This window comes from Capricornis sumatraensis, chromosome 3 (assembly GCF_032405125.1).
Source record: "Capricornis sumatraensis isolate serow.1 chromosome 3, serow.2, whole genome shotgun sequence".
Taxonomy (NCBI): Eukaryota; Metazoa; Chordata; class Mammalia; order Artiodactyla; family Bovidae; genus Capricornis; species Capricornis sumatraensis.
This window is the reverse complement of record NC_091071.1, coordinates 36,817,194-36,961,372: the sequence shown is the minus strand read 5'-3', so window position 1 is coordinate 36,961,372 and position 144,179 is coordinate 36,817,194.

The following is a 144,179-nucleotide window of genomic DNA, read 5'->3' as shown; positions in this document are numbered from 1 at the left end:
ATAAAATTCATTTCAACTGCAGGTTGGATTAAAAGCAGATATAAAAGTGTGGGCATGAAGCTGACACGGATGTGAAATTAACCTTATCCCCCTGCATGCTGAGTAGGGGAGCGCCATAGGCAGCCATGATGCTCAGAGAAGACTTCTTTCTGGAGTTAAGTTCAGTGCCCTCGCTTGGGGTTTAGCACATTGGGTCAATGAGGCAGGGCTTCCTGGACTTTCCCGGTGTGGTGAACAGCTGGAGAGAGGATGCATACTGTGCCAGGCAGCAGGGCTGCTGGGCTGGGTAAAACACTGTCCTTGAGGACTTCCTTGGTGGGTCAGTGGTAGAAAAAAATCCACCTGCCAATGCAGATGACACGGGTTCGATTTGTGATCTGGGAAGATCCCACATGCCGCGGTGCAACTAAGTGTGTGCACCACAGCTTCTGTGCCCGAGCTCCAGAGCCCTGTAGCTGCCACTACTGAAGCCTGTGCACCCTAAAGCCTGTGCTCCTCAGCAAGAGAAGCCACCCCAGTGAGAAGCTCACAGACCACAACAAGAGAGCAGCACCCCCACTCACTCAGTTCAATTCAGTTCAGTTGCTCAATCATGTCCAACTCTTTGTGACCTCATGGACCACAGCATGCCAGGCCTCCCTGTCCATCACCAACTCCCGGAGTTCGCTCAAACTCATGTCCATTGAGTTGGTGATGCCATCCAGCCATCTCATCCTCTGTCATCCCCTGCTCTTCTCGCCTTCAATCTTTCCCAGCATCAGAGTCTTTTCAAATGAGTCAGCTCTTCGCATCAGGTGGCCAAAGTATTGGAGTTTCAGCTTCAACATCAGTCCTTCCAATGAACATTCAGGACTGATTCCTTTAGGGTGGACTGGTTGGATCTCCTTGCATTCCAAGGGACTCTCAAGAGTCTTCTCCAACACCACAGTTAAAAGGCATCAATTCTTTGGCACTCAGCTTTCTGAGCTCAGCCCACTCACTGAAACTAGAGAAAAGCCCAAACAATGAAGACCCAACAAAGCCAAAAACATATAATTAATTAATTGTTGTCATTGCTGCTGTTGTTCAGTTGCTAAGTCATGTCCTACTCTTTGCAACCCCATGGTCTGCAGCATGCCAGGCTTCCCTGTCCTTCACTATCTCCTGGAATTTGCTCAAACTCATGTCTATTGAGTTGGTGATGCCATCTAACGATTTCATCCTCTGCCACCCCCTTCTCCTCCTGGCCTCAATCTTTCCCAGCTTCAGGGTCTTTTTCAATGAGTTGGCTCTTTGCATTGGGTGGCCAAAGTATTGGAGCTTCAGCTTCAGCATCAGTCCTTGCAATGGATATTCAGGGTTGACTTCCTTTAGGATTGACTGGTTTGATCTCCTTTTAGTCCAAGGGTCTCTCAAGAGTCTTCTCTAGCACCACAGTAGAAAGCATCAATTCTTCAGCCCTCAGCCTTCTTTATCAATTCATTATTATTATTGTTTAAAAGAAATGTTTATAAACGTTGTGCTCACCCTCTAGGAGTTCACAACCTGGAAAGCCCAAGGCTAAAGGGGTTAGAAAGAGTGTGTGATTCTTGTTCAGATGAGGGATATGCAAAAGGCCCTGGGACCCTGGGGGAAAAATCAGTCCAGCTGGATGGGTCAGTCAGTCATGGCTACAGAGAGAAGCTTCCATTTATGTGGACTTTGAATAGTGAGTTCAAGAAGGGCCAGGTGATGACCAGCTCTGGAAGGAAGATGTGATCAAAGTGTTAGAGGCAGGTAGTACCTTGTGTCTTTCCAAGTATTTCAGTTTCACTGGATCACAGGGTGTGCAAGGGAGTGTCTTAGGGGGAAGGGTCCCCAACCTCCAGGATCTAATACCTAATGATCTGAGGTGGAGCTGATGTAATAATAATAAAGTGCACAGTAAATGTAATGCTCTCGAATCATCCAGAAACCATCCCCCAACCCAGGTCCATGGAAAAATCGTCTTCTAAGAAATGGGTCCCTGGTGCCCAAAAGGTTGGGGGTGGGTGCCTTAGGTGAGGGAGGAGGAGACTGGAGAGGAGGCGGGGCAGGCTTTAAGAAGGTTGACCTGCCCGAAGGACCTGTGATCAGCATATCTGTGGATTTATAATCAGTTTGTCTAGGATCTACTGGTGCAATGATTTCTATTATTAGGAGACAGACACTTCTCCAGCCTAGGCATGCTATGAATTTATAGAAGCTCATCGATAGCTTTGACTGTTCGTTTCCTTGGTCCTGATTCTTCTTTCCACCTCTTTTGGTCGTGTTCTTCTGATCATTGAGATCTCAGCCCCGTTCACTTCATGGCACTGCCTTCACCAGCAGCCCTGACAAGATCTGTCTTCCCTGCTAGACTGTGGGCCCCAGAATGACAGTGCTTGGCTTTAAAAAAGGCTTAATGAATAATAACAAAATTTTTAATAGCATCGATTTTGTGCCAGGCACAATGCTAAATGCCTTATAAATGTTAACTTTGATTACTAACCTGTATCCATTGAGGTATACACTATGTTTATTCCCATTTCTCTGAGACAAAGAAAGGTTAAATGACTTATCTGTGGTCACAAAGCTAGTAGGTAGTGGAGACATGGAGGGATGGATAGATGGATGGATGGATGGAGGAAAGAAGGATGGAAGGGTAGTTGGATGGATGGGGGAAGGGAGGATCAGGAATGTGGGTGGGTGCCTGGATGGAAGCAAGGAAGGAATGAGGCTTGAATGAAGGAAAGAAGGATGGAAGGATGACTGAATGGATGTGTTACTGAACCAAACTTCGGTCCACTCTCCCGCTCACAGCAAAGCCAATCTTCTGACACGGGGCTGTGCTGAAGGAAAGAGCCGCATCCGTTGTGGGCACCGGACAAGGAATCCAGAGCAGCTAATGCTCAGAAAACCCAAACTCCCCTTATGGGTTTTAGGAAAGACTTTTTAAGGGTATGAGTAAGGCAAGGCAAAGAAGTCTCAGAGTGTGTGACCAGCTTGTGCACACACCCTGATTGATGGTGAGGTATCAGGGCTGTGCCACTGGGGTTAACATTATCAGTTCTCAGGCTCCAGCTGCTCTGGGGGTGCATACTCATGATCATCTGGTAGTTAAGTTTGTGCATTTGGTGGGGGTCTTAATATCTGTAAAACAACTTAGGAATGGGTGTTAGATACAATTATCTAGGTACTTCAGTGGAGAAGGAACTGGCAACCCACTCCAGTGTTCTTGCCTGGAGAATCTCATGGACAGAGGAGCCTGGTGGGCTGCTGTCCATAGGGTCGCACAGAGTCAGACACAACTGAAGCAACTTAGCATGCATGCATGCATTGGAGAAGGAAATGGCAACCCACTCCAGTATTCTTGCCTGGAGAAACCCATGGACAGAGGAGCCTGGTGGGCTGTCATCTATGGGGTTGCACAAAGTCAGACACAACTGGAGTGACTTAGCAGCAGCAGGTACTTCAGGGAGGAACTAAAGATTCTATGACTGCTATATGATTAATTTACTATTTAAATTGCTTATATTCTCCTGGCCCAATTCCACCTTGATCTCACCATGTTTATATCTTTTCAATCATCAATTCTTAAGCCAAGTTTTTATGACTCAGGGGATACTTGAGAGACCAGAGCTTTTCTACAAATGAACGGCAGGCAGTGAACATGGAGGGTGTGTATCCCTGGAGATCCCATTGAGTCCTTTTCAGTTACAGATGGATAAACACTTTTCCCACCATACTCACCCTTCACAGCTGTCTATACCATCAGAATTCTCCAAACACTGGTCTTTCTCTTTGCAATATTTCGGAGCCTCTTGATGTTATCCAATGTTCTGATTTATCAACATCAGTGGACTCACTAAATGTGAAGTTAGAAAAATGGCTCAGCATATTTACAAAGGGGAAGCATATATTTTAAATATATGTTTGTAAATAATGTGCATCACTGAGCTCTGAAATGTGTGAATTGCATTGAGTCTGGGTATAAGTTATAGAACTACTTTGTAGGAGTAGTTGAAAGAGCATCGGGTCAGGCTTCTAGGACACTGCAAACCAGTCCCACCTCCGCTACTTAAGTTTCTTCCAGAGAGGGGGCAGTTCAGGGTCAACTCTTCTTTGTATCTGTGTGTGCGTGCTAAGTCACTTCAGTTGTATCCGGCTCGTAGCCCGCAAGGCCCCTCTGTCCATGGGATTCTCCAGGCAAGAATACTGGAGTCGGTTGCCATGACCTACTCCAGGGCAATCTTCCTGATCCAGGGTTGAACCTGTGTCTCTTGAGTCCCCTGCTTTGGCAGGCAGGTTCTTCACCAGTAGTCCCACCTGGGAAGCCCCTCTCTTTGATATAAGGCTCCATATACGTCTTTCAGATCGATTAGTAAATCTTGATTTTTCTGGCTGAAGATGACCTTTCCCCCAAACTCACTGAATTATATGATATTATAATGGCCATTTTCAGTTCAGGTGATATTTGGTTTATTTAAATATTAATGAAAATGAATCTTGCTCCTTCTGATTAGGTGATGATAGCCATGTTTATAAAATATATTATTTATGGGATACCTTATATCAGTTTTCTTCATTGTAAAATGAAGTCACTTGGAACCTTTGCTGTCACGGAATTGAGCATTACAGAATCTCTGAGTTCTAAGACTGAAAAGAAATTTAATGTTGGCTTCATCCTGCCTACTCCAATGCAGGAAATTCCACAATAAGATCATTAAAAGATCAGCCGCCCATCTTTCCTTGAAGACATCCTGTAACAGAGTTCACTGTGGAGGTTAGAAGCATAGCAGAATGGTTCTAAATTTGTTACCCAATTTCCCAAGTTCAAATCCAGGCTCCACTACCAATATGCATACTTTGTATAACTGAGCTGTCTGACCCTTGGTTTCCTCTCCTGAAACAGAGAAACTGGGAATGCCTTCCCAATTGGAGTGTGAAGGCATTCAATGAACATAATATTTGAAGCTCTGATTTTTATCCTTTTCATCTTCATCACCATTATCATTGTTAGGGTTTACCTGTTTTATCGGTTAACCAGATATTAGCATGACCAAGACAGATGCAGACACAATTCAGGAATATGTTCCTAGGTACTAAAGTCTTCCCTTCTCTTTTTCCCTAGGAAACTGCTCGGAGAACTCATGCAAGCGGAACTTACAGTTTCCCTGATCAGACTCAGCATTCAGTAAGTGCAACTGCTTTTGAGCGGTCATTACGTAATGCCATCCATGGCTTTGATTGTGTTTGCGATGAAAAGCTCTCTTCTGTGGGCCTGGGGTTCCCACAAACACTTTGCTGCCAGCTTGTGTCTTTCTTTTTTTGCGCCACTACATTCAGTTCAGAGGTGAGAAGAGGCTTTTCTGGATAGTATCTTGAAAAAGAACAGAAGGAATGTCAGAGAAGCGTGAGAAGAGTGTGATGGGTTAAACCTACCATTACTTTCTGGGGGTTAAATTAAATGTGCTTTTGTTTTCTTTTTGTTCCCTGAGTTTTTCTTAATGCCCCTGTCCCAGTCACTGGAACCCTGCAAAGTCAAAAGAAATGGCAGGAAGCAGACACGTTAATGAGACCATATATTTCTTGAGGCATTTCAGAGCAGAGCAGTTCTTTTTGCTCTTTCTGAGCCAGAATGTATTACTCCTATATAAAAATGACTGCGAAAAAGAAGTTCTGTACTTTAAGATGCTGGGGTATGTTTTGGAAATTTCATTTGTTTTTAGCAAGTAAGCACTTTCTGCCGTCTGCCTTTCTCGTTGCACACAAGGACTTTATTTTTGGTGAAGTTAGCAGTATTTTGTCCAATTTCTCCAACTCTTATTTTTTTCTGATACGCTAGCATTCAGAGTGGTGGTGGGGGTGACGCTGCATTCTCCATAAAGTCTCTGCCATCAGCCTGCTTCTGCCTAAGTTCTGTCAGCGAGCCACTTGTGTTCGGAAGAAATCTGTAATAATTTAGCCATAAATATAAAAATTTAAAAAGGCTTACTTAAAGAAATATTTATTTTTTTTCCAAGATGTAGCTTCCTTCCTAGGTTTCGGAATTTCTTAGTATATTCTACTTCTGAGAGTGCTGGAGACTAATTTGATACATCAAATATCATAAAGGGGCAGGTAGAAATTGGTGGCTGTGGGACTCCAGGCCTGGAAGAGGCTGATCAAAGAGAATTCTTTCGCCCTCAGTGGTGTTGCAAGACTCCTGTTATTGCTGTGGCATTTGCATATGCGAAGGAAGCCGGGAAAGAGGAGGAGAAAGAAAGAAATAAGAAAGATGATGTATTCGCCGCTCGCTCGTCACATCAGAATGACTAAGTGTAACCCTGATCAGCTAAAGCTTGTATCACACAGGAGATTAGACCCACAGCTTTTGTTCCCAATAAGAAAGGAAATTTCATGTTTAATTCCCTACATGCCACATCTATCCTTTAATGCCTTTGAAGTTCGGGCTACAGCGTCCCTTGAAAACTGGGGAGATTTTGTTAGTGAAACAAGGAGAGGGCTGTTTGGCATGCAGTCTGTTCCGATCTATTTGCTGCCAAGTTAAGTGTGTGTGTTACTCTAGCTGTTCCTGTTTCAAGCAGTGTCCTTCTGGACTTCTTGGTGATGCAGGAGCAGGCCGGAGAGGAATGGGGGACGGAGGGTGTTGAGTGTGGGTTTTCCAGTGATGCACGCCCCTTCCACCTTTCTCTGTACCTTCTCAACACGATACAAATTACTGCTTCCCAGAAAGAAACCCGTGTTCCTTTCCAAGATTGGGGCTGAAGACTCTGACCTAGGGGAGTCTCTGGTCCCTGAGATAATTAGCACACTGTTGTAAGAAACTCATGTTAATTTGTCTGTGGATATGGTATTTTCATATCTACAATTGCAGTCAGAAGAGGAAAAAAAATATTAATTTGCTGCTCCAAACCAGTGTGCAGATATCTGATAATTTTTTTTTTAAATTAAAAAGGAAGAAATGGAAAACTTCTCATCGGGGATGTTTAGAGCTGTGGCCCAACCTCCGTGCCTGATAGATTCTGATGCCTTCTTGTTATCATAGCTTCTCTGGCTCAGTGAATACCTCCGCCAGCTCCCAGGGCCCACAAGTATGTAGGTGGAATTCTGGGAGGTTGGTTGGGTGCCAGGAAAGGAGATGATCTGGCATGTCCATGTGGCCATGTGACTGGTCCTTGGGTCCCCTTCACCAGTCCGTGTGTGGTACCTTGTTGCAGGGGTCAGGAAACCACTCCAGCCTCTCATGGGATTTTACAGGGAGCAATGGCTGCAGTTGGAATTTTCTCAGCTCTAACTCCATGCCTGGGCTGATGCAGCGGCTAATTTCTTATTTTAGGCTGAGACAGGGTTGGATATCGTTGGCTTCAGAAAATCAGTGTCCATTTCCTGCTTCCAAAGTTTGGTGATCGCTCATTGTTTATTTTTTCCCAGAATTCCCAATCTGTATTAACCTTAGGACACAGATTGGCCAATGTACATGAGGCAGGGGGTTAGCTCACATGACCCTGCGTCTGTGTAGTCATCTGGTTCCCACATCCGTTTATGAGCTGCATCTAGAAGGAAAACTGCATAAAGCTGCTTGTAGCACCGTCAGCGGTTGATCTTCAGCCTCCGAGTAATTTCTTACAACTTTTATCTTTTTATTTAAACGAATTTTAACAACATTTTCTTTTATTTTGGAGAATAGCTGATTAATGATGGTGTGATAGTTCCAGGTGGACCGTAAAGGGACTCAGCCGTACATATGCATGTATCCATTCTCCCCTAAACCCCGTGTCCATCCAGGCTGCCACGTAACTTTGAGTAGATTTCACTGTCTTCCAACTTTTAAATTTAACTTCCGGTGGAAGCCTTCCTTTGACCTCTGTCTTTTGTCAGATTGCACTTTCATGACATGCTGTATCAGAATTAAAACTCACTCATTCGTTGAGCAAAAGTTAATGTCACGTTTGTCTTTTTCTTCAGTCCAGTGCCATCCAGTAGAACTTCCTGTGATCATAGGATAGTCTTTATCTGTGCCACGCAGCTTGGTAACCACCAGCTGGATCTGGCCATTGAGCCCTTCACCTGTGCCCATCAACACTAGTGCTGCTGAGGAACTGAGCCTGCAATTTTATTTGTTTTTAATCAAATGAAGTTTAAGCAGCATGCTGTGGCTAGTAACAGCCTACCATGCTGGGTGGGGCATCTGTAGACCAGAGGTCCTCTGAATACAGGGGCGAAGTCTGAGTTATCCATTCTTGTAGTCAGGCTGATAATCAGCTGGTATAAGTCAGTGTGGATATGGGTTGGTCAGCTCCTGCTGTCCCAAACTCTTAAGCATCTTTCACCCCTGTAATTCCATATTCCTTATCCCCCCAACATGGACCCTTGATCCAGAGCTAAAGGGTTAATGATCTTCCTGCCTGGTCCTCTGGTGCCCTGACATGTGTCCATTCTAACTGGTGGGTGTCTGACTCATGCTGGTCATTAAATAATATATGTGTGTGCTAACTCACTTCAGTTGTGTCCAGCTCTTTGAGACCCTATGGACTGTAGCCCACCAGGCTCCTCTGTCCATGGGGATTCTTCAGTCAAGAATACTGGAGTGGGTTGCCCTCCCCTAGGGGATCCTCCTGACCCACACAGTTGGAACCCACATTTCTTACATCTCCTGCATTGGCAGGCAGGTTCTTTACCACCAGGGCCACCTTGGAAGTCCAAATAATGTATAAGCTCTGATTATATTCACAGTGGTGACTGTAGTCATGTCCATAATAGACAATCAGTACTTGTTGGGTAGAGTGATAGGTGAAGACATGGAGTGATGGGGGGATGAACAGATACCATGAGTGCGTCTCATCTTCTGCTGGAGTGTTATATAAGTGTGGATGACAGAACTGACCTTAGACCAGAGAACAGTCCGGCTCACCCTGATGCTGATTTTTGTCCTCACCTTTCGCTGAGTATTCTTCTTCCAAGCGTCTACCTCTGCCTTGTCTGCTGCTGGGCCCAGAACACTTGGCGTCAGATCCGACACTGGGCTCTAGTGCCACGTGCAGCGCAGACTGCTGTGTCTCTCCACTTACTTTTGGCTGTCCTTTCTGACTCCAAATTCCCAACGTGAAAATCAGACTGGACCCCACTCACTCACCTAAGGATACCATTCGCCTCCCAGGGACCCCACTCGCAAGCTTTAGCCATCTCTGACTTTGTCTTCCTTCTCATCCAGCACCAAGAGGGAAACGAGTTTTTGTTCTGGGCCTTCTAAAAGCCTCACTTCCATACCCTCTTTTTGGTACACACTCCACAAAGTCCTTCTTTACATGGCTGCCTTCCTAACTGGTCCTCATGCCTGAAGCCACCTTTCCTCTGGATTCTATTCTATTTATGGAAGGAATAACATTCCTGAAGCATGAATATCATCTTGTTCAGAAAGCTAGTTCCTACCAAACACCCGGCCATCTCTCAGAGGATCCCTAAATACCGTCTGTTCCAACTGGGCAAGATGATCTCTTGAGTTCTAAATATGTTTATTTCCCAACGCCATGCATTTGCAATCCTTGGTCTCTTCCCTGTGCTCTTAATATCGAAACTTCTGTTATGATCTCTGTGAAGACCCTCCTGATGAAGGAAGTTTTCTCCCATTTACTTGAGTTCCTTGATTCCCTTTTGTAGGAGAAAGAAAATACTAAGTCTCTTTTCAGTGTAGAAGCGTGACCCCCGTGATCTTATTTTTAGAATCTGGAGCTCAGTGGAGCAGACAAGAGGAGAACAGTGCAAGGGTGAACAGGAAGAGAAGGAGCAATGATGATCACCCAGGGAGATGGAATTCTTTTGAGTTAAAGAAGTCAGCAGCCTGACTGGGGGTGGGAGAGGGCGAGCATTATTGAGAATTCAAGGGGGAAGGAAGAGCAAGAACAGGACAACACAAGAGCATCAATTTCATCCATGTCCAGACCTCGGGAGGGTGTCACGCCAGTTATTTGGAGTCCAGTGGTCTAGAGGGCAAAGAAAAAGATGCTCACTGACCTCCTCACTTTCATTGTCACTTGGCCAACCAGCTGCTACCACCAGACACCCTTGTTCACACATCTCACACGTGGGTCTCTCATCTCTCTTGAGCTGCTGCCCAGCAGAACCCTAAGGCATTCTTCCTTCTCTCCCTGTCTCCCCTCTGCAGGATTGGGAGTAGGAATCCAGGGGATATTTTTGATTTAATGAGTATATGGAAATGAGAGGTGAGAAAGGAGAATGTAGGGAGAGAAATACAAGAAGACAAGCATTTCCTTCTGCTCCCATATTGTTCAAGCAGGGGAAGATAAGAAAGGATGAAAGTTATTAGGAAGACTTGTGTGAGGGTAGAATTTCAGGACCATGGATAGAGAAGAGAAGCCTGATGGGTTACCTGGCCTGTGGTTCTTCATCATTTCCACCATGGTGCTCATCATGACCCCTGTTTATCCTGTTTATCACTTGTGTGTTATCTGTCTCCTCCATTGGGCCGGAGGATATAGAAGGTATGGTTTGTGTCTGCCTTACTCACTGCTATATCCTATATCCCTAACACCTCTCAAATGAGAGACACACATCTATTTTGAAAGAATTATTGAGCTGCATAGATTGAGAGTATGAAAGAAGATCACACTCTTTGTACTTTGAATCATTCTTCTGTCATTCCTAATCCCTTACAATCCACCTCTATGCCCTGTCTCATTCAAGATCAATCTCTGAAACAGCAGGAGAGCTAGACTCATGTCCCAGCATTATTAATCGACTGTGTGAGTCCTCTTCCCCCCTTTTTGGCTATGCTGGGTCTTCACTGCTGCCTGGGCTGCTCTAGCTCCAGTGATGGGGAACTGCTCTCTAGTTCTGGAGTGTGGGCTGCTCATTGAGGTGGCTTCTCTTGTTGCATAGCATGAGCTGCAGAACACGGACTGTGGTGCACAGGCTTAGTTGCTCCGCGGCATGTGGGATCTTCCTGGGCAAGGGAGTGAACCCATGTCTCCTGGATTGGTGGATGGCCTCTTTACCACTGAGCCGCTAGGGGAGTCCCAACCATGTGATTCTTAACAATACATTTGACCAAATTTAAGTTTCCTCATTAAAAATTGTAATCGTAATAGCAAGGAATTGAACTCCAGTAGTCTGGACCTGGGCTTCCCTGATGCCTCAGACAGTGAAGAATCTGCCTGCAATGTGGGAGATCTGGGTTCCGCCCTTGCATCAGGAAAATCCCCTGGAGAAGGAAATGGATACCTATTCCAGTATTCTTGCTTGGAGAATTCCATGGACAGAGGAGCCTGTCTGGTGACAGTCCACGGGGTCACAAAGAGTCAGACATGACTGAGCGACTTTCATTCACTCATTCTGTCTGTAACTAAGGCCCCTTCCAAGTTGGAATTCAGTAAACAAACATGGAAGGCAGAAACTAGGCCACAGAAGAGAAGGCTGAGCGAGGGTATCATTATCTCAGCAAGGCCGAGATTGTTGAGTTATGACCAGCAGTGGTTCTTCACGCCCCGACCTGTGGGCAGAAATGAGCCTCTTGTCTCCTGGACAAGAAAGAAAATATACCAGACGCGTTGGGGACTAATGCAGTACTGATATTCTGCCTTCTGTTTTCTGTATTAATAAATTGATAGGGCTTCCCTGGTGGCTCAGATGGTAGAGAATCTGCCTGCAGTGCAGTAGACCTGGGTTCGATCTCTGGGTTGGGAAGATCCCCTGGAGGAGGGCATGGCAACCCACTCCAGCGTTCTTGCATGGAGAATCCCATGGACAGAGGAGCCTGGCGGGCTACAGTCCATGGGGTGACAAAGAGTTGGATACGACTGAGTGACTAACACACATACACAATAAGTTGATACTGATAAAGTTTGATCCACATACATAGATTGCTTTAGAGAATTAGAAGAAAGAAAAGCAGATTTTGCCTGCAGCCTCTCATACTGGCTTGAACACATAAGAGGCAAAATCTTGGTATTCATCCTGATTATTCATCAGTTCCCAGCTGAATGACCAAGGAAAACAATGACTCGGGATTTCTGTTAAATCCCTTCACTTAAGCTAAAGATTAGATCTACTTGCTGTTTCTATTTAACATTGTATTGGTGAACCTGTGTTAATGGCTGGAAATCGCAAAGGACAAACAAAAATTTCAGTAAAATGGCTGGTTAGTGAGTTACAGCAACAAGGAATTTGGTTTCTTGGAATGGAGGAAGCTATAGATTTTTTCAACTTTTGGCAGGCTCCACAGAAGGATAAACTTTCTCCAAGTGCTGGTAGCCAGAACAGTTTTTTAAATATGTGGCTAGTTTCTTTGGAACCCAAGTAATTAATTCTGACAAATAAAGATTCTTGACTCATTGAAAAATTATGTTTAAGAATGTCTGATCGATGTTAGCTTAAAGAAAGTTAACCAGGGATTTCTTCCTTGGGTAATGGGAATATGGAAACCCCAACTCTGGGCCTGGCATACAGTCAACACTAAATAAATGATAACCGTGATTACCATTTTTGTTCTTCAGAACCATGGCATAACTGAGAAGTCATCTCCTCTCACTGACTGACACGTGTGTGTGCATGAGTATGTACATGTTGGCAAGGAGGTTAATTCACAGGACCTCAGTCCCCATTTTTAAGGAGGATGAGTCATCTTGGAAAAACTGTATTGTTGTACACTGCAGCTCAGGTCTTAGCAGAGTGACATAAAGTGAACACTCACTCTTACTCTTGCTTCATTCATTTATGAACAGATAACTCTGGAAAATTATTGTCTTGGATTCTTGCCGGGTACTGGCGATATTGCAGCAAACAGAAGGACATGGGGTCCTGAATTTATGATAAAAGTTAAGTCAGTAAAACATTCCAAGTTCTACTAACTATCCTAAACCATTCAGTCACAGAGAGACATATATGTTGGGCTCAGAAGACAGCGATATGATTAGATTCATCTCAGATGTGGGCAAGGTCAACAGTTATCCCCATTGTAGGTAAATTCTTCTTTTCCGTCTGTCCAAGCCATTTGTTTTTTTTTTCTTTTTGAGCTGGCTGGTCTTTGTTCTGGCCCTCTCTCACCCTATACCTGCAGTGCTCTTGCAGGGCACTGCCCCCCAGCTCCCCAGAAGTGACCATTTTCACAGAACAAGGCTGGGCTCTCCCCACCAAGTCTCTAAGCTTCCCTCTGCAGAATCAATGCCCGTTTCCAGCTGCTAATGCATTAATAACAAAAACGTCCCTGGCCGTGACCTACCTGAGTCATTACACACTAATCATCGGAGGCAATTTCAAGCAGATTGACTAGTGATCAGTGTCCTCCCCGGCGTCCAGGCGGGAGGACACACCACTGCCTTCACAGCCCGGGAGCAGATGGTTGAGAGCGTGATCGCTCACCACAGCTGGTGCGGCTCTGACTCCGGGAAGGGGACTCGCCATGTCTTGCATGCAAAGCCAGGCTCTCTCACCCAGGGGCTGTGCTCCAAGGGCCCACCTTCTGCTTCCAAACAGGTTCCAGGCTCTCCCTGACCTTCTTTGTGCCCATTTGAAACTCAGTGTTCAAATAACTCTCTGAAGATGATGAGGAAACAGGATTGACCCGCACCCCGGTCTTTCTCATAGACGTGGCTGCCACAGACCAGTCTAATTGCTCTCCCACGATTCAGTGTCATTCCTTGTCCAGATTCGTGGTCCAGCGTGGGCCTGTGAACCAGTGTTCGGATCTCTTCCCTCAAGTTTCAGCTTGAGTGTTTGTTTTCCAGTTGCTCAGTCACTGCCCACGATCATTGTCTTCAGGGTGACATGATATATCCACAGAGTGATGCCTTGCTTCCTTATTATGAAATATCTAGGAGGTTCCCATTCTTTTCACGAACACTATTATTGTCAGAGTTAATGACTCAGGATCTATGGAGTTTTCTTCCTGGGATAACTTCCAGGGGATGTACCCCCGAGGGGAATTTACACAGTCAAAGGATAAGAGCATCTTTTTCACTTTGGGTGCATAAGGTCTCGTTTTTATTTATATACAAATGGACGATTAATTTACAACCAGCTCACTGTATTTTAAGTTTTCTACTCTTAACTGCCTATGTTTTATTAGACCATAAAGAAGATTCAGGGAGTTCCCTGGTAGGCTAGTGGCTAAGACTTCAAACTCCCAGTGCAGGAGTTCAATCCCTGGTCAGGGAACTAGATCCCACCTGCCAGAACTAAGAGTTCATATGTTTCATCTAAAGATCCTGCATGCGACAATGAAGATCAAAGATTCTGTGTGTCACAATAAGACTCAATGCAGCCAAAAAATGAATATTTTTTTAAAAAGTACTGTCTCCTAAAAATAAAGAGAATTCAGATAATATTTAAGAGGAGCTAGGCAATGGAGTGGTAAATGTGAGTCAGATCAAATCTTTACCTTCAAGGTGCTCACAGAGAAGGAGAAGCCAGATTAGGGAATAACCCTCTGGTCCCCAAAACAGCAAAGCCCTAAGAAAGATGGAGCTTCAGGATCCCTGGATTCTGGCACAAGACTCCAGTTCTGAGACTAGTGTCTCAGGGAATGAGTCTAGTGTCAAAGGGAAAGAAGCTTTCCCTTTGATCTGAGTTGAATGTCATGCTGTGTCTTGAGAAGGGTTTATAGACTCAGTGTATTGGGGGTCTCATGTTCTCCAGTCCCACGTGTGTTGTTCAATTGCTCAGTCATGTCCGACTCTTTGCAGCCCCATGGACTGAAGCACGCCAGGCTCCCCTGTCCTTCACTATCTCCCAAAGTTTGCTGAAATGCATGTCCATTGAATTGGTGATGCCATCCAACCCTCTCATCTTCTGTCATCCCCTTTTCCTGCCCTCAATCTTTCCCAGCATCAGAGTCTTTCCCAACGAGTGGGCTCGTCACATCAGGTGGCCAGAGTATTAGCGTTTCAGCTTCCAGTGAATATTCAGGGTTGCTTTCCTTTAGGATGGACTGGTTTGATCTCCTTGCTGTCCATGGGACTCTCAAGGGTCTTCTCCAGCACCAGTCCCAGGCATCCTTGTTATATCTATAAATTCATTTATGAGAACTCAGTTGTATGCATTGTGTTCTCAGGCTGTTTATGAGCCATCCACTACGGTATACTCTGAAAAATTCTGTCGGTAGAAATTCATAAAAATTGCACACTTCTAGCTAAAGATGCAGAGAGCCTTTTGGCTGTGCATGCTCCATAGACACAGTGGGTTACATCTAGTCATCTAGGTTCATTTAGATTCAGGCAAAGGAAGCAGCGGTCCTGGAGGGAAAAACACAGACTTTAAGACAAATAAATGGGGATTCAAATCCTGGCTCTCTATTTATCAGTCCTGCAAGTTTTGGAAAGTTATGTAACTTTTCTCAGCCCCAATGTCCTCTTCGATAATGAGGAAAGCAGTCACAGGCCAAAGGTTTCTTGTGAAGATTAAATGCAGATTCCTTTTGGGGAGGAGAGGGTATCTGCTTGGGGAAAGCCACTGGGATGGAGAATAGGATGCTGAGAACAGAATCTTGGCAGCAGTCAGCTCAGCAGAAGAGAGTAGCAAAAACACCGTTCTGTTGGGACTTCCCTGGTTGACCAGTGGTTAAGACTCTGTGCTACCAAAGCAGGGGGTAACGGGTTTGATCCCTGGGAAGGGAACTATGATCCCACATGCTGCACGGCATGACCAAAAATCTAAATAAAGAAAGAGATAGGAAGAAAAAAAAGATAAATTGAAACAAAAATGAAAACATTGCTCTGTTTCAGTTGGAGGTGACCTTGTTGTGGTTCTGAAGGGCAAGAAGATGGAAGGAGAACTGAGGCAGAGGACAGAACCAGCAAGTGGGTGGGGATGCGACCACATTTGAGAGGAGGGCCCTCATGTGGCCCGGACTAGAGATCAGTGTGAAGTCGTTTGCCTTGTCATAATCCAATCGTTCACTCTGTCTGCCTGTTCGGTGACTCCCAAGAGTGAAACTAACCTTTCGCTTCAAAACACTTACATTTAAAATGTTTTTGAGGGACTTCCCTGGTAGTCAAATGGTTAAGACTCCAGGCTCCCAATGCAGGGGACACAGGTTCAATCCCTGGTCAGGGAACTAAGAGCCTGCCTACTGCACTGTGCAGCCAAAATTAAAAAAAAAAAAAAAAAAAGTTTCTGAGAGTGAGCTTTATATAGACGTTTCCTGAAGTGACATGTTCCTGTCTGGGTCCATGCCGAGCAGAACCGATGTTGTCCTCAGCCATTCCAGATGTGGCAGTGGGTGCAGGATGTCTGCTCCCACACCGGGCCTGGGGCTAAGCTTTGTACACGAAGCGCTAAACCTTCTTCCATCCACAGGAGGGCCTGTGAGATGGGTCCTGCTAATGCCTACAGTTTTGCAGATGGGGAAACCGACCCTTGAATGGGTTACGTGGGCTGCTCATACTCAGAGGGTCAGAAAGTGGAGGGGCTGGGCTGGACTCTGGCCATCTCAACTCTGGAGTCCACACTCTTGACCACTGTATACTAAGTTCTTTCTATGTGTAGGACCCTGGGTCCAAAGTGCCAACAGGGCTGAGCATTTTAGTCAAGAAATCGTGGCAAGGAGTTTTGGCTGCAGCAGAGGTTGGAAGCTTATGGTGCCTGAATATCTCAGTAATACCTTATTCCTGTTGTTCAGTCGCTAAGTTGTGTCTGACTCTTTGCAACCTCATGGACTGCAGCATCCCAAGCTTGCCTGTCTTTCACCATCTCCTGGAGCATCTAGGTTTTTTTTATTCTCTATAGTGTAGGTAACATTGATGACTGGTATGATTAAAGATAAAATTTTGTGGAGCTTTCCTTTCTCTTCCTCTTCCTCTCCATGCAAAGAAAGAATGAGAAACGTGATGTATGCTACACGGTGAACACGGAAACTGAAGCATGGTCTGCGGTTACCAGGGACGTTGCATTGAACGGAGATTCTTGATAGTTGAGGCAAGTAGGTCCACCTAGGGTCCCAGGCCTAAGTCCTTCTGTTGCTCAACATGCTTGTACAGTAAGTCCCCTACATATAAATCCTCAAGTTGAGAACTTCCAAAGATATGAACATGCGTCTGGTTCCAGCAAGGAACCAAAACCTGTGCCATCAACGCCAGATGTGAGCGAAAGAGCAGCTTGTCCTCCATCTCCTATTGATGGTGACCCGTCAGCTCTCCCACCTCCCACCTTCTCTCCCTGCCCCAGTCAGTACCTCTTCTTGCCTGTTCACTTGATGCCAGCCCCTGGATGCCAGCTGCTGTACTATGCTACTGTACTTTTCAACGTACCGTCCTATGAGATTGAAAATGTTTTCTTTCTTTCTTGCATTTGTTGATGTGCTATTTGTGTGAAAAGTATTATAAACCTATTACAGTACAGTACTATGTAGCTGATTGTGTTAGCTGAGTAAGTAGGCTACCTTTGTGGACTTACACGCACATTTGACTCATGAACATGCTCTTGGAATGGAACTTGTTTGTATGGAGGGGATTTACTGTAGACTCAAAGTGGCTTGATTCTCCCATCAACGTTTTCACTGGGTTGCAACTGAAGTTCAGTGCTGAGAACAACAACAATTAAAAAAAAAAAAAAAAGATGAAGGACTGACCGGCAAGGAACTGAATTGTCCCTTTGAGATTTTATATGTAGTACTTGTTGTTTTTGTTCAGTCTCTCAGTTGCGTCGACTCTTTTCCATCCCATGGGCTGCAGCAGGCCAGGCTTCCTTGTCCTTCACTATCTCCTGGAGCTTGCTCAAACTCATGTCCATTGAGTCAGTGATGCCATCCAATCATCTCATCCTCTGTCACCTCCTGCCCTCAGTCGTTCCCAGCATCAGGGTCTTTTCCAGTGAATTGGCTTTTATACAATCATATGCTTGCCTGGGAAATCCCATGGACAGAGGACCCTGCCAGGTGACAGTCCATGGGGTCGCAAGAGGCAGACATGACTTACTGACTAAACCACCACCACATGTGTATAATATACATGTGGATAAAGAGTTAGCCTGCAATGTTGGAGAATGGGTAGACAGTGGTATACAGGGGTTCAGTCCCTGGGATGGGAGGATCTCTTGGAGAAGGAAATGGCAACCCAAACCAGTATTCTTGCCTGGATAATCCCATGGACAGAGGAACCTAGTGGGCTACCATCCATGGGCTTGCAAAAGAGTCAAACAAGACTCAGCACGCGTGTACATGTATATAGTTTAACACTATGAATATTCATAGGTGTGTTCACAGTTATTTTAATACAGAATTATGAGACTGAGGAAGTGAAGAAAGATTATGTCTATCTCAGTCTAAAGTAAAAAAGACCTTGTTATTCAGAGCACAGGGTCCTGCTTCCACATGGTGGCTGCTGTCTCAGGTCCAGTTACAAGCTCTTTTCTTAAGGCTGACTCTGCAAACGTGACTTTGAACAGCCAGGCAGTGCCACCCCTGCACAGAGCTCCTGAGAAGGCTTGTACATCTTTGCATCCTTCTTCAGCAGTCCTCACGGTGCTGAGCTCAGAGCTGTGGATGGTACAGTACGTGTCAAGCCCTCCATCCTCCCTGTGAGAGCTTTGATCAGGGATGTGGTCAAAGGTGAGGCATCAGAACTGGTTCCCCACTGTCCCTGTGATCCTCGTCCTTGTCTCTTCCCAACAGGATTTGCCCTCTCACTGTATCTGGCAGGCAGCTAGAGCCTTGCTTTCATGCCCTGGACAAATACGCATTGAATCCTCTTCTATGCCAGGCACGGTTCTAGCTGCTGGGGACAGAGTGATAAACAAGACAGGCACGTTCCCAAATCCTTGGAGATTATAGTTCTCCAGAAGAAGCAAATATTAGACAAACAGTCATACAAATCAACATATATTCTGTGAGATAAATGCACAGCATGTTATAAGAACCTGGGCAGAGTGTGGTGGGCTTCCCAGGTGACTCAGTGGTAAAGAATCCTCCTGCCAGTGCCAGAGATGCAGGAGACAAAGGTTTGATCCCTCATCAGGGATGATCCCTTGGAGTAGGAAATGGCAACCCACTCTAATATCACTCCCTGGAAAATTCCATGGACAGAGGAGCCTGGTGGGTTTCAGTCCCTGGGGTCAAGAAGAGTTGGGCAGGTCTGAGCAGCTAAGCACACACAGGTGCAGAGTATGGTAACTTAATTTGAGATCAAGGAATTGATATTCAAGTTGAAATATTCTAGGGAAAAGTCTCTGGGTAGGTAGGGCAAGACAGTTAGGACTTTTGAAAAATTAAAAGAAGATGTGGGAAGGGAGTGCTATAATGGGGACATTTGATGGTATTGGATGAGTGGACCGGGAGAGAGATCCATCAAAGTACAGATTTCAGGTTTTATTCTAAGTGCCAGGATCAGCCATTAAAAGATCTGGAAAGGAAGGAACATGATCATACTTGTGTTTTTAAAAATATTACTCTGGCTACTGTATTGAAGTTGTCTTGGATGGAGGCAAAGTGGAAGCAAGGATAGCAGATACGAGGTATGTTAAAATAGTCAGAGAGAGGGCTGACATTGTCTTGTTGTGGGGTTGTGGCTGTGGGGTGAGAAAAAGGTCAAGGATCCTCTCTACCTGCTTGTCCACCTATTTGCCTATCTATGTAGGTATGGGTACATCTATCCATCCATTCATCCACCCACCCACACATCCACCCAACCTCTCTGTCTCCCTCCATCCATCCATCTACTCAACTACTATAACACCCATCCTATCCATCCATCGTTCCTTCATCTACCTACCCTTCATCCATCCATCCATCCACCCACTCATCCCCCCAACCCTGTCTCAATCCATCTACCCATCCATCCATCCATCCACCCACTCATCCCCCCAACCCTGTCTCAATCCATCTATCCATCCATCCATCCATCCACCCACCCACTCATCCACTCAACCCTGTCTCAATTCATCTATCTGTCCACCCATCCACCACCCACCTGCCCGCCCACTTAACCCCCCTCCATCCATCTACCCATCCTCCCATTTACCACCCACCCATCCACTCAACCTGCCTCCATCCATCTATCCATTCATCCACAAGACCATCCATCCTTCCATCCATCCATCCATCCTTCCTTCATCCGCCCACCCACCCCTCCCTCCATCTATGCATCCACCATACCATCCATCCATCCTTCCTTCATCCGCCCACCCACCCCTCCCTCCATCTATGCATCCACCATACCATCCATCCATTCTTCCTTCATCCATCCAGCCATCACCCAGCCATCATCATCATCTGTTCCATGTTGTATAAAATCCACTTGCTCATTTTTTAGTGCATCAGTGAGCAGTGCCACTATATTCTAAGCCCTATAGAAGTCACAAGGCTGTTTTTGTTTTGTTTTGTGATTTTCTGTATTGCTCTAGGAGTAGGCAGATAGCTCTTTCTTACCTATTAAAGTTTGCTTGGAGGCAGCCCTGTGGGCTCCCTCGTTTCCCTTTGCTGCTGTTTACCTCAGATGACACCGTTTGCTTTTACATAAGTTCCTCATGCACTGAGGGCTGACATTCTTAATCATTCTGTCACCTGTGTTACAGCGGACTGCTGAGCAGATACCAGGTGTGCCTGCAGGAGCTCAGCCGTCTCAGCACCAGTGGGGCACCAGTGGGATGTGAGGTGGTGGGAGGTAATTGGCTTAGCCAGATGTAGATGGAAGAAGACTGAACACACCACTAATATGTGCATGCCTAGGAGGAGGGGTGGCCAGTTTCCTTTCAGATTTGAGGAAGAATAATTGAATCCATAGCTATGAAAATGAAAGCAACATTAAGAGACTTTTACGGCAGCGTATGAGGCGGGAAGAGCTAAATTCAATCAATGTGAATTTACTGAGTGCTTATTATGTACCTGTCACTGTGTGAGGCATTTTAGCCAAACAAAGGGGAAAATAATAGCAGGACATAAAGAAGTCTTTATATTCTCCATGGGAAGTCACAATTTCAAAACAGGAGGATGCTTCAAGCATATATTAGAAAGGTTGAGTAGCAATGATAAGCTGTATTAATAGGTAGCACTGTTACAGCTTTGACTATACGACTCTGTGACTATGATTAATTTAATTAACCTCTCTGAACATCAAATCTCTCCTTTATGAAATGTTCATACGACATCATGGAATACCATTGCATATGCAGAGACACACACAGACTGCACGCACACACACACACACAGGTTGGTCAGGGTTCTTCAGGGCTACACTGGTGGTATTGTGCCATGTAGGCAAGTGAAGAAAATGCCCTTCACTAGACTTTTTTAAAGTCTACTATTTTAGCAAATTATTTAAAATTTCTACATGTTTAGAGTAGAGTAAGTCAGCATAAACCTTGACATGGACTAGAAAAGTAAATAGGTTGAAAAAACCATAAAGATAAGGCATCCAGTCCCATCACGTCATAGCAAATAGAAGGGGAAAAAAAACAAAAAAACAAAACTGGAAGCAGTGATGGTTTTTCTTTTCTTGGGCTCCAAAATCACTGTGGATGGTGACTGCACTCATGATATTCAAAGACACTTGCTCTTTGGAAGGAAAGCTATGACTAACCTAGATAGTGTTTTAAAAAGCAGAGACGTCACTTAGCCGACAAAGTTCTGCATAATCGAAGCTGTGGTTTTTCCATGTATGGAAGTGAGAGTTTGACCATAAAGAAGGCTGAGTGCTGAAGTATGGGTGCTTTTGAATTGTGGTGTTGGAGAAGACTCTTAAGAGCCACTTGGACTACAAGGAGATCAAGCCAGTCAATCCTAAAGGAAATCAACCTTGAATATTCATTGGAAAGACTGATGAAGCTAAAGATGAAGCTGAGGCTAAAGCTCCAATAGTTTGGCCATCTGATGGTGAAGAGTTGACCCACTGGATAAGACTCTGATGCTGGGAAAGATTGAGGGCAGGAGAAGAAAGCAATGACAGAGGATGACATGGCTGAATGGCATCACCAACTCAGTGGACATGAATTTAAGCAAACTCTGGGAAATAGCGAAAGACAGGGAAGCCTGGCGTGCTATAGTCCATGGAGTCGCAAAGACTTGAACGTGACTTGGCGACCGCACAACAGCAGCAAAGATTTTCCTGACGGTGCACACTTCTCTCCATTACATAAAAGGTATGGGGCTTATGCAAGTTTTACATTAGCTGCTGTTTTGCAAAGCATGGGCCTTTCTATTAATAGTAGATCTTAGTAGCTGAAATCATACTGAAGTCTTCATTATATTCCATTTCTGACATCCGTGTTATACACTGACATTCTCAGGATCCTAATACATCTTTCCATACATCTTGCATGTTGAAGGTTTTTTGTTTTGTTTTGTTTTTTGCATCTGATACACAAGATTTCTCCATTTCTAGTCTTTTGTGAATTCAGTTCCTTTTTAAAAATTTCTCCTTATCATCCTAACTTCTCTTTTACCTTACAATCATTTCTATCATTTTTCCAACTCTTTGCTAGCTTTTCATTCTTGTTTTCAGAATTCTCTCTGTAGGATGCACTTGTAATTTCTACACAACTGAATACTCTTAAAGTTTTTATTTAAAAAAATATAGATATTTTCTTACATGCTGTGTTGAAAATAAGACAACAGGAGTCACTTATACTAAGCTTCAGGTTTCTCAGAAATAAAATCTTAAAACAAGTCAGTCAGAAATTGCCTGATCAACATTGGTTATCTGCCCAATAGACTGCTATCCCCTAAAGGAAAGTAACCTTGCAATAAACAATCCCTTTTTTGCCGAATATAGCTGCCTTGTTCCAGCTCCCTTCTGCCTATAAAAATCTTTCATTTTGTACAGCTTTTCAGAGATCCTTTCTGTCTGCTTGATTGAATGCTGTCCAATTCATGAATTGTTGGATAAAGCCAATAAGATTGTTAGTGTTTATTCAGTTGAATTTTTAAAATAATGTTCATTAAGTTTAAGATTGGTGATGTATATTTAAACATATCTCATAGGCATTATAACTTGGTTTCTAAAACACATTTTATAAATAAATGCTTAGAATCACAGAGCATTTTTCTTAGGAATCTGCATATCACCTGACAGTTTCATTATTTACCAATTAATAGAAAAGTGATTTATTATATCACTAGATGATTCTCTATCTCCTCATTTATTGGCAAAAGAAAAGAAAACCACCTTTCATTAACCATCAGAAGGACATAACTACTTTATACCCTGAGGGTTAAAGAACAATTTAAGTGAATAAAAATTACTTTTATTTTAACAGTGATGGGGTCAGAAATGGAATGGTTGGACTCAGAAGGATTTTTCTAGAGATGGATTTTAACAGTTGAATAGATTTGCCTTGATTAAAGAAGGAAATAAGAACTTGGAGAGGAAATGCAAGTATTACTTTAGGGTTATTGAGAAAACCTGGCTCACGGAGCTGAGCAGGACAAGGAGAACTCATCCGCCACTCGAGACAAGTTGTTTTATTAACAGTCAACTGAATGGGCCAGAGTGGTCGTTCTCTACTGAGAAGTAAGGCTCAACATCCCGTGGATTTTGGCACTCTCGAATCTGAGTATCTGCACTGACTTGTAGGGAGATTCGTATCTAGGCTTAGTGAAATCAAACTTTAGACAGAGGGCGGGCACATAGATTTCTTCTTGCTTGCCAGGTCTGATGAAGAGAGGCTTCCTGTAGTTTTGTTGAGGAGAAGGCATCTGAGCTCAGCGGGCAGGTGCTGTGATGGATTAGCAATGTCTTCCAGGTGTACAGGAGTCGGGGGAGGATAGTAGTACTCGAGCCAAGTATCACCATCCTACCTGAGACAGGGCATCTTCCCTTGTGGTCAGAGACAGGGGGTGCTGTTTGCTTCTGGAGACTGTGTCCACTTGACTTGGCGCCTAAATATTAAAATGATTTCATTTCATTACAACTGTCAAGCAGAGGGGAGCGATGGCATCTTAGAGCCCCACGAGGATGCTACGGTTTACTTGGGGATACCTATTAGTATTTCTAACCCAATTCCTTTTCAACACAATGGTTTAATTGTAGGCAGAGTTGTTTAGGGAATACTGTTTGGTGGGGTTTAATCAATTTATGTTATTGGCTTCTGCTGCAAATTATATCGTTCAACACACAGGGCAGACTTGATTCCATTCATCTTGGGGAAAAACGATTTAGAATGGAATACGACGGCTTTGAAGCTCCTGTTCTCATTTCTGAATGTGGATGGGTCCCAGGTGGAAGGTCTTGGCACTGTGTGCTGCTGTGTCCTTCCTGAATCTCTCTAAGCAGATGCCTGATCAGAGAACAGAGCCAGGGAGGGGAGGAAGTTGTTGAGATGTGCTGTTGGTAAATGTGTCTAGGGAGACTGATGTTTGCTTAACCACCCCTCTTAATCATAATAAAAGTGTACTGAATTTGAAAATTTAAAACAGATAAAAATGAAAAATATATCATAAAACCGTATAACCTGCCTTATGATACATTTTTTTTATCAAACTTTTTCTTTTGTACTGGAGTGTATAGCTAATTAACGGGCTTTCCTGGTGACTCAGACAGTAAAAAACCCGCCTGCAATATAGGAGACCTGGGTTAGATCCCTGGGTCAGGAAGGACCCTTGGAGAAGGGAATCGCAACCCACTCTAGTATTCTTGACTGGAGAATCCCAGGACAGAGGAGCCTGGTGAGCCACAGTCCGTGGGGTCGCAAGGAGTTGACACTATTGAGCGTTGAACAACCACCTAGCCAATTAACAATGCTGTGGTAGTTTCAAGTGAACATCGGAGGGACTCAGTAAATATATATGTATGCATTCTCCCCTAAGCCCTCCTCCCATCCAGGCTGCCACATGACATTGAGGAGAGTTGCAAATGTTAAACAATAGGTCCTTGTTGGTTATCCATTTTGAATATAGCAGCGTGTACATAACCTGCCCAGGAAAATGAAGTTATGATTGCTGGGGCAGGGGGCAGGGAGAGAGAGTAAGGCAGTCTGGGAAGGTCATGTGATATTTTGCGCATCTATTATTTTCTAGGTGTATAATAAGCATCAGTGGCAGGTGAGGGGATCCAGGGGAGCAGAGCTGATGGGCTGCAGACTCAAGCCGCCATCTTTGAAACCAGAATCAATTGGTTAGCAGCTTCTGGTCCTCTCTGAGCTTGGACTTTTTCATCCAGAAGATGGATCAACAAATCAGAAGGATTAGTAACTGTTACTGATCTTTAGTCCCTCTTGCTGATAGGGACACTGGGTCAGAGAAGTCAAAACCCATAGGTGGTAAGTGTCAAAGCTGGAATTATCCTTTGGAGCTCCTAAGAGACAGTACATTGTGAAGTTCTGTAGGGAGACCTGGATTTATTATCTGAATATGGGCTGGATTTTGAGTCTAAAACTGGTCCTTCAGCTCCAGCCTTGGCACACACTATCTGTGAGCTCTTTGCCGATTCCAAATTTCCCTCAGCCTCAGTCTCCTCATCTGGGACAGCCTTAAGGTTCCCTAAAGGGCTGGTGTGAGAATCATATTACGCAGCAGATGTCACAGCGGTTTTCACAGCAGAACGCACCATGCCGATGGAAGGTAGTGATCCAAGCAAGACCAGATGCCTAGCTGCAGGAGAAGGGCAGGAAAGACAGGGGACGTCCCTTAGCCCAGGGGCACAATTGATCTAGAACAAACACTTCCAGGCTGCTTGGATCCTAGCTAGAGTTATATCATATCTGATAAACATCAGATTCAGTAAATATCATTTATTGAAAGTCTACTACGTGCAAATTACTCTTCCTATTTTCTTTTGTGATGAAGGGCTGCTTCTAACACAATCCCTATCTTAGAGGAATGTAAAATTGCATTGAGAAAAGCATTTTTCAATCTAACCCATTTTTTGGGGGAAACTTAAAGATTTAGAGTAGTTTTTATTACTCAACAATTTCTTTCCATGAGGCTAGTCTAGAAATGCTCTCTCTCTCTATATATATATTATGAACTCAGGATTTTCCCAAGAAGTATTCCCTGAGCCACATTGGTCCCCCTTATTTCCCTCCCCAAAATAGCGAAAAAGTATGCCCCTACAATGTCTAATTGTCTTCTTAGTGGTGCATTTAGAGTCGAAGATGGTGATGCCAAGTCTTGTCCATGTCCTGCTTTCCCGACAGGGATAGTTTCTGAAAAGGGAATCTGGGGTGAGAGATATGAATCACTGCCCTTTTTTTTTGTGAAAAGCCAAGGTCGTACCAGGGCGACCCAACCTGAAGCAAACCTGAAATATGAATGAATGATAGAAAGAGGATAAGAAACTACGTTGCGGGCCGAGAGAGTCAAGATCATACAGAAGTTACAGGGTACGGATGGCTGAGAACCAGTGATTCAGAAGCCAGTCTCTTAGCAGAGTGGGTAGCAGGTAAGCACTCAGGGAGTCTGAAATAGCTGCAAGGGATACGGGCCTTCTACGCTGTGCCTCTTGGGTCAGTAGCTAGGGGTCAGGGCAGAGAGCAGAGGGTGCTGGAGCCAGTGGTGTGCTCACTGTGCTGTGAGGCCACTGCAGGTGCTTGTGTAGTGGCAGAGGTTACTTTCTACACAGAGTGTGGAGCAGAGTGTGGAGCACTCTGCCCTGTGCAGCCCGGCAGAGGGAGGCGTACAGTCTAAAAGGACACATGCCTTACACATGTTGTAAGACACCCAGGACCACTTGCTGTCTCTACTTTGTCTCTGATAAATACATGTCTTAGAAAGGACTGAACAATCACTTGGCATCATGCATCTTTACAAGACCATCTCTGTGAAAGGTATTTTAAAGGAGCTCTAGCAGAGACCAGCATAGCAAAAGGGTCCTGCACTAAGAGGAAGTCTTTCCTTTCGAATATCCCTACAGAGGCATCTGTTTGTCTTCCTGGTGGGCCAGCATCCTCTGGGAACCAATCAGTGCTTATCAGGAAGGCAGTGGGCTCTTATCTCAATCCTAATTCATGCCAACTCACTAAATGGGTCAGGAAAGGATGATTTTAATTCTCACACTTTGTTTTTATGCTGTATGAGTTCTAGGCAACACTAGACACTTTCATCCAGGAAGTCTGTATTCTGGAGAAGGCTCTTGAGAGTCCCTTGGAGATTAAGGAGATCAAACCAGTCCTACAAGAAATCAATCCTGAATATTCATTAGAAGGACTGATGCTGAAGCTGAAGGTCCAGTACCTTGGCCACCTGATGTGAAGAGTTGACTCATTGGAAAAGACCCTGATGCTTGGAAAGATCGAGGGCAGGAGGAGAAGGGGGTGACAGAGGATGAGATGGCTGGATGGCATCACTGACTCAATGGACATGAGTTTGAGCAAACTCCAGAAGACAGTGAAGGACAGGGGAGGCTGGCGTGCTGCAGACCATGGGATTGCAAAGAATCTGACAGGACTTAGCAACTGAACAATAGCAATCTGGCAGTGACAATAACAAGATTTTGTCCTTTGCCATTAAATATAATATTTTATGAATGTTTTATTATCTCTATCCCTTCCTGTTTTTAAGATTGTTTTTTTAATGTGGACCATTTTAAAAGTCTTTATTGAATTTATTACAATGTTGCTTCTGTTTTATGTTTTTGACTTTTTGGCCACAAGACGTATGTGATCTCAGCTCCCTGACTAGAAATCGAACCTGCATTCCCTGCATTGGAAGGTGAAGTCTTAATCACTGGACCACCAGGAAAGTCCCATCCCCCACCATCCTTGAATGCCTTCCTCCTCCAATCCATAAACATATACATGCATATTTGCTCCATAATTATAAGCTTTTAAAGGGATTATATCAATATTACCTATCATTTATAGCATATTAGTACTTTAGCAACTTTCCACACATTAAGGTTTATTAAGGTGCTGTCTATGGTAATCCTTGAAGCTACTTAACTAGAATACCACTTTGCAGATTTTAAACCAAAAACTCTAGAGGTGTTCCTGGATAAGAATCTCAATTTTGAATAGGCACACAACATGATTTTAAAACCACAGCCTTATATAGATAAAGCCAAGGCTAATTTTCATACAATTTGAACATTAGGACCAAAAGGTTTTTTTGTAAAACTTGGTCTCTGGGTGAAACTTAAGTTCTTGTTTTTTTTTTTTTTTAAAGAGAAAGAGTGCTTCAAAGGTTAGAAATCCCCAATAGAGAATACCTGGCCACATAATTCTGAACTTATTCCTCTTTTAAGATACAGAATAGCACCCAAGAGACCCAAAAAAGTTCATTCTTCTCCAAAGAGCCAACTTTTCTAAGTTGATACCATTATCATAATTTATGTTTCTTTTTGCGAGTGCAGAACATTTCAAACACTACAGAAGTTTATCCAAAAGCATTTAACATTTGCTTTTGATGTAGGTATATGATAAAGATTTGCTTCACTGAATGACTGAGTGAAGAACCTATCTCATCACACAGGAAAATGACGGAAATCAGCTGGGAAGCATGGTGTGTGCAGTCATAGCCTTCATGGGACGGGCTTAATCACAGAATTGGGTCATGCACAGAATGTAGTCACTGGAATAGATGTAGATGATGAAAGAGAAGTACAAGAGTGGAAGGAATATACTAGAAACACGTGCACATGCAGTAGAAGGTGATGGAAAGTTGTCTATTGATTCATTTATGTTTTATCGAGCACCTACTGTATGCCACACCCTGTGCTGCTGAGGAAGGCAGACTTGATAAGGTGATCAGACACCCCAGATTTCCCCGAATCAAAGGCTTTCCTGAGAGGTGGGACTTCCACACTAAAACCAGGGAAACGCTGTGATAGCTAGGATGGGTCCAACGCTCTGGACTTGAAGAAGTGCCAACAAGTATGATGGGTGTTATAGGTGCTATGGGATCATGAAATGGGCATTGAATCCATGAGAGGACTCAGGAAGGTTCAGTGTTGTGGGAAAGTCAGAGATCACTCACCCATCTCTGAGGTCTGAGCAGGACCAGGCTGGGAGAGAAGACCATTCGAGGGGGCAGTCCAGCATCTTTGGGGGACTGTGATCCAGGAGCCTGAGAAAACCCACAAGGAGTGGGGTGGGGGGTGAACAGAAAGTGGTGCAAAATACAGCTGCAGACCTGGGCGATGTCCAGCCTCGTTTGGTACTAAGAGGGCACATATTCACTTCCTACTAAGCGCAGATGGTGTGGGTTGATGCTGGACTTGGCTTCTTCCCAGCCAGAGGTTGAGATCTGGCCGAGGCAGTGAGAATGCTGCTTCCTGCCCACTAGACCAGTGGTCAGGGACAGGGCCCTGGCCCTTGGCTTTGCAGAGAAGAATTCCCACAGAGACAGGAAGTAGTGAAACGAGTAAAGCATTTATTAGGAGGAAAAGAGTTTAGTACTTCTGGACAGACTCAGAGTCACACCCTCGTGGCAGTTTGAATCACTTACATTGGGCATTTCTTCCGGGTTTCCTTCAGCCAGTCTTTTTGCTTTGCCTGGTTCTGAGTCTGGATTTGGTCCAGCTCAGGACCCTCCCACGTGTGCACATGCATCTCTCAGCCAAGATGGATTCTAGCAAAGAGGGCTTCAGGAAGATTTGACATCACTCCCCTTTTTACCTCCATGGAGCTTTCTAGTTGAGAAAATCCCTTGACTTTGAGAATGACAAATATGTGGTTTCTAACCTTTAATCTTGGCAGAGCCCAGCCTGCTTACTCTTGACTGTCCTGCAGTTAATATCCTGCAGTTTCTGTCTACTATAAAGAACTCCAATTCTCACCCTTGGGGGGTGGGGGCATCTACCTCCTGACTCACTACTGCTGATATAACAAATTATCACCAACCTTAAAACAGCACCAGCTTATTATCTTACACTTCTGGAGGTCAGAAGAATAGTCACTCAGTTGTGTCTGACTCTGTGTGACCCTATGGACTGTAGCCCACTAGGCTCCTCTGTCCATGGGATTCTCCAGGTAAGAATACTGGAGTGGGTTGCCATGGCCTCCTCCAGGGGATCTTCCTAACCCAAGGGTTGAACCCAGGTCTCCTGCATTTGCAGGTGGGTTCTTTACCATCTCAGCCACCAGCAAAACCCTGGAGGTCAGAAGTCTGGGCTGAAATCAAGGTCTTAGCAGGCTGTGTTTCTCCCAGAGGCTCTGGAGGTAGGGTCTGTTGTGTTGCCTTTTCCCAGCTGCTGCAGACTGCCTGCATCCCTTTGCTCCTGGCCCTCTTCCACTTTTAGAGCCAGCGATGGAGGGCTGAGTCTTTTTCACACCAAATCACCCTGACACTGACTCACGCTGTATCTCTCTTCTCCTTTTACAGTTTCTTGTGATTGCAGGAAACCCACCTAGAAAATCCAGAATAAGCTGTGCATCTTAAAGTCAACTGATTAGCAACCTTAATTCTGTGTGCAGCCTTAATCCCCTTTGCCATGAGAAACATAAAAATATTTACAGGTTCTGGGAGTTAGGATATGGAAGCCTTTGGTGGTGGGGGGGGGGTGGGGGTGGGGGATTGGCTGGGAAACATGATTCTCCTGACCTTGGGGCACATTAAGGATTTTGTGCTGGGTTTGAAGAGGATTGGGATTCAGAAGTGATCAAAGCCTTTCTGGGGATGGAGTGATGGTGATCTGTTTGCATTTTAGAGGATCACCCTGCTGTGTGTGTGTGGGGTGAGGCTATGAAGCAGGTCTGCAGTGTGGGGACACCTGTGGGGAAGCTCTTGCCAGGCTGCTGGTGAGAGATGATGGGCTGGATGATCTGGACTAGGGCTTGCACCAGGGAGATGGACAGATATAAATAAACCAGAGCTGAAACCTGCAGGTGGCGATGCCATAAATTGGAGACAGACTAAAGACAGGAGAGAATGAGGAATCCCATGCTTTTCCGTGTGTGTATTCATGAAGAAGACTATTTCCTTTATAAGGGGTCACTTTGAGACCTTGTTGTGGAAGAGATAATGATTTCAGCTTGTCTTTGCTGAGAGCATCAAATAGACACCCGTTCTGGGTTAGGTGTACAAGTCTTGGTTTCAGAATTCACATCCCTGTCTGTTTCCTCCAGATGAAATGTTTATTCCCCCAAATGATTTTGAGAGGCGTGTTTTGATATTTGATAAATCTCTCCTGTGCATTTCTTCAAATTTAGCGATAGGAACCTTATCAGAGCCATTTCTGTTTGGTGCTTCTCCTGGACCAGTCTATGCTAATCACCTTGACATTTTGTATTCATCAGGTGTGAGAGGAACGCTTTATCCTGAATTGATGGGGACACTTGTTTCTAATGAGAAATCTGATGAAATCCAGTGCTTTGAATACAGAACATCTGCAAACTTTTGTAGCTTTAGAATTCCCCTGAAGTTTTTCTCTTCTCTATAGAAGACAACCATGGTGGGTTTCAATGCAAAACTGATTCTCATAGTGATGTAGTTTCTCTATGTGATAAGGATTTTACTTTTAAACCCCCTTAAGGAGGAGAAGGGACATTTTCCAGGGGAAAGATATGAAAATAAGTCTTGGTCTGTCTCAAGGTCTAATACCCCTCTCCTCTTCAGCCCCCCACCCCGCCCCAGGAAAGATCCTCTTATCAGAAATTCAGGAGGGAAAGAAGGCTTTTCATTCTTATTCTCATTTCCTGACATTCTTACTCTAAAAGTCATTATTAATGGAGAGAACTCTGCCTGTTAGGTAATCTGTGTCTTCCCCTAGCCTGGTGGTATTTCATTATCATTTAAATATGCCACCCACTGCTCCTTCTAAAACCTTTTGAATGGAGGGTCATTAGTAGATTTTTTCCCCCCTAAATTATGCACAGCAGTTGTTAAAGCAAGATGGTCTCAGTGAAGCTCATTCCATGTTGAAGAAGTGGAGTGTAGACTGAGATAATTATCTGGATAATTCAGTTTCCCGTTCTCTCTCCTGAAATGAAACATGTCTCTCATCCTTTCTTTTCTCCCTTCTTTCATCCTTTCTGGGTTATCTTTGCCAAAGAAAGGCACTCTTGTTTCCATGCTGCCATAGACTACAGCGCATGTTTAAAAAAATTTTTTTTTGAAGTGTTAGCTATTTTTTTTTAAAGGCGCATCAAACTTGTAATGATCCATTTTAAAAGCAAGACTCATCTTTCCTTTCTCAGCCATTTCAGGGGATTAATTCTCCGTTTCTATGCATCAGATTCCCTTTGGGCTGAGGATTACTCCAAACTTGGACTTTGTCTTTATTCTCAAGAATCACAACCCCCTGAGAATTAAACATGCTTCTTCTCATGAAAATTGCTGGAGGTTTTCTGAGAGTCTTTTGCTGTTGCAAATGTGAGCTGGGCACAATTCGCATTTTATCCTAGCAGAAGGAGCCTCTCCTGGGCATTCCAGTTTTCTGTGGAAGGAAGTGATCAGTCATTCTTGATCTCCGTTCCTCATACACAGTACCAAGGACTCATGCCCCAGAACATGGGAGCTGTCACTGGAGGACCTGCTCTAGGGCAGGCATGCCCCTGTCTTAAGCAATTTTTCTGGGCCTCAAGTTTATATCTGTGAAATGGGAACAGCATATGCCAGCACTGAAGGTGTTGTAGTGATAAAATGTGATGGAGAGATGAAACACATGTGACATATTCCCTGTTTGCCTTTCAGTCTTGAGTAGACCTGATCTCATGTGGCCTTGATCCGCAGCGGCTTGAAGCCGGGCTTCAGTTCTAGGCCGGAGATTGAGGTCGGGCCATGAGTGAGTCCTGAATTCCTAGTCACTAGACCAGTGGTCAGTGACAAGGGCCTGGGCCCTTTGGCTTTGCAGAAAAGAATTTCCACAAAGAAGGAAAGTAGTGAAAAAAAGTGGACTGTTAATTAGGAGAAAGAAGACTATAGTACCTGGGGATAGACACAGGGGTGGGCCCAGAGTCACACCCTTGTGGTAGTTGGGATCACTTTTGTGGGCATTTCTTCCAGGTTCCTTTGGCCAGTCATCTTGCTTTGCCTGGTTCTGAGTCCGTATTTGGTGCATCTCAGGGTCCTCCCATGTATGCATGCATCTTTCAGCCAAGATGGATTTTCCACTGAAGAGGCTACTGCTGTGGCATCACTCACCTTTTGACTTTCAAGGAGCTTTCTAGTCAAGAAGATTGTCTTGACTTTCAGAATGAGAAGCATGTGGTCTCTTATGTCTTATCTGGACAGGGCTTAGCATCTCCTTCTTCTTACTGTTATGGAATTTCAGTTCACAGGGAACGAACTCCACCCACTCTCCCTGGGGCCCATCTATCTCCTGCCTCAGGCCCAGACCAGCAGCTTCTGTCATACTCTTTACACTGAGCCCCAACGATGTGGCTGACACGATCCTAGGAGCTGTCACCTTCAGATTGGCATTGCCACTGGCATTTGCCCTCAATCTCTGCAAGGATCAAATTATCTGCTGCTGCCCTTCCACACCCCCTGAAAGGAGTTCATGGTGGAGAGCAGGAGCAAGGTGCTCTGTGCTCTGGGAAGACTGCCAGAACAGGTCTTCAGATAATCAGATATTTTCAGGAGAAGATTTTATGAGCCCGATTCTTACATCTCCTCCAATCTAGAAAAACACCAAAACCCTTCATGGTGATGACGGCTCCTCACGACTAGCAAAAGCTTCAGTAGACTAGCAGACACCTTTTGGAAAATTGAGTGCTTGATTACATGTGTTCCCCTTCATCAAAATCACATAAATACTGACCCCCCTCATACACACATCTTTGGAGCAGTTTCTCATGGCTATCAGAAATGCTATTTCCCGGGCTCCAGTCCTCATTTGCCCCCAAATAACACCTAACTCAGTCTTCCCTGGTGGTGCAAGTGATAAAGAACTCTCCTGCCAATGTATGAGAAATAAGTGACGTGGGTTCAATCCCTGGGTCAGGAAGATCCCCTGGAGGACGGCACGGCCACCCACTCCAGTATTCTAGCATGAAGAATCCCATGGACAGAGGAACCTGGTAGGCTACAGTCCACGGGGTCTCAGAAGAGTCAGACACGAACAAAGGGACTGAAAACGCATGCACGCAACACCTAACTCGCAGCTCTCACATTGTGGGTTATTTCTTTCTTTCTTTCTTTTTTTTTTTTTTTTGAGTACTTTGCTTGTTCCTAAAGGTGCAGCTGTGAACATGTAGGCATGTTTCTTCCATCTCATAGACTATCTACGGAAATAGACACTAAACAGAGTGAGGACACATTGGGAAAGAAAACTGCATCCTTGTCCACCTGGATCTTACCCTCCAGGAGAGGAATCAGAATATAAGAAATAAGCAAGTAGGTATTTATTAAAGTGACAAATAGTGATAAAGGAAATCAGGATGTGAGGATGGACGTGTCCAGAAGGCATGATTTTAGACTGTATATCTAGATTGTATTGGGGCCTCTCTGATGACATGGCACTTGAGCAGAGAACTGAAATAACCCCATAACTGAGGCTTGTCTTGAGATTGGTGATGTTGATCACATCAAAGGCTGACTCCTCCCAGACATCAGCAGAACAACCTCTGGATAAGATGAAGATGGGTTTACTAGTTACTGTAGTAAGACAGAGCTTCACAGGTGGTGCTTGTTGTAAAGAACCTGCCTGCCAATGTAGGCAACATATAAGACCTGGGTTCGATCTCTGGGTTGAGATGATCTCCTGGAGGAGGGCATGGCAACCCACTCCAATATTCTTGCCTGGAGAATCCCAAGGACAGAGGAGCCTGTGGGCCACAGTCCATGGGGTCACAATGAGTCAGACCTGACTGCAGCTACTTAGTATGCACATAAGCTATTTCAGCAGAGTCTTCATTGGGGATGGGCAAAATCACAATATTTTTTGAGATTTAGAAGTGTGTTGAAGGTGGATCTTTTCATACAGGGACTTGATTAGGAGAGGGTAAAGATTGTGATGTAATAGCTTAGGATTGGTGGACAAAATAAGGCAAGGACCTTGGGATGATGAGTTCTGAGGGCCTTGGGGTGGAAGAGGATGTTTGATACTTGCTGTTGACAAGCTGATGGGTCTTTCATAAGTTCCCGCAATATGCCATAAAGTCATTTGGAGGTTTTGCTTTCTGGGAAAGAGTTTCCTAGAACAGTAAGGTTATATGATGAAGATAGTAAAATAATAAAGTCACAATAATGCAGAGAGCAGGAGATGGTTCTGATTCTCAACCACCACCATCATCAGTGTTATCTGTTAAGGTTTATTGAAGACTTACTTTATCTTGAGTACTATGCTTGGTCCTAAAGGTGCAGCTGTGAACATGTAGGCATGTTTCTTCCATCTCATAGACTATCTATGGAAATAGACACTAAACAGATACTCGTGTGTATAATTAATTACAAATATGATTTATAGATGTTACATAGGGAGAATGTTACTTGCTATGACGATGACTTGTAAGTCAGAGAGTCCTGAAATGCTCCCTCTGGGTGTCTGATACAATGCTTCTTGCATGAATGCTAGGTGCAGAAAGGAGCCAAGGAGAGAGGGGGGTGAAGGAGACTGAACTTTATCTCAAGAGCAAGGAGAAACAGAATATCCCTGTATGTCAATGAACATTGTGTCCCTGTATTCACGCACACGTCGGCACCAACAGTATTCTAAGATACATTCCCGGCACACAGTGACAGTGTTTAGAGTCATCCACATTGACACAGTCCGTCAGCAATTGCTTGGCCTGTTCTTCTAACTAAATAGCAGTTGTTTGTTGAAAGAATGAGTGAATGTTGAATTAATCAGCACTGTTTAGTTCCTAGGTGACCTCCAACAGATCATTTGCTTATGCAAAGCATACAGAAGCTTGATAGAAGACAAGTTTGCATCCCAGACTAGCCTGCCCAGGAATGCAGAAAAGCAGGCAATTCTCACAGTCAGTCCTCAGCTATTCCCTCTCCTATTGATTCAGTGGGCTTCCCTGGTGGCAAACCCACCTGCAATGCAGGAGACCCGGGTTTGATCCCTGGGTCTGGAAGATCCCCTGGAAAAGGGGATAGATACCCTCTCTGGTATTCTTGCCTGGAGAATTTCATAGACAGAGGAGCCTGGCGGGATACAATCCATGGTGTCCCAAAGAGTCGGACATGACTGAGTGGCTTTCACACATTGATACACACACAAATTCAGTAGATCTGGGATGGCATCAGGTTCCCTGGGTGATTCGGATATCCAGGTAGGCTGGGAACCTCTTCTATTTGGGATTTGTCCTCAGTGATCCCTGATGGACTTTTTCTGACATCTCTGGGTATTCCTAAAAAAAAACAAACAAGAGCAGGATGGGGATAAGTCAACCTATTTATATCAGCCAGTCCTTTATAATTGGGGACTGGAAAGAGGGAGGAGCCTAAAGGGCTCTGAGATACGTTATATTCTAATGCATCGCTCTGCACGGTTTGAGATCTCTGCCCTTTGCATATAGTGGGAGATGAGGTTGCCCTGGGATGAAATATAGGGCATGCATGGGGTCAGGCTATGTAAGTTCACATTTTGTAGCTGTGCAGACTTGGTCGATTTCTTTCACTCTTTCTTGCCCTATCTGTAACAGAGAGGTTATGTTGGCAAGTCCGTATGTTCTTGAAGGGTTTAAGTGAGATACTTCAGTGAAAAACACATACTACAGAGCCTAGAATCTAGTCGACTTGCTGTCCACGACAGGTGCTGCCCTCTCTTGAAGGCAGTCGCTCTACACACACCCCCCGAGAAGGCGAACGGGGAAGAGCTGATTTCAGTTCTGTGCCTCCTTGCCGGGCATGCGATGGGCAGAGACAGATTTGCTTGTATTTGGAAATCAAGCACTTGAGAGGCGATTCATATCTTGAGGTCTGATTCCTGATTGTATCAGAATCTTACAGCAACTTCCTTCATGGAAAAGAGCAGCAGTTGGCTTGGATAGCTGATGCCATGTAGTGGGATACTGGTGTCTCTTTCAAATTGCTATCTGAAATAACCTCTGTCTCACTAAGGTTGAACCAAGCACATCTTTATTTTGACTTACACTTTAGACAGGTTTACAGAGGCCAGAATAAAGCAGGAAAATGCCCTTCAGGACTCAAACTAGATAAAACTTTTTGTCATTCCCTACCCTGCCATCGAGTTGAGTGTGGAATTCACTTAGCTGATAAGGATGGTGACATTTTTCCTTTTTGAAGTTTTATCAGATATGAGTCAGGCAAAGCCATATTTACCATCTACTTTGAGTTTCAAATGTTGGATGGTGGCTTTTAAAAAAAAAACCATGAAGATGTGAAAATCATGGTGAAATAAGCATTTGGAAACTTAAACATTTTTTGAGTTTGTATTTGGGTATAGCTGGTTAACAATGTTGTGGTGGTTTCAGGTGAGCAGCAGAGGGACTCAGCCATATGTGTGCAGGCATCCATTCCTCCCCCACCCAACTCCCCTCTCATCCAGACTGCCACGTCACGCCGAGCAGGGCCTCCCTGTGCCATCCAGCAGGTCCTTGCTGGTTATCCAATTTAAACATAGCAGTGTGTACATGGCCTTCCCAAACTCCCTAACTTTCCTTTCCTTGCATCCTTCCCCCTGCAACCATAACTTCATTCTCTGAGACTGTGAGTCTGTCTCCTGTTTTATAAATGAATTCATTTCTTTCTAGATAAAGAGTTGGGGAACTTTTAATGAATGTAAACCATGATATTGGTATAGCTACCCTATAGAATTAAAATAATGAAAATGAAATACAAACTCAGACAGTCCTAAATCCCATTAAGAGGAATCCTTAGAGAAAAGCTCCCTGCTTGGCCTGTGTCATGAATGGAGGATAAACGTTTTCGTATCGTTTACCAGGATGATACTAATATTCCTGGTGCTCAAAGTCCAGATGGCAGACAGCGCAGGTGTAATCTTACTGAGAGCACATCTTTGTCCCTGGAGCACAACCCCGGAATTAACAAGGAAGCAGAAAGTCATGGCGTTTCCCCCGAGAGAAAGAGAAGCGTGAGTTGTGGGCCAGTTGTCAAGGGTAGACTTGGAGCCCTTCACAATTTCTACTCCTTGTTTTCCAGTACTTCGCAGAAGGGAATGATTAATGAGATTTCCAACTCAAAAGATTTCAGAGGTTCGTGGAGATAAGAAAAGAAGGCAATTTAATTTTCTTACCTGGAGAGCTTGCCATCCCCAGGGGTGGCACTGGGGGCAATGGGGAACTCAACTGCCTTTGATCTCCAAGGGGGCATTATGTGTGTCCCTCACAGACAAAATAAATGGAGGAAGACTGACTTTCCTGTTAATTACATTGGCATCCTCAAGTATCTTTTTTAGTGTCCTTAAAAATTCCAAGAAGTCCTAAACTTGTAAGAAAAATCATGCAGCTGGTACTGGATTAAGTTTATCTGTGGGCTGGCCAACAATTTTGTTCGTGTTTTTGCACATCAGCTTTTAGAAAAACTGGGATGAACTTTTTGGCCAACCCAATGGGATGTGGGGAGTTGGTAATGGACAGGGAAGTCTGAGGTGCTGTAGTCAATGGGGTCACAAAGAGTCGGACACGACTGAGCAACTGAACTGAATGGAATCTAGTCCCCAGCATCTCTGTAAGTACTTGTTTTGATTTAATTCAGTTCAGTTCAGTCACTCAGTCGTGTCCAACTCTGCGATCCCATGAACTGCAGCACCCCAAGCCTCCCTGTCCATCACCAACTGCTGGAGTTTACCCAAACTCATATCCATTGAGTCGGTGATGCCATCCAACCATCTCATCCTCTTTTATCCCCTTCTCCTCCTGCCCTCAATCTTTCCCAGCATCAGGGTCTTTTCAAATGAGTCAGCTCTTTGCATCAGGTGGCCAAAGTATTGGAGTTTCAACTTCAGCATCAGTCCTTCCAATGAACACCCAGGACTGACTTCCTCTAGGATGGACAGGTTGGATTTCCTTGCTGTCCAAGGGACTCGCAAGAGTCTTCTCCAACACCACAGTTCAAAAGCATTAATCTTTTGGTGCTCAGCTTTCTTTATAGTCCAACTCTCAGTCCATACATGACTACTAGAAAAACCATAGCCTTGACTAGATGGACCTTTGTTGGCAAAGTAATGTCTCTGCTTTTGAATATGCTGCCTAGGTTGGTCATAACTTTCCTTCCAAGGAGCAAGCGTCTTTTAATTTCATGGCTGCAATCACCATCTGCAATGATTTTGGAGCCCCCAAAAATAAAGTCTGACACTGTTTCCCCACCTGTTTGCCATGAAGTGATGGGACCGGATGCCATGATCTTCGTTTTCTGAATGTTGAGTTTTAAGCCAACTTTTTCACTCTCCTCTTTCAATTTCATCAAGAGGCTCTTTAGTTCTTCTTTACTTTCTGCCATAAGAGTAATGTCATCTGCATATCTCAGTTTATTGATATTGCTCCTGGCAATCTTGATTCCAGCTTGTGCTTCTTCCAGCCCAGCGTTTCCCATGATGTACTCTGCATATAAGTTAAATAAGCAGGGGGACAATATACAGCCTTGCCCTACTCCTTTTCCTATTGATTTAATTACTTATAGGGAAAGTTTGCCTAACTTAGGTGGTACTCGTATGCTGGGAATGACATCTCTATAGCTATATCTGTAGCTTTCTAGGGATGAACAACCCTTGTAGACTTTCTGAATCCTTTCTCTGTGGTTAATCACCACTATTTTGTGAGTACTTCATGGACAGCAAAACACTATTTTTTTCACAAAGTCTGAAATTTAATCCTTATTAACAACATTAGGAGGTGAAATATGCTGAAAGTGTTAGTCACTCAGTTACATCCAACTCTTTGACTCCACAGACTGTAGCTGCCAGGCTCCTTTATCTGTGGGATTTTCCAGGCAGGAATACTGGAGTGGGTTGCCATTTCCTCCTCCAGGGGCTCTTCCCAACCCAGAGACTGAACCCAGGACTCCTATGCTACAGGGGGATTCTTTACTGTCTGAGCTGCTAGGAAGCAGATGACATTCATTCTAGTTTACAAGTGAATTCAGATGAACTTTACAGATGACTTTTAACCAGGGCTTGAAGCACATTGAGACCCACACTTTTGGTGAGTATTCTATTCTGCCTCCATCACAACTGGTTGCACAGCCCTGGCACTCCCATGGAACTGCACGAAATGAAGAAAAGATCCCGTGCAGCGGACACTTGGCTGACATGCAGGAGCCAGAGTAATGTTATAATATGCCAGCTGTGCTGTCTCATTCTTTCTCCTTTTTCCTTTCCCTTTCAACCATAATTCTGGCAAGAGTCTGTGATGGAGGAGTTTTATGATGAAAAAGATGGAGGTCACAGAGCTCCCATCTTCTATGGGAGAAGGCAGGGTTTGTGCCCATGGAGATACGTGCAGTCCTAATAAGAGAATATTTGTGTATGAACCCAGAATAATACACACCCATGTCATCACAGGTATGCAGACACACATGGCTGAACTGCACTGTAGAAAATTAAATCGGTATTAACATCATTTGGAAATGGGAGGAAAGATGATGACCTTAGCATGTCTTAAAGCCTACAGAATGCCTGGTTCTTTGCTCACATGAATTCATTTATTTCTCAACATATCTGTAAGAATATGTACCATTTTTCCCATTATATATCTGGATAGCCAACTCATTGGAAAACAACCTGATGCTAGGCAAGGTAGAAGGCAGGAGGAGAAAGGGATGGCAGAGGACAATATGGTTGGATGGCATTACTGACTCAATGAACATGAGTTTGAGCAAGCTCTGGGAGAGGGTGAAGGACAGGGGTGCCTGGCATGCTGCAGTCCATAGGGTTGCAAAGAGTCGGACACAACTGAGCGACTGAACAGCAACAAGACAGTTTATGTAGCTTGTCCAAGTTTGCAAAATTAATACATAGCACAGCCATCATAGGGCATTCCTGGTGGCTCAGTGGTAACGAATCTACCTGCCAATGCAGGAGACACAGGTTCAGTCCCTGGGTTGGGAAGATCCCCTAGAGAAGGAAATGGCAACCCACTCCAGTGTTCTTGCCTGGAGAATTCCACGGACAGAGGAGCCTGGCGGCTACAGCCCATGGGATCACTAGGGAGTCAGACATGACTTAGTGTCAGAAGTAGAACAACAACCACCATCTTGCATATGATATATTAACTTGTCCCCTTCCAATGGGATATAAGTGTTATTTAAACAAGCACCTTATTCTTTTTATTGATAGGATACTTTTGCCTAAAAATCATACTAGGCGTTGAATATGATGTTCTCCACCTATCTGTTGAAATAATGATCACAATTGTGATTGAACTCTTTTTTGACAAATGACCAAAATTCAGTGTTTATGTGTAATGATGCTGATTATCCATGATCACTCATGAAGGGTAATGACATTAGAGCTTTAGTCTGATAATTTTCCAAAGACATTTTTTTTTTAGCCCAGGGCAAAAAGAAGAGGGTCATAAGCTGTGCGTGGAAGAAGTCAAAAAGCTACAGAACAAAAATAATCATCTATTTATCCTGTCCATACTTCAGGTTAGTATGCAAAGTTGTCGGTGACTTTGAGAAATAATTCATACAGCACTATAAAATAAAAGGATAACCTGTGTGTTTAGAAATAAAGGGCATTCATCATATCAAAACAGCAAAAACTTTTCAATCCCATCACTTAACTCACAAAGGCTGCAAGTTGGTTGAACGCTGTCTTGCCTGTCTATTTAGTATTTCCAGACAGAGACTGTACAGTACAAAGCAATTTGCTTTTATATAATTTCCTTCATGCTTGCAAACACAACAAGCATCACAGGGAGAGTCAGTCATGAACTGAAGAGAGAAAGGGAATGATTTAAAGTGGGAGAGTGGTTCATTTGCTTTGGGGTATGAGAAACAATTATTTCAATAGGCCAGAGTTTCTGCAGGAAGTCAGGTGAATAAGAATGCTTGTGCTGGCCCTCTGCTTTCTCAGGACTGCTTTGCCTAAGTAACTTTTTCTATTTAAAGGATTTCTTACTGAGCCGTGAATGCTTTTTACCACCATGATGACGGCCAGATTTGCCTCCTAGAAACCCGGGAGCAGTAGTTTCATTTCCCCCTACTTCTCCCAAAGATCACCTACTCTGACCTTGCTGCTTTTATCCTTAAGTCATGTATTTGAAATGCATTTGGATTTTAGCCAGGATGGAGATCTCGATCTTTACACAAACTCCTTTTCAGCTCTGTGATCGTTTTCATTTATTTATGTGTATATTTGCTTATTTGAGAGAGGATTAGCTCATTTGCCTTCCTTGATGTATATTATTTAAACTTCTTTTGTGTGTTTTGAACTGTTTAGTTTATACTGGGGTATACCCGATTAGGGGCTTCCCAGGTGGAGCTAGTGGTAAAGGACCCATCTGCCAGTGCAGGTAGACGTGACAGACACGGGTTCGATCCCTGGGTCGGGAAGATCTCCTGGAAGGGGGCACAGCAACCCATTTCAGAATTCCTGGGCTTCCCTGGCTCAGATGGTAGACAATCTGCCTGCAATGTGGGAGACCTGGGTTCGATTGCTGGGTCAGGAAGACCTCCTGGAAGAGAGCACAGCAACCCATTTCAGAATTCCTGGGCTTCCTTGGCTCAGATGGTAGACAATCTTCCTCCAATGTGGGAGACCTGGGTTCGATCCCTGTGTTGGGAAGATCCCCTGGAGGAGGGCATGGCAGTCCACTCCAGTATGCTTGCCTGGAGAATCCCCAGATTCCCCAGATTCTCCCTGGACAGAGGAGCCAGGTGGGCTACAGTTCATGGAGTCGCAAAGAGTTGGACATGGCCGAGCTACTAACCACATAGCCATTAACAATGTTGTGACAGTTTCAGGTAGACAGCAGAGCAACTCAGCCATACATGTACATGTATCCATTCTCCTAGAAACTCCCCTCCCATCCAGGCTGCCACACAGCACTGTAAACTGCGTGTTTCCACTGACTGATATAACTAGGCATTTATTAGGTTTCTGTAATAAACTGTAAAGTAGTAAAGGTCCTTTGAAGTGTCAGGCGTTGCACAAGGGTTTAGAGCCAGAGCAGGAAGTAGACACAAGGGTGGCTGTAGGAAGCTCCCTTGACCCTGGAGAGCTTAGGAATGGTGAGTCCTTGAGCCCAGATGCATTGCTGATGGAGCATTCGAAGCCCTGGTCACGATGCTTTTGAATCCATAGGGGTTGATTTTGTGTGCTCCTCTATATCCATGGCCCCTGGGTTTCTGCAGTGTCTCCCGGGTATTTGGCCCCAACGTACAAATCCTTTGTGTGTTTCCATGCAGTTGAAACAAACTGATGATGAGTTGAGCAGATGTTAATGTAGATCCGAAGGACACAGGGAGGGCTCCTGTCTCAGGAGGCAGAGTCCCAGTGACACAGCACTGTCCTCCCAGCTCCTCCCTCAGTGAAGAGCCCCATTGTACAATTTGCCCTTCTTGCCTTCAGTCTCCTTTTGCAGAACAATGAAATGTTTTGCAAACATCCTCCCCAACCCGCTGCAGAGAGGTTTTGCCTTCTGTCTCCATACTTGGTCCATCTCCCACCTCCACTGGGACCCGTCTACTCCCCACTGCACCTTCTCTCCCCTGCATTTCTTCTGGAAGCCTTTGCCATCTCCCCGCCTCCGCTCTGGGTCTGCTCCAGGCTCTTCTCCCCGGATACTCCCACATGTGGTCAGGTCCATATTCCTGATGTGTAGCCTTCAGTGGCTCAAGATTAAACTCCTTTCAAAGGATCCAGACCATATTTTTCTCTGTATGACCTTTCAGGTCTCTGCCCACCTCTCTTTTCTTCTCCTCTTCTCTCTGTTCCAACAGCACTGGTCTTCTTTAACTCCTTCAAAGAACCTTCCTTCCTTCCATCCTCGGCATTGGCACAGGCTGTTCCTCTGTCTGGAATATTCCCCCTCCCCCATCTCACCCATCTCCAGATCCAAGGGTCTCTCTAACCTGGTAGTACATCTTCAGTATTTAACACAAGGACAAACCAGTCCATCCCAAAGGAAATCAACCCTGAATAGTCATTTGAAGGACCGATGCTGAAGCCAAAGCTCCAATACTTTGGCCACCTGATTGGAAGAGACAAGTCATTGGAAAAGACTGGTGCTGGGAAAGATTGAGGGCAGAGGGAGAAGGGGGTGACAGAGAATGAGATGTTGAATGGCATCATTGACTCAATGGACTTGAGTTTGAGCAAGCTCTAGGAGATGGTGAAGGACAGGGAAGCTTGGGGTACTGCAGTCCATGGGGTCACATACAGGCCGACAGGACTGAGTGACTGAACACCAACCATCAACTAGAAGGCTTTCGTTTACTACAGAATGAATCAATATGTGAATGATCAATGAATGAATGGAACAAGGTGAGTTCTGAGGTCTCCCTGGAGATAACATTATCCATCCAATGAGGTCCAGGTACTCTGCAGGTTCATGCCCCTAAAGCCATGGTGTAACTATAGGTTAGGGGATGTACATATATTTTCTTCCTCTGATAGCTATGGTGACCTAGGAGCAGTGGCATCCTGCTAGCAATGCTCATAGCTTGAATCCAGAGCTCAGGTTCTAATGCCATTTCCGGTAACTCCTTGAAGAAGTAGCTGAGTCCAGGTCTTAGACAGGAAATATACAAGATGGACCAGGAGGATCTTACACTGCCAAAAAGTAAGCAAGTGCTCAGAAAACAAAACAATGGGGATTTGTCAAAGAAATAGAGGAGCCTGAAAAAGCTCCAGATGCCAAACTGGAACTATTTGAGCAAAAAAATAAAGTTGTATTGGATTATAACCCAAAGGATAAAATATACTACCTAGATAGTATGTTAAAAAGCAGAGACATCACTTTGCCAACAAAGGTCCGCATAGTCAAAGCTATGGCTTTTCCAGTAGTCATGTACGCATGGGAGAGTTGGACTGTAAAGAAGGTTGATTGCCAGAGAATTGATGCTTTCAAATTGTAGTGCTGGAGGACTCTTGAGAGTCACTTGGATTACAAGGAGATCAAACTGGTCAATACTAAGGGAAATCAACCCTAATATTCATTGGAAGGACTGATGCTGAAGCTGAAGCTCCAGTACGTTGGCCACCTGATATGAAGAGTTGACTCACTGGAAAAGACCCTGATGCTGGGAAAGATTGAAGGCAGAAGAAGAGGGGGCTGGCAGAGGATGAGATGATTAGATAGCACCATGGACTCAATGGACATGAATCTGAGCAAACGCCAGGAGACAGTGGGCTTCCCTGATAGCTCAGGTGGTAAAGAATCTGCCTGCAATGCAGGAGACCCTGGTCCCATTCCTCTGTCAGGAAGATCCCCTGGAGAAGCAATAGGCTGCCCACTCCTGTATTCTGGCCATGAGAATTCCACAGACTGTATAGTCTACGGGGTCACAAAGAGTTGGACTCCACTGAGTGACTTTCACTTTCATTTTCTGGGAGATAGTGGAGGACAGAGGAACCTGGCAAGTTACAGTCCATGGGGTCCTAAAGAGTCAAACATGACTTAGCAACTGAACAACAACAGCATAAAATAAATTTCCATGAGTTCACACTGATGTAAATGAATTCTTGAATAAATTAATACATGCAAGAGGAGAAACAAATCTCCTGGATAGAAGAATTCCAAATAATTTACTTACATTCTTCATCTTCAAAGAAGTGAAGCAGAACTCTGCACTCTGGAGTTCTGGCTATGCATAGTGATTTCCCCCCAAAAAGTACCGTGTGAAAAGCCAAAAAGAATAAAGCAGTTTTATGGTGGGGAAACCTGTTGGACTCCTGCTCAGCCAGGAGATCAGAGACACATCAACAACAATAACTATGCTCATTGTAGGTCCCCTTGATTGGACGTGATGAACTTGAAACTTTTCCTCTGTGATCTTCCTCCCAAGACCAGTAACCCTAGTCTAATAAAGAGAAAAATGTTAGACAAATCCTCATTGAGAGACAGTCTACAAAATCCCTGAGCAGTACTTCTCATAACTGTCAAGGTCTTCAAAAATAGGGACAAACTGAGAAATGGTCCCAGCCCAGAGGAGCCTAAGGGGACAGGATGACTAAGGCACCTTAGCTGTGATACTCTCCGTGGAATCCTCGAACAGGAAAGGGACATTTGGTGAAAACCAAGGGAATCATTCCAAGGGTGGGCTTTAGTGAATCATGATGTGTTGATACTGGTTCATTAATCTGACAAACATCCCATATCAATATGATCATAATAAAATTATTAATGGCTGTGTCCTCTATGAGAGCTCTCTTTGCAATTTTTCTGTAAATCCAAACGTGTTCTAAAAAAAAAATAAATCAGCTCTGTGAAGGGAAATGGAAAGCCATGGGCACTCATTCTTCCAGCAGCTGGTGATGGATCCCACCTTGCTGCTACCCGGGACCAAGACTGAACTGGGATTCTGCCCTTCGGTCACTCTCCCTGCTTCCTCCCCTTGCACCCTGCCTGCAGATTTTATTGTCCTTCGCTTCACACAGCACTCAGCTGCTGTCACAGGCAAATATCTGACTGCCTGGTATGCTATTGTTCAACACACTGGGGAAACATGAGCCTTCTTGCTGGAGTCTGGGTCCCTGAGCAAATAAACAGAAAAGAAAAACGGTGCCTGCAGTGGGGTGACAAGGTAGAGAGAAAGGTGGGGAGGCAGACGATGGAGAAGTCTGTCATTGACTCAGCATTTGGGGAAACACCACCCTTCTCATCTCCCCATTTATACTGTTCCCCAGTTGCCCCGCTCTCTACCCCAACCCCACGCCCCAGTTCATCAGTGAGCAAGGAAGGGTGTTGTGGTTGCTGGCAAGGTGTCCATTCCCAGGGTCAAGGCTGGAGCCAACTGTTTTACGTCTGTAGCTTTCAGGCTGGTTTTAGATGCTCTGCCTAAGCTCTTGAGTCTTGCATTCTGGATTCTCTCCTGGGCACTGGAAACACACTGGAACAGAAATGGGTGGTGGAAAGGCTCTGGGAAATCCCAGTGGTAGTTTAGTAGCAAACAGAGGTTTCATCTTCCCCAGCATCTCGGAACCCTGTTGAGAGGGCAGAGGTGGAGGGTGAACGCTACGCTGTCTAGTTCACCCTCCAGCTGTGAGACTTTGGAGAAACCATTTAACCTCGATGAGCCTGATGTGCAGAATTCAGTTCAGTTCAGTTCAGTTCAGTCGCTCGGTCGTGTCTGACTCTTTGTGACCCCATGAATCGCAGCATGCCAAGCCTCCCTGTCCATCACCAACTCCCGGAGTTCACTCAGACTCATGTCCATCAAGTCGGTGATACCATCCAGCTATCTCATCCTCTGTCGTCCCCTTCTCCTCCTACCCCCCATCCCTCCCAGCATCAGAGTCTTTTCCAATGAGTCAACTCTTCGCATGAGGTGGCCAAAGTAGTGGAGTTTCAGCTTTAGCATCATTCCTTCCAAAGAAATCACAAGGCTGATCTCCTTTAGAATGGACTGGTTGGACTTCCTTGGAGTCCAAGGGACTCTCAAGAATCTTCTCCAACACCATAGTTTAAACACATCAATTCTTCGGCCCTCAGCCTTCTTCACAGTCCAACTCTCACATCCATACATGACTACTGGAAAAACCATAGCCTTGACTAGATGGACCTTAGTCGGCAAAGTAATGTCTCTGCTTTTGAATATGCTATCTAGGTTGAATGGGGAGACACTAATCATAGCTGCGTAAAGTAATGTCTCTGCTTTTGAATATGCTATCTAGGTTGAATGGGGAGACACTAATCATAGCTGCTTCATTAAACTGTGTGAAGATTAAATGCATCAATACAGATAAAAGACTTAAGGAGTGCCTAGCATCTGGAACACTCCCATTATAGAAGACCCCCCAACCCCACCCTAAATTAATTGTGTATACTTAAAATGTGAAGCAGTAATATTTCCTATTTCATCTCTTGATCTTTTCTTGTGCATCCGTGCACAACTATGTCTGACTCTTTTGACTCCCATGGGCTGTAACCCACCAGGCTTCTCTGTCCATGGGATTTCCCAGGCAAGAATACTGGAGTGGGCTGCCGTTTCCTTCTCCAGGGGATCTTCCCACCCCAGGGATCACTGAACCCACAACTCCTGTGCCCCCTGCATTGCAGGCAGATGCTTTCCCTCTGAGCCACAGGGGGAGCCCAAAAGTGTTGTCACAGAAAAAAAATTAGAAACCCGTCAGCCTAAAGGTAATATTTGTAATTGAGCAGACTTAAATTTTGTCTGGATTATTAATTTAGTAATCATTTCTGTAGGTAAAGTTCAAACTGAGAAGTCTCATTTTTCCCATTATTAATCATTTGAATATTCCATTTACTGAATAACTATTATGTACCAGACTCTGCGGCAAGTGCTTTATGTGATTGTCTCATCTTCCCAACAGCAGGAGGTAGATACTATTATTCATTTCGCTTCACCCAACATCCGAGAGGTTAGGGGACATTTCAAGTTTGCAAGGCTTGAAGCCAGGATTCAGAACAGGGCTTGCAGATTCCAGCAATAACCTCCCCATGGTGATGCTCTATTGCCTGTTTGTTCAGTAAGTTAGAAAAGAGTGGTATGAGGCATCTTGCATCTCCCTCCTTTTGTGGGGAGAGGGGCTGATGAGAGATGGTGCTGTTTGCACAGGTATGAAGGTGACTCGAGGCCAGAAGAGCATGGAGAATTCGAGACGTCTGCAGGCAGCCAGTCTCAGACCCTGCAGTTTGCTCTCTCCTGGGTTTATCCCTGTGCTCTGTTGGTTTCCATGGAAGGTGGGTTGTTTGGCCTTTCACTCATCCCAGGTCTAAGGAGTTAGTCTCTAACAGCTTATGGCTGAGGAGGGTCTTTTGAACCTCTCCTGGGCTTCATGAATCACTGAACATGGAAATTTTCAGTCACTTGATGGAAAGATTTCCTGTGCTGTGTTTTTCGGCATTTTTAGGGCTAGAGTATAGTTTTTCCTGTGGTCATGTATGGATGTGAGAGTTGAACTGTGAAGAAGGCTGAGCGCCGAAGAATTGATGCTTTTGAACCGTGGTGTTGGAGAAGACTCTTGAGAGTCCCTTGGACTGCAAGGAGATCCAACCAGTCCATTCTGAAGGAGATCAGCCCTGGGATTTCTTTGGAAGGAGTGATGCTAAAGCTGAAACTCCAGTACTTTGGCCCCCTCATGCGAAGAGTTGACTGATTGGAAAAGACTCTGATGCTGGGAGGGATTGGGGGCAGGAGGAGAAGGGGATGACAGAGGATGAGATGGCTGGATGGCATCACGGACTTGATGAACGTGAGTCTGAGTGAACTCTGGGAGTTGGTGATGGGCAGGGAGGCCTGGCGTGCTGTGATTCATGGGGTCACCAAGAGTCGGACACGACTGAACGACTGAACTGAACTGATAGTTGATCCTAAAGGAAATCAGTCCTGAATATTCATTGGAAGGACTGGTGCTGAAGCTGAAACTCCAATATTTTGGGCCACCTGATGCGAAGAACTGACTCATTGGAAAAGACCCTGATGCTAGGCAAGATTGAAGGCGGGAGGAGAAGGGGACGACAGAGGATGAGATGGTTGGATAGCATCATCGACTCAATGGCATGAGTTTGAGCAAGCTCTGGGAGTTGGTGATGGACAGGGAAGCCTGCTGTGCTGCAGTCCATGGGGTCCCAAAGAGGCGTATACGACTGAGCGACTCAACTGAACTAATATTCTCTGAATGAGAGAAGCCCCCACGTATTGTCACTTTTTAGCCCCATGCTTTCTTAGCTATGCCTTGCCATTGGTATATGGACACAATGAAGATGGCTTCATCAACAAAGGAACGCACTGCCTCACATCCTGTTGACTTCTATTCCTATTGCCTGCTGTTTCTATAATTGAGAGGTTTTGCAGATGTTCAGTCTCCTAATCCCTTCTACCCCAAATGCATCTTTTGTGTCATGAGCCATCCAGAATTTGACAGCCTACTATGTGTGCCTCGTGGCATCTTCTAGTCCATGAAAGCACTGAGGATGTTTAAAGAATACACTTGAAACAATTTAGTAGTATTTATATGAATTATAAAACCTCATCTGGTGCTTAAAATTAACACTGGGAGATTAGATCATTAAATTAATGGGATGTGATCTATGTCCTCCAAGATTTCAAAAATACCATTCTTTTAATTGTTAATTAGTGGAAGTACTGATCACAGAGCATGAGGAACAATTCTGCTTATTTTCAATGTGTTGTGTGTGATTATGCAAATTATTAACTCTGAGTGGCATTCAATTTAGTTCATTTCTGTGGCTTTATGAACTATTTCCAGTCTGCATCTGTTCTTGTTTTCAATTAAAAAATATGACATATAGATTTCAGCCTGTACCTTGCAATGAATATACGAAGGAAAAAAAAACTTTCTTATACTTTTATATAATTATGTAATATTTCTTTATAGAATTTGTCCCACTGTGTACCTGCCTTAAAGATTTACCTTATAAGAAATTGAGATGTGCCAAAATTTTGGCAAAGAAAACTTGGATTTTTATTGACTGTAGAGTTAGTGCTATTATATACCTCCACTCCTGGAACCAAAAGTTCTTATCAGATTTATTGAGATTATTTTAACATTCTGAAACAGATTGTCCACACTATATTTGGAAAAAGAATCCAAGTGCAAGATAGATGTTTTTGCAGCTTAGATCTCAAGTTTTTATTATAGTTGTCACTGGATATTTCTGAAAGTCTCTACTCTTCTGTTTTATAGAAATGGCAATGCCACTCAGTCCCATCCAGTTCCAACACAGTTGTAACATCCCAGGAAAGGATGGGCTATCTATTGCTTGACAAAGCCTTTGAAAAGTAGATGATGCCATTTCGGGAGTTTTGGAAATAATCTTCCCAGAAACGTACTTATTCACCATCAGTTCAGTTCAGTCTCTCAGTTGTGTCCGACTCTGCGACCCCATGAATCGCAGCATGCCAGGCCTCCCTGTCCACCACCAACTCCAGGAGTTTACTCAAACTCACGTCCATTGAGTCAGTGATGCCATCCAACCATCTCATCCTCTGTAATCCCCTTCTCCTCATGCCTTCCATCTTTCCCAGCATCAGGGTCTTTTCCAATGAGTCAGTTCTTCACATCAGGTAGCCAAAATATTGGACTTTCAGCTTCAACATCAGTCCTTCCAATGAATATTCAGGGCTGATTTCCTTTAGGATGGACTGGTTGGATCTCCTTGTAGTCCAAGCGACTCTCAAAAGTCTTCTCTAGCACCACAGTTCAAAAGTATCAATTCTTTGGCGCTCAGCTTTCTTTATAGTCCAACTCTCATATCCATACATGACTACTGGAAAATCTTACTCATTATAGGTTTTAATGAAAGTATGTTCTTGTACCCATGGTGGATTCATGTTGATGTATGGCAAAACCAATACAATATTATAAAGTAAAAATAAATAAATAAATAAATAAAATCATTGCTATATAAAATAAATAAATAAAATAAAAATTGAAAAAAAAAAAAACAAACCCTTAAAACTAAGGGGAAAAAAAGTATGTTTTGGTGTTAAGCCTATTCATTTATGTTTCTAAGAACAGGGAGAGGACCCCTCTTCCCCACAGGTCTATAGATGCCTTTATATAGACAGCAATATAAACAGCGCCACCTACAGTTGTGCCGTGTATAGTGTGGGGTCTAGATGAATCCCAGTTTCCTCAGGTTATTGAAGCTAAGGATCAGCGCCTAGCATTGCATCCTGTTGTCTTTCTGAAGAATTGATGCTTTTGAACTATGGTGCTGGAAGAGACTCTTGAGAGTCCCTTGGACTGCAAGGAGATCAAACTAGTCAATCCTGAAGGAAATCAACCCTGAATATTTGTTGGAAGGACTGATGCTGAAGCTGAAGCTCCAGTACTTTGGCCACCTGATGTGAAGAACTGACTCGTTGGAAAAGACCCTGATGCTGGGAAAGATTGAAGGCAAAGGAGAAGGGGAGGGCTGCAGAGGATGAGACGGTTAGATAGCATCACCAACTCAATGGACATGAGTCTGAGCAAACTCCAGGAAATAGCGAAGGACAGGGAAGCCTGGCGTGCTGCAGTCCATGGGGTCACAAAGAGTCAGACATGACTGAGCAACTCAGCAACAATTACCATGTGTCACCCACTGTTCTGTGAGTTGAAGACAGAGTTGATAACAAAACAGACAAAATCTCTGTCTCTAGGAGCTTGCATTCTAATCTACTGAATCAAATGCTTGATTCACTAGAGATCACATCTGAGGGGTAGTTACAGCATACTGCCTCATACCAAATGCACAGTAGGATCATTTTCATGATAGTCAGTGTTTTGGATCACAAAAAGGAAGTCTTGGCCGCCCCCCTCCCTCTGCCATCCAACACTTAAATGATAAACAACTTATATAATGCATTCATATCACTTCTATCTGTGAAATTCTCCTCTTTGAACACCCACCCGAGCCCCATGCACTAATCTTTTGCCTAATTTGTCAGGGTAAGACTTGTACCAAAAGGCAACACTCTTACAGATGCCATGATGCTGAGATCTGCTTTCCAAATGCTTTGGGCATTTCCATAATATTGAATATACATAAAGAATACATGGTCAGGGGTTCCTGCACAGAGGCAAGGTGCTAAATTTGTCTGATTCGAGGCCACCTGCTCGGATGTCATCCGTTGGCACCAGCCCACGAATTCGTGTGCCAGGACATGTGGAATCAAGTTTACCTGATGCTCTGTGACAGCAGCTTTCTGTTACAACGTGCAAATTAGATTAGGTTAAGGTAGAGGGCAGAGGGAATGGATGGCTTCATAGATTGATGTGAGAACAGTGATGGCCTTAACCAGAAGGTGACTAGTTATGATCCAGCTTGGGTCACGGGCGATCACAGGTTGCTATTACTGATGCCTGTGTAGTGACCTGTGCAGAAATGCATGGTTTATTTTTTATTGGATTTTACAGTGCAGCCAAACAGCACGTTACTGGTGGGACTTCATTGCCCTTTACTCCGGAATTTGAGGGAGGAAGGTCAAAGAGTGAAAGGGGAAGGAAGCTGAAGAAACTCGTTGTCTCTTGAATATTGTTGGGGCCTCAGTTCCAGTGAGTGACATGTGAGTTAGGGGACAATGTGGTGCCCACTCCCCCATCCAGCCCTACGCTGACAGGATGATCTACATATCTCAAGGCATGTTTGCGTAGGTATACTCTCCACATGAAATGACCTAATTACAGACTTGAAAATTTACCAGAAGAATCCTTTTTTTAGGTTAAAGGAGGCTAATGTTGCCTCTGCCTCATTAAATAGCTCAATTGACTTCAAAGGCGTTTTTCACTTGTATTGAAAATTCAGAGATTCTCAACTTCATCTGATTTTTGAAGATTATTGTTCATAATGTGGCATTCAGTTGAGTAATAAACTTTAATAAAGCATCCATGGTACAACTTAAGGACATTTATTCAAAGCTTAATAGCATAAACAAAGGGCCACAGGGAAAATAGATTCAGATATTTAAGCATGATATACACAAAAACCTAAATCTTTCATTGGAAAGTTGACCAGTGATGCACAGAATGAAACAGAAATGACTATCAAAGGGATTAGAGTGTGATCTAGAGAGTTTTCAAGGATGGAATTGATGGGTTTATTAATCCGATTAAATAATTGTTTCTTTTGGAATTGTCTTTTGCACTACCGTCATTTTTAGTAAAGTTGAGGTCATTTCTGGCAAGGATAAGTGTTACATTTTTGAACGGAACAACAAGAGAAACATTCAGAAAACATTCTTAAAGTTTTTGAAGATGAAATAGAAAAAAACACTTTGGGGCTTAGCTAAGAGGCTAAAGGGAGAAATGGATTTTACATAAAAATCAATCGCTCTGTTCACTGACACCCAGTGACAGAAATAATAATTGTGTCCGTGTAGAACCAGACCCCCTTGTTACTTTTTAATGAAGTCTGTCTGATTCTGTGATATTTTTGGCCTAGGAAATGAAAGAGATGTTTTATTAAATGAAGCTAGGTCTATATAGGTAAAATGGCTGAACACTTGTGTAATTTTATACCGCACACTAAAAACCAAATTCAGAAAAAACAGAGAACACGAATATAGTTCAAAACCACTTACTCCCCCGCCCCCTAGAAGCCTTATCTGTGTTGTCAGTGGCACGGTGGCCCGTATTTTGCATTTGAACAATGGCAGGAAGCCATTGGAAAGGAAAGAAAGGTTTTCCCTACCCCCCTCTTGAATCCTTATGCCACAGCGTCTGTTCCCTGCTGGAGTGAGAAGTCCAACTCTTCTTTGTGAGCCAAGAAAAATAGGACTTTTTTCAAATTCTGTTCTGCTAAGATGCTGGCAGAATTCAAACGTGCTTTCCCCAAACAGTGTAAAGCCTTTACCTGCTTAAAGCTGCTAAAAGCTGGTTAAAGCTTGGTTTACCAAGGTGAAAAGTTTGCTTATAATCTTTCTTGCTTTTGTTTTTTTTTTTTTTCTTTCCCTGTAGCCTTTTCTTGTTTCCTCTCTGTCTCTCTCTCCTCCTCCCTGTCTGCCCCCTTCTTTCCTCTCTCCCACTTTCTTTGCAACATCAAAGTACTTAGTGCAAGCTCCGCATTATTACTTTTAACACTCACCTTGCCAGGGGTCATGCAATTCCAAGAACACTTCTTTGTTTTAAGCAGACCTCCTGTCTTTTATTGAACCCACAGTGGGAACCTTCAGCTGAACATTTTTCCCCCAGTGAATGTGCATGTCTGTGTGTGTGCACATGTGTAGACACCCTTTCACAGAGACGTCCGGTCGTTGTGGGGGTTGAGGGGGTGGTCTGTGTGGTCCACTGAATTTTCAGGTGTCACAGGCGATGTGTTTGGTCAAGTGACTGAGACAGAAGCATCCTCCCTCGTGTGTAATTCCTCACCCTGAATTGCACAGTCAACCCCGGTTACCAAAGGACATCGAACAGGTTCCTGTGGGTTCTGAAGCTAAACTTTTTGTTTCTCTCTTCCTCAGTTGGTTGCCCTGGAGACAGAGGTAGAGGCCGGATGTCAGCGCTGGCCTGTGGAAGATTCCCACAGGAACTGGTGTGTGTGTGTGGGGGGGGGGGGGGCGGTGTAGTCCTTTTTTGAAGACTCCCAGTTCTGAATGCTGCAGTCCACGGGGGTCCAAAGAGTCGGACACGACTGAGCAACTGAACAACAACAACTTCCATCCAGAACGGTGAGAAGATATAGCAACAACATAGGTGTGAGGTTGCATATGAATGGGAGAGGTTAGCTCCTTAGATAGTGGCGTCGCACAGGGAGTGGGCTTAGCAAAGGCACAGTCATTAAAACTGATGAGTCTATAAGAGGATTCACCTTTAAAAAAAAGGAGAGGCTTTGAAAAAGCTAATTGTTTTTGTTATTGCTGTTGCTGTTAATGTTTTACCGGAATATAGTTACTTTGGGCTTCCCTGGTGGCTCAGACGGTAAAGAGTCTCCCTGCAGTGTGGGAGACCCGGGTTCGATGCCTGGGTCGGGAAAATCCACTGGAGAAGGAAATGGCAACCCACTCCAGTATTCTTGCCTGGGAAATCCCGTGGACGGAAGAGCCGGGTGGGCTGCAGTCCATGGGGTTGCAAAGTGTTGGACACGACTGAGTGACATCACACATAGTTACTTTACAATGTTGTGTTAGTTTGTTCTGTACAACCAAGTGAACCTGCTCTGTGTTTGCATATATCCCCTCCATCTGATCCCCCACCGCACCCCATACCCCTCTAGGTCGTCACAGAGCGCCAAGCTCAGCTCCTTGTGCTACACAGCAGGTTCCCACTATCTATCTCACACATAGTAGTGCCTATGTGTCAATCCCAGTATCCCAGTTCATCTCACCCCCACATTCTCCCCGACCATGTCCAGACGCCTATCCTCTGCATCGGCATCTCTCTTCCTGCCCTGCAATTAGCTTCATCTGCACCATTTTTCTAAATTTCACATACATGCATTCATATACATTGTTTATTCTTCTCTTTGTGACTTCCTTCACTCCATATGACAGACTCTAGGTCAGCACTAATTATTAGCAGCATCTTCTCATGTGCTGAATTCTACTATGAATACCTTACTGAGATTATTAGATTTTTGCAGCCAATTTAGGATTTAGGTACTCCTATTATTCCCATTTTACAGATGGGGCAAATAAACTACTGCACAATTGCACTCACCTCACACACTAGTAAACTAATGCTCAAAAGGCTCCAAGCCAGGCTTCAACAGTACGTGAGCCATGAACTTCTAGATGTTCAAGCTGGATTTAAAAGGCAGAGGAACCAAAGATCAAATTGCCAGCATTCGCTGGATCATCGAAAAAGCAAGAGAATTCAGAAAAACATCTTCATCTGCTTTATTGACTACGCCAAAGCCTTTGACCATGTGGACCACAACAAACTGTGGAAAATTCTGAAAGAGATGGGACTACCAGACCACCTGACCTGCCTCCTGAGAAATTTGCGTGCAGGTCAGGAAACAACAGTTAGAACTGGACATGGAAAAACAGACTGGTTCCAAATAAGGAAAGGAGTACATCAAGGCTGTATATTGTCCCCCTACTTATTTAATTTATATGCAGAGTAATCATGAGAAATGCTGGGCTGGATGAAGCTCAAGCTGGAATCAAGATTGCCGGGAGAAATATCAATAACCTCAGATAGGCAGATGACACCATCCTTATGGCAGAAAGTGAAGAAGAACTAAAGAGCCTCTTGATGAAAGTGAAAGAGGAGAGTGAAAAAGTTGGCTTAAAGCTCAACATTCAGAAAACAAAGATCATGGCATCTGGTCCTATCACTTCATGGCAAATAGATGGGGAAACAATGGAAACAGTGACTAACTTTATATCTGGGGGCTCCAAAATCACTGCAAATGGTGACTGCAGCCATGAAATTAAGACACTTGCTCCTTGGAAGAAAAGTTATGACCAACCTAGACAGCATATTAAAAAGCAGAGACATTACTTTGCCAGCAAACGTCTGTCTAATCAAAGCTATGATTTTTCCAGTATTCACGTATGGATGTGAGAGTTGGACTCTAAAGAAAGCTGAGTGCCGAAGAATTGATGGGTTTGAACTGTGGTGTTGGAGAAGACTCTTGAGAGTCCCTTGGACTGCAAGGAGATCCAACCAGTCCATCCTAAAAGAAATCAGTCCTGAATATTCATTGGAAGGACTGATGCTGAAGCTGAAACTCCAATACTTTGGCCACCTGACGTGAAGAACTGACTCATTGGAAAAGACCCTGATGCTGAGCAAGATTGAAGGTGGGAGGAGAAGGGGATGACAGAGGATGAGATGGTTGGATGGCATCACCGACTCAATGGACAAGAGTTTGAGTTAACTCTGGGAGTTGGTGATGGACAGGGAGGCCTGGTGTGCTGCAGTCCATGGGGTCACAAACAGTTGGACACAACTGAGTAACTGAACTGAACTGAGCCACGGGTAGCTGAAAGGACAGGCTGAAGTTTGCAGAAGTAGCGTGAAACAGGCACCAGTTTCTTGTGATTCCAGGAATCAGCCCTCCTGCCCTTTTCCATCTTGCAGGACTATCAAAGCTGCTTTCTGTATGGTGCTTCATCTCCGCATGCTGCTGTGGGTACTGTCAACAGGAAGCACTTCCTCTGTGTCTCCTTTATAAGTGCACGTGACGAGAGGATGCACACTTATGGGGCATCTCTTGGCTTTTCCACGCTGTCTGTTGGTGCAACCCACTGCTTTCTTCCTCATTCTACACTGGCGGCTTGTGGCTCCCCACTGAGCTTTGGAAATGAAAGGTGAAGTTTCAGCTCAAGGCAGGTGATGAAACCAGGGCAGAATGAATAGAGCAGGGACCCTGACGTTGGCAGCTGGGACTCAGACTCGGGTTGCATTGAATATCAGCAGGTCCTTATGTCACTGCACGTTTAGCTCTTCTTTGATTTCCTTATACATTTGAAATTGGATAGGAATGGGGCAGGGGAAAGGGAACTGGGATGTTTTTCTTTCCTATGATGCAAACCAGTTGCCTGCATGTTGTATGGTTTGAACAGGTAGGAAGGTTGTAATAACAGAAAACAGAGTATGATGCCAGGAACAGAAAGCAAAAAATATTTTAGAAGAGTCAGAGAGATTCTCTTCCAACCACAAAAAAGTACCTATCTTCCCTGATCCCTGGGATTACCTAAATCCTCAACTCCTGCTTAGAAAAACAAACCGTAGATGTTCTAACATTTTCCTGCAAAGCGGTTTGGGAAAATTCAAAGTCAGTGTGGCAGGAAGAAATAACCCAAAGTGAGACGTATCTGTGGGATTCCCAGGTGGCACTAGTGGTAAAGAATCCTCCTGCCAATGTAGGAGGCATAAGAGACCTGGGTTCAATCCCTGGGTCAGAAAGACCCCCTGGAGGAGGGCATGGCAACCCATTCCAGTATTCAGCCTGGAGCATCCCATGGACACAGGAGCCTGGCTGGCTATGGTTCGTGGGGTCTCAGAGAGTCAGACGTGACTGGGCAACTACCACATATGCAAATATGTGAAGTGTACTTGGGGGCTTCTAATCTATTGATGATATCTTATTTACTAAACTGGGTATAGGAAGCAAATGTTCGTTGTATTATAATACCACTTGTCTCCAATTAAAAAAAATGCTGCTGTGCATCTGAAATATTTTATATAATTTTTTATAAATAAAAATGTATTTGCTTCAAATTTACACGATCTTAAGGAATTCATTGATTATTTTTCTCTATGGAATGATGGAAATGTTGACAGGATTAATTAAAATAATAGAGATCTGAAAGGAAAAGAAAGCTGAGGCTGTTTTGAGAACCCTTCCCTTAGACCCATCTCTAATGAACAGGTACCTCTTAATTAGCTCCAGTAGTTGCGGAAGAATGGTTAACTCTATGCAAGTTCTACTTTATTTGAGTTGCTCTCTTTAGACCTAAGTTTTTTAGGAAAGAATAGATCCTTCCAGGTCCTTGAGGGCTGGTGGGAAAACTCAGATCTTACCATGACCTCAGAAGGTCATCGTCCTACTTTCTCCTTTATAAGTCTCGCTTACCGTCCAAACCTACCTCTTGTGTGAAGTTTTCCAAACCCTTTCACATTCCTCCAAAACTCCTTGTTTCCAAGGATCTTTACACTTTGTATACCGTCCTAAACCAGAAGCTGATAGAGCCAGAGCAAAGCCTGGAGGTCATACGGCCTGGTTGGGTTCCTTTTACAGGCAAGGAGACTGAGACAGAGAGAGGTTGAATGGCTTGTCTTCTGGTTCACATTTATGTCTCACACATACGTAGATACATTTTTTTAAATGTGAGTATGATTTTAATTTATGGCAAAATTTCAAGAGGTGTGAAAATAGCTTCTATATATATTTTATCTGTTTTACCAGTTGTTTTTTCACTGATTTATCCTCCCTTCTTTTTCTCTTCTCTCCCTGTCTGTTTAATCTCTCTCTCGATCTACTTATCTATCATTTCCACTACCATATCTATATTGCATACTTATTTTTTAAGGGAGGACTTTTCAGCTTTCATTATTTTTGGCTGCACTGGGTCTTCGCGGATGCACTCGGGTTTTCTCTAGCTGCGGCAGGTGGGAACTACTTTCTGTTTGCAGTGACCGGGCTTCTCATTGCAGCGGCTTCTCTCGGTGCAGAGCATAGGCTCGGTAGTTGTGGCTCTTGGACTTAGTTCCTCTGAAGCATGGGAAATCTTCTTGGACCAGGGATTGAACCCATGTCCCCTGCTTTGACAGGTGGGTTTTTAACCACTGGACCACCAGGCAAGTCCCATACATACTTACTTTAATTCTTAACTCTCTCAGTGTAAGTTACAAACATGGTGTCCTGTCATCCTTGTCTGTTTCAGCCCCTCACTCCTAAGAACATTTTCTTACATGGCCACAATACAATGTCAAAGTAATTTCCCGTACTTAATTGTTCTGTTAACTAATCCACAGTTCATTTTCTAAACTCATCAGTTGACCCCAGAATGTACTTGATAGCAGTTTTTCATGGCCCAGAATTCAGCCTATCATGCATTTCATTTAGTTGTTGTCTCTTTAGTATCTTCCAATCCAGAACAGTAACACAGTCTTGCTCTGCCTTTCATGATCTGGACAAATTGTATGGGTATAGGCCAGTGATTTGGTAAATAACCCTCCACTTGGTTTTCTAGCTGTTTCCTCCCAAATGGAGTCAGGGATTGCACTTTGCCAGTGGTATCACAGGAGTACTCGTACCCAGCTTTCCCCAGTGAATTGTATCAAGAATCACATGATGTTGTTGTACCCCATTGGCAATGTTATCTTTAATCACCTGGTTCAGATGGATTCTCCCACATACCCCCTCTGAAAAGTTTCCCATTGTCTTTAACAAATAGTTTGGTGGAAAATACTTTTAAACTTTGTGAATATCCTGTTTGCTGTCAAATCTTCATTCACTTATTTTTACCATCCACTGGTAGCTTTTGCCTGAGTCAGTTATGATCACGATGGCTGTCAAATGGTGGTTTTTCTAAGCCCATTACACTTACATTTATTAGTTTGCCTTCTCTTTCTTTTCCTTCATGTATTCATTTAATCATTTGTATCAGATGTGGAGTCATGAGCTCATTTTACTCAGTGGGTTGCAATCCGTTACTGTTTGTTCCAGTGCTCACGCCACACCCTATTTGGTCGCTTGGAAGCCCTTTTTACCTGGCTCCTGTGTCCTTTTGACACATTCCTTTCATTCTTTGTTGTTGCTGTCAGTTGCTAAGTGATGTCAGATGCTTTGCGACCCCATGGACTGCAGTCCCCCAGGCTTCCCTGTTCTTCGCTGTCTCCTGGAGTTTGCTCAGACTCATGTCCATTAAGTCAGTGATGCCATCCAACCATCTCATCCTCTTTCACCCCCTTCTCCCCCTGCCCTCAGTCTTTCCCAGCATCAGGGTCTTTTCCAGTTGTTCAGCTCTTTGCATCAGAAAGCCAAAGTATTGGAGCTTCAGCTTCAGCATCAGTCCTTCCAGTGAATATTCAGGGTTAATTTCCTTTCAGTTCAGTTCAGTTCAGTCGCTCAGTCGTGTCCGACTCTTTGCAACCCCATGAATCGCAGCATGCCAGGCCTCCCTGTCCATCACCAACTCCCGGAGTTCACTCAGATTCACGTTCATCGGGTCAGTGATGCCATCCAGCCATCTCATCCTCTGTCATCCCCTTCTCCTCCTGCCCCCAATCCCTCCCAGCATCAAAAAGTCTTTTCCAATGAATCAACTCTTCGCATGAGGTGGCCAAAGTACTGGAGTTTCAGCTTTAGCATCATTCCTTCCAAAGAAATCCCAGGGCTGATCTCCTTCATAATTTCCTTTAGGATTCAGTAATTTGATCTTCTTGCAGTCCAGCACCACAATTTGAAAGCATCAATTCTTCTTTGCTTAGCCATCTTTATGATCTAACTCTCACATCCATAGATGACTATTGGAAAACCCATCATGAGATCCTTACTTTCTGGTACCGCAGGCTGTTCCAGGCTCATCTTGTACCAGCCCTTCCCCAACTGTGGAACCAGATGTTGCTTTAAGGAACACTGTTTCCTTTTAGTATTGAATGGTATTTAGAAACAAAGTCCTGGGTGCTCATGTTTTTAAGGCCCTTTCAATGCATAATATGGATAGAGTTAGGTAAAAACACACACAGGTACATGGACATATATACCTGTCTTAACTTTGAAAAGCCATGAACTTATGTGACATCTCGAATTCTAATATAATATGACACTCCTTTCCATATTATTACCTACCTTCTCCAACAGTAAGAACCTGGCTCTCAGAGTTTTACTTATTTCCTTTATCCTCGAGTACCCAGAAAATCATTTCTGAAATGTTAACCCGTGCTACTTTGAAAAATAAACCTACCAACTAGTGTTCAATATTTGTTTACAGTTATTTTATCTTCAGAATAAATGGACATAGTCAAAATGTTCTGAAGTTATATGGATTCGTTCATTTTTCCTCTCTCAGTGTGCTATATTACTCATTGGAAATACAGATAGATCCATTTTTTTTTCCTGCTTATACTTCATTGGAGTACCTTGCCCTTCATCCATGTAGACTATATTAAATTTTGATTTTTATGTGTGTTAAACATGACTATCGTTCCAGAACTCACAGCCCTTCATAGATTATGCTCACAAGGTGTCACTCATCCATTCCAATGCTTCTATTCTATTTCCGCTTAAGTAAGCATTTTCATTATCTTTTAATTTATTTTTCCTGTGCATTTTCCCTAGCAAATGTTTGTGTTTTCCTTGTTTCTCCCTTTATCTTACACAAAGGATGGTATACTGTTTTTTTAGTATAGAGTACCTCTTTTTTCTTTCTACCATGAACATTTATAGGTAATTAGGCACAAACCTCTTTTTCCCTTCTACCATGAACTCTTCAGTACCTCTTTTATTCTACCATGAATATTTACAGGCAATTAGACACAAACCAGTCATACTGCTGTCTTTTTTCAGCTCTGCAAAATCTCATCTCCTTGCATTTAAAGCTCTCTATCCAAATTTAGGTCCACCTGATGCACATGTAATGATACTTTTTGGAGGACTGAGCATTTCTTTTACTGGGTCTTCCCTTGTAGCTCAGTCAGTAAAGAATCTGCCTGCAGTGCAGGAGACCTGGGCCTGGGTCGGGAAGATCACCTGCAGAAGGAAATGGCAACCTACTCCAGTGTTTGTGCCTAGAGAATCCCATGGACAGAGGAGCCTGGCGGGTTGCAGTCCATGGGATCGCAAGAGTCGGACACGACTTAGGATCAGAACGTATCAGTGCACTTTGATTTTCTCCTGGACATTATACCTACAAATCACTCCTGATCAGTCCATAGAGATAGCTCTCGTTCTGTTTTTTTTTTTTTTTTTAAAGCTGCATAATACTCCTTTCTTTGAATGACTGTGGATTATTGAACCTATCTCCTATTGTGTGCACATGTAGGGACGGGGGAGCCTGGTGGGCTGCCATCTATGGGGTCGCACAGAGTCGGACAGGACTGAAGTGACTTAGCATGGTAGGCTGTTATCCATATTAAATGTAAACACTGCAACAACGGATCAGCTTGTCCATGTGCTTATTTGTTGTTTTGAATCTCGTTGGAGTGTTACTTTCAAAATATATCCCTAGAAGTGGGATGAGTAGATGAGAAAAAGGCAAATGAATGTGTGTGTGTGCACATGAGCTCAGTCAGGTCTGACTCTTTGTGACTTCGGATTGTAGCCTATCAGGCTTCTATGTCCATGAGACTTTCAAGGCATGAATATTGGAGTGGGTTAAGCTTCCCTCCATAGGGATTATGTTCCATTTGTAATATATAAGAATGACTATTTATCCAGAGCATTTCCAGAAGATAGGTTATTTATTTATTTAGCCTATCCAATAGCATTTATTATTACTAGTATCTTTTGTCAGTTTTATACACTATGAGGTGATTGAGGAAAGAGACTCTGTTTTCCCAGTCATGTTTGTATCCCCATTTCCTCGGACCATGTCTGGCACAGAATAGATGCTCTAAAATCAGTTGGTAGGAGTGTTGGCTGGCTGGAGGGAGCGCTGTTAGCTGGGTTGATGCTTAGTTGGGTGGAGAAAGGACAACTGCATTGGAGGAGGTCTGCCTGTCTGCTTTGTCAATATATGGCTTTTTTGGTTATACTTCTGGGTTTTTTGAGACCAAATACTGTTGTATCCATCATTTTAGTTCCATTTGGTCTTCACTCAAAATCTGTTCATCTTTTGAATATGACAGGAAATCACAGTCAGGACTGTGACCATCACCTTTGAGTCCATATCTACTGTAGTGCTTGGCACTTAGTACATAGTGCTTAGCACTAAGTACTTAGAAAGGACTTAGTATTCAATTTGTCAGTTAGTTACATCAGCAAAAAATATCTGCTTTAATTTTTCACGGAGAGTGAAGCCACTTTATCGGTTATTATTATTTTTTTAGCAATGGAAATAGGCTTGATTCATACTCTCTGGACAGATATTTATTTGCTCCAAGGTCATTTAAGGAGTATTCTATTGAAATCAGCAGGTGTTTTAATAATGGATGGGCATTGTGTAGTCTTGTAATGATTCACTGCATTGTGTGATCAAGGGATGAGCTTTTGCTTTGGAGTCAGTGTCTAAGATCCTACTTTGGAGGCCATTTCATGATCAGGCACCAGAACTGGCTGGAAGACATTTGTCTGAGAGTTGATGGAAAATGTGCGTGTTAAATGGCTCCTGTCTCAAAATAGCTGTTTGAACAGTCTCTTTTTATCCTCCCCCTCTAATGAAATGAGAGGCCCTCTGTAGTGGCTCACTGGTAAAGACCTGTTACAGCAGAAAATGGCAACCCACTCCGGTGTTCTTGCCTGGAGAATCTCGTGGACAGAGGAACCTGGCGGGCTACAGTCCATGGGGTCCCCTAGAGTCAGACACGACTCAGTGACTGAAGAACAGCAAAACAAGAAAATGAAATGAGTAGCGAATGCTTCTCACAGTGACATTATGAAAAGAAATGAATCCCAATTTGTAAAAAAAAATATTTTCTTTTTGTTTTCCTTTCTGGGTCTATTATGGGTTTTGGTGTCCTTAGATTAAATGTTCATGATGAAGCTTAGATCAGAGGACAGAATGTTGTGTCACAGAGGTAAGAAGGTGGAGAGACATAACTTCCACTGAAAATGCCTTTCCCCAGGTCATTTACATCCTGCCCAAATGTTCTTGTGCAGAAGTTCCATTTTTCCCACCCAACTTCAAGAAACAAGCCGTTGTTATTGCCACTGGTTGATATTGAGTAATTGTGCCTGGGTGGAGTTGGGGAGAAGGCAAGCTGAATTATAAAATGCCTTCCTTTGAAGTCAAATCAATTTTTATTCTTAATCTGTGAGCATGCGATGGGAACAAATAACTTCTGAGTGAAATAAAGATTTCTTAGGCTGTCAAGATTTATCTTATCAGGCTGAAGAGGTGGGATTCCTGTTAGCAACTGGCAGTTTTAATAATCCATTCACCCAAGGAAGTGTGAAAACAGCCTACAGAACAAAGACTCGCAGCTCTGGGTGTATCGAGTTCCTCTTTGCTCCTTTTTATTTCATTCTCTACTTGAGACCCTGCCAGGTCCAACTTTCAAATATTTTCAGGCAAATGTGTGTGTATACAGGGAGTCTCAGAAGTCATTTGTTTAGGGAGGAGGAGTCTTATGGTGCCATATTATGTTCTGCTGCCAAAACACCAAAAGGAAACAGGGCAAATAGGGTATCTTCTAGGAATGTCTCAGGGGGCCTTCACAGCGAATTCTCTGTGTAAGTCTCCAAAGCCGAAGGCTTTAATTGGTCACTGTTTGACCACTTTTCCCAGGTTAATTTCTCCTTTAAAAATAGAGCCAAAGTCAGCAATCTGACTACTGGGCATACACCCCGAGAAAACCATAATTCAAAAAGATGCATGTACCCCAGGGCTCATTCCAGCACTGTTTACAGTAGCCAGGACGTGGAAGCAACATAAATGTCCACTGTCAGATGAATGGATAAAGATGATATGGTACAAATATACCACGGAATATTACTCAGTCATAAAAAAGGAACACAATTGGGTCATTTGCAGTGATGTGGATGGACCTAGAGTCTGTCATGCAGAATGCAGTAATTCAGAAAGAGAAAAACACATACTGTATATTAACACATGTATATGGAATCTTGGAAAAGTGGTAACAGATGAACCTATTTGCGAGGCAGGAATTGAGACACAAATGTAGAGAACCGACATGTGGGCACAGCACGGGGAATGGGGAGGGTGGGGCTAATTGGGAGGGTAGCATTGACGTGTATGAAAAAGAGGGCTACTGGGAAGCTGCTGCATGGCACAGAGCTCAGCTTGGCACTCTTTGATGACCTAGAGGGGTGGGAAGGGGAGATGGAAGAAAGATTTAAAAGGAAGAGTGTATATATATACTTACGGCTGATTCACTTTGTTGCATAGCACAGAGGAACACAAGGTTGTACAGGAATTATACTCCATTAAGATAAGGAAAACCAGTAAAGCCAAAGTAGACAGTTCTATGAATGAACTGAATAAACCTTTGAGCTTAGGGTTAGGGTTAGGATTAGGGAATGTTTTCTCCCCTAAGGCAAAGCCAAAGGAAGACAGCCTGTGCTATCTTGTGTGTCTGTGGGCAGATGATAACTTCTGGGCAGGGAATCGATGACAAGGCCTGTGCAGTTCTGGCTCCCGTGAAAACTCTCTAGGAAAGACCACTGCCCATTTTCTGCCGGTGCTCCTGGGATGTGCAGAATCTCACCATTGCTGCGCAGCCCCTTGGAAGCCGGCCAGCCCAGCCTCTCCGTCATCCAGACGGAAAACTGGAGCCTCAAGTCACAGGGTTGTGGGTGAAGCCAAGGTCACTCGGCTCTGAGGTTTCCAGCACAAGTGTAGTGAAAGTTGCTCAGTCGTGTCTGACTCTCTGCGACCCCGATTCAGTCCATGGAATTCTCCAGGCCAGAATACTGCAGTGGGTAGCCTTTCCCTTCTCCAGGGGATCTTCCCAACCCAGGGATCGAACCCAGATCTCCCACACTGCAGGCGGATTCTTTACCAGCTGAGCCACAAGGGAAGCCCACAAATACTGGAGTGGGTAGCCTATCCCTTTTCCAGGGGATCTTCCCTACCCAGGAATTGAACCAGGGTCTCCTGCATTGCAGGTGGAATCTTTACCAACTGAGCTATCAGGGAAACCCCTCACAAGGGGGATCCATTAAAAACAGACTCCTTCCTACCCTTTCTCCCTCCTGTCCCCCCAATAAACAGTGAGGAGACCCTGCCCCTGAGTGGCCAGGTCCAGGGAGTGATTACTCTACAGATGCCTTCCTGTGGTTTGGGGGATCAGCAGGGGTTCTGGGCTGAGGATGCCCCTTCCTGCTGCCCGGCCTCCGACAGGGCCCACCTCCCTGTGTCAATATTGATATGACTCTGTCTCCCTATTTGAGCTCATTGACACTTTCTATGGGGATCCACCCATGACTCCGTTGGGCATACTAAGCCCCCTCCTCATGAATTCTCCTCCTATGCTGAGCTCTCTTATAGCAATTATTCCTGGTTGCTATTGTGCATTGACTTCTATGATTCTTAGAGCGGTTTCTCTCTCCCACCAGAATCTGAGTTCCGAGATCGGTAGCTTGGTTCTTTATATTCTCTACTCTTTTCATGGCACCTGGCCTGCCACTTAGCGGGCAGGTGTGTTTGCTTCTTGCTCCATGTCACTCAGTCACTCAGTCAAGTTCTGACTCTTGGTGACCCCATGGACGGCAGCCCCCCAGGCTCCTCTGTTCATGGGATTTCACAGGCAAAAACACTGGAGTGAGTTGCCATTCCCTTCTCCAAGGGATCTTCCCTACACAGGGATTGAACCTGAGTGTCCTGCATTGGCAGGTGTTTTCTTTTTCTTTTTTTTCCAACTAGCACCACCTGGGAAGCCTGCTCTAACAAAGTACCTGTAAACTGAGTGGCTTAAACAACAGTCTCTCGCAGTTCTGGTCGCCACATACTTGGGGAGCTTGAAACTGTAGAACTGTCTTTTCTCACATTTCTGGAGGCCATAAATCTAAAATCAAGCTCTTGGTTGAGCCATGCACCCTCCAAAACCTCTCTCTGGGTCCTTCTCTGCCTCTTTTGGACCTCAGTGGTTGTGTGGGATCTCTGGCCTCCCTTGGGCGGTGAACGGCATCACTCCAGTCCACATCCGCCTCTCGCAGGGCCTTCCCGCCACGTGTCTGTGTGCTCGCTCTTTTCCTCTAAGGATGCCAGTCATCGGATCAGCGCGCACCCTCATTCAGTACGGCCTCATCTTGACTTGATTTCATTTGTCCAAATCCCATTTCCAGATAAGGTCCCGTTCTGAGCTTCTGGGATGGGGCGGAGGTGAATGTTGAGGCTATCTCCTTCAACTCAGTATGGCAGTGATACACATTTGATGAATAAATGATAGTGACCTGGTCTCCGGCAAGGCCCGGCCGAGGAGAACTGTGTGGGCACATGTGAGCAGACCCTAGTAGGACGTCCACTCCGGTGGAATTTGGGGGGGAGAGGGTCAAGGTCTCTGTTGAGGGAAATAAAACCCTTCCCCCGGACCACCTCGCCCCCTCTTGAAAGGCTCCTAGAGATTGCTTCGCTGTCCCTCTTCCCTCCACAGAGTGTTTTTAATGTGTCTATTTAAATGCAAATTTTGACTTTCTGTCTGTAATCATATAAAATGTTTGGCACTAAAATTTTAATCAGGAATGTAATTTTATATAGAGGCAGTAAATGGAGTGGTAGGCCACACACAGTAGAACGGAGCATCCCAGGCCTGGATTCCCAGCGCTCGGGAGCCCCGACCTCCCGGCTTCCCCGTTGAGTTGGAAAACCCCTGCCCAGCTCCGCAGGCTGCTGTGCCAAAGACGTGCCAGGCTTCCGGGCGTGCCCACGTCCTGTCCCTAATCCCCCTGCTTGATTGTGCTTTCCCGCCGCCGAAGGCCGCCGGGTGCCGTCTTCCTGTGTCCTCTGATCTCCTCCGGATCCCTGCAGACCACGGGTGTGGGCGGCAGGGCCGTGCCAGGCTCCAGTCCCCGGTGATGGCTCATTTATCAGGATGCGTCTGGAAGCTCGGAGCCTGTGTTGTTTGGGGCGGTGGCTGCCGCAGCAGATGTTTCTCATCCCCTCAGCTCCCTGCAGCCTCGAGCTCCATCTGCCCCGGACTCCAGCACAGCTGCCAGCTCGCCACCTCTGCCCTCGCCTGGTCAACCTCTAAGGGAGCTGGGGGCGTCAGGCACCTGCGGGGGCAGGGAGGTCTTTCCAGACCCAGCAGCCCTCGGTGCCGTGGTCCTTCTGGACAACTCCCCACGCAACTTTCTGCATCTTTCTGTTGGCAGGTTTAAAGTCTCCCTGATCAAGGTTGTAGAGAAAGGGTGGACTTGCCGTTTGTCACTTTGGTCTTGGGTGTCCCCCGCTTCTCATGGCAAGGGTGTCAGACTGCACACAGCTGTCCCCCAGGTGGGCTTCTGATGATGTGGGAGTGTGGTCAGACTCTCCCATTTCTAACTAGGCTATTCACTGCCTCAGGGTATCGGCAGTGGCTGTTCCCTAGTCCTGGATTGCCCTTCCCTGTTGGTCAGCTGGCTCCTCATCCTTGAGAGGAAATGTCCCCACCTCCAGGAAGCTGCCCTTCTGCTCCCTAATTAAACTATACGCCCCTGTATCATGTGTGATCTCAACACCATCTTTATTTTCCTCATTGCCATTATCCCAAGCTATAATGATCAGATTTGTAAAATCCCTTGAATGGTTCTTTAGAAGTTCACTCCTCCTAGAATGTGCAGAAGGGATCAAGGTGGGAAGAGGTGCAGAAACGGAGGTAAAGGGACAAGGTTGGCGTCTGTAGCTTTGATCCTACTGAGACAAGACTAGCCCCGGAAACAGAGAGTAGCAGCCGACAGAGAAATAATTAGATGCACGTGAAAGGACAGGGAAGCCTAGTGTGCTGCAGTCCATGGGGTCACAAAGAGTCAGACGTAACTGAGCGACTGAACTGAACTGAACTGAGCACTTTTAACAAGATGGATGAGAAGAGAGGGCGATTGCCTGCCAGGACTGGAGACAGGCGAGGACGATGCCCAGTTTCCCAAATTGGACCTTTGAGAAGATGGGGGGTCCCTTTTGTGGACCAGAAAGACTAGATTGGGGAGGGGGAAAGATGCTGAGCTCATTATGAAAATGTTGGGCTTGAGGCTCCCGTAGGAGACCCAGCCGAGGTTTGGATGTAGGGATGTGATTGAGAGTTCATCAGAGAGGCAAGGGAGCTTGAAGTCATGGCGATGGAAGGTGCTCCCATGGGAGGGAGGCAGAAAGAAAAGATCAGGTCCAAGCATTAGGGTCGCCGTGCATCTCAGCCAACTGGTTGCTCCTGCTCTCTGCCTGTTGTCTCAGCGCCATTCCCAGTAGCAGCCCTTTCACTTGTCCATCTGCCCCGCTTTGGAAAGTAAATTATGTGATTGCCCCACCCAGCGCTGATGGCTGGGGACCTTCAGAGTTTACAGGAGGGCAGAGAAAGAACCACCAAAAATCAGAGTGTGAGCCAAGGGGTAGGAGGAAGGCCAGACACGCATCATGTCATGTAGTGGATGCCGAGGGACAGACTTTACGCACAGAGATGCGGTCATTCCTCTCAAACAGTTCACAGAGGCACAGTCATGCAAGGATTTGAATCTGCCATTGACTTGAGCTACAAGAGAAATATGACTGATGTTGTCATGATGGAGGCAGGCAGGGGCCCGAGGGTGGTGGGCTTTCCAGTGGAAAGTGAGAAAGGAGAGACAGTTGGTCTCTCTAAGGTTTGCTGTGGAAGAAGGAAAAGACTTGAGATGGGGGTGAGACCAAGAGAAGATCATCAGATGGAGATGTCTCAGTACTGGGAAAGCCTGGCAAGAGTCTAAGGGCGACTCCTTCAGGAGGGAGAGTGTTCATCCGGGGCTCCTAACAGGCAGGGAGCAGGTGTGAGAAGGGATTCCTCCCTGCTATAATAGTAGGGAAAAGAAGAAAGTGTGGGCGTGAGGAAGTCCCTGGTCCTCATAGCAGGTATCTGGAGAGAGTTCCTGTCCTTGGGTGTGTGTGATTCCTTCTGCAGTAGGAGGCGTCTGAGAGGCTGGGAGACTCAAGATGTGAACAGAGCGGGCAGTGCTTTAAATCGCCTGATAGGAAAGTGGGGGCTTCCCTGATGGCTCAAGTGGTAAAGAAGCTCCCTGCCAGTGCAGGAGATGCTGGAGACAAGGGTTTGACCCCTGGGTTGGGATGACTGCATGGGGGAGTTTGTTGGAAGAAGTGGGATTGGGATAAGGGGACTGATTTCATTAGACAGAAGGGGTGAGATTCTAGAACCATGTTAGGTGTGAGGCCTGGAGGGCTTGGTGACCCTTCAAGGAAGCAGGAGAGAGCTGAACCCCTAAACCAGGAGGGATGCTGCAAAGGAGATGCAGGCTTGGGGGGCTGCAGGGTGTCACAGGGGGCTCAGTGGTAAAGAATCTGCCTGGCAGTGCAGGAGATGCAGGTTTGACCCCTGGGTCGGGAAGATCCCCAGAGGAGGAAATGGCAAACTGCTCCCATATTCTTAGCTGGACAATCCCATGGACAGAGGAATAGTTGTTTTTGTTTAGTCGTTAAATGGCATCTGACTCTTTTGCAACCCCATGGACTGTAGCCTGCTAGGCTCCTCGGTCCATGGGATCATCCATGCAAGAATTGGGAGTGGGTTGCTGTGCCCTCCTCCAGGGGATCTTCCAGACCCAGGGAATGAACTCAGATCTCCTGCATTGGCAGGCAGGTTATGTGCCACCGAGTCATCTCAGAAGCCCTGACTGAGGAACCTGTCAGAAAAACAGGGGCAGAAATGCACCCATTTGGGGGACTTTCACTGGGCGCCTCTGTGCTCTAAGCCCTGGGAATCCAGGTGTGAGTACAGCAGTCACGTTGGCCCTCTCTTCTCCTTGGGAAGCGGTGGTAGCCACACTGCAGGCAGCGCTGGGCATGGAGGGGGCCGGGGACACTGCTCAGAGTGACGTGGGTCTACGTGGTGTGTGGTTTTCTTTATTCTGATTAAGAACATCTCAGTAGCTTTGGTCTAAACCCAGAGGAAATTGACATCTGGTTGGTCTGGAAATGGAAACACAGAAGGGCATATGAGTTGAAGTTCTAGGGGAAAGTAAATGGTGGTTAACGTTATGGACCATTAAACGAATCTGGATGCAGAATAAAGTGTACACATTTAGACTGTTTCTCTGTTTCTTTTTCCTTTATTCCCTGAGACAAGCATCGCTATGGTGAAAGTCCTTGAACACCTCTCTTTGGGGGCTTAGACATATTTTTCTCTAAAATAGATCTTGCCTGGAAAAATCCCATGGACAGACGAGCCTGGCGGACTACAGTCCATGGGGTCGCAAAGCGTTGAACATGACTGAGCGACTAACACTTTCACTTCACTTTCAAGATTTACTGATGGGGCCTGAGTGAGGAAGGAACAGGGCCCGTGTCCAGGGGGCCATAATTATGGATGGATTTGATCCCACAGTCTTCCGGGATGAGCCATGTTTCAGCCGCCATGTCTTCAAATTCTTCTGCATTGAACTTAGTAAGTTCCCACTCCTTGGAGATGGAGATCTTCTGGTGGCTGGAGAACTTGGCTCTCTGGAGGGCCTCAATCACATGGTCCTTGTTCCACAGCTCAGTGTGGATGGGCGTGATGACTTGGCCACCCTGTCCTGGGGCTTTCCAAAGGCAGCCTGTGGATACTGCTGTCTGGAACCTAGACTGGGGACAGCGTGAGGCCAGACAGGAACATCCACTGGAAAAGGCTGTCTGCAAGGTCCTGTAGGGCAACCCAAGGCTGCCTTTTGCAGCCTCTGCACCCCAGGGCCCCCACATAGAAAAAGGTTGGCTTTGTTATCTTTAAATTGAGGATTTTAGTTCAGCCTGGATGAAGTGAAAAGTGAAAGTGTTAGTCGATTGGTAGTGTCCGACTCTTGCAACTCCATGGACTGCAGCCCACCAGGCTCCTCTGTCCATGGGATTTTCCAGGCAAGGATACTGGAGTGGGGTGCCATTGCCTTCTCCAGGGGATCTCCCCAACCCAGGAATCGAACCCAGGTCTTCTGCATTGCTGGCAGATTCTTTACCATCTGAGCCATCAGGGAAGCCTCTAGCTTGGATGAAGTAGATATCAGACCTGAGTGATGTTATGGCCACAGTTGAACTAAAGCCAGATCTCTTGAACCTGGCATCCCTTCCCTCTCCCCGTCTCGTGCCGACACTCTGACACAGGGTGCCACGTGGTCTAGGGGACAGAGAGGCACGGTGTGTGTCTTCTTTCTGTCCTGGGGCCGTCTGTCCAGGGATGTAGTTTTCTCTCTCCATCTTGTTCCCTTTACTGGGTCGATGCACTAGACATCTTCTAGAAAAACATCTCAGTAGGCAAGATAAGTGGTTACAACCAAGCATTTCAAACCGACTGTCCAAGTACAAGAAACTACTCCAGGGGTTTGGCAGGAGGGTCTCGTTTGTTCTGGTTGTTGCTGACGTTGCTGCTGTGTTTTTAAGCAGAATGGATCCTCTACTGTGCGGGGGTTTTCAGGGAAAAGACGACTCCTCTGCGGTACATCTGCCATTGCTCTCAGCCTCCTCCTGCTCCGAAATGTTTCTCGTTCACCGCCATTCATCTTTCCTGATTGGTTTTGCTTTTCTTCTTCTCAGATGTGGCTAAATTTGCTTGTAAAGTTTTGTTTATTCATCGGCGCTCAGTTGAAAGGTGCTGGATCATTAATCTAGCTATTCAAGGTTAACCGTGCTTTATGCTGAAATTGCCTTTTATGGAACAGATTTCAAGGTTTTGCCAGAGTTGAGCGCTACCTCATTTTTGACATTTCGGCAATGAATCCTGTTTGAAATGTGATTTGAATCCAATCATCATCTTATTTGTGAAGAAAGATAAATATAATATACACATATTGCAGTCAAATTGCCTTCCTCCCTGCCCCTCTTGCACATACTGAATCAGCTAGCTTTTGCCAGGGTGGCATCAAGCAATGTCATTCCTATTGTAAATTCTGTCTGGCATTTTTCTCCCCTCCCAGAAGGCCTAAATGTGTTTCTTTTCTATCTTACATGAGTTGTTCAGGCTTCTCAAGAATGTACGTTGAGGAAGAAATGGAGCTCATGTGATTGCTCCCGCTCCTTGTTGCAGAATCTTAAGGATTTTACAGTAAAGGACTGTGTGTGCGTGCTAAGGTGCTTCAGTCCTGTCCAACTCTTCGTGACCCCCTGGACCGTAGCATGCCAGGCCCCTCTGTCCATGGGATTCTCCAGACAAGAATACTGGAGTGGGTTGCCATTCCCTCCTCCAGGGGATCTTCCCAACCCAGGGATCGAACCTGAGTCTACCGTGCCTCCTGCATTGCAGATGGATTCTTTACTGCTGAGCCCCTGGGGAAGCCCAGCATAAGGGCTGTAGAGGTCACCTAATTCATCTAGTGAGGCAGTCACACAATATTCTTTCTTTAAAGGAACGAATAAAGAATTTAATCTTCTAGGCCTCTTTGGAAACGTGTGAACGAGTTTCTGAGTACCTCTGCCTCCCCGCGTTTGGATGTGGCATTTTAATTAAAGACTGAGGCAGCAAGCTTGGTTGTTTTTTATGAGCTGGTACTGACTACAGTTCCCACTTCAGCCCATGAAGCTTTCATTCAGCTCGTGTGTCTTGGTGGCTTGCTTTCTGTGTGAAGAGTGCCCATCCCTTAGAACTAGCCTGCGGGCAGCCACCCTTAATAAACTCACACCGGGGATGGCACCGTTTCTGTAAAAATTACAGCCACATCCAAGTTCCTACTTACCCTCTCTCCTGTATGCTGTCCATAAATCCTCCCCCTCTGTCCTCTAAGAGCTGCCCTTCCAAAGCTTCTCAAACTCACGTTTACAGTGAGGTGCTAATAGATGGATAATGCTCAATGTCATCTCAGTTATGCCAATGGGAAGATGCTAGTGGTGTGGCTAAGGTCAACCCAGTAGGTCACACCAGTAAAGCTTGAGGAGCCCTGGCTTCTGTGCTTGTGTGATGGAGATGTTCAGTGGAGTGCCTGGGAGTTAGGGACATGGCTCTGGGTTCAGATCCTGCCTCTGCCGCTTAGTAGCTGAGATCATTCTGTTACTTAATCTCTTTTTGCCTCAGTTGTCCCATCTTAAAAATGGGGGCAACGCTGTCTCATAACACTGTTGTGAGAACTCAGTGAAGTAATGATCCCCAAACACTTAGCACAGAGGCTGAAACATCACAAGTTCTCAGATAGTTGTTAGCCACAAGCCGAAGAAATGATCCCCTTGCTGTAAAATCTCAGATTCTAGTACCTGGTGACTGAAATGCCAGCTTTGCATAGAGTAAGCCCATGAGATCTTTCTTCGGGATCTCCTCCCACAACTTCCCCTTGGGGATTCCACTTGGGGACCCATTTCTCAACTCCATCTGTCTGGCGTGTTCTCATGATCGCATAACGGTGTAGATACAGCACACGCAGTACACAGCAGCTTCATCTGGGCCCAACATTTTGCCAGACAAGCCAGTACCCAGAGGGGTGATTCCTACTCTCTCATGTCGGCTTCTCCTTAACCTTTGGGATTATTTCCTACCCTCAGTTCTTATCCAGTTCTTGTGTATTAGCATGGGTGAGTCCAAATCTTTCTCCATTCATTCAACTGATAATTATTAAATATCTACTTAGTCCCAGTGGTGCAGACACAGTACACACGATTCCCACACTTGCACACAGCTTATGACCTAGTGGGAGGAACAGAAGGGCCGCCACAAACAAAGGGACAGATGGATAAAGCAATCAGAAGAAGTGACATGTATGGGGGGAAAAAAGTCATCACAAAGAGAAACACAAGACGTTTGCTTTATTTCTTCTGAAGACAGCCTTGGCTTTGCAGTTTCTACCAGTTGCAACCGAGAGAGTTCTAACTGTTGTGGGGTCTCATTAGTAGTTTCAGATCACTACGGGGGACTCCGAGGATGGGAACCCCACGGGGGACGTGGGTGAAGGGTTGCCTGCTTCATTCCTTTCTGTTCCTGGAGGCTCTGGCAGGAAAAAGAAAAGAGTAACTTAAGAACACAGACAAACACACACAGGACTGTGCAGAACGGCTGCATGTTGGTGTTCGCACAGACCCGCTGTCACCTCATATAGCCTTTGCTTGTTGTTTAGAAGACTTTTCAGTCATTAACCCACACCCTTTTTTCTTTTTCCTTGACAGTGTTCAAGAAAATAAGATCATTAAATACATCCTCATGAAAGCAGGCACCTGGCTTTTGAAATATTAGATTTCTTCATTTCCATCCCCTCCATGGCTTCATCCTCACAAATTTAAAATGAAGGCCCACTTAGTCCAATCACTCTTACCTCCGGGCTCTGGTATGAGGGTGGTATATTCACAAGCACCAAAAATTGATTGAGGCTTCCTTGGTGGCTCAGCGGTGAAGAGTCTGCCTGTCGATGTAGGAGACTTGAGTTTGATCCCTGGGTCAGGAAGATCCCCTGGAGAAGGGAATGGCAATCCACTCCAGTATTCTTGCCTGGGAAATCCCATGGACAGAGGAGCCTGGCAGGTTACCATCCATGAGGTGGCAGAAGAGTCAGACACAACTTAGTGATTAAACAATGGCAGAAAACAAAATTGAAGGATGGGAGTAAACCCAAGGTAGCCTTTTCTCTGAACCCATCAGCGATGGCCACCCTGTTCAGACAGCTCAGGTCGCAGCTGCCGGACAAATGACTGGGCCAGAAGGCACAGGGGCTCGGAGCATGTGGCTGCCCCCGGGGGAAAGCAGCGTGTGGACTAGTAAGGCTTGTAATAAAACTTGATGCTGCTTTGGGATCCTGTGATGGTGCTTCTTCCGGCAACTCGGAGACTGAGTCACCATCTCGACATTTCTGGCAGAAATACAGTGGTGCTGGGGAAATGTGCCCTAGGGATGATTCGTTACCCGTTTGGATGACCAGGCAGGGTCCGTGTTTTGGGCTGAGTTGCTTTAGGTCAGGAATTCCATCTTTCCATCTTCTCATGACTGTGAAGTGAGGGATGTATGGGAACACTCCAAGCTGAGAACACTGTCTCCTCCGTTAACCTTTACGTGGACACTAATCTATTAATTAGAAGGTTTGCCGTAATCACGGACACTTTATGCCTGTTTCCATTAGTGTTCCTGTTTACGCTTATGTATTAGATGAATTTGCATATCCATAAACCCACCTCTTTCCTCTTAGCTCTTAGAGGTGCCCTTCTAATTATTCCCTGGTTCAGAGGTGGAAAGTCAAAGCCCGCCCCTCCCACTGCGAATTCTGACCTTGAGTGAAGTTGTGGTCATAACATTGACCTGATGGACAGGGCAGAGGCTTTCTGTCTTACTTTGAGAAAATCATTTATAAATATATTTGTTGATTTTTGAAAAAAATGTATTGAATGATTGGAATATGCCCAGGCACTGTGTTACTTTCTGAGACTAAAACAGAAAACAAAATAGAGAAGGCCACCGCCCTCAGGGAATATCTAATTCAGCCGTCCCCAACCTTTTGGGCACCAGTGACCAGTTTTGTGAAAGACAGTTTTTCTACTGGCAGTTGAGGAGGGATGGTTTGGGGATGATTCAAGTGAATTACATTTATTGTGCACTTTATCTCTATTATTATTGCATCAGCTCCACCTCAGATCATCAGGCTTTAGATCCTGGAGGATGGGGACCCCTGATTTAATTTACTAGGTGATTGAAATAAATAAATACGTAAGAAACAGGTGGTTATGATTTAAATTGTGATTTCAAGGAAATAAAAATAAACTATGGATTAACCTTAACACTTGGAGAAGGCAATGGCACCTCACTCCAGTACTCTTGCCTGGAAAATCCCATGGACAGAGGAGCCTGGTGGGCTGCCTTCTACGGGGTCACATAGAATTGGACACGACTGAAGCGACTTAGCAGCAGCATGTGACAGTAAGGGGCTCGATGAGTTTTTAAGCATGGGGGTTAAAAGTGGCTTTTACTAAGAGATAACGTTTAAGCTGAAATCCTCGTGACACAGTCACTCAATTGTGTCCGACTCTTTGTGACCCCATGGACTGTAGCCCGCCAGGCTCCTCTGGCCATAAGATTCTCTAGGCAAGGATACTGGAGGGGGTTGCCATTTCCGTCTCCAGGGGAATCTTCCTGACCCAGGAATCGAACCGGGGTCTTCTGTACTGCAGGCAGATTCTTTACCACTGAGCCACCAGGGAGGCCCAGCCGTGTAAATATCAAGGGAAGCACTTCAGTCTGAAGGCGGAATTCGCACAGAGGCTGTGGGGTGGGGGTGAGCTCACTGGAAGATTGCTGGAGCCAAGAAGGGGCAGAGGTGGTGGGTTCGGCTGGTGGTGGGAGGGCAGCGCCAGGCGCAGCCGCGGAGGAGAGTGGGCAGCCAGCCCACAGGGTAGTGTTTCTCGGCCTCAACGCTGCTGGTGTTTGGGGCTGGGCAGCCCCTGGGCGTGGAGCCATCCTGTGCACTGCAGCGCCTGTAGGAGGGTGCTTGGCCTCCACCCACTAGATGCCAGGACCCTTCCCTCCTCCAGCTGTGACAACCACAAGTGTCCCTGGACATCGTCACGAGTCCCCTCTAGGTGCGGCAAGGTCTCTTTCAGTCGAGAACCGCTCAAGTTGGATTCACAGGACTCTGAGACATTTGCATTTGATTCTGGGTTCCATGGAATTTCACTGAACATCTTAAACAGGAGAGTCGTATGATTTGATTTACGATTTTTCAAAGATCGCTCTGTCTCTTCTGAACCAAGGGATGGTAGAAGGGCAAAAGCAGAAGGAAAAAAAAAGAAATCGTGGCCCCAGTGAGAGGTTATGGTGCTGTGATGAGAGGGAATAGCCATGGAAACAAAGTCCCATGGGCAAGTGTGTGGTGGGTGAAGCAGGCAGAACTTATTTATGAACTGGATGGACCCAACCAGCAGGGCGAAGATGAAAGAGAATTCCTAGATACATTTTTAAATAACAAATCCGATACCTCTCCCTTCTTTGAGGTGCTCACACTGGAGTGAGAGAAAACAAATATATACATTGCGCTCACTGCAATGCACTCTAATAAATGTATGTTCAGCATGTGGCAGAGTGGAGAGACTGAATCATTCTTTCAGGGGAAATCACGGGAGGCAGCTCAGAGGCTGAAAAACTTTAGAAGAATGAGTAGGATTTTTCTAAGTGGAGAAGGAGCTCAGATTCCGGGTTTATGAAGAGAAGCCATAGAAGCTTTTTTCAATGTTTTATACGTTGGTCAAGGAAAATTATGCCCAGAGTGACTCCGTCCTATGTCTTGAGAGGGAAACAGCCTCCAAATTGTTGTCTTTGAAAAGGCTATTTTCTAAATCTGTGGGCCAGAGCAGCCTTTTCCTGGCAAGGCTGCATTTTAAGATATTTTGCAAGTGTTTTAACTTAAAAGAAGACAGAGTCTTATTTTGTTTCTATTGAATTTCAAAAGAAACATGTGTTGTAAGGAGAGTAACACAGTATTTGTAGGTAATTGTTTCCTGGATCATAGAGTATCTTAAGTACATCAGAGCTTATAATTTAGTAATAGTAATATAGAGGACTTCCCTGCTGGTCTAGTCGTTAAGAGTCCACCTTGCAATGCAGGGGAAGTGGGTTTGATCCCAGGTCAGAGAACTAAGATCTCACGCGCCAAGGAGCAACTAAGCCCAAGTGCCTCAACTAGAGAGTCCATGTGCTGCAATGAAAGATCCCGCATGATGTAGCTAAGACCCTGCACAGCCAAATAAATAAAATTTACCAAAAAACAAAAACAAAATAGTAATATGGTTTCACCAAGAAACTGAGAGGTAACCAATTGTAGTTTGTTCATTTGAACCTTAGGAGCAAAAAATTACTGTTTCCATTTTTGTAAATACAAAGCTGGAAAGTTAAAGCTAAATTTTACCATATTCTATGCAGTTTGAGGGGCTTTCCCAGGTGGCACTAGTAGTAAAGAACCCTCCTGCCAGTGTAAGAGATGTAAGAGACGCTGGTTGAATCCCTGGGTCGGGAAGATACCCTGGAGGAGGACATGGCAACCCACTCCAGTATTCTTGCCTGGAGAATCTCATGGACAGGGGAGCCTGTCAGGCTATAGTCCATGGGGTCTCAAAGAGTCAGATATGACTGAAGCGACTTAGCATGCACACTAGGGTCCCCATGGAATATGATAGACTATGGTGATGTCCCTGTTGCTTCACTCTCTGCGTTGTGGAAATGTCCCGCAGGAACTCAAGAGACTCCTGCCCCCAACCCACCTTAATGAGATGCAGACAGCGACTCAGAGTAGATGGCCTTCCATAAATACTTGGGGGCCCTCCAGACTGGGACCTTGAGAAACTAGATGGTATGTTAAATTCCCTCCTTCCTTTGCAGGGATTAAAACACATCTCTCAAATTGACAAGAAAATTGGATAATAAATTAATCGTTTACAGTTTAGTAAACCGTATGCACAATTGAAGTTACACGTCACGGGCGTATTTTTATCTGATGGAACACCAGATGAGGGGTAAACCATTAGCCCCACCCTCTTCTGCCACGGAAGAACAATGGACTGAAGTCTTTCATAATTGCTTGTTTCAAGATGCTCACTAAATCAGGCCTGCGGTCCTGTCTTTTGTCTTGAAGGGATGTTGATCAGTGGACCGGGACAAAACCAAGCAGGGCCACTGGAGTCAGTCGAGCACTCTGTCTCTTTTGTATATTCTTTGAAATGTATGTTTGAGAACTTTTAGCAATAGATATAGTTTGCAGCCAAAAGCTGTTTGCTTTTTGACTGGTGGAGTTGGTATGAGTTTAACCTACCGCACATACAGAAAATGTCACATTATTTTATTTTCCTAAATAAAAGGTTCTGAGGATCCAGTCCCCAGAGTTTTGAGAAATTCAGTCACAGCTGTTTATGGGTGTGGGGATGGATTCTATGACTGTCCACCTATTCTACGGGCATTCATTGTGGAGTTTATGAAAGCTTGCAGCCTAAGAAAGATCTAGTTATGTATGGGACCTCGTGGGCGTTATTGGGAGGCTCATAATTAAACTTGCCCAGTTCATTTGAAAAGGAACTGCTCTGCTAATTCTGTGCCGACCTGGAACAAGAGACCTTGATGCTTGGGTACTCACCTCCATGTATCCAAACCCTTGGTGGTGGTGGTGTTCGGTAGCCGAGTCGTGCCTGACTCTTTGCGACCCCCCAGGACTGCAGCACACCAGGCTCCTCTGTCCTCCACTCTCTCCAGGAGTTTGCTCAAATTCATGGCCATTGAGTCTGTGAGGCTGTCCAACCATCTCATCCCCTGCCCACCCCCTTCTCCTTTTGCCTTCAATCTTTCCCAGCATCAGGGTCATTTCAGATGAGTTGGCTTTTCCAATCAGGTGGCCAGAGTATTGGAGCTTCAGCTTCAGCATCAGTCCTTCCAGTAAATATTTGAGGTTGATTGCCTTGAGGATTGAGTGATTCGATCTCCTTGCAGTCCAAGGGGCTCTCCAGAGTCTTCTCTAGCACCGCAGTTCCAAATACTTGAGGACCCACCAAAAGCCCCACACCCTTCCCAGTTCCCTTTTGGGAATCTCCCCTTTCTAAGAATCACTGCTTCTGCCAAGCTCCCACTACTCATTTCTTTCCATCTTTTCCTACGTCACCATCCCACATGGTCTCTGCTCACTGTTTCTTTGGACACACAGTACTGTGCTCTTTCCTGGGTTTTGGTTTGGGAGAGGGGACTGGCTGTGTTTTTACCAACCTCATCATGCTATGCCAGTGGTCTAAATGTTGCATCAGCAAGGTGACCAGTTCTTGAGAGGAAAAGGAGGTTCATTTTCATCACTATGCCAGAAAGCTGGTTTATGGGTCTGGTAACTGTCCCAGGCAAGCTGGGAATTGTGATCACCTTACATAGGGAAGGAAGGAGCAAAATAGGATAGCCTGCAATGTTTCCATCAAGAATCTTGAGGGACGACTTCATTTTGGAAACTGGTTATAAGAGGATACTCCATGTCACTCCCTATTAGCAATAGGTATAGTAACATCATGAGATGCAGGCAGGCATGGCGAGGCATGTCAGGAACTCTCAACAGTGTACTTTTTTTTTCACCTTCTTGTGTTTCCATCCCCAACCTTGAAAATATGGGATTCTGAGTTCAAATCGGACTCAGATACTGACTCTCTTTGACCTTGAGCAATCTGCTAAATTTCATAGTGTTTGTTTGCTCATCTGAAAACAAAAGGGATAATGCTGATGCAAGCATAGAATGAAGATTAATTAGTTTCTGAAGTGCTGAGATCAACAGATGAAAGGCTTTGAGTAGAAACTATTTTGTGTGTGTGTGTGTTTTTTTTTAAGAGGAATTTATCGATGTGGGTGAATAAAAGAGAACTTACTGAACTGAACTACAGGCACTCAGCTGTGGCTGAGAGGAGGGGAAGAAATAATATTGCTTCTCTCAAAGAACCCCAAATTATCCCCCCCAGATAGCAATGGGGAGAGTGGTTTCTTTGTGATTCTGAAAGGATGAGAAATTATGCAAAGTAAAAGAGCAAGGAGAACAGGAGAATAGATGCTGGTAAGACATTTCAAAGAAACTTTCCAGGAGAAACAACTAGGTACCAGAAAGTAACACATGCTCTGCCAGTCCCCTGGGATTAGGTTGTTAGCCAAATGCCTGTAAACCAAAATGGCACAGCCAAGATCCCCTATAGAGGCCTAATGGCCCGTATGTCATTAGCAGGGAAGATCAGGTTAGGAATGAGAAACTATCCATTTAAAAGTCCTAAAACTGTTTATCATTGCAAGATTACTACCACTTAGATTACCTGTGTTCCTATTGAAAACCAGCTTCACTCTTGTTACATTTGGTCTTTTCTCAAAGAAATATGATTGCTACTGATGTAGAGACAGAAAATTGAGTCTCGGAGAAATTAAATGACCAGTCAATAGCCGTTTGGTTGGGTTAAGTGGTACAAGCAATTTTTTGGCGGAGGGTTTCTGATCTGAGAGATATTGATCATTCTACAGGAAAGTCTCTTAAGTGATATCCAGACAACACATAGAGATGAATGATTTCCTAAGAATCACAAAAGAATTGGAATGAAGACAAGATATTATTTTTGTCAAAGGAAATAAAATATTCTGAGTATTAAACTAATGCACTTTTATCATGGAAATGATGGGAAGTTCTAACAGAGTAGAATTTAAAAATTCAAACTTCCCCAATGTCAAATAGAAACTCTGAGTTATAGTTCTTCTTTGTCTTTTATCCCTGCATTTTTGTAATAGAGTCATGTTATTCCTTTTAAAGTATAGCATTAATGACTCCATAACTTTCTCCCTTGTGGCCTTTGCATGGTTATCTTGGTCTTCCCCTTACATTTTAGAGATTTAGTGTCCTGTATAAATAAAATTAAAAAATAAAAATTACTAGAGGTGAAAAGAAATAGAAAAATGTAACCCATGATGATGAGAAAATAGTAGTTAATACCTACATGACCGTGATGTTGGAATGAGCAGATAAGGACTTTAAAACAGGTATTGTAACTTTGAGTAGGAATTTTAAAGAAATGCAGTCATAAAAAATGAAATTTTTAGAATTAAAAATAAATTTTTTAAAATAAAACTTTGCTAGTTGGGTTTAGTAGCAAAATGGAGACAGTAGCACAATAGTTTGATGAACATAATAAAGATTACTATAAAATATTCAGTCCAGGGAACAGAGAAATGTGATTAAATTATTAACAGACCAGTGGCCTGTGGAACAGTATCTAGCGGTATAGCCTACAGGTAATTAGAGTCCCAGAAAGAGGAAGGACAAATGATGTGTGAAATAGTTGAAATTTCCCCAAATCTGGTGAAATAATTCAAAGTTAAATTCAAGAAGCTCAGGAAATCTTAAGCAGGGCAAATATGAAGAAAACCACAGCTAGTATTATTTTCACATCCGTATCATGGTAATGGTGATGAAGGCAAAAGATTTTTTAAAATCTTAAAAGCAGTCATTAAGTATAAGAAGCATAACAATGCTGATAATGGTCAACTTCTCATCAGAAACACTCGAGGCAAGAAGAAAATAGGAGAAAACTTTAAATAATTAAGTAAGAAATAAATCTGCTGACCTGGAATTCTAAATTCATAAAGGGTATCCTTCACAGAAGATGATATAAAGGCAGTTGGTTTTTTTTTTTTTTTTTTTAATAAAACCAGAGGCTTCATCAACAGGAGAGCTGCACTATAGGAAATATGTAAGGAGAATCTTCAGGCTGAAAAGAAGTGACCCCAAGTGAACTTATATTTAATGATAAGAATGAAGAGCATTGGACATGATATGTATGTGGATAAGTATAAAAGGCTATAATATTTCTTTTGTTATTTTTGAAAATACATGTAACTGTTTAAAGGAGAATGATATCACTGTTTTGGGGGGGTTGGGGGAGGTGGTTATGACATGTAGACACAAAGAATGAACAGGTTAAATCTACATTGTTGAAATCTTACACTTTACAAGAAGTAGTGTAGTTTTAATGCTAAGTAGACTATGCTGTGTTAGGATATATATTTAATTTCCAGAGCAACTACTAATATAATAAAAAGATGTATAGTTTAAAAGGTAGAAGAGAAATGTAAATGGAATAATATAAATTTTAGTTAACCCCAAAGAAAATTGAAAAGGAGAAATAAAGAAACAACAGCAAAAATAAAGGACAACTAGAAACAAAAAGCAAATATAAAACTAAATTCAGCTATACCAGTACCTATACTAAATATAAATGGACTAAACATTCAAATTAAAAGAAGAGTCTTCTCAGACTGTTGTTTTTTTTTTTTTAAGAGACAACTATATGCTGCGTACAAGAAGCCCACTTTAAATACAAAACACAGAAACACATGTTATGAAATAAAAGAACAGAAAAAAAAAACCATAGACTGTAAACATAGCAAGCACAGAAACAGCTATATAAATGGCTTTCATACCCAGCAACTGGAGAAGATACACACTTTTCAAGTGGTCATGAAATATTCTCCCAAGATCTTAATCAGTTTCAAATTTGAAAAACTACTGGGTGTATTTTCTAACAATAATGAAATCAGTTAGGAGTTAGTAATAATAATATATCTAGAAAAGTCCTCAAGTTTTGGAAATTGAATAACACACCTTGAAATGAGTCTTGGAGTAAAGGAGAGATCATAGGGGAAATTTTATTTTGAATTGAATGACAGTGCTAGACAACATGCCAAAATTAAGGGTGTGTGTGTGTGTGTGTGTGTGTGTGTGTGTGTATAAACACCACATCTTCTTTACCGATTCACCCCTTGATGAATGGACACGTAGGTTGTTTCTATATCTTGGCTATTGCACACAATGCTGCCACGAACATAGAGAAAAGAAAGAAAGAAAGTGAAGTCACTCGGTTGTGTCTGACTCTTTGCAGCCCCTTGGACTGTGGCCTATAAGGCTCCTCCGTCCACAGGGGTGCATATATCTTTTTGAATTAGTGTTTTCTTGTTCTTTGACTAAATGCTCAGAATTGGAGCAGTGGGGTCATGTTTGTTCTAATCTTCATTTTTTGAGGAACCTCCTGTTTCCAAAGTGGCTACACCAATTTATAATTCCACCAACAGTGAATATGGATTTCCTTTATTCCACATTATATCCAACACTTGTATCTCTCATCTTTTCAGTAACGGCTATTTTAACAGGTGTGAGGTGATATCTAGTCATGTTTTTAATTTGCATTTCCCTGATAATTGGTGATGCTGAACATCTTTTCATGTTCCTGTTGGCCATATGTAGGTTTTCCTCTGGAAAAATATCTATTCAGATTCTGTACCCACTTTAAAAACTGGATTGTTTGTTTGTTGTTGAGGTGTATGAGTTCTTTATTTTTTCTGAATATTAATTTCTTCATTAAGGGCGATGCTATTGTTGCTACTTTACCGATAAGAAGGAAAAATACTCAAAGAGGTGAGGAGTCCACAGAATCAGAGCCAGGTTATGTAAACATGCCAAAGTTAAGGCTGTGTATGTGTGTGTGTGTGTATACACACCACATCTTCATCTATTCACCCCTTGATGAATGGGCAACTCTGTAAACACGTGGGCCTGGCCGCATCCACTGTGCCTCTGCCTGGCGGGGCAAGGAGGAACATGGGAGGGGTGAGGTGGCATGGGAGAAGACAGCAGGAAAAACATGTGCTTCTGGTCTCCCTCCTGCAGAAAGGCCGTCCACCCATTAATTCCACAGGTGCCCGTTAAGTTTACTCTGCATCCACAGTGAATCTGGGATTTAAAAAGAAATCTGACCCTCATCCCCAACCACTGGTCACTGGGGCAGAATGAGCTTAAGGATGCTTCCCAGGAGGGAAGCCAAGGTTGATGAGCGAAATCTCCTCCTTTTGTTTCTCACAGGGAGAAAATGAGATGAGCACAGGTATGTAGGTTAATTCTTTTCCAAGCCAAACAAAAACCAACAGATTTGTTCTCCTTTAACTTTTCCTTATTTTTCTTTAATGGAATTCCATTGGAATTCAGTCCACGTCTACTGAAGGATGGTTGAAGTATTAAATATAGTCTTTTTCTCCAAATAGCATCCAAAGAAAAGCTAAGTACTGCTTACTGCCTGGTGGTTTCCAGTGTGTCCTTGATCTGTGCGTTTATACGGGGTCGCTATCTTCTGCCGCCTCCTCCCACTGTCTGTACAATACTTACATAGACACATCCCCCCCTTAATTCTGCATAGATTCCATGCATTTGAATAACGTGGTTTGAATAACATGTTAGCTTGAAATCATTTGCAGATATCTATGTATTTTCAGTATTGAATATTATTGCTTCTTTCTTTGTTGGGTTTCTGCTTTCCTCTCCAATTGTAGCCAGTTCCTTTTGCATATCCATTCTAGAACCTAAAGTACATGTGAGAAGAATGTAGCTGTAGCCAGGTATAATTGTGATTGAAACAGTGAGCTGAAATACAAAGGCTAATCAAAGCTTCAGGAGACACGCTTTGTGTGCTTTAATACATGGCATTTTAAAATGTTCCACCTTTGCCTTCTCAATTTCTGTTTATTTGCTTGCTCGTTGATTTATTTATTTAATTTATGGATCAGAGGTTCAGGTGTTAAAAGCCGAGAGCTGGGGTACTGAAAGGGACTGAGAGCAGGAAATCGTTTTTTTAATTATTTTTTATTATCATAGAGTTGCTTTACAGTGTTATGTTAAAGTTTCAGTGTTAAGTTCAGTGTTAAGTTTCTACTGTATAGCTAAATGAATCAGCCGTATATACACATATATCCATTCCCTTTTAACTGAGATCTTATACTCTAGTTGCTGGTTGCTGTTGTTCAGTTGCTCAGTCCTGCCCAACCTTTTGCAACCCCTTGGACTTAGCCCACCAAGCTCCTCTGTCCATGGAATTCTCCAGGCAGGAATACTGGAGTGGGGAGCCATTTCCTTCTCCAGGGGATCTTTCCCGCCCGGGGATCAAAACTGTATCTCCTGTATTAGCCAGACTCTTTACCATCTGAGCCCCCAGGGAAGCCCCAGGACCCCACATGACTCAAGGCCAAAAAAAGAAAGAAATATAAACAGAAGCAATATGATAACAAATTCAATAAAGACTTTTAAAATGGTGCACATCAAACATTTTTTTTTTCAAAAAATTAAAGGAAATTAAAAAAAGGGTTGGTAAAGGAACTGACCAGGATTACCTACCCAGCAACATTTCAGACCAGAATGGGTTATTGGCATCCGCTACTCCTCCTTCCCCATTTTTTAGGGTGACCCGTGGCCCTCGTTCACTGGGGAGTGCAGAATTTTCAGGGATATGGGGTCTTTGGTGATAAAACTGAAAGAGGACCCAGAAAATTGGAGTGATTGGTCGCTGTAACCTTTTCACAGCTTCTTTCCTGAGCTAGACTTCTTAGCTGTGCTAAGAGTTCCACACTGCCACAGAGAAGAGCAAATTTCAACAGAAACTGAGGGCAACTTGAAGGGTGATTGTCATAAGACAGCTCTCGGAACACCTAATCCTTAGATTATTCCTGCTTTGAAAGCAAGAAGCCTTGCCATCTTAGGTTGGGAGAATTAAGAACTGACAAAGGGTCCCGTGGGTAGAGGAGCCTGGTGGTCTGCAGCCCTTGGAGTCACAATGAGTTGGACATGACTCAGTGACTCAACAAGAGGGGAACCCCCACCCCCAAGTAACTTTCTTTATTCCTATTCTCTTTATATAATCTCATGTGAATTCTATGGCAGGAGTGCTGAGACCAGGCATAATTGAACTGCTAAATATTTATGCTTGCATAACAGAGTGATTAAAAGGCTTTGGGTGAGTCTAGTATTCTTATTTCACTATAAAACTTGTTTTAAATCTTGCAATCTGCTTGATAACACAAACATATTTATCATGTTTATAAATGCTATTAAGACTCCTCTGATGTATCTGCTATCCAATCACACAAGAGCAAATGGCTGGGTTTCCATCACGTTTTGAAGGTGCTTTGAGGCTGAGCCATGAATCCTTTGGAAATCTGGACTCGGAGAATCAGTAAGCTGCAGAAATAGATCAACTCCCAGATCTCAGTAGCTTCATATGACAGAGTTTTTTTATTATGTCCAGGGCAGGTCAGGAAGTGTTCGCAATCCCATGGACTATAGCCCACCAACCTCCTCTGTCCATGGGGTTTTCCTGGAAAGAATACTGGAGTGGGTTGCCCTGCCCTTCCCCAGGGGATCTTCCTGACCCAGAAATTGAACCCATTTCTCTTGCATTGGAAAGTGTATCCTTTACCAACTGAGCCACCTGGGAAGCCTGGGTTGGGAAGGGCTGTCCTAAAAATAGTGCCTCAGAGATTCATGCTTCTCTCTTGTAGCTGTGGCATCTGGGATGCACGACTTCCTTTGTGCTTCAGTTACAAGTGAAGCTTACTGGTCAGGACTTGTAACATGGTCCCACCCAACACAGGAGATCTGGAGCTTGAGTTTCCTATGACCAGAAAGGAAAGAGAACCAGATATTGACGTGGGTGGTGGTATCTAACAGGCTTCCCTGGTGGCTCAGCAGTAAGGAACCCACCTGACAATGCAGGAGATACAGGTTTGATCCCTGGGTTGGGAAGATCCCCTGGAGGAGGAAATGGCAACCCACCCAAGCATTCTTTCATAGGAAATCCCATGGACAGAGGAGCCTGGTGGACTACGGTTCATGGAATCACAAAGAGTCAGATACGACTTAACGACTAAACATCAACAAGTGGTATCTAACACTAGAATCAAATTAGAGTGGACCCTCTGAAAGCCTTTCCTGTGGTGGCTCAGCTGGTAAAGAATCGCCCGTAATGCAGGAGATTGGGTTCAATCCCTGGGTTGGAAAGATCCCCTGGATGAGGGAACTCCACTCCAGTATTCTGGCCTGGAGAATTCCATGGATTGTATAATCCATGGGGTCACAAAGAGTCGGACACGACTGAGTGACTTTCACTTTCTTTCACTCTAAAAGACAAGCTGTCATGCCGCAGAAGAGCAAGTCATTGACTTGGGGTCTGGTCCTTTTGCCAGAACTACTGTTATAGTTGCTTCAGTAATTCTAGTAGTTACAGGGATTTATTTAATGATGATCCATGAGACTCATATATCAGGGAGGCCAGCTGCCTTTATTGTAAAGTGTCATTGTTTAACCCACTTTCTACAGACTAAAACTGAATGTGCACAAGAATGATGCACCATATGTGCCCAAGGTTATCTACACCTTGGATGCACAAATTCTGTGTGTAGGAAAGTGAAAAGCCAGGCAAACCAAGGATTCAGCATTATCTGGAGAAACTGCTCCCTCTGGGTGACAGCTGATGCCTCTTGCGTGTCGTATAGAATACCCAGAACGAATGCCTCTTCGACTTTTCCTAAGGTGGTGACACTGAGGACCAAGTATTTTGCAAGATGGCATCATGCAATCTCAAGCTTGTTAGAATGATCAATTGTGCAGTAGAATGGTCAGTTCTCATGGCATTTCTCTCACTATCTCCGATTCTCTTTACTGAGGGCAACAACCATGAATTTTATGCAACCTTTCATCTCCTAGGGATTCAAAGTCTTTCACCACCATTGCTCCTTCATATAATCCAACTGTAGCGGCCTCTCCCTACACAGAAGATGAAGCATGTTCAGAAGCTGTGTATGCAGCATTGCACTCTGCCAAAAGAAATATAAAATTTAGACAAACACGGAAGTTGTTAATGCAGTGATGTTATTTGCTTAACAGCAAAATGGATGAAGCATAATTCTTGCCTGTGGAAGGGAAATATATAATACTTGTAGGGTTATTTGGAGGTCAATTTCCTTCTCTTTTCTCCATTTGCTGAACTATTTCTGGAAATTCAGGTGTTTTTTTTTTTTTCTTTTAAAGCATATTATTGATAGTTGGCACCTCCACAATAATAGAATTTTGAAGAGCTCATCCTGTCCCCATCCTAAGCCAAGTCGTGGATGGGTCAGAAAATGATGCTGTAGATTGACAATTCTGAACATACATCGTTCTGGGAGTGCATTATTGGAAAGGGTGTTTGAAAGGCTACGTTTCTCTGTGAGGTCCAGAACAATTTGGGGCAGGAAACCTTGAATGAGCTGATTGATGTTAGGAGTGAAGGATATAACCGTGACTTGAAATTAACTGTTCTGTGTTTATCCAGTGGCTGATCCACCTACTGTCCATGTGACTGTGGGCAGAACAGAAGCTCTGCTTCTCATCATTGAATTGGGTGCTAGAATGCCTGTTCAGATTGTGGACATCGGTAGACTGCTGAGGTCCAAATAAAGTAACCTGCTTTGAGAGTGGTTAGGAAAATGATGAGTGGTACACAAATGTGTGGTGTTATGATGGGTTATCACTTGCGGGGAATGGTTAAGATCAATACGTAAGCGACATGGCCAGGAGCTATCCGTTTACTCAGCAAATAGTACCCATATGTCTGTCTGTATGTGTGTCTCTATATCTGTGTCTAGCAGAATGTCTCTATACTCTGTGCCTGTCTCTATACCTTTATTTCTGTATCCATATGTTCATCTGTGTCCATAGCTATACTATTATATATCTGTGCCTTTAGTGCACTCAACTCTTTGCAACCCCATGGACTGCAGCCTGCCAAGCTCTTCTGTCCATGGTATTTCCCAGGCAAGGATACAGGAGTGGGTTGCCATTTCCTATTCCATGGGATCTTCCCGACCCAGGAGTCAAACCTGAATCTCTTGCATCTCCTGCATTGGTAGGCAGATTTTTTTTTTTATCACTGCCCCACCCTGGGAAGCCCTCTATTTATATGTCCATACCTAATCCAAGTCTCTATATCTCTATGGTGATATGTTTATATCCATACCTATTCTTTGGAGAAGGAAATGACAACCCACTGCAGTATTCCTGCCTGGAGAATTCCATGGACAGAGGAGCCTGGAGGGCTACAGCCCATGGGGTTGCGAGAGTCAGACACGACTTAAGAGACTAAACCATACTTGCAAATTTATCTTTATGTATATCTATGAAGCTTCAATACTTTGGCCACCTGATGTAAAGAGCCAACTCATTGGAAAAGACCCTGATCCTGGGAAAGATTGAGGGCAGGAGAAGGGGACAGCAGAGGATGGGATGGTTGGATGGCGTCACTGACTCGATGGACATGAATTTGAGCAAACTCTGGGAGATCGTGAAGGACTTCTGGAGGAGCCTGGCGTGCTGCAGCCCATGGGGTTTTAAAGAGTTGGACACAACTAAGCGACAGAACAACAGCGATAAAGCCCACCCCTACAGAGGAGAGAGAGGATGAGCAAGCGAGAGCTGGGGAGAGAGCATTGTGTCCCCACCTAAGAACTGGGGCAACAGCTGGAAATGAGCCATCACGGTTCTGACTTACAGCTCTCAGGAGGGACTTGCATTAAACAAATGCATCTTGAATGAATTAAAAGCATCATGAAGGAAAAGTACCAGATTAAGAGTTTCATCCCAGTAGGACCCATCCATGTGTGTGTGGTGGGGGACACACAGGAAATAAAATAAGTCATAGATCCTCACGCCGTATAGGTGGTCCATATGTATAGACACCGGCTTTTGGGAATACATCCCTGAAAAGAGAAACACTTCGTTCTATAGAGTGCCGTCCATGAACCCAAAATGGATATGTCTTAAGGAATAAGAGGGGTACTTTTAATTATGTAGTCGGCTGTGTCTGACTTACTCTGTGTTCAGAATCCTGGATCTAGGTGTTATTATTGTCTATAATTTATTTATGTATGCATTTATTTATTTGTGGCTGCACTGGGTCTTCGTTCCTGCATGTGGGCATTCTCTAGTTGTGGTGCGCGGGCTTCCCGTTGCAGCGGCTTCTCTTGTTGCAGAGCCCAGGCTCTAGGTGCGCAGACTTCAGTAATAGTTGTGGCACTGGAGCTCGGTGCTTTCAGCCCCCAGGCCTAGAGCGTTGGCTCAGTAGTTGTGGTGCTGGAATATGTTTTTATTGCGCTGGATTTCCCATCAAGATAAGCTCTAGGTTTTAATTCAGCAGGTGCTCCTAGCTCATCTTTTTCCAGACCAGGCTCTTTTCTCTCTCATCATGCTATGGCAGATAGATCCTTTCACTGTTCATAGATTTTGAAATGGAAGGAATATAGGGTCTGCACCTGAGAGTTTCCATGTGATGTATAACATGCTTGCCTCAAAGCCAGTTTCTCTCTCTTTCTCAGATATGTCTTGGATATTTACAAGCCCACCCTTTGTGGAGGCTGTAGCAAGTTTCCACCACAAAAGGATGAGGTGCTGGTGAGACTGAATTCACAGCTAAGAGACAGGTGCACCTAGGAAATGACTTTGCTTTGCGTTTGGATTTTAATTGGTTTCACCCCTAAACGTAACCCGTCATCCCGTTATTCTCTGTCCTCACACCCTGTACCTTTCCTTTGTAGCTCTTGTCACAGTTAATCATTGTGTACATATTTGTGTTACTGTTTTCTTCTGGTGTGTTTCTACTCCACTCTCTATAGGTGCCCTGAAGGTAGGGACCGTTTCTGTTTTATTCACTGATGTACATCACTGCCAGGCACATGTTTGGTACTCCATAAGTATCCATCACTTCATGGGAAATAGATGGGGAAACAGTGGAAACAGTGTCAGACTTTATTTTGGGGGGCTCCAAAATCACTGCAGATGGTGCCTGCAGCCATGAAATTAAAAGAGGCTTACTCCTTGGAAGAAAAGTTATGACCAATCTAGATAGCATATTGAAAACCAGAGACATTACTTTGCCGACTAAGTCCATCTAGTCAAGGCTATGGTTTTTCCAGTAGTCATGTATGGATGTGAGAGTTGGACTGTGAAGAAGGCTGAGCACCGAAGAATTGATGCTTTTGAACTGTGGTGTTGGAGAAGACTCTTGAGAGTCCCTTGGACTGCAAGGGATCCAACCAGTCCATTCTGAAGGAGATCAGCCCTGGGATTTCTTTGGAAGGAATGATGGTGAGGTTGAAACTCCAGTACTTTGGCCACCTCATGCGAAGAATTGACTCATTGGAAAAGACTTTGATGCTGGGAGGGATTGGGGGAAGGAGGAGAAGGGGATGACAGAGGATGAGATGGCTGGATCGCATCACTGACTTGATGGACGTGAGTCTGAGTGAACTCCGGGAGTTGGTGATGGACAGGGAGGCCTGGCGTGCTGCAATTCATGGGGTTGCAAATAGTCGGACACGAGTGAGCGACTGAACTGAACTGAAGTATCCATGGTTTGACTACATGAATGAATTCATGCGTATCTCATCATGCAATACTTTCAATATTACTTGTTGTTCAGTCGCTAAGTCATGTCCAACTCTCTGCGACCCCATGGACTGCAGCAAACCAGGCTCTTCTGTCCTTCACCATCTCCCTAATTTTGCTCACACTCATGTCCATTTAGCCAGTGATGCCATCCAACCATCTCATCCTCTGTCACCCCCTTCTCCTCCTGCCCTCAATCTTTCCCAGCATCAGGGTCTTTTCCAATGAGTTGGCTCTTCAAAGCAAGTAGCCAAAGTATTGGAGCTTCAGCTTCAGAAGCAGTCCTTCCAGTGAATACTCAGGGTTGATTTCCTTGAGGATTGACCCGTTTGATCTCCTTGATGTCCAAGGGACTTTGAAGAGTCATCTGCAGCGTCACACTTTAAAAGCATCAATTCTTCCATGCTCAGCCTTCTTTATATTCCAGTTCTCACCTGTGTACATGACTACTGGGAAAACCATAGCTTTGACTATATTAATGCTTTATAACAAAGATATATTTTAACAGACATGTAGAAACTAGAAAACCAGAAACTGATTTTCTACTTAGAAGTTAAGATGCATATGAATGCTATTTAAAAGTGTCTCTATAATTGTGCACTTTCAGTATATATGTTTTACCTTAATAAAAACTTGCTTAAGCTAAGAAACACAACTTAAAATATCTGCAAAATGTCAAAAATTATAAAAGGAGTAATTTGAATGAACAAAATAACTTGGTCCCCAAATGATTGCTTGAGAGGAGAGAGTTTGTGATTTTAACTAGAATTCATCCAGCTACAAACCACTGTCTTAAGCCAGCAAGAAATTTATATCCTTTCAAAGACAAGGGGAACTCAAAATCCCCCAGCGACCCTTCCCTTCCCAGAGCTGTTTGGTACATAGCTCAGTTTCTGGAGATCTGAGATAATCATTTTGTCCTTGAGAGTCTCATGGCTGTGCTCTTGGAGAGTTTGGGTTTAAAATCCTAGGATTTGATCCTGCTCAGAAAAACAAGGTGTGAGCACCTGTGAAGCATCTGAAATCAGCCCTTGCCAGAGGCTGGCTGCTGTCCCTCCTTCCCAGTCTGCTGTGCCCTCTGTAAGGCGAGGGCAGAGTACAAGCCCTGCTTCTGGGAACCTGCCTTTGTTTCACATTCCTGGGGTTGGTTTTGGGATCGCCAAATTGACAACTTTCTTTTTTCTTTAGTGCAGTTTAAATTTTTAAGCATCATATGTCTGTGTGTGTCTGTTGGCACATATAGACCTGCTTTTGCAGGTACAAAATAAATCATCCAAAGCCAGCCTTCCCTGTGCTGTATGCCAATGACACTTTGACCCCAGGTTTTATCTCTTGGAGGCCCTTGTGTAAGGACTGCCATTCATACCAAAGCATGTGGAAGCACAAGGATGCTCAGGGAGGTTTGCTGGACCTTGTGTGTCTATTCAAATGGAATTTGTATTACCTTCTAGTGCCTTTTGTTGGGCTTCCCAGGCGGCACTAGTTGGTAAAGAACCTGCCTGCCAATGCAGGAGACATAAGAGACAGACATGGGTTCAATCCCTAGGTCAGGAAACTCCCCTGGAGGAGGGCATGGCAACCCACTCCAATAATCTTACCTGGAGAATCCCATGGACAAAGGAGCTTCATGGGCTACAGTCCATAGGGTTGCACAGAGTCGGACATGACTGCAGTGACTTAGCGCACATGCAGTCAGTGCCTTTTGTTGGGCTTCCCTGGTGGCTCAGACAGTAAAGAATCTGCCTACCAGTGCAGGAGACCTGGGTTTGATCCCTGGATTGGGAAGATCCTGGGGAAGGGAATGGAACGTGATGTGCAAAACCAGCGGAAAGTGTATTCACGGGAGAGACAGACTGGGGGGGGGGGTGGTGAAAACTGCCCTGCCCTGGGACAGAGTAGCCGTGTTCTGCCGTATCCTGCAAACATTATCCTAGCATCTCTGAGCCTCGGTTTTCTCATCTCATAACTGGGGATAAAAGGGCTCCGTGACTGAGTGTTTTGGGGCTGGCTAAGGGCTTACCATGTACTATCTGAATAGTCTCTGCTGATTAACCCCAAAATGTAGTCATTGCCCCCTTAGTCACTCGTGTGTTGATAGAGGGGCTTCCCAAATGACACAGTGGTACAGAATTCACCTGTCATTGCAGGAGACACAGCAGATGTGGGTTTGAACCCTGGATCAGGAAGACCCCCTGGAGTAGGAAATGGCAACCCACTCCAGTGTTCTTGCCTGGAGAATCCCATGGACAAGGGAGCCTGGTGGGCTATAGTCCACGGGGTCACAAAGAGTCAGACATGACTGAGTGACTGAGCATGCCCGGCCCGCATGCACGCACGTTAATGGAAGGGGAAATGATGTTCACGCTGTTGCTGGGGACGCTACTAGTGTCCCCCTGCCCTTAGACACCTTTTCTCTGACACGACCAGGTGTACTGAAGGTCAGTTCCATTCTGACAGCAACTACCTGGAGTTAGCACAGATGCCACAAGGCATGGGCAAAGCCCAACACAAGAATGAACCCACTTCACATGCCAGCCGCACCCACTTCTCAGGCCACCCACACTTCTGCCTCACCGACCAAATTCAGGGCTTCTCATCACCCTATTCAGGTTCACTTATTTGCTTAAAAAAACAACTTGCAGAACTCAAGGAAGTACTCTACTTTTATTTGCTAAATCGCTTCAGTCGTGTCCAACTCTGTGAGACCCTGTGCCCTGTAGCCCTCCTGGCTCCTCTGTCCATGGGCTTTGCCAGGCAAGAATACTGGGGTGGATAGTCATACTCTCCTCCAGGGGATTTTCCCAACCCAGGGACTGAACTTATGTCTTTTATATCTCCAGCACTGGCAGGCAGATTCTTTACTGCTAGTGCCAACCTTTTATTATAAATGATACAAATAAACAGCCAGATGAAGTGTACACGGACAAGACCTGGGAGGGGCGCAGGTACAGAAGCTTCTGTCTCCATGGAGACTGGATGCATTCCCATCCTGGTACACTGAAATGTCCACCAATTAGGAAGCACCACTGAGCCTCCATTTCCAGAGTTGTTATTGGGGTTTATTATGCAGATATGAATGATGAAACTGTTGGCCCCATAACTGAATTCACTTGCAGCCACAATCCCCTCCATGGAGTCTGGACTGACCCAAAGTGCCTGCCCTGTCATCGCTTGATCAGTTTTTCTGGAGACTCCTCTGGAGCTGTGTGGAAACCTACCACACAAGGAGCCTGTGCCTCCTTGCTCTTCCTCTTCAGTGTGCTCCAACTTAACTTCCAACAGCCAACCTGCGTCTCTGCCCAGTGACGTTCTCTTGACATGGTTAACTTTGCTCCCCAGGCAGCAAGCTGGAAATAACAGGAATTCATACTCCCCAGATACACCTGTTCTAATAGAGAGGCGGGGCAATGTGTGCCAATTTCACACGAATGAATGGAGGGATGAAACTCAGAGAATCAGAATCCACTGCGTTTTTCCCAGCCTAGTGTGCTGGCTCCTGGATCCAGTTCTTTCCTTCCAGGAACAAATCAGGAATGCTGTTGGAAGGAAAGGAGACAGTAGGTCATGATAGACCCCAAGAATGCCAGCTTTGCTCTCTTATGTTCAAGAATGACTGTTAGGGATGATAATAATCTTGTTTCTGCTGCTGCTACTAAGTTGCTTCAGTCCTGTCCGAATCTTTGACCCCATAGGTTGTATTCCACCAGGCTCCTCTCCCAGGCAAGAATACTGGAGTGGGTTGCCATTTCCTAAACTGAGGTCCAAGCAAAGTTGTGCTTTCTTCTAGATAGCCGTGTGTCCAGAGGTGACCACAAGAAAGGAGCCACCTTGTGTGAATGGTTTGATCAACGTGGCGCTGTGTATATTCATTACTCTGTTTGCTGTGTTCCCGATGAATGCATCCCTTGGTTATTAATTATTCATCTATCTCCCAATATACTTTTAGATCTGGTGATAATTTCTGAATTTCTCTATTTATAGAAAACTTTGAACATCATAAATATTAAAATTCCCTATTATCTACATGCAGGCTGCTTTTTCTATGGTCATAGAAATTATGCAATTATTACCAGAACCATTAATTAAATTGGAAAATTGATAAATAATGGATAAGGATGCTATTTATGAGCTAAAAATGAGCAAATGAAAATTATCTTCCATTCTGTCACCTTTGATGAGTCTAGTCTTACAGTATGATCTCAGCTTTTATTATGGATAGTGTTCATGTTCCTTGGCATAAAATAAGCAATTGGTTACTAGTCTTGAATGGTGATTGATTTTCAGATGGAGTGATTAAAATCTTTTCCTAATGGCATAGTCAAAAAATGATCCTGTCACAGTGGTCAAATAGTAGGCAGTTGCCATATTGTACAAATTAAAAACTTGAATCTTCATGGAGAGAGGTTGTGTCCTCAAGAAAAGAAGGAGTGTATATATGGAACTAACGTGGAAAACTTTCATAAACGTTTGTGGTAGAATACTGCATTCATGGATTCCCTCTGGTCAGTCTCTGGGACTTCATTCTTCCATGTCAGCCTTTAAACAGAGGCTTGGTGGTTCTCTCTGGTTGAGGAGGTTAGCCTTTATTTAGTTCACAATGCTTATAAATCACCATGTGTCCTTAAATCAGCACCCGATTCAAATTGTCTTTCTTCTCGGTTTATTAGATCTGAGTTCTCAAATGGAAACTTTCACGGATGTCTTTGAATTTTTTTTTCTTTTACTGTGACCATTAATAAGAAATGCATTCCCACTGCAATGAGCACTCACCTACATTAATGCAATGGATGTTTCACACTCACTTGGATATGTTCTCATTTATTTCTCTTTAGAAGAAAGTGTTGGTCGTAAACAGTACTCCTGACTTTGTGACTGTTAGTGGACATGCAGATCGCTGATTTAGATGCCTCAGAACCGCCTAGTAATTGGATTCCTTGGGCAGAAGCCTGAATGTGGGAACCCAGCATGCCTATGAGTCTGTTTCCCCACATTTCCTGGGTTACAGGAGGTTGGGGCTGACATTGGTTGAGTCTCTTTAGGTGGTTTGCACGGTGCTCTCACAAATGGATTTTTGAAAAACTGGTAGTTTGGGAAGAGTCATCATTGAATACCCTTTCCTCAGATACATCAAAATTATTGAGACAATAAAAGTTTTGAGGAAAAAAAGAAGATTATATATTGTTTTGTGAAAAAATATATTGAGAAAAATGATAGTGAACCACACTATTAAACATTTGTTGTTGATGAAAAACTGACCATTTCCTGTAGGGAAAAAAAAAAATTTCTAAGCCTAGCATCATTCCCTCCAAAGAAATCCCAGGGCTGATCTCCTTGCAGGCCAAGGGACTCTCAAGAGTCTTCTCCAACACCACAGTTCAAAAGCATCAGTTCTCCGGTGCTCAGCTTTCTTCACAGTCCAGCTCTCACATCCATACATGACTACTGGAAAAACCATAGCCTTGACTAGATGGGCCTTTTTTGGCAAAGTAATGTCTCTGGTTTTAAATATGCTTCTAGGTTGGTCATAACTTTTCTTCCAAGGAGTAAGTGTCTTTTAATTTCATGGCTGCAATCACCATCTGCAGTGATTTTGGAGCCCCAAAAAATAAAGTCTGACACTGTTTCCACTGTTTCCCCATCTATTTGCCATGAAGTGATGGGACCAGATGCCATGATCTTCATTTTCTGAATGTTGAGCTTCAAGCCAACTTTTTCACTCTCCTCTTTCACTTTCATCAAGAGGCCTTTTAGTTCCTCTTCACTTTCTGCCATAAGGGTGGTGTCATCTGCATATCTGAGGTTATTGATATTTCTCCCAGCAATCTTGATTCCAGCTTGTGCCTCTTCCAGCCCAGCATTTCTCATGATGTACTCTGCATAGAAGTTCAATAAGCAGGGTGACAATATACAGCCTTGACATACTCCTTTTCCTATTTGGAACCAGTCTCTTGTTCCATGTCCAGTTCTAACTGTTGCTTCCTGACCTGCATACAGATTTCTCAAGAGGCAGATCAGGTGGTCTGATATTCCCATCTCTCTCAGAATTTTCCACAGTTTATTGTGATCCACACAGTCAAAGGCTTTAGCATAGTCAATAAAGCAGAAATAGATGTTTCTCTGGAACTCTCTTGCTTTTTCCATGATCCAGCAGATGTTGGCAATTTGATCTCTGGTTCCTCTGCCTTGTCTAAAACCAACACTCTTTGGCCACCTCATGCGAAGAGTTGGCTCTCTGGAAAAGACTCTGATGCTGGGAGGGATTGTGGGCAGGAGGAGAAGGGGACGACAGAGGATGAGATGGCTAGATGGCATCACTGACTCGATGGATGTGAGTCTGAGTGAACTCCGGGAGTTGGTGATGGACAGGGACGCCTGGCGTGCTGCGATTCATGGGGTTGCAAAGAGTCGGACACAACTAAGCGAATGAACTGAACTGAACTGAACTGAAAAGAACATGGGGCATTCTCGGTCAAACTGTTATTGTTTGAGACATGGTAATGCTCATTTAGTGGGTGTAGGTGAGGAATGTTGGACACAACCTTCTGAGATGCACAGGACAACCTCAGTTGCAGATAGACCTAGCCCCAAATGTCTGTGCCATGGAGCTTGAGATTCCCCACTATGAAGGTTCGTACTCTGGCTGCCCCGTTTCGTAAAAAAGCACAAAAGAAGACCCAGGTGGCTTAGGTGCCATGCCTGAACCCACAGCTAGGATGTGGTACACCAAGGCTTTGAACTCAGAGAGCGTGGCTCCAGAGCTCAAGCATGTAACCCCTACAGTCGCAGAATACGTGTGAGACCCATGAATGCAGCAACGTGAGTGACTCTGCTGAGAGCTAATGTAAGGGCTGCAAAATCTCTCCCGGTTTAAAAAATGGGAAGCATTTCTGAAGATGAGCGCCAGAGAGATGGGCTCACTTGAGAAACCCTGGATTAATCAGAAGCTGGAGGTTTGTTGTTCTCTGTGCTTGTCACAATATCCCATTGTTAGCACCTGCCAGCGTCGTCATCCTAAACTGTCGCTGCTGTTTTCGAGACGGGTCACAACAGGTGTGCCAGATATTGGGCCATTAGTGCGTGGTAATTCACCAGCATGAATATTTATCATCCCGTAACGAGACAACAAAAGCCGTGTCTACTTTTTAGAACAATGTGCAGCATTGTCCTCAGAACCAAATTGTTTGAGTTCCTCATTTATGCAAAGGAAGAGCAGCGCCTCTGTAATTTTCCATTAGGTGGATTTATTTTCTCAGCCATCTCTCCACATCAAAACACAGCCCTGGCACGTCCTTGATTTTATTGAGCCAGGAAGATCACCCAACAGTTTATAGAGCTCAGGGCCCTGATGATCAAAGTACCCATTCTCAGATCGTTCATGAATCCAGTTGCTGGTCTGTGGGGAAATGCCCAATCTGATGGAAAGGGAAACTTTTTTTCTTTTCACTGTTAACTCCTTCCTTCCTTTCTCCATCACTTATTTTGTTGCTTTTTCCTTCCCTCCTCCCCCCCCGCCCCCCCCCCCTTTTTTTTTTCTGAACGAATTTACACTACAAATGAGGAAGAGAGGTGGAAACGCAGAATAAAAGAGAGGGCATTGTAAAAAGATTTTTGGGGAGAGACTGGAGGCACATGTGATGTGCTAAGAACTCTAAAACCTGTGCTTTTATTTTTTTTTAATTTAAATTTATTTATTTTAATTGGAGGCTAATTACTTTACAATATTGTATTGGTTTTGCCATAAAGGAAAAGTAAAATGAGAGAAGTGAGCTGTGTGGGGACTTACCTGGCGGTCCAGTGGTTAAGAAAGACCCTGTGCTTCCACTGCTGGGGTTTTGGGTTTAATCCCAGATCAGAGAACTATGTCACATGGCATGGCCAAAAAATTAAAAAAAAAAAAAGCACGCTGTGTGGAAACCTTCTGTGTTCCTCAGTGCCTTGTCCTGCTGCAGCAGTTTAATTTCCACTGTTGTCATCATTGGACTTCCCAGGTGACCTTAGTGGTAAAGAATCCACCTGCCAATGCAGGAGACGCAAGAGACACAGGTTCAATCCCTGGGTCTGGAAGATCCCCTCAAATAGGAAATGGCACCCTACTCCATCATTATGAAATTTATTTATAAACAGGAAATGAATAGGTACAATGCTGGTAATAACTGACTTTGGAACAAAATTGTGCTGTGCTTAGCCCCTCAGTTGTGTTCGACTCTTTGCAACCCTATGGATTGTAGCCCACCAGGCTCCTCTGTCCATGGGATTCTCCAGGCAAGAATACTGGAGTGGGTTGCCATGCCCTCCTCCAGAGGATCTTCCCCATGCAGGGTTCAAACCTGGGTTTCCCACATTGCAGGCAGATTCGTTATCATCTGAGCCACCAAGGTATCTGTTAATATGGGGGCAATAAAGTTGGGTGGGAAATGGGACCTCACTCCTATATGGTAACACATAGAGAGGATTGGGATTCACATTGCCTACATCTTGAAGCAGTTAGTTGTTTCTCTGAAAGCCTGATAAGCTTTCCCTTGATAAGATTTCCCCCAAATCCCAAGTCCCTTGTTGGATTTTGTCCTTGAGTGTTATCTGAAAGCCATGAAGGATCTCCATCTGGGAAAACCATTGCTTTGTGATTTCTGGGGACCAGAAGCAAAGTAATTCAGGAGCAAAAGTACAAGCCTGGATCTTTCCTCTCCCAGAACCAAAGACCGTTTGCAGAACGTTCACTGTGATGGGTTATCCCCGGTGTGGGCAGTGTTCCCTCCATCCTCAGGGTTATCTTTGCAATAACTCCAGTCACCTCCCTTCTGGCCAAGGCAATTTTTCGTACATTTTCTAAACTTTATTCTAAACCTTCAATTTTCTGAACGCAGGATACAAATGTTGACCTTGTCAGCAAGACCCAAAGTCCTCTGCTTGAAGCTCTCCAGGACTTTCTTACACCTCCCAGCACAAGCCTTGTGCTTGTTAAACTGTTGCTAGTTTTTGCCTTCTTGTGTAAAACTTCCCTACTGACATGCCAGTTCCCTCTACTGCCCTGTGAGTCCCTTAGAGCCGACAACTGGGCTGTGTTCATCCTGGCTTCTCCATCACCTGCCTGTGTCTCTGCATATTCACCACTCCAGTGAATGTTGAAGGGGGATAGAGGGACAAGGAAGGAGCTTGAGAAGGAGCAGAGAAGGCAAAGAAGGGGGCGTTCGTACAGGTCCACGTGAACCAAATTTCTGGAACCAGAGTCCTGAGCAAGGAGGCCACTGGGGGCTCTGGAGCTAAGGTAGGCCCTGTGCCAACATCATTTCAGAAAACATTTAGATTGATGCTCTCCTGCCTGCGCTGGGAGCGCACGTGCACCTGTGCATCTGGGGTCGCTACAGGTAGCACATCATTCTCATCCTTCATAGATGACACGATGCTTCCCCGCCCCACGCTCTCCTGTGAACACAGCACACATACGCCGCTTTTTGCCTCGTGGAGCCTTTAAAGCTCTTATTATCCCAGATTATGAAGACAAACTGTGGCGGGGATAGGCATGATCTCAAACTGAGTTAATTGAAGGTGGAGGTCAGTTCAGCTTTCTTGAACCATCAATCAGTTAAAAAAAAAAAAAGTTTGTTTAATGCACAAAGAGAATCCAAGGGAAGGCCCCTCCCTACCCCTTCCCTTCAGGGCTGTCAAGGTAGATGTTAGATTTCACTGAGCTGTTAAAAATCTTAATGGATCCCACTGAGCTGTTTCAGCTTGTTTGTGACAATCTCTTAATTTCCTTGTTTTCCACCTAACAATGATTTTAATCTTCATTTCAGATTAATCACATAAAACCCTCCCTTGTCCTTTTCTCCCATCAGCATGCCTGCTTCCACTCTGTGCAATCAATGAACAGGGGGGCTCCATTTCCTTTCTCTTCAGCAGTTTCACAAAAGCGTATCTTCAGCAAGGTTGTATATGTAGTCATTTCTCATATATGTTTAAAACACACAGCAGCATAGATTGGAAATACCGCAGTTTATAATAGTGATTGCCTCTGGCTGATCTGATGGTGAGGAGATTTTTTTTTTTTTTTCTAGTTTGTACATTTTTAGGCTTTTAACATTTTCTGTGATGAGCATGTGTTATTTTTACAGTAAGAATAACTACATTAAAGAATTAGTGTTTCCAAATCAAGGATGAACAAAGAAAATGCAGTCTTTTGATGAGATGTTAAGCTGGGGGGAAAAAAAATTCAACATTAAAGAGGGGGAGAAAAAAAACTGCATCAGGATAAAAGAGTGAGTTTGGAAAATTAGCTTGCAACTTGAAGGATGGTCCTTATTATAGGTAATGCCGCTGACAGCCTAGGTTCATCGCATCTCTCATTTTTAGTGTATTGGAGTTTGCTCATAGGAAAGTTCCCACTTTGAGCTGCTAATTATTTCATCGCCATTCGCTTGCACAATTGACAGCCTCTGTACCAATATTACTGCACAGAGCAGAGAAATGATTCTCTGAGAGAGAGGAGATTGAAGAGGCGAAGGTTGGGAGAAATGAAGAAGATGTCTTTGGCGGTCTCCGAGTGCTTTATGCAGGGGATGAAGCTCGGATGGTGCAAGCAGTAAATAGTGTCGTCATTTTAAAAGGCCAGACCTGCAGCCAAGGGCATTACTGTAAGCCCGAAGCTTGAAGGGTCAGAGGATGCTTTCTTCCTGTGGTCCTTTGTTGGAGATGAATGTCTTCTGTCTCTGTATTTTGATTGTACTGTTCCTTAATGGCTAATTGCTAGGCAGTAGAAAACATAATTTATACTTCAGTTTGTAAGTCAATCAAACAAATGCAGGGAGTCAGCAGACTAGGAGAGAAAGGAACACTGGGATAAACAGGAGAAGGCCAGAGGCATGCGGGTGCAATTTTAGGAATCCCCGGCCCCCCCACGGCATCACTTCCCACTGCGTCCTCTTCAGAGAGGAGACGGAGGCGTCTCACACCTCTGCTCCTCCATCCCCAGCTGAACTCTGTGGAAAAAGGAGCCCAGAGTCCTCCGTGGACTGTTGATTTGGGGGAAAAAAAAAAACACACATACTGACAAATTGCAGTGAATGAGAAAAGTGTATTACGTGAATGTGAAAATGTTTGCACGTCTGAGGACTGCACGGTTTTATTCAAAGGAGTCCTACTTTTAAGGAGGTTATGAATTTTGAATCAGAGTTTTGTTGTCAGGGGAATGCTTCTTAGAAGGAAGGAAATGTACTTTTTAACAAGATTTTCAGCAAACTTCGACACATTCATTATGGTCATGAGCATGGAGGCGGCTCAGATATATTTGCATAACCTGGGGATAATATTACACTCGGTCACTTCCTTCCCCAGGAATGACACAGTCCACAAGGAAACATGGGTGCTTTGAGATTAAAAAAAAAAAAAACTCGATCGGGGCAAATTTATCAAAACACGAATCACAGAGAGACTTCTCCATGTATCTTTTCAATATATAAGTTTATTTCAGCCCTTACTTGGGCTTTTCCCAGGCGGCACTAGTGGTAAAGAACTTGAGTGCTAATGCAGGAGACATCAGAGATGCGAGTTCGATCCTTGGGTTGGAACAATCCCCTGGAGAAGGAAATGGCAACCTAGTCCAGTATCTTGCCTGGAGAATCCCATGGACAGAGGGGCCAGGAAGGCTACAGTCCATGGGGTTGCAAAGAGCCAGACATGACTGAAGGGAATTAGCATGCATGCACACAGCCCTGGCTAATCCCTATGCCAGCGTTTTACATTGCAAATCAGGCCAGACTGTGTCACATGTGAACCAACCGAACTTCTCCCAAGTCACAAACCCCATCCAACAGACCAGAGCCCCGTATCCCATCCTCCTAGTGTCGGGGCCCTTGACCTCTCCTTTTATGTCATTCATGTCATTATTTTTCCCTCTCTTGTATCACCTGTTGTCTTTCCTCTCCCTCCCTACATTTCTCTGATAATAACAGAAACATTCGTCACGTGTATCTGACCAACAGTCTACATTCTGAAGGTGGCAGAGATGCTTCTTAGAAGCCTGATCATAAGTCTTGCCATTATCCCTGTAAGAGGTGAGGCTTCTTGCCATCAGGTATAGAGGGGAAGATATAGGCCAGAAAGGAGACATGGGGAGAGGGCAGGTTCTGATGCAGGAGGTGGGCTGGAGGAGGCTGGCCTCTCTGGGAAGACCAGCCATGGAGCGGAAGATCTCAGCTGAGACACAGACCCATGGCTGTCAGAAGGCGAGTGCTCCAGAAAGAAAAAGGAGACTGAGTAAGGAGTCACAATAGAGGTGCTGAAGAAGACTCTTGGGAGCCCCTTGGACAGCAAGGAAATCAAACCAGTCAAGCCTAAAGGATATCAACCCTGAACATTCACTGGATGGACTGAGGCTGAAGCTCCAGTGCTTTGGCCACCTGATGTGAAGAGCCGACACATTGCTTAAGACCCTGATGCTGGACAAGATTGAAGGCAGGAGGAGAAGGGGATGACAGAGGATGAGATGGTTGGTTGGCATCTCCGATTCAATGGATGTGAGTTTGAGCAAAAAATGGGAGATGGTAACAGACAGAGAAACCTGACTTGCTACAGTCCATGGGGTCGCAAGGTGTTGGACATGACTTAGCGACTCAACAACAAGAGAGTCAGGATCATAACTCTTGAGGACTGGGAAGCAGGCATGTGTTTGAGCACCGTGTCTGTGTCAGCCGTGCTGGGCTGAGGACACAGTGTATACTCTCCCTTTGAGGAGGTGTGTTTTTGAGGTCAAGCTGAAAGGTGCGGAAACGTTGCATCTCTTTCCAACCAGTGTTTGTACGTCCATTATTACACCCCAGCGGTGCTCAACAGGAGGCCATCATACCCTACTGAATGGGCACTGTGTGGAGACATTTTTAGCATCATAGCCGGGGGAGGGATGCAAGTGGTACCAACGGGTGGAGGCCAGGGGTGATGCTGAACACTTCACAGTGCCCGGGAAGGCCGCTTATCACCAGCAACCCTGGTCTATTTCAAGCAGTGTGTGTGTGGGCGGGGGGCAGAAGGAGTTATAACTTTGTGCAAAGGTTTACCTATGGAGATGTTTATTGTAGCATTGTTTATAGTGTTAAAAAATTAAACAAGCTACATGTACAACAGTAGAGGTTTGGATAAATAAATACCATTTGTTTTTTTTTATATGATGAAGTGACCTTGCAACCGTTATAAATGATGTCTCAGGACAATGTTTAATGAGATGGAAAAATGTTCCTGGGATATTATTAAATGGAAACAAGCAAACAAGTAACACGATACTATTTGCAGTGTGATCCAATTTCTGTTTGTTTTTTTTTAAGGCTATTTATAGATATTTATGCTTATCTGCATCTAAGGCAAGATTTGAACTAGAATGCGAAAGAGTAGCATCAGCAATATTATGTACTACCCCTTAGGTATTGAAATTATGGACGAGTCTAATAATTTTCCTCCATGTTGTTAAATATCTGTTCAGTGAACATACATAACTTTTATAGTGGGAGTGAAACGACGTAATTATCTGAAAAAAAAATGCTGTATTTTAAAACGCGAAGCTGAGGTTTGAGTAGATAGCTGAGCCAGGACTTTCCGTGCAGGCTGTCTTTCTAGGTTGGCAAGTCCAAGGAGAATGTATTTCCAAATGCAGAGAGGAAGAAGGACCCAGTCGCAGAGCAGTGAGTCTGGAGGAAGCAGCATTTGGTTCCCACTTGAAGCATCAGTCTCTGGGCTAGAGGAGGAGCGCTCTAAAGTCACTGCTCTTTCATTTAGATACTGTTGGCCAAATGAAGGCTCTCTTCTCCGTGTTGCGATTACACTGAAGATCAGGTGTCGTTCCATCTTGGCTTTCTACCACCCTCTCCCTGCCCCTAATCTCCCAGGCCTTCCTCAGCCCACTCTGGCTGAGTTTGGGTTGTGGCCAAGTGTGTACATGTGGTGTGTCGTGTCCCGGAGGGCAGGAGCTCAGAAAGAAACAGTCACCCACGCCTTCAGCTCCCCGTGGAAGATGTACACGTTTAGATCTATTGCAAGTGGCTTTCTTTGCAATTATTTGTTGCTGTTTTAAGAAAATCCTTTTTTTAAAAAAATTGTGATTCATTCTGTAGTCATTCCAGTTGGTGGGTTTATACAAAATTGGGTCTGTAGGTATCCTGAAGGGTATGTAGGGAGGTGAGGATGGGGAGAGCAAAGCTTGCTTTCCATTCAGAAAGGGTTTCAAATTCTCTTTCTTCTTCAGGGATAAAGCAGTTAACCACCATTACACTTTGGACTGTTTTTATTGAGGTTAAAATTTGCATCACATAGAAAGGAACCATTTTAAGGTATACAATTCAGTGGGGCGTAGTGCAGTCAGCTGCCCAAAGGGAGCTCCCTGCCCACTCCACAGTCGCTCCTGGTTCCTCCCCGCCCCCCTCAGCCCCTGCGTGCGCTTCACGCTCTTCCTGCGGCTGACTTTTAGGGATGTGTGGGCCTTCGGGGTTGTATTTTAGTTCATATTGTGACTCAATCTCCTCTTTCTTCTCTCTCTGAGAAAGGTACAGAGCAGAAGGCAAGGCGGGCACCCAAGGGGATGGGGGGATGGAGAGAAAGGAAAGGGGGAAGAGGGATGGGCAGATGGGCGGAGAGGAGGGGGGCAGAGATGAGAGAAGAGCGGAAAGGGAGGGGCCGCAGGGAGGGCTGGAAGGGGAGAGCAGAGAAAGGACCAGGAGGAGGAGGGTCTTGATGTGGAGAAGCCAGGTGTGATCGAGCAGATGTTGCCCTGTGTCCGTAAACAGGGTGTTGCTGCCATTGGGCCACTGCAGTCCCCCAGACAGGGAGCCCTCAGGAAACTCAGCTGGAGACACAGAGCTGCCCCCACACCCTCTAAGCCCTCAGGACCTGCAGCCTCTCCTGGATGGTGCTCCTGAGGGCGCTGAGGATGCAGAAAAGCAGGATGCCGACCCTAGGTTGTTAAGGTGCAGATCAAAGAATGGTTTCAATGAGTCTGGATTCTTGCATTCCCCCCTCCCCCATACAGAGAAAAGCACTAAATTCATTAACGTGAGGTATATGGTTTTCTTTTTTGTTGTTTAGTCCTTCAGTGGTGCCTGACTTTTTGTGACCCCATGGACTGCAGCACACCAGGCTTCCCTGTCCTTCACCATCTCCCAGAGTTTGCTCAAACTCATGTCCATTGAGTTGGTGATGCCATCCAACCATCTCATCCTCTGTCACCCCCATTCTCCTCCTGCCCTCAATCTTTCCCAGCATCAGGGTCTTTTCCAATGAGCAGGCTCTTCGCATCCGGTTTTCCTTAATTAATAGCAACTTTCGAAGTTCCAACTGCCTGGTCTTTGTTGCAAAGACTCCTGTATTCCTGGCTCCTCCCTGACCTCTTCACAACAGTCCAATGAGCCAACTGAGAAGCTGAGTCCCTGGCTTCAGTCCCCAGTTTTGCCCACCAAATAAAACATTATTCTCAACTCTGAGGTGGTGCATTTTTTCAGTCGATCCTGGGTAGGCTTTAAAGGAGAGAAACCCCAGCCCCCATATACCCACTGAGACTGAGAACCCACTTGAAAGAATTGCTCTGAAATTCCAAATGTGCCTGATCATTTCAGAGAGGTAACAAAGGAGAAGAGAAGAGGCTGAGGAAGACCTCTGTCCAGACTCTGGGGTGCATCAATGCTGGGTTCTACCTCTGGCGTCGAAGCCTCCCAAACGTTTGGGGGTCCCGTTGCGATCTCCACAGTCCTTTCATTGGCCTGCCAGCACCAACTCTCCATCACGATTTTGGCTTTTCCGTTTTTTTTTTTCTGACTTAATAATCGAGTTTCTATGATTCCAGTGCAGACAGTGGGGTGAACTTCAGAGAGTCTAGTTATTATATTGAATAGATTAGCCCTGCTGATACTGCAAGCTTGGGAAGAGTTGATATGTTGTAGAATGACATGGGAACCCGATAACAATGGGAAAAGAGACTTTTCTATAAATCTTTTTAAGTATAGTATTTCCATATTAAACCTTATAAAGTGAGTGTCTGGCTGCATTGATGAATGGACCCTCGCTGATAGAATATGCTTCAGGCTTCCTGAGGACCCCAGGTGATCAAAGCCGACTGGAGTATTTCTTCACTATCACCATCATCTTACACTTACATTATTCTCCTTGTCATTGAGAACTCCAGACTCCCATCTGTAGGAAATGTTTCACACATAGTTGAAATACAGGCAGCGTATTTCAAGGAGTAGCTCTGAACACCTAGCGCAGCCTTGTATGGAATATTTCATGGGATTCAAACACTGAGAAAGGAGAAGAGCTGACCGAAGAGTTAGCCTGCTGGTCAGGAGAAGCGGGAAGATGAACAGAGAGGCTCTAGCACAGACAGGGAGTTCATCAATCTGTGCTGAATGGTCTCAAATTCACCTGCACAGCTTTCTGAAAATAATGAACTGTGTTCAGGAGGGTGTGGAGCTGCCTAGGAAATTTTTTTTTTTGAAGGGGGATGGGCAAGCAGTTTTCTTACTGTGATGATGTACGGATTAAAGGCAAAGACCCCGAAGCCAAGGGGCCTGAGTGCAGGCCCCTTGTCCACCCTTTCCTGGCAGCATGACTTGGAGTAAATCCACCTCATTGGGAAAGTGGGGGCAGTGCTGATTATTTAGAGGAACATGCTCAGAAATATGATGGATGCATAATTAGTATTCAGTATATTTGCTATTATCATTATCACCATTAATTATTTTTATACTGTTCATGGAGAAGGCAATAGCACCCCACTCCAGTACTCTTGCCTGGAGAATCCCATGGACGGAGGAGCCTGGTAGGCTGCAATCCGTGGGGTCGCTAAGAGTTGGACACAACTGAGCAACTTCTTTCACTTTTCACTTTCATGCACTGGAGAAGGAAATGACAACCCACTCCAGTGTTCTTGCCTGGAGAATCCCAGGGATGGCAGAGCCTGGTGGGCTGTCATCTCTGGGGTCGCACAGAGTCGGACACAACTGAAGCGACTTAGCAGCAGCAGCAGCATGGGGTTCTTGCCACAAGAATACTGGAGTAGTTTGCCATTTCCTTCTCCAGTGGACCATGCCTTGTTAGAACTCTCCACCATGACCCGTCCGTCTTGGGTGGCCCTGCATGGCATGGCTCAGTTTCATAGGGTTTCACAAGCCCCTTTGCATGACAAGGCAGTGAGCTATGAAGGGGACTCACTGGGAAAGACTCTGATGCTGGGAAAGATTGAAGGCGAAAGAAGAAGAGGGTGGCAGAGGATGAAATGGTTGAATGGCATCATGGATTCAGTGGACATGAACTCCAGGAGATAGTGAGGAACAGAGGCCTGGCCTTCTGCAGTACACAGGATCTCAAAGAGTCAAGACTTAGCGATTTAACAATGAATTATTAATATTTGGAAGCTTATGTCCTGAAATTTCCAGTGAAAATAAGATTTACTGAGCTATATACATAAATATGTGTGTACATATATGTGTATATATGTGTATATATATAGCTCCTTCATATAATCATTTCTTGTTTGATATAATATAGGTATATTCTATGATTAAATAAGTTACTTATGCTCTCTGTGCCTCAATTTTTGCATCTATAAAATGGGAGCAAGCCTGGTACTTTATTGGTTTGTTGTGATTTCAGGAGTTAATACATGTTGAGTGATTAATACACACTTCACCGGAAAGGTAGTATCAGCACCACTATCATCACCACCATCTTCATCACCATCATCCTCAGCACCACCATCGTTGTTATTGTTACTATTACCTGGACGCTGCTCAGGTCCTGAAATGTACAGTGAGGAAAATGTTCACTGAGGTATAGATATTTTAAAAGAATTCTGTTTGTATACATAGTTTCTTGATCTAATCCTTTTAATTCTATAGTATTCAGGATGTTCTAGTTTTAAGTTTGACAATCTGAGGTCTGAATTAATTCAGTAGATAAATTGGGGTGCAGTTGTTTATCTTCTTTGAGATTTGTTAGCTTTATCGAAATACCCTTTAGGAAACAGTCAAGTCTGTTCTTAGATTACAGTGCATTGGGAACGTGACTTGGTTTACGGGCATGGCGCACACAGCGTTGCCTGGAACACTCACCTTCGGTAGGCGCGCCTGTTCCGTGCAGGTTACAGAAAGAGGGGTGTGCAGGTTCCTCCCACTGTTGGTTGAGCGTGCTTATGTTGGAGAGGCGGGGATTAAGACCTTATTCAATTAGTTGTAATTCAATTGCTCTGTCATGTCTGACTCTTTGCGGCCCCATGGACTACAGACACATGGCTCCTCTGTCCTTCACTATCTCCCGCAGTTTGCTCAAACTCATGTCCATTGAGTCCATTAGTGATGCCTTCCAACCATCTCATCCTCTATCTCCTCTTTCTCCTGTTGCCCTCAATCTTTCCCAGTGTCAGGGTCTTTTCCAATGAATCTACTCTTTGCATCAGGTGGCCAAAGTATTGGAGTTTCAGCTTCAGTAGCCATCCTTCCAGTGTTATGTAATCTTGTGATTAATTTGTGACTCAGCCCAGGATGACTCTTACCACCATCTCCCCTACCCTGAACTTCACTTCCTAGGTGTTGATTTCCTCAGCCTTAAGCTGAAAATCTTTCTATGTGAACTGTCCATTAACTCATTTAACTGAATTAGCTGATGTAAGTCACACATGTAGCTTAATGCCTGGCACATAGGAAGCAACTACTGAAATAGAACTCAGCCTATTCTTGCAGTCTATAAATATCAGTTTGAATCATGACTCTGTCACTCTGCTTATGAGCTGACTCCAGGTCCCTGCCATCTGTAAATTTGATAAACACATCTCTCAGGTCTTCCTTTCCATTGTTGATAAAGATGTTCAACCTGACAGAGACTCTGACTTGGTTTTCTCGTAGCCCATGACCTGGGTGTAAGTGTTTTTACTTTTCAGAGGAGGTCTATACACAGTATTCCAACCAATTATCCTCTTCCAACAATTTGTGTGTGTTGATCCCACCACCCATTTGGCACTTACTAACTTGCTTTGTTCAAGGAAACCCAGGAGATTAAATGATAAATTGCAAACATAAGCCCTGCATCCTAGGAACTTATGTATCTTGTCAGATGATACAAACATGCCTGTACACAGCTGCTCCATTTGTTAACACTCTTTGGGGAAGTTGATGAATCAGCTATGAGTCCAAGTCGTAGCCCACATTTCTCATCTTCTCAGCATTGCACCATGCTCAGCCCATCGCAGTCATGCTCAGCATGACGCAGCCCATCAGTCTAGGACCTTAGAGAAATAGAAGGGGATTTGCTTGCTGTCGTTTTTTCCTGGTGAGCACATGCTCCCTCCTAAGGATCACCTTTACTAGTTCCGGGTGGTGGTTTCAAGCCATCCATTAGCAGCCTGTTTACAGGCATGGGTGTGTACACGCTCAGTCATGTCCAACTCTCTGCGACACCATAGACTGTAGCCCGCCAGCCTCCTCTGTCCATGGAATTATCCAGGCAGGAATACTGGAGTGGGTTCCCATTTCCTATCCCAGTGGATCTGCCAGACCCAGGGATCGAACCTGAGTCTCCTGCATCTCCTGCATTGGTAGGAGGGTTCTTTACCACTGCACCACCTAGGAATCCCTGTATATAGCCACATGACATCATATTTATCACTCCATTGTGAGTTCCATCCACCCATCCCCCTTAATGGGATATTGGGCGGTTTACCCATATCTAAGTGTTTTGCCTTCTCTCCTATTATCTACAATTTGCTTGTGAGTCACTGTATCTAATTCCACATACTGTTTGCTGTCTCTAATTCCAGCCATACTGTTTACAAGATTTTATGATGCCTGGGGCATGATTGATCTGGGTCCATATGATTAATTCCAATCAGAGTAGGAGCTGGTGCCTAAGTGGGCAGTGGTCGTCAGATAGTAGATGGACTTATCTCAAGCGTGCCGTCAATCTAATCCCAGGTTGTGTACATTTATGATTTATTTATGACACAGCTCCTCTTGCTGCCATCTTCCCACCCCTGACCTTCACTTCTTGTTTGATGGTTTTCATTCCTTCTTAGTTGTTTTGAGGTCATTCTCTTGGGGGGGAAACGTCAAAAGCAAATAAGAAACAGTAAATTCTGCTTTCTCTCTTCTCCCTTAGACTGTGTTTGCAAGACACTAGAGAGAAACTCCTTTTGACTCTTGGAAACACATGAGGCAAGCATGAAAATATGACCAATGCTTTAAAAGAGAAATGAATACTTTCTCTTCTGGTTAGAAAGATAAATGCAGGTCAATAAAGTTAAGTAAATGTTATACCTGTTTTAAGAGTGGTATTGACCATGGAAATGCAAGTGCTACCCTAATTAAAAGTGGCTGCTGGGATGGTCATGCATTATCTCGACTTGCTAGTGAGATTACTTTCCTTTGTCTAAGCCTTCTTTCTATGAGAGTATTTCACACCAGAAATGGCTATAAACACCTAAATTTCTGGAAGATGCAGTCTATTCCTTTTCCCTGACATCTTGCTAAAGAAAACAGAGGTTTAATTCCCTTGCATATGACACAGAGTTATAGTTACTTAAAAATGTACTCTAAATCCTGCAAGTTTGTTATCTATTTTTTTGGTAAACATTGGGCTTCCCTGGTGGCTCAGACAGTAAAGAATCTGCCTGCAATGCAGGAGACCCAGGTTCAATCCCTGTGTCAAGAAAATCCCCTGGAGAAGGGAATGGTTACCCACTCCAGTATTCTTGTCTGGAGAATCCCATGGACAGAGGAGCCTGGTAGGCTATACAGTCCACAGGGTCACAAAGACTCAGGCATGATGGAGTGACTTACACTTGGCAAACATTGCTAAGGTCTATTTACCAAATAGATTCAAGTTTGAATATTATTTTCTCACCAGTGGGGAGTAATTGCCACTCTGAAAGCCAGTTTCTTCTCTGCACTTCCTATAATTGCAATCAATCTATGAATTGATTCTTTTTTTTTTTTTGCCATTACTCCTACTAGACTGTAAGCTACATGAGGAAAGACTTGATAATTCATATCCTCGAATTCGAACCCCGCATCTGAGATAAAACTACAGCTCGATGAATATTTATTGGACGAAGGAAAAGACACTGGACCACACATGCATATTGGACGGATGAGGATCCTGGGAAGGGTCGCATTTGTTGAGGAATTTGGCAGAGGTGATGGCATCTCAGCAAACTGTCAGTGGGGTGGGGATTTATTCTGCATCTTCTCTGCAGTTGATGGTGATCACCATCCTTCAGTCCTGCGAGCCCAGAGTCAGAGATGTCTATTTTTGAGTATCTATATATAGAAGAAACAGTCACCCAGAATGTGGCGTTGCTCAGTATTTTTGGCTCTTTGGCTATTTTCACGGATCTTTATCTGGACTTAAAAGCCAAATTAATAGGCGACCGTTTGCTCTCATCGCTTGCACAGACACTATTTTGGGAGGAGATACATCACCCGGGCTGCGTTAGGCAAGGGGCAGAGTGTTTTCACTCTCGTAACAGGAATGATCACCCATGCTCCAGTATTCCCTGCTGACCCGCACTGACTTTATTTAGTTTTATTCATTTTCATTTATTTATTCATAAGCCAAATGAATTTTCTTTTCTAAGAGTGTCTCTGCAGAACGAAGCACCCAGAACGTATTTCTGTTTAACTCATTTCGTCTGCAGCTTCCAAGTTGTGTTTTGGTTTTGCTTAGCTGTGAGTCTTCATTGGTCTGTGTCCTCTGCACCTAACTTGATCATTTTAAAAGGCTCACAGTTCGTTGTTGCTGCTTCAGCTCCATCTGTTAGGTTTGCCTGGAGTTGTCTTCTCTTGGAGTCACGCTCCAGGAATCTCTGGAGGTGACGTGGAAATGAGGCGCTTCCAACAGAACCAGGAAGCTGACAGCATTCTGATCTTGACTCTTGAGTTTGGAAACATCAGCTGGGTGTGAGTCCTATGCTGTTCACCCTGGGGGAGCCCTGGTTTAAAAGAGTTTGTGTTGGTCCCAATGTCTCATCAAAGGCCATGCCATCTGAGAATTCTACATCAATGTCTTTGATAAACCCAAGCTGGAGACAATTTTTTAAAAAGACTCCACAATCTCAGAAATTCTGGTTATCTAATAGCTAGCATATAATAAATAATAGGGATGATCCCCAGGAGGAGGGGATGGCAAACCAGTATTCTTGCTTGGAGAATCCCATGGACAGAGGATCCTGGTGGGCTACAGTCCATGAGGTCGCAAAGAATTGGAAACAACTGAAGTGACTTAGCAGCAATAAATAATAGATACTGTGCAAAGTGTTTCTTGGGCATTATCTGAATTTGACTTGGAGCCAAATCTTTGTGAGATATGCAGTGCTGTACCCATTTGAGAGATGGGGAGAGTGAGGCTCAGGGAGGGTAAACAGTCTGGTTCAGCCACTTGCCTAGTAAAGGGTGGAGTCAGGCAGTCCTCCTGCCCTGATTTTCTCTACCACCTACTGCCTCTCAGCTTCAGGCATATGACCGGAATGTTGTATGAAGTTTCATCAGTCACTTCAGATAAGGATTTTGAACCATGCAGGTTTGATGGTGGACTGGGATCCTTGGGAGGTAACTTCATTCACTGTTCTAAGTAACCTCAGGACAAGCATATCGAATTACTGCTCTTACTTCTTAGAACTCTCTGAGTTGGAGCTGGTGTCATTTGGTCACTTCTGAGAAAGACCAAATCAAGGAGCACATGTTCAAGCATTCAGCTGACATTTACTGAGCACCATGTAAGAGCTTTATCTTGAGTATAAGCACTACGGGGGCAACTGCTTCATAGTCTGTATGGTCAGGGACCCCAAGCATCATAGGTATTTCTTTCATGCTCTCCATCGTACCTGAAGTTCTCACCATTGTGCATGGTGCTAGGCTGGTCATCTGTAAATATTTGCTGAGTTTTACAAAGGATAATGTGGCCAGTGAATGGCTATCAATGAAGGGCATCTTCCTTTTGCCTTTTTGCTGTCTATGGCTTCAAGTTCCACACTCCTAGAGTAGTCTGAGCTTCTGTGGGTTTGAGAGGTTCCCTGGAAACTGACCCCGGATGAAAACTAATCCAGTCATTTTGATTGGATGATGCTGTTGTAAAAACCAGGGCACTCAAGGGCAACTGGGTCCCCCCGATGCCCACTGATGGTTCCCTGCCGTCTGCAGGCCACGTTCTCACCGAGGGCAGCCATGTACCGGCAGGGAGGAAGTAACTACAGGACAGTCACAGCAGACAGCACATCCTTCAGCCTCTGATAAAAGATGCAAGTGGAAACCGCCGTCATGAAGGTATAATCAAACACCATCCACCCACGTTAATGTAGATTGTCAGGACAGCCAACCTTTCCCTCCCGGGAGCCTGACAGGCGTGATTAACATGCTGCGAGCTTGGCAGAAATCACTGTGGCTCTTACCTTGGACTGCGCCTCTGCTCAGGCCCTGGTGAGACACCTGGGCGAAGGATGGGCTTGCTGGGGAACAACACCCGTGGCCTGACTCCCTTCAGCCCTGGCCCCCACACCTCTCAGGTGGCCAGGTCATCCGACCTGCCATCTGGGAAAAGGGAAGGTGTTGACTGAAAAGCTCAAGGCGGTGGTCTCTCCCTGATTCATTGACAAATTGTTTCCCCAAACCTCTATTCTCTTGCATGTGGCTCTGAACTACTTCCGGTTGCTAAGCAACCCACAAGCAGCTCGAGCCCACGGTACTTCATAGACGTGCAGGCATGTGGCTTGAGTACCTGCCCAGCCTCCCCTTCTCCCAGTGCTGGCCCTTCCCGAGCTCTCGCCTGCCCTCTTGCAAGCTCAGCCGAATGGACAACGGTGGGCATGTGGCCCCGACCACTGGCCCAGTCTGAGTCCCTCTCCGACTGTGCAGTGCAAAGACAAGAGCAATGTTCAGAAGGTTTTGAATCAAAACATTTTGCAGAATGAAGATTGTAGTATTGACATATATATAGTACCATGTGTAAAATAGATAGCTGGTGGGAAGTTGCTCAGCCTGGTAGTCTATGATGACCTAGAGGGGTGGGATGCGGGGAGGGAAGGGAGGCTCAAGAGGGAGGGAATATGTATATAAAATTATGGTTGCTTCATGTTGTTGTATGGCAGAAACCAACACAACTTTGTAAAACAATTTTCCTCCAATTAAAAAAAAATTAAGAAGTAAAAGCATTGTTAGATTTGAGACTCGGGTGCTCATTTTCAAATTCGGGCAAGGTGATGAATAGGCCAAGAAAACTGGTCCTCAGCACAAAATAAGAGCTTGGAAATTGGAGAGAAAGGAGATGAGAGGTCTTGGAGATGGAGGAGATGGGAAGGAGTGGGCACTTCATGCCTAAAGGGTAGCTGGGCTGACCTGCATCAGCGGTTTGTCCATGAGAACTTGAGAGGGATGAGGAAGTGGACCGCAGGGGCCAGAGAATGGTTTGTGTCCTGGTCTGTGGCATTCAGGCTGGGAAGTTAGGAAAGAGAAGGTACGTGGAGGGGAGTAGAGTTGGGGGTTGGGGATCCAAGGACTGGAAATGTCCAAGAGGTGGGCCTTGTGTGGTCGTGACCAGAGGGGATGAGCTGGAGAGACACAGGTGGTGCTCAGGAAACGGGGTGCTTGGGATTTCAGAGCCGGTGAGAAGGTGGAGGATGGGTCCACGGAGTGGGCAGCCAAGTGGAGTAGGAGAGGATGCTGTCGGAATGGATGACGAGGCGGACTCGGAGCCCTGGGTGTGGGGTGCGGGCCAGAGGCACGGTGAGCAGAAGTGCTGAGCGGGCTGCTGATGTTGTTCATGGTGGGGGTGTCGGGATGGAGAGAGCACCAGCCACAGCGCAGGGTAGGTGTAATAGAGTCTGATGCCGCTGCTGCCAGATGAGCCAGGTTCTTAAGGAGGAAGGGCGTGCTGTAAGCGGGATGGGGATACGGAGGACCCGCAGGTCCCCTCTCCCTGCCGCCCCACCTTGGGCGCCCTCTCCAGTTCTGTGCGGTCAGCTTCATTCTCTTTGTTTCTGATGGGCTGTCTTCACATCTCAGGCGCATGGCCCAGGTTTTACTCATAACTTTAGCCCCTGGAGAAGGATGGACTGAGTGCTCTCCCTCACCCCAATTTGGGGAAGGGAGTCCTTGCTCTCCTGCTGCTGCTAAGTCGCGTCAGTCGTGTCCGACTCTGTGCGACCCCATAGATGGCAGCCCACCAGGCTCCCCCGTCCCTGGGATTCTCCAAGCAAGAACACTGGAGTGGGTTACCATTTCCTTCTCCAATGCATGAAAATGAAGAGTAAGAGTGAAGTTGCTCAGTTGTGTCCGACTCTTAGCGACCCCATGGACTGCAGCCTACCAGGCTCCTCCATCCACGGGATTTTCCAGGCAAGAGTACTGGAGTGGGGTGCCATTGCTCTCCTGAGTCAGATGCAAACCCCGAGCCGGTCACCGGTGGGCAGAGGTGGGTCGTGTGTCACTGGTAGGGTGACTGTGCACAGGCTCAGTTTCTAGAAAGCAGTGTAGGCTGACGGTTTCACATGGCACCAGAGTAACTTTCCAGTGCTTGGCCAAGGAACTCACAGGCTTAGTTCCGAAGCTCTATGACCCCTAAGGCTGATGGTCGGCCAAGCTTCTCTTGGAAGCTTCCAGGTGACAGAAATGGTTAAATCTGTCTAGCCCTGACCCATCTAGATGGAGGATCAGGGGGACAGGGCTTAGTAGTACCCTCCCAGTAGGTTTTTTGGGGTAATCCTTCAGTCCTTAAAGGAAGACGCATTCTTGAATATACTGGAATTTTTTTTAAATTATTTTTTAAAATTGATTAATTTATCTGGCTTCACCAGTCTTCAGTTGCGGCATGCAAGATCTTTTATTGTGGTTTGTGGAATCTAGTTCCCTGACAAGGGATCGAAACCAGGCCCTCTGCATCGGAGGCTCAGAGTTTTCACCACTGGACCACCAGGAAACTCCCTGTATTTCTGATTAGACATGAATACTCTTCTGTCCTTCCTCTGAAAATCTCCTCAGCGTGTCCTCCCCTCGGGTGTGCAGAAGTCATGAAAACTGTGTCTTCTGTGACATCAGCCTTTTTTCTCTGTGATTTCCCCAAAGCCAGGTTTTGTTTCCACGATGTAGTTTCACATACCCCATGCCTTCCTTCTCTCCTGCCTTCTTGCACCAGGCGGATGTAGCGGGGAGGGCGTCTCTTATCCCAGAGGTCCTCCAACTCTGGAATCTGATAGCAGGGGGCGCTGCTGAGTCCCGCCGTCAGAGATTCTGATTCGGAAGGGTGTGGCTTCCAGAAAGCAGCCCTGGGAGCCAGAGTTCTGCGGCACACGTGGAAGAATCTCGCTCTAACATTTCGTTGGAATGGAACTCGGCAGGCGGTATCCAATCCCAGGATGGCCCGAAGGGCTGCTGTTTGGTCTTCACGCGGACCCGGGCGAGCCATGGCGGCTCTTCTGCCCACCTCCAGGAAAGACATATCCATTTCATGACAAATCCTGCACAATTCAGAAGCGTGGAGCTCCCCTTTCCCCTCTTATTTCCCTTCCTTTCCTTCCGCAGGACCCCTTCATCTTTCCCCCTCATCCTTCTCCTCTTCTCCCCACTCCCGCAATCAGCAAAAATGAAATAAACCACAGCTCTCCTCTGTAAAAAGGTTCCTTCTGCTGCTGTTCTTCCCATCCCTCCATCCTGGCTGAGCATGCCTTGCTTAAGAGGGTTTTGCATTGTTTTGCTTTTTCCTTGTGAAGCATTTATCCCCAGCAACTCTCTAGTGCACAAGGATCTTTCTGAGAATCTCTCAAGGATGTCAGCGGGAGCCTTAACAATGCTTGAACACACCCAGTGTTCCCTGGAACTTTTCTCCCACAGGTAAAGGAGGTCCTTACAAGCTTATATATGAGAGCCTCTAAGATGCACTTGTTACCAAGGACACAATTGTAATCAGTGATTCATAAAGCTGAAACGATAGGGAAACATGTTCCTTCACTTACTAATTCATTCTTTAATTTTTCCATCCATCCATCCATTCACTCACCCATCCACCCACCCATCTGTCCATCCATCCATCAATTCAATTAACATTTTTGAGTGTCCACATATGTTTCTTGCTTGACCCCAAAGTGATTATTTGAGCAGTGGTGACCCTCAGGAAGGTGGAGACATACGCAAACAGATCGTGTATGACATGGTGGCCCTTAGTATAGCATCCGTATCCACAAAGTATCACGTGAAAAGAGGAAGTTGTTCTTCTCCTTCCTTGCACTCTCTTTAGTTTCTGTCCTCGTGTGGATGACGATGACAATCGAGCATGCATTTTTGGTTTTGTCAGCTTCCCCTGGGCAGGTTGTGAAGTCCACCAGGGCAGGGGTGGCGTCTGCCTTACTCAACATGCTTTCCCCAGTGCAGGCGCTTGAGGGCTCAGAAAGCGGTGTTCCTGGCAGAAGGTACAATGAGGGGAAAACATCCAAGAAATGAAGAGGCACGGATTGTGGTATAAGAAGTGAAGGGTGTGGAGAGAGGCTTGGGAGGGACAAAATAAGTCTGGTTTTGCTACAGAGTAAAATACAAGGTAGAGACCACAAAACTCCCAAAAATGCAGCGTTGGGATGGCCCAACATGCTGGGACTTTGTCCTTTGCAAGCAGAGGGGTCATACCAAGACTTGGAGGAGGGGGATGGCTTCTCCACATGTTCCTCCAGGCTGAGTGGACAGTGGAGCTGAGGGTGAAGGAACAAGTTTGGAGGCTGTTGTATGGATTCCAGGCAGAAGATAAGATTCTGATGAGGGTGAGGTGGAGCCAGAAAGTGTGTGTGAGATACTCACCAAGGCTTGCTGACTGCATGCGAGGTCTGAGCAATTCAGAGTGACCTCCAGTTTTCCAGCTTGGGGTGGCAGGGTGGACGCAGAGCTGGGAAGGACTGATGGGTGATTACTTAGGCTTAATGAGCCTGTTTCCTTATCGGTACAATGCGGATGCAAGGCCAAATTTGCCTGTTACTCCAGGTATTTCTTGACTTCCTACTTTTGCATTCCAGTCCCCTATAATGAAAAGGACATCTTTTTGGGGTGTTAGTTCTAAAAGGTCTTATAGGTCTTCATAGAACCATTCAACTTCAGCTTCTTCAGCATTACTGGTCAGGGCATAGACTTGGATTACTGTGATATTGAATGGTTTGTCTTGGAAACAAACAGAGATCATTCTTTTTTGAGACTGCATCCAAGTATTGCATTTTGGACTCTTTTGTTGACTATGATGGCTACTCCATTTCTTCTAAGGGGTTCTTGCCCACAGTAGTAGATGTAATGGTCATCGGAGTTAAATTCAACCCATTCCAGTCCATTTTAGTTCGCTGATTCCTAGAATGTCAACGTTCACTCTTGCCATCTGTTTGACCACTTCCAATTTGCCTTGATTCATGGACCTAACATTCCAGGTTCCTATGCAATATTGCTCTTTACATGATCGGACCTTGCTTCCAACACCAGTCACATCCACAACTGGGTTTGTTTTTGCTTTGGCTCCATTGCTTCATTCTTTCTGGAATTATTTCTCCACTGATCTCCAGTAGCATATTGGGCACCTACTGACCTGAGGAGTTCATCTTTCAGTGTCCTATCTTTTTGCCTTTTCATACTGTTCATGGGGTACTCAAGGCAAGAATACTGAAGTGGTTTGCCACTCGCTTCTCCAGTGGACCACATTTTGTCAGAACTCTCCACCATGACCCATCCATCTTGGGTGGCCCTACACGGCCTGGCTCATAGTTTCATTGAGTTAGACAAGGCTGTGGTCCATGTGGTCACATTGGTTAGTTTTCTGTGATCGTGGTTTTCAGTCTGTCTGCCCTCTGATGGAGAAGGATAAGAGGCTTATGGAAGCTTCTTGTTGGAGAGACTGACTGAGGGGGAAACTGGGTCTTGTTCTAATAAGGGGGGCCAAGCTCAGTAAATGCCATCCAACCATCTCATCCTTCTGCCTGCCCAATTTTCCTCTCACCCTCAATCTCTCTCAGCATTAGGATCTTTTCCATGAGTCAGCTCTTCACCTCAGGTGGCCAAAGTATTGGGGCTTCAGTTTGGGCTTATCAGTACTTCCAATGAATATTCAGGTTTAATTTCCTTTAGGATGGACTGGTTTGATCTCCTTGCAGTTCAAGGGGACTCTCAAGAGTCTTCTCCAGAACTGTACTTCAAAGCATCAATTCTTCAGAGCTCAGCCTTCTTTATGGTCCAGCTCTCACATCCGTCCATGACTCATGGAATCAGTTATAGTTACTGTATATAATATTCTAAATAATTAGAGTTGGACTTCTCTGGTGGTCCAGTGGCTAAGACTCTGAGTTCCCACTGCAGGGGGTACAGGTTCCATCCTTGCTCAGGACACGAGACCCAAGTGCCACAGCTAAGTGTTCACATTGTTTGCATACACGACGAAGGCTGAGGATCTCATGTACTGCAACTAAGACCTGGAGTAGCCAAGTCAACTAAATTTAAAAAATAGTTAATAGATAGATAATTATTTTTATTTAAAACCTGGAATATAGTCAGGGTGGGAAGAAAACCAGAGACAGGCATCGTGATGGGATTATGTTTACATTACCTTTGCTCCATAGTGACAAGGCACAAACTAGAAAGGGGTTTAATGGGAGTTTCAAGTATCCTGATTTTCCAAACCAATGCCAGACTGGGAGGCAAACAGCCCCTGTCTAGAATACTAATAAGGATGGGCCTGTGGGTATTTTTTCCCTTTTTGCAGGAGTGAAAGATATATTTTCACTCTTTGTCATTTTAATTAAATCAAGTCTCAGAAAGCATAAAGCGAGAGTCACATTCTTTTTTAGCAGGCAAACTTCAAAAACTGCACACCAGATTGCAAACTGTTAAAATTCATTCATTAAAAGTTCATGGTCTATTGGACTTTTTTTCCTTCAAGCATTGCATTATGTACATTTCCTATCTGTGGTTATGTGACAGATTGTCTGACAGATTTCGTGTACAGTAGAGTTATATAGTCTGCCAGAAAGACCTCGTTTGGAACCTGTGGCCGTAAGTGAAGTGAATTTGGAAATGCCATCTTGCAATCTAGTGGATAATTTAGTAATAATGGCCCCGTCGATCCCTCAAGACCAGCAATTATATACCTGTTTGAAGTTAACTGAACTATGTAGAAATGAATTATTTGAATTATACATTATAAAAAATTTGGTAGGCATTGAACGGACTGACAGCACCTTCTGAAACCTGGTATTGGTGGTGAATCACTTTAACGTGCAGATTGCCGTCACCAGCATCTTTGCAAGCTTGTCTGTCGGTACAGAAGTGCCCGTTGTTGCACCGTGTGTTAACTCTGTGTGCAGCTATGTGAATATGCACGTGTATTGTGTATCCCTCCACGCATGGACAAATCACATATTTATTTACACTTAAAGTTTGCTAATACCAAGTGTTTAAAAAAAATTAGCATTCCTCATCCAGATATTTAGGCCAGCCTTTACGCTACACAGAAAGACTTCAAGAGTTATGGGAAGGCTTTTATTTTTAGCAGTCAGTAAATGAAACCTTTTATTCATCATTCTGAAAGACGACGGTAAAAGATGAGAACATCTGTTCTTTTTCATTTCAGGAAGGGAAGAGGCAGCCATCCAACCATCCACTCACACGAGGGTTAGGACTCGTTCAAGAGCCTCACACATTTCGGTCAGCCTCCTATCGGCGGATGGGTTATACCTATGTTATGATAGCACATTTTCTCTGACAAGAGTGGGTACCCCCCACCTCTCATTCATGACAAATTTAAGTGTTGTAGTTGGAGGAAGATTGTATTCTGGTTGCAGAAACAGTTTCCTAAATTCAATAATTTTTCTCTGAATGATTCATGGTTGTTTTTTTTTTTTTTTTTTTACTTTTTTTTTTTTTTTAAATGCAAGTCGTACCTGGTCAGGGTTTCTCATCCAGGGTAGCTTTCACATCTTGGTCCTGATGATGTTATGATAGGGTGGGGGTGTTCCTGTGGACCCTCGGGTTTCGCAGCATCCCTGGACTTCACCTGCCAGTAGCGTTCCCTCCAACCAGCCACCTGTCACTTGGAGGGCAAAGTCACCCTAATTGAGAGCCCCTGCTGTATGACTTACAGGGCCATATTTCAGGTTGCTGATTGAAAAAACACTGGAAGTATATACACATATATTGGATTCATTCTGCACCTTTTTTTTGGTGCCAGCCACCTTCTTCTCCTATTAATGAAGTGAAGTTGCTCAGTCGTGTCCGACTCTTTGCGACCCCATGGACTGTAGCCCACCAGGCTTCTCTGTCCATGGGATTCTCCAGGCAAGAATACTGGAGTGGGTTGCCATTTCCTTCTCCAGGGGATCTTCCCAACCCAGGGATCGAACCCAGGTCTCCTGCATTGCAGGCAGACACTTTACCCTCTGAGCCACCAGGGAAGATTAAGTCTTCCCCAAATGCAAAGTGTATGTATAGCCTCTGTTTTGGTACCAGTTCTATGTAACATATTTCGTTTTGGATTGAGAGAAAACAGCCACTTGCCATCATTTTCAATCTGATAAAGCTTTAATGGGAAGAGAAGACAAAAAGGCATACATTTTCATACACTAATTTAAGCAGATGTATGGATGGTTTCCATAAAACTACATTGAAAGAGAAAGTAGAGTTTATCCTTAGGACAGAAAGAAGGAAAGTCCTAGCTTTCTGTTGTTACAAGTGTACAGTATGTTGTACACATCCAGAATCACAAGTGTCAATTATCTCACAACTCTTCACTAATGTCATCAGGGAAGAAAAGGCTTTTGACAGAGGTGGAGTACAGCATGTAAAATACAATAGCTTTACGCAATGGTTCTCCATTAAAGTCTCAGAATTAAATTATTATTGCATCAATTCATTCATAGAAAAAAAAAATGTTCATTTCTCATGCCTACCCCCACTGCCTTTGGAGAGGCATCTGGATGCTTCAAAGCCTTGATGTAACGATTGTGATGTGCGTGCCTGCATGCCAAGTCGCTTCAGTCATGTCCGACTCTGTGACACTGTGGACTGTAGCCTGCCAGGCTCCTCTGTCCATGGGATTCTCCAGGCAAGAATACTGGAGTGGGTTGCTGTGCCCTCTTCTGGGGGATCTTCCTGACCCAGCGGGTTATTTTGCAGGAGTTGCAGTGCTCTTGTTTTGGGGTAGAACATTCTGAGTTTCTCTGAAGCAGGCTCCTGATTAGGTGTTCCCAGATGCTCTGCGTATACATTTGTTTTCTGTTGATGGTGGCTAAGAGCTGAGTGATGGCATTTTTCCTGTAAATAGCTGGTTCCTCTCAGTAAGCTGAATCAGAGCCTTCATCCCCCCTTTCCGGCACGTACAGTGCCTTGTGCTGTGATGGGTACATGGAGAGAGTAGCGTGAGAAAGAGGAGGCATCCTTTCTGTTGTTGTCTCACCTTAACCCTGGGTTAAATTTCTAATGTAACATTCCAGGGTCATTTAAGAGTGGTTTTATGTTCTTTAAAATTCAAGCACGTGGGAACAAAAGGCTGCGTGGCGGCCCATGTGTAATTAGCCACATCATGCAAGCATCCGATCAGGGTCATGTTAATGAAGGTGGCTTGACCTCAGTGCCCCCTTGAATCGGTGAGAAAGTGAGTGAGAGAAACAGTATTAAGGGGAGGTTTTGAGAAGCATCTTTTCCCTCCATTCCTCCAACTACTGTAGACGTTAAGGCTGGGAATGCCAGACTAGCAAGGAGCATGTGTGTGGAGTGGCTTATATGAGTTCCCTCCTGGAATTGCTTTTATTAGATTGCAGGTAGGTGTAATACCAGAAAGCCATATACAAGAGACGTGAGTGTCCTCTCTGCTGGTGATGTGGAGATGTGCCCCGAGTATTTACATTTCAGGCTTTTTGCACACTGGCTAAAAACACAGACATTGTTACATTATCTGACTGCCCAGGTCCAAATCCTGACTCTATGTTACCAGCAACGTCTCTCCTGACTCATGTAAGCATCTGTTTTCTATGATGTGAGGGACGTGACCATCAGTGTCTGCCTCGTGGTGTCAAGAGGCTTCCTGGATACCCCACAGTGTAGGGAGGTGTGGCCTGAATGCTCAGCAAACAGTGAGTGGGATGCTTATTACTCAGCAAAACTTCCTTTTGCTTCTACATGGAGGAACAATCTTACAAAATTGAGTCATTGGTTTACTTTCTCAATATAGGCACCTGGAATTATGGAAATTAGTCCCCCCACCCTGCTATTGATTAGTAGGAAAATCCAAACAAATGTTTTTGCCCCTGAGCAAAGAGGGAGGGCTTGTATTTTGTGTGTCAGTAATAACTCAATTTCTGGGGTCAGTGTGTTTGCTAGTTCCGTTTTCATTTCTTCCCTTTTTATCACCTATTAACAAGATAAATGGAGCTTCCCTGGTGACTCAGATGGTAAAGAATCCACCTGAAACCCTAGAGACCCGGGTTCCATCCCTGGGTTGAGAAGATCCCCTGGAGGAAGGCATGGCAACCCACTCCAGTATTCTTGCCTGGAGAATCCCGTGGACAGAGGAGCCTGGCGGGCTATAGCCCATGGGGTCGCATAGAGTTGAACATGACTGAAGTGACTTAGTACACATGGACCCAACAAGATGAATAAATCTTTTAATTTGCTGTATTGTGTTTATCAATGGGAGGCCATTTATCCTTCCTGGACCCAAGAAAGCAAGGGGAGGAGGAATAAATGGACCTAGAAATAAATGTAACCCCCGAAATATTGATCTGGTCTCATTCTTTACACCCCCTAAACAATGGGCTCAAATGCCCATGCAGATAATGTGGGCGAGAAACCTGGGCCCAGTGTAAGCCGGTCGGGAGTGGTGGAAAGTGCTGGAGCCGGCCGGATGTTCTCCACTCTCCCGAGGCTCTCTCCTGGCTCTCCTTTCCTCACCGCTGAGCCTCTCAGTCACCCCATCCTGAAGCTTCATCTCTCAAGTGCCCTTCTCCAGATTCAACAAAACTCCTTCTTCACCTAAGGTACACCTGTGCAAACCTGGCTCAAATGCTACCTGTAATTGTGTTTTGAAGCTGAAGAGTATGTTACAAAGTGAGCTAAAATGTGTATGTCACAGAAAGCATTCTGTGGATGTGCAATAATAATTATTGATTCTAATGATTATCAACATTCTGGATAACTGTGGCTGAGATGGATGTAGTATAGTTATGTTCTGCTTACTGGCGTTTCATGCTTTACCTACACTGTTCATAGTCAGGTGCTGGTATCAGTGAGGATATGGGAACAGAGCTCTAATACATATATTTATTTATTTATTTATTTTTGGCTGTGCTCGGTGTTTGCTGCTGCACAGGGGCTTTCTCTGGCTGCAGTGAGCAGGGGCTACTCTTGGTTGCAGTGCCCGAGTTTCTCACCACAGTGCCTTCTCGTGTTACAGAGCTTGAGATTTATTTAGATCACACGGGCGTCAGTAGTTGTGGTACACAGGCTTGGCTGCCCCCCAGCATGTGGGATCTTCCCGGACGAGGGATCCAACCCACGTCCCCTGCATTGATGGATGAAATTCCTGACCCCCGAGCCACGAGGGAAGTCCAGGCCCTTTGCTTAGCTCTTGCTGCCACCTCTCAGCCTCTGGGTGTAGCGTGACTCCCCACGAGATTGCTGTGCCTTTCTACCTTTGGACCACCTTCACCTGGAAAGATTTCCTGACCCGCCAAACTAGATAGACTTCCTGATCATCTTTCTGGATTTAGCTTTCTGGAATTTCCTGGTTGGGGAACCTTCCCTGCCCACCACTGACAGGGTTAGGTGCCCCGTCCCATGTTTCTCAGTCCACAGCACTCCAGGCAGGATTATGACGGACCTTTGGCCTTAGCGCTCTTCCCTCTATGACCCCCTGCTTCCAGCACCATTGTTTGTAGGTTCCAGCTCTTGAAGGGCAGAGAAGACCCTCTGAGAAGCATCCACTAGGGACTTCAAGATTATCAAACAATGCCAGAGCAAACCTTGGCTACAGGGGTTTAGAGTGTTAGCCCCTGCCAGTAGCTTGGTTGAATGCAAATCCTCCTGTCCTGTCTCACTAGCTGTGTGACCCTTGAGTGAGTTATAAACCTCTCTGTGCCCCAGTTGCACATCTATGAAGGGAGGAAGTACTTCTGTCTCCCCCATGGGGTTCCTGAGTTGATCCAAGGTAGTGTTAGAGCAGGGTTTGCACGCAGAACGCACTCGTGACATGTTGGTTAACCATTCTCCATGATTATTCTAACCTGTGTAGTCACGTTCAGTATTGCTTTATGGGGAAACACTCCAGCTGGTTCCATGGTTACTTCTTTCATTCTTTTTGCCTCCTCTCCTTCCACGGACATTTATGGCAGAAAGTGGACAAAATCCTTATCTTTCAAGGATTTTTCTAATCTCTACCTGTGCTGACAGAGGTGGCTGCCACGAGGCCCGGGTGGCTATTTAAATTACATGTAAATGAGTTAGAATGAGATGAAATTGAAAATTCACTGCCTCAGTCAGACAAGCCGTATTTCTAGTGTTACTAGTCACTTGTGACTGGAGGCTACTGTTTGAGACGGCACAGATGGGTAGTACCTGCCCATCATCAAATGTTCTTTGGGACCGTGATGATCTAGAGAAGAAGAGGGACAACAAAAATGTACACAAGTAAATGTCAGTATTTTGTAAGAATACTGATAACATACTTCCTTTCATAACTTGTGGCTGCACTGGGTCTTCCTTGAAGCATACAGGCTTTGTCTAGTTGCAGTGTGTGCCCTAAATTGTCTCAAGGCATCTGGGATCTTCATTTCCCCAGCAGGAATCGAACCTGCATCTCCTGCATTGGAAGGCAGATTCTCAACCACTGGACCACCAGGGAAGTCCTGCAATAACATTGGGCTTCTTAACACCATCATTTGACCTAAAGTTTTCAGGATTCCAGGGCTTCCCTGATAGCTCAGTTGCTAAAGAATCCGCCTGCAATGCAGGAGACCCTGGTTTGATTCCTGGGTCAGGAAGATCTGCTGGAGAAGGGATAGCCTACCCACTCCAGTATTCTTGGGCTTCCTTTGTGTCTGAGGTGGTAAAGAATCCACCTGCAATGTGGGAGACCTGGGTAGAATCCCTTGGTTGGGAAGATCCTCTGGAGAAGGGAACGGCTATCTACTCCAGGATTCTGGCCTGGAGAATCCCATGGACTGTATAGTCCACAGGGTCGCAAAGAGTCGGACATGACTGAGGGACTTTCACTTTCATGATTCTGCCTCGGAGTTGTTAACACTGTCTACTTGGGAGAATGTTTCTGTGTGTCATTCAGGAATGAACTTGAGTGAGGAGGGGCATAGACCTCCCCGCCCCTTCCTCTCTCTCCGCCTTGCTTTCCCTCTCCTGCCCTCCCCAATGCTCCTCTGTTCCTCTTTACTGATCACTGAAACTCTTTCCTTCCTTACATACCATGTTCTTTTAAAAATATTATTATTATTATTATTTGGCCACACCGTGTGGCATATGGTACCTTCGTTCCCTGACCAGGGATCAAACCCTTGCCCCTTGCAATAGAAGCACCGAGTCTTACATTGGACTCCCAGGGAAGTCCCTAAAGATCTTTTTAGAGAAAGAAGTATCTATCCTTATGGATTCCTAACTCGATGGGAAACGCACGGACGTTAAGTATCTAAGTGCATTGTAATAGCAAGAAGGCAGTGATAGGAGGAAAAGATGAAATATCCACCCCAAGGAGGGAGGTACCCTTTCTGGTTGGCAGAGATGAGAAAGGCTGCACTGAGCACGTTTACGGTCAACCTTGACCTTCAGCAAAGCCCCTTGGCCTCCCGGTGAGTGGCAGGCAGGATGTAAACAAGACCTATCTCTAGAGGGCAGGAGTTCTCTGAATGCAATTGTTAATCACCGTGAAGCCGCTGTAAACTATTACCATAAAACCACGACACGCTTCTCTTACCTAGATCAATATTACCGCAAGGCCTTCCTGTCCCAGGTTTATCGTATAGACAGGTAACTTGTATTGCCATAAATACACGATGACTTTTTAATCAAGTGTTAGTGGTTTTCAGCATTTCAGAAAGCCTGAAAGGCTGCAGTGGGGCGGGGGGGTGGGGGGGTGGGGGCAGTGGCTGTACCTGGTTATGGCCGTATTTGTTTTAATTTTATGGTTACCTTTTCTCCGTCTCTAGTTCAAAGTGGGTTTGGGGTGGCTTACAATAAAAGCACAGATTCAGTAAACCATAAGATGACTAAGACGAAAGAAAACATGCGCCTTTAATAATGAAAGGATGAGGAGAGAATGCCAGCAAGAAGAGGGAGGAGGCTAAAAGGTATTCAAACCTACTAACAATCTTAGGCTAGAGCCAGACCCTGAAATTGAGTACAGAGCTTATATCTTTATATCTAAGAATTTCAGCAAAATAGAAAGAAGGAAGGAAGGAAGGAAACAGGCTAGGGAGCTGCATGTTTTGCTGTATTCCTTGGTGTGCTTATTTGCTCAGGCGTGTCTGACTCTTTGCAACCCTTTGTACTGTAGCCCACCAGGATGCGTTGTCCGCGGGACTTTTCAGGCAAGAATACTGGAGTGGGTTGCCATTTCCTCCTCTAGGGGCTCTTCCCAACACAGAGATTGAACCTGCATCTCTTGTAATTCGTGTATTGTAGGTGAATTCTTTACCCACTGAGTCACCTGGGAAACCCAATATTCCTTTAACAATAATTTATTTGGTACCTACTTTGCTGCTGGGCTTTTGATAGATGCCAAGGAGTAGGAAGGAAGATAGAAATGTGATTAAGTCTATGTTCCTACAAGTAGAGAAAATGGCATGTCAAAGGACTAGAGATGAAGGGAATTATGTGTTCTTAGAACAGAAAGTGGATCAGTGTGTGTATATGTGTGTGTGTGTGTGCATGAGTGTGTGTGCGCATCCCTGTTTGAGTTTATCGATGATGATGGGAAAAAGCCACAGTCAGTGAACCTAGAGATAAGTGAGGACCAGATAACTTAGGGCTCTGTTAAGGCCAGTTAAGGAGTTTAGCTTTTACTCTAAGGACAATTGGGAACCATTGAAGTGGATCAAATTTTCCATTTAGAAAGATAACTCTCCCTGCAGTGTGGAGAATGGATTGTGGTGGAAGGAGACGGGAGAGGATCATCAGTTAGGGGGCTGTTGCAGGTGAGAAATGATGGAGCCTTTGGGTGAGCGTAATGGCTGTGGGGGTGAAGGGAACTGAACTGATCTATGAGATACGAGGTGGGAGATTCAATGTGACTTGTGGATTAATTGTTAATGATGGGTGAACATGTGAAAGGAAGCCATGTGGATGCTCTTGTTTCATTCTGGAATGTTCTAGGCAGATGCAGGGAGCATTTATTGAGATAGCGGAAATAGAAGAGGAATTGATATTAGGTCTAAGGGAGAAGATGGCTAACTAAGTTGTAGGTGCGATGTTTGAAGTCACGTACGTGATGATAAATGTGAAGCAGGCGTTTGGGTGTATGAACCTGACCCTGGGAAGTGACTCGTGCTGTATTTGGAAGTCTTGGAATACAAGTGATGTTTAAACCATGGGAATTGACAGGGTCATCTAGGTAGAGTTTGGAGTGAAAAGGAAAGAGGACTCAAGACCTCTTTAGATCCAAACATTGGGAAGATTCCCAGAGGAGAAAGAATCCATAAAGAAGTCAAAGTGTTACTAAACTGGGGTTCAGCTGTGCATTGCTGAAGAATCCAGCACTGAAAGGACTGCATAAAAGGAGAGACAGCTCAATCAGGGAGTGCAGCAATCCTCCAGAGAAGGTGGCCTCATGCTTCCATTTCTCTGATTAAACGTATTCTTTGGCTAACGTTTTTCTATAGACAAAAGGCAGATGGAGGATATGGGAAGGGGTCTGTCTTGCAAAGGCCCAGAGGGCTCTACTCCATTAAAAAAGCACCCACTGAAGCAACAGGGAATTGGGGTGTCATGAAAGTAAAAAAAAAAAGGCTGTGCATCAAGGAGAATGTGATGCAGCCATTGTTATGATACCATGGAGGCCCTTGCTGATGGAAGGTGATGGAGTCTGGAAAAACTCGTTGTGAAGCAAGGTAAGAACCCAGGGCTCATCTCTGGAGTCCTGCGCTGTTTTCAGGTGACCTTGGATTTCTGAAAGTCATCCTGCCATGGCTTTGGTTTGATGTGGAGAGAGATGTGTCTTCAGCGATACATTGTGAATTGCTAACTGCTTCTCTGGAGTCTAAACTGTAACTTTAATCATCTGAGCTCTAGCTCTTTCCCCGGTTCCTGCAGGGCCCCAGGACTCATTAAATCGCTGGGGGTATTCGAAGGGCTACGATTAAGGACCGTTTTATGCGCACAGTCCCAGTTCCGGGAAATGATCATCTCATTTGAGGCCCCAGAGTAGGGGCTGCTCTCTGCTAGGATGAATGATAACGTGGACCCCAGTGATTTGCTGTCCTTCATCGTTTGATCTGCTTTAATGACCAGAGTCTAATTAGCCAATTGCTATGTGCAGGTAGGTGTTACAAATGGAGTTGTAAATTCAGCTCCTTAAAAAAAGTGGGTGTAAGAGTCTCCCCTGCAATGCAGATGATAGATGACTGGAGCAAAGTGAGGGGAAGCCTGGGTGCCCTCTCAGGGGTGAAGGGCATGGCCACGTGCATGGGCAAGCGCAAAGACAGAATGGTTCCCTCTAAACCGAAACCAAAAAACATCCCTTGGTGTAATTCCTTAGAGCTGTGGGTTTTTTTGTTTGTTTTTCTTTCTTTCTTTCTTTTTTTGGGGATACCAAACACTATTTATTACAGTGTCTTTGTCATTGGTTTGATCTTGGAGAATAGATACATGTCCCTATCTTCAAAACGTGGATGGTCATGGTGCTAGACTCACTGACTTGCTAGAAGGATTGAGTGAGAAGATGCATGAAAAGGGCTTGGCATGACACCAGGGATGTACTGAGTGCCAGATACATTAGACATGATTCTCACAATCATGGTGAGCGCCACTGGTCAGAAGAATGAAGCATGGACCACTGGTATTTCAGAGTAAGACGAGAATTGACATCCACTCTTGACCCACTGTCAATAGTGAGGGACAAGGAAGCCTGGTGTGTTACAGTCCATGAGGTTGCAAAGAGAGACGACTTACCCACTGAACAACAACAGTCACCTTCTGAGTTTGCCAGACTCTCATGACCACATAGCAATGTGCATCAAGGCTCCTCAACCACAGAAAAATCCAAGTGCAAGTCTTGGAGCACTCATTTGACCTAGAAGAGAGAAATGAAAGAATTGTAAACACTATTTTACATTAAAGCCAGCTCAGATGTACTGCGGAGTTGAATGTAAAATGAATATGGATTTGTAAGACAAAACACGTATTGCCAAGTGCTATTTTGCCCTTGCAAGCCCTGCTTCTGGCTCTGTCCCCCAGAATTCCTGGGGGTTAAAGTCACTCTCCTCTGTGGATAGCTATATTCCTCCCCAAGAGGTGATTAGAAGACTGTGGCGATGCTCAAAGTATCCCCCGCCAACCCATTCCCAAGACCAGAAGTGATAAATATTCCTTCTTGTGCATTCCTGAGATTCCACTAGAAATTTTGTGTTTTGGGGATTGGAGTTTAGATATCATCACGCTTTTTAAATTCAGGAAATTTACAATGTCATTCTTTCAAAAGAGTTTTAATTTTTTTGTCTTCTCCCTCCGACCCCTAAATATTAATTTAGGTACATCAAGGATTTTAGCAAGTTTCAGAATTAAGATAAGCTATTTGAAATGGAGGACACCTGAGAAAGAAAAATTATTTTGTGACTGATTAACTACTGACCCACAAGTCTTGTCCAGACGATTTTCACTGGCAGTACCTCCAATGCTGCTTATATCTTTAAGACTTTGACAGTCTATTCATCGGTCCCAGCAATGTGTAGAGAATATTCTTAGGGTCTGTACATTATAGTCCTGCTGCTCCTTGTCAATGGCTGCGGAGTGTTCTATAAGGTACATTGTGTTAGTTTGCTGGGGCTTCCATAGCAAAGTACCGCAGACTGAGCGGCTTAAATAACAGAAACTTGTTTTCCCATAGTTCTGGAGGCTGACAGTCTGAGATCGAGGTGCCAGGAGCCTTGGACTCTGCTTGACTTCTAGATGGCTGTCTTCTCCTGTGTCATCACGTGGGCACCCCTCTGTGGGTGTCTGTGTTCTAAAGCCCTCTCCTCATAAGGACACAGTCATATTGGATTAGGGTCCATCCACAGGACCTCATTTCAATTTGAAGACTTTATCTCCAAATACAGTCATATTCTCAGATAGTATGGGGTTAGGAACTCAACATACGAATGTGGTGGGCACAATTTTGCCTATAACATCTGTCACTGTAATTTAACTGCCTTCCCAGCAATGACCTTTCAAGCTGTTTTTATTTGAGGTTTGGTGTTTTGTCTTGTTTTGTTTTCAGAAAAAATAAACACTTGTAAATGGAAATTAAAACAACTGTGAAATACCACTGGATATGTATTAAAATGGCCAAAATCTGGAGCACTGACAACCCCAAATGCTGACAAAGATGTGGAGCAAAAGGAAGCTGTCACAGTTTGCTAGTGGGAATGCAAAATGCTTCACCTACTCTGACAGATAGGGCTTCCCAGGTGGTACTAGTGGTAAAGAACCCGCCTGCCAATGCAGGAGATGTAAGAGATGCAGGTTTGATCTCTGAGCTGGGCAGACCCCCTGGGGGAGGGCATGGTGACCCACTCCAGTGCTCTTGCCTAGAGAATCTCCATGGACAGAGGAGCCTGGTGGGCTACAGTCCATAGTGTGGCAAAGAGCTGGACATGACTTAAGCGACTTATCATGCACACACTTTGACAGGTAGTTTGGTGGTTTCTTGCAAACTAAAACATCTAACCATCTGATCTGCCAGTCCTGGTCCTAGGTATTTACTGAAAAGAGCTGAAAGCTTTCTTCCTCTAAACCTTGCACATGAGTATTTAGAACATCTTTTATTCATAGTCACCAAACTTGGGAACAACCAAGATATCCTTGAGTAGGGTGATAGAGCAATACATCCAGATCATGGAATATTATTCAGCATTGAAATAAAATGAGAAGGGCTTTCGCTGGCAGTCCACTGATCAAGACTTCACCTTCCAGCGCAGTGGGTTGCGGGTTCACTGCTTAGAGCTAAGACCCCACATGCCTCACAATCAAAAAACCAAAATAAAACAAAAATAATATTGTAAGAAGCTCAATAAAAATTTTAAAAATGGTCCACATTTTTAAAAAAATCTTAAAAAAGAGAAATAAAAGAAGCTATCAGGTCATGAACAGACGTGTGAGAAATGAAAATGCGTATTACTAAGTGGAGGAACATTAGTGTGAAAAGGCTACACATGATATGTTTCCAGCGGCATCTGGGAAAGGTAAAACTTTGGAGACAATAAAAGGCCAAGGATTGCCAGGGATTAGAGAGGGGAGGAGGAATAGGTAGGGGAACAGGGCATCGTTAGCACAGTGTAACTACTCTCTATAGTGAAGATATGTATCCTTACACATACATTTGTCCAGACCCATAGAATGTATACCGAAATTGAACCTCATGTAAGTTACAGACTTTGGGTGATAATTATTTGTCTGGGTTCATCAGTGGTTATAAACACCCTACTTTGGAGTGGGTGCTGATGGTAGCAAAGGCTAGGCCTGTAGGGGCCAAGGAGTAAATGGGAAATCTCCGTACCTTACCCTCTCTCTGCTTTAAACTGAAAACTGCTCTGCAAAAGTAAGTGAAGTCACTCAGTCGTGTCTGACTCTTTGGGACCCCATGGACTGTAGCCTACCAGGCTCCTCCGTTCATGGGGTTTTCCAGGCAAGAGTACTGGAGTGGGGTGCCATTGCCTTCTCCAGAGGATCTTCCTCACCCAGGAAATGAACCCAGGTCTCCCTCATTATAGGCAAATGCTTTACCATCTGAGCCACCAGGGAACTCCAAAAAAAAAAAAAAAAAGCCACCAGGGAAGTCCAAAAAAGTAAAGTCTAGAATCAAATAAAACCAATCTTTTCACATATAATGTACCCATAACATTTGCCTCCTAGATCAAAGAGAAAGATTTTTTTTTTTTTTTTTTGGTAATTTGAAGTTTTATTTTTTTGTTTTCTCAAAGTAAGGAATGTCTCTACATAGAAATCTAATGACTTGATTCTGTTTTGACAAAGATATTTATTAGAAGATTATTTTTTCCTAGTGGCAATCTACAGATTAATTGGATAATTTTAGGTAAGTCAAAGAGCTACAAGAACTGTTCTGTGGGAGCTATCTTGGTGTTCATGTAGGGACAATACTATTATCTAATAACAGGCTGTATGCAATTATATCAGCTTTGTGGTAATTATATGGATATTTTAGTTGTTTGGTGCATTTAATTATGGAAGCGCCTATATTAAGTTTCAGTGGGGCAAGCTCCGACTGGATGAATGCCAGGAGACTTGTATATTTAATGTTCCACACGATGCATTTTCCTAGAGGCAGAGAGCAAATGAAAATTGCACAGAAGGGTTCCAAGACTGACTACCTTTCCTGTCTGTTTCCTTTTTAAAAATGTTTTTAATTAGAAGTTCCAGAGACAATTTTATCCTTTAAAAGAAAAATCTTTATTTTAGTTCCTTTGAAGGAAAAAAGGTTAATACATGACTTTAAAAACTATTAACACAACACAGAACTATGTAAAATGAATGCGTGGCCCCTCTCTGTCTGCCGCTGCAGTCCTCCGCCGTCCCCCTTGGCGCAAGGCAGGATTCCCACTTACATGCTGGTTTATGCCTTCTGTTTTTTTCTCCTTTGTTACCACAAATACGCACATTCATGTGTGTGTGTTTTAAGGACGGACTCGTGTTCTACATTTCATTGAGTAAGTTGACTTCTCACATGGCATGACTTCCTCCTTCATAACAGTATTAAAAATTTATCTGATCCTTTGTAACAGCTGCGTAATATTTCACAATGCAGGCACATCACAGTTCATTCAGCCTTGCCCTCGTTGATAGCATTTGGATTATTTTTACTTTGGATTTGTTTGTTTTGTCTCTGGGTAAAGTAAGCATTGCGGTGATGAACACTTTTATCTATTTCTTTACTTCTGGTACTTTTTCTTTCTGTTGGATAAGTTCCCAGGAAGGAAATAATTAGTGAAAGTTGCACAGATTTTTAAATTCAACCCAAATATTGTCAACTTTTTAACCCCTAAGCATTGGACCAATTTTCAGTCTTCCCAACACTGTAAACTGCCTGGCTAACATTGGATATCTGCAAGCTTTTAAAGCTTATTGAGGGCCAGTAACTGCAGATGGTGATTGCAGCCATGAAATTAAAAAACGCTTACTCCTTGGAAGAAAAGTTATGACCAACCTAGATAGTATATTCAAAAGCAGAGACATTACTTTGCTGACTAAGGTCCGTCTAGTCAAGGCTATGGTTTTTCCTGTGGTCATGTATGGATGTGAGAGTTGGACTATGAAGAAGGCTGAGCACCAAAGAATTGATGTGTTTGAACTGTGGTGTTGGAGAAGACTCTTGAGAGTCCCTTGGACTGCAAGGAGATCCAACCAGTCCATTCTGAAGGAGATCAGCCCTGGGATTTCTTTGGAAGGACTGATGCTAAAGCTGAAACTCCAGTACTTTGGCCACCTCATGTGAAGAGTTGACTCATTGGAAAAGACTCTGATGCTGGGAGGGATTGTGGGCAGGAGAAGAAGGGGACGACCCAGGATGAGATGGCTGGATGGCATCACGGACTCGATGGGCATGAGTCTGAGTGAACTCCGGGAGTTGGTGATGGACAGGGAGGCCTGGCATTCTGCGATTCATGGGGTCACAGAGTCGGACACGACTGAGCGATTGATCTGAAATGAACTGAACTGAACTGAACTGATGGCACATGGGTATATTGTTGCTTTAATTTACATTTTCCTGACTGCTAGTAATAGGAGGTATCTTTCCCCCTGTGCGAATCACTGATGCACAGTCTTTCCATTTTCAATCAGTTTATCTTTTCTCTTATTAAATTGTAGGAATTCTCGGTACGCTATGTCTGTTCACCTTCATCAGGTACACCTGTGTTATAAACACAGGCTGTCAATTGCCTTTTAGACTGTATCTGCAGGATCTTATGCCTCATAAAAAGGTAATCTCCGAGTCATCACTTTTATTCTTGACACCAGAGCTCTTCCTCCCCATCTAGCTTTTATAAGAAGAGCCACTTCTATTTTCCTATCATAATTGATATTTTTTGTTTTGTCTTTAAAATTTAAAAACTCACCTGGAATTCACTTTTTCCAAATTGCATATGAGATCTAGCACCCGTTGTTTTTCTTGTAAAATGATATTCAAGTGACTCAACACCATTTATTTACTGTTCTACTCTTTCCACAAACATGTCTCAGTGTGTGTGTGTGTGTGTGTGTGCATGTGTGTATGTTTTCCATAAGATGTTATGGAAAAACCCAAACAGACTTTTTGGCCAATCTAATACATATGTGTATAGATATACACAGGCCTCCCTGCTGGCTCAGTGGTAAAGAATCTGCCTGTAATGTAGGACATGCAGGTTCGATCCCTGGGTTGGGAAGATGCCCTGGAGAAGGAAATGGCAACGCACTCCAGGATTCTTGCCTGGGAAATCCCATGGACGGAGGAGCCTGCCTGGCTACTGTCCATGGAGTCAGGAGAGTTGGACAGAACTTAACAACTAATCCACTACCACCTTATATGTGATACACACACACACGTGTCCCATTTCTGCACTTGTAGTTTGTTTCATTCCACTATTTCCTGGTGTGTGTTAGAGGTTTGCTCACTGAGGCCCTTCACCCTTGGGGTGATGCTGTGAAATGGCATAAGACTGCCGAGAATCCCCTACTTAAGTTTTGGTCAGGTAACACTTGGGGTCAGAGCCCTTCTGAACTGTTGTGCTGGCTCGTTTTCTGTTGGATATAAGTGGCAGAAACCCTACGCAAGCTGATCTGAGTAGAAAGGAAGAATAGTAACCTTCCGAACTGAAAACTCGAGGAATTGTTCCAGGTCTACTGGATGCAGAAGGCCAGGTGGCGTCACCGGGACCAGGTCTCACTCTGTCACTAACCTCTGTAGCCGCCAAGTTTAGGTTGGCTCCGCCATTGCAAAGGGGGAAGATGCTCACTAACTGACCCCGCTTTCATCTTTTCTCTGAACAGCCTCAGTGTGAAATGATGGTTTGATGCCCATCACTCAGAGCCTTCGCCGTTGTCATGGAATGTGAGTTCCTCTGGAGCCAGGCTCACCGGCGTGCCCATGGTGAGCCAGGGTGGGGATGTCGGCTGTACAGAAACCATCCGGACTGAGGCTTCGTCATCCCTGAGAGAAGGACTTTAAGGAAAATAAATAAATAAAACCTGTTACCAGAAGGAAGGGGGATGACCTCTTGATAATTCAGAACTAGTGGTGTTTACTACACCTGATTCACTGGGACTCAAACCACCACATTCTTTCTGGACATCATTTAGTCCTTGAAGTGGCGTCCTTGCTGCTGCTTTCTTGTCACCAGCCTTTGATCAAATTCTAACCAGTGGGGTGAAGGTTACTCTTATCCAAGGGCTTTAATTGCTGCTCCTGAATGTTGGTGTCCAGAGAAATGCAGTTAAAATAGCAGTGAGATACTACTTTTACATCTCAAGTTGGCAAAGATTAACAGGATCACTGGTAGCCAAAATTGGCATGCCTTTGAGGTAATGAAATCCTCATACACTGATGGTAGGAATGTAATTTGGTGTAACCTTTGAATATATATATATCTATGTGTATGTGTGTGTCGTATGTTTATCCAACACAGCAGTGCCTCTTATAAATTAATTCTATAGAACACATATTTCAGTTGATTTCTTTTTGAAAGTAGCCAGATCAGTGCACAAGGCATTATTTATAATGTCAAATTCGTATTCCAAATTTAATATGTATTAGAAGTGGACTGATTATAAAATTGCTGTCTAGCCACGTATTGGCCTGACATTTAAAGGAAGGCCAATTATCCATTCTAACTACCCCCACCCCAATTTTTCTAATGTAAAGAGAACAGCCCCGCCATATAGAGCTGGCCCTAAAATCCCTACCATGGTTAGTATTTTATGAGGCTTCACCCTAGAGTGGGTAGGTCACCTCTCTCATGTTTTGATTACACCTTCCATATGGATTACAGATCATATTCAAAACATTAATTACTCTGCATCAGCATTAATCACTTCACTGAATATATTTCACCTTTTCTCCTTCCCGCAATGTTTGTTTAAGCCACGTCCACTGGATAGCACTGCATTAAAAAGAGGCAGTTCTGTATGGCAGAAGATCTTAGCCTCCAAGACAAAGATTCTGGGGTCAGTTCATTAGGTCTGTTACCTCCCGGCAAGTCCGTATATTTTGTAAGATGTGGGCAGTAATCATAGTCTGTCATAGATAGCCTGACTGTCATAAACAGTAAATACTAGAGAGTATATGTAAAGTGTTCTATAAACTCTAAAACCCTAGTCACTTGTACAATGCTGCTGCTGCTAAGTCGCTTCAGTTGTGTCGGACTCTGTGTGACCCCATAGACGGCAGCCCACCACGCTCCTCCGTCCCTGGGATTCTCCAGGCAAGAGCACGGGAGTGGGTTCCCATTTCCTTCTCCAATGCATGCATGTGTGCTAAGTTGCTGCAGTTGTGTCTGACTCTATGCGACGCTATGGACAGCAGCCCGCCAGGCTCCTCTGTCCACAGGATTTTCTAGGCAAGAACACTGGAGTGGGCTGCCAGTTCCTTCTCCATGCACAATGCTGCTTCTGTGCAATTACCTTTTATGATTACTTTTAATCCCTTTCCTCTCATTTTTTTACAAGTAAATGTTTACCCAAACAAAGCAGTTTTCTTATACCTTATATGTTTGCAGAATGAGGCTCAGTAGGTTATTTGGGAAAATAAAAAGTGGTGGAGTGCATTTTGTTGTAGGTTATTTAGTTGTTTTCTTTGACGGGGGGCGGGGGGAGGGTGAAGGTTTTTTCCCTCCTGAATCTTCTGTGCATAAATATTCTTTATTTTGACTATATAGATGAGCTTATAAGGGTCAAGATAACCCAGTGGATTTAATTCTTGGATCCCTTTCATTTTCTTTTCTGTACTGAATGAGTTTGGTGGTTGGACTCAGTCCTTGAGTTCGTAGGACTCAGTTTCAAAGTTTACATAGGAAGTAAAAGGGTAGCCACCTCACTTGTGCTTTTAATGTACATTTAGACCAGAGCCTTCTCGCTCCTGGGAATAAGTATATGTCCTTAAGTGATAGTATTGGCGTGCAGCCATGCTCAGATGTTTCCATATTGTCTGTGGTTATTTTATGCTGAGAAGATAGCTCTGAGTATTTGCATCAGAATCCAGATGGCCCACAAAGCAGAAAATATTTACTATCTAGACCTTTACCAAAAAAAGTTTGCTGATTCCAGATTTAGGCTGAAGTTAGAAATAAGTCCTTATTATATAAATAAATATAGATATATTTCAAGTTTTATATACATATTTCGAATTTTATACATATTTCAAATTATATATGTATATATATTTGCGGGTGAATTAGGATATGTGTGTGTGTGCGTATATATCATTTAAACTTTCTAGCAAATCCTTAGCTCAACCAGAAAAGGATCTAAAAAAATTCAGCACCGTCAGTGGTTGAGACTATCTTAACATCATTGGCTTATTTTTCAAACACCTAAAAATGCCCACTCTACCCTAGTTATTCTGCTCGGTACCTTAACATGTGTTATTTAACTTTGCAATCCTCCCAGCAACCATCTCAACGGGTTGGTATTAAACCCATTTTTGAGATGAGGAGGCAGGTGTTCAGGAAGGTTTTTAAATAAACTTGCCAAATTTCTTAGAACTCCCCAGAGCCAGGTTTCAAACTCAGTCATGTCTGCATTCAAGCCGACAGTTGTGGGGTTGTGAGATGACTGGATATGGCATCTCTCCTCTTCTCCTGTTCTAGTTCCATGCGAGGAATCTCTCAGGGGTGGGGGTCACAGGTATACACACTGGGCCTAATGCGCCCCCAAGAGGCTCGAGTGTGAGTTCCGTTCTTTTGATTACCCGTCTAAGATATTTTTCTCCGGTTTATTGAGAAGTAACTGACAGATATCACTGTGGAAGTTTGAGGTGTACAGACTGGTGATTTGATGCATATAAATTGTGAAATGATCCCTACAGTGAATTAGATAGCATCTATCTTCTCTTCTGGATAGAATAGAAAAGAAAGAAAGAAAAAAAAAGAAACAGCTTTTCCTGTGATGAGAACTCTCAGAATTTACTCTCTTAACAGCTTTCCTATGTATCGCACAGCGGTATTGGCTATAGTTAACATTATGGTGTATGTTATATCCCGAGTACTTGTTTGCCTCCTAACTGGAAGTTTGTGTCATTTGACCACATTCCTCTAACTCCCCCTCCCCTACTCCTCCCCTCTATAAACCTCAAGACTCGTCTCTTTTTCTATGAGAAAAAGACTTCTCTATCTCTCTTTTTAAAGATTCAACAGATAAGCAAGATCATGCAGTGATTTTCTCTGATTCTTTTTGCTTAGTTAGCATAATGCCCTCAAGATTCATCCATGTTGTCACAAGTAGTAGGATTTCTTCATTTTTTATGGGTGAATAATAATCCACTCTGTGTGTGTTTGTGTGTATACATGCACAGGTGAAATAACTTCTTCATCCTTTCATCCACCAGTGGACACTGAGGTTGTTCTCATGACGCATATGGTAAAGAACCCTCCTGCCAAGCAGGAGATGTGAGTCTGTTCCCTGAATCAGAAGATCCCCTGGAGTAGGAAATGGCAACCTGCTCCAGTATTCTTGCCTGGAAAATCCCGTGACATGGGGAAAGGAACGGGGTGGATAGGACATGTCTTAGTGGCAAGGCAGCAACACGGTCGATTTATAATGTTGTGTTAGTTTCGGGGGTACAGCAAAGTGAGTCAGGTTTACACACCCCCGTATCCCTCTTTTTTAGATTCTTTTCCCAAATAGGCCATCACAGAGTGCTGTGTAGAGTCCCTGTGCTACACAGTAGGTCCTTATTAGTTATCTACTTTATATATAGTAGTGTGTATCTTATTGCCTCTTAAGGAGACCAACACAGTCAAGATTTTCTCTAGGTCTGAAATGGTTTTCCTTCTTTGATTAAGTGACAGACGAGATGGTTTGCTTTTAGAGGTCATGCTCTGTGGAAAAGACCTAGCTTTAAGAACGAGACTGGAGCTTTAAAAACGAAAGAGACGGGTGCCAGGTGAGAAGGGCGGCGTGTGCTCTGAGGGGAGAGCCCTGAGGGCCGGGGATGGCCCGTTCCCATCTGCTGTTTCAGACTCCCTCACCAGCAGATGAGCACTGCCTTGGACACCTGTAGAATATGGGCAGTCTTCACATGGGTTTCCCTTTCTTTTTTTTCCTTCAGTTCAGTTCAGTTGCCCAGTTGTGTCTGACTCTTTGCGACCCCATGGACTGCAGCACGCCAGGCCTCCCTGTCCATCACCAACTCCCAGAGTTCACTCAAACTCATGTCCAAGAGTTGGTAATGCCATTCAACCATCTCATCCTCTGTCGTCCTCTTCTCCTCCTGCCGTCAATCTTTCCCAGCATCAGGGTCTTTTCTGATGAGTCAGTTCTTCGCATCAGGTGGCCACAGTATTGGAGTTTCAGCCTCAGCATCAGTCCTTCCAATGAACATTCAGGACTGATTTTCTTTAGGATGGACTGGTTGAATCTCCTTGCAGTCCAAGGGACTCTCAAGTCTTCTCCAACACCGCAGTTCAAAAGCATCAATTCTTTGGTGCTCAGATATATTAATGGTCCTCTTCTCATATCCATACATGACTCCTGGAAAAACTATAGTTTTGACTAGATGGACCTTTGTTGGCAAAGTAATGCCTCTGTTTTTTAATATGCTGTCTAGGTTTGTCATAGTTT